At 38.6% G+C, this 144,179-nt stretch overlaps 8 protein-coding genes across 12 annotated transcripts in view; 5 read left to right on the top strand and 3 right to left on the bottom strand.

The window, feature by feature from the left end:
* Nucleotides 1-2,094: 2,094 nt before the first annotated feature.
* Nucleotides 2,095-5,919, top strand: bet1 (Bet1 golgi vesicular membrane trafficking protein). The gene is made up of 4 exons (XM_066675732.1): nt 2,095-2,285; nt 3,661-3,770; nt 3,873-3,929; nt 4,485-5,919. Exons 1-4 carry the CDS (start codon nt 2,267-2,269, stop codon nt 4,638-4,640), a joined length of 342 nt encoding a protein of 113 aa, XP_066531829.1. The 5' UTR covers nt 2,095-2,266; the 3' UTR covers nt 4,641-5,919.
* Nucleotides 5,920-5,982: 63 nt separating this feature from the next.
* zgc:85777 lies at nt 5,983-42,731 on the bottom strand. Its single transcript, XM_066675731.1, has 9 exons — nt 42,499-42,731; nt 37,521-37,641; nt 10,154-10,283; nt 9,724-9,830; nt 9,262-9,429; nt 8,962-9,135; nt 8,313-8,474; nt 7,373-7,523; nt 5,983-6,775 (listed from the first exon to the last, which is right to left on the bottom strand). The coding sequence occupies exons 1-9, from the start codon at nt 42,682-42,684 to the stop codon at nt 6,685-6,687; spliced, it is 1,290 nt and encodes a 429-aa protein (XP_066531828.1). The 5' UTR covers nt 42,685-42,731; the 3' UTR covers nt 5,983-6,684.
* LOC136699260 (uncharacterized) lies at nt 11,727-33,790 on the top strand. Of its 2 annotated transcripts, XM_066673829.1 has the most exons (3): nt 11,727-11,997; nt 12,638-14,048; nt 33,028-33,790. In XM_066673829.1, exon 2 carries the CDS (start codon nt 13,314-13,316, stop codon nt 13,902-13,904), a length of 591 nt encoding a protein of 196 aa, XP_066529926.1. In that variant the 5' UTR covers nt 11,727-11,997; nt 12,638-13,313; the 3' UTR covers nt 13,905-14,048; nt 33,028-33,790. The 2 variants fall into 2 exon arrangements, with proteins under 2 accessions (XP_066529926.1, XP_066529925.1); XM_066673828.1 differs by lacking the exon at nt 11,727-11,997 and having other exon boundaries at nt 12,007-14,048.
* Nucleotides 31,195-33,165, top strand: LOC136699379 (uncharacterized). The gene is made up of 2 exons (XM_066674077.1): nt 31,195-32,333; nt 32,625-33,165. Exons 1-2 carry the CDS (start codon nt 31,195-31,197, stop codon nt 33,163-33,165), a joined length of 1,680 nt encoding a protein of 559 aa, XP_066530174.1.
* A 629-nt stretch (nt 42,732-43,360) lies between the features above and the next one.
* On the bottom strand, nt 43,361-64,939 carry gngt1 (guanine nucleotide binding protein (G protein), gamma transducing activity polypeptide 1). Of its 2 annotated transcripts, none has more exons than XM_066674104.1 (4): nt 64,897-64,939; nt 44,382-44,463; nt 44,171-44,269; nt 43,361-43,810 (listed from the first exon to the last, which is right to left on the bottom strand). In XM_066674104.1, exons 3-4 carry the CDS (start codon nt 44,264-44,266, stop codon nt 43,685-43,687), a joined length of 222 nt encoding a protein of 73 aa, XP_066530201.1. In that variant the 5' UTR covers nt 44,267-44,269; nt 44,382-44,463; nt 64,897-64,939; the 3' UTR covers nt 43,361-43,684. The 2 variants fall into 2 exon arrangements, with proteins under 2 accessions (XP_066530201.1, XP_066530200.1); XM_066674103.1 differs by lacking the exon at nt 64,897-64,939 and adding an exon at nt 52,739-53,112 and having other exon boundaries at nt 43,367-43,810.
* tfpi2 (tissue factor pathway inhibitor 2) lies at nt 46,568-49,033 on the top strand. The gene is made up of 5 exons (XM_066675318.1): nt 46,568-46,705; nt 46,834-47,004; nt 47,554-47,733; nt 48,328-48,501; nt 48,590-49,033. The coding sequence occupies exons 1-5, from the start codon at nt 46,633-46,635 to the stop codon at nt 48,646-48,648; spliced, it is 657 nt and encodes a 218-aa protein (XP_066531415.1). The 5' UTR covers nt 46,568-46,632; the 3' UTR covers nt 48,649-49,033.
* calcr (calcitonin receptor) lies at nt 61,828-115,352 on the top strand. Of its 2 annotated transcripts, none has more exons than XM_066674101.1 (16): nt 61,828-61,964; nt 94,159-94,224; nt 97,856-98,018; nt 100,642-100,749; nt 101,627-101,730; nt 101,933-102,095; nt 102,206-102,316; nt 102,565-102,677; nt 103,073-103,164; nt 105,966-106,092; nt 108,597-108,750; nt 109,574-109,634; nt 109,751-109,817; nt 110,175-110,393; nt 110,490-110,531; nt 113,958-115,352. In XM_066674101.1, exons 2-16 carry the CDS (start codon nt 94,180-94,182, stop codon nt 114,177-114,179), a joined length of 1,791 nt encoding a protein of 596 aa, XP_066530198.1. In that variant the 5' UTR covers nt 61,828-61,964; nt 94,159-94,179; the 3' UTR covers nt 114,180-115,352. The 2 variants fall into 2 exon arrangements, with proteins under 2 accessions (XP_066530198.1, XP_066530199.1); XM_066674102.1 differs by having other exon boundaries at nt 101,936-102,095.
* Nucleotides 115,353-135,753: 20,401 nt separating this feature from the next.
* The window catches only part of vps50 (VPS50 EARP/GARPII complex subunit), a 153,606-nt gene continuing 145,180 nt past the window's right edge, over nt 135,754-144,179 (bottom strand). For both annotated transcript variants that reach the window (XM_066674752.1, XM_066674751.1), the window contains 3 exons: nt 143,639-143,760; nt 138,168-138,357; nt 135,754-136,924 (listed from right to left, as the gene is read on the bottom strand). In XM_066674752.1, coding sequence (XP_066530849.1) covers nt 136,805-136,924; nt 138,168-138,357; nt 143,639-143,760 — 432 coding nt within the window. In that variant the 3' untranslated portion in view covers nt 135,754-136,804. The remainder of the gene's footprint in view (nt 136,925-138,167; nt 138,358-143,638; nt 143,761-144,179) is intronic.

Consider the following 144,179-nt stretch of genomic DNA (forward strand, 5'->3'; position numbering starts at 1 on the left):
TACTTATGTAACTGTTATCTAACGTGAAATTTTTGGCATATTGAGATTAAACATTAGAAGCTTATAAAAGTAATCTGTTTTTAAGTTTAAATCAAGAACATTAATATATACTTTGCATGTTGCAATAGACTGAAATTTTAAAGCTCATAAGGCCCTTGGTTTCAAAGACGATAGTTGTGTCTCAAAGCTAACGTAAACTGCTTTTTTTGGTGACACTTTGTGTCATTTTTCCAGACTTATGTATGTTGACAGATGATTGAAATAAGACCTAGAAATGCCTACTTGTCTTGACTCTTACCTGTGACATGTTCACTAGAATAATGCTAGTACAGCACATAATAAAACTTAAGTGAGTCAGAAAACTTTCACTAGTAATTACTGAACAAGCTTTCACCATCAGAGGAATTATGAATAATGTGAAATAAGAACAACGGATTAACATATGGTCTTGAAATGAATTAATCATCTGTGAAACTGTTTCAACTCAGGAATGGATTGTGCTCAATTGGGAAATATCCATAGAGGATATTGAGAAATTTTGCAAGAGTGATTCAATATGACGAGAAATGTCATAAAGTACAGCTCAAATTTCAGGACTGGTACATATTGAATTATTTAGACCACTTAGTCCTTTTTTATTGTCCAAAAACAAGATTTAAAATTTGACAGTACCTCATTCCTCTGACAGTTGTACTGTGGAAAGGAAGGTTAAAATTTAATACGACAAAATGGTAAATGACAAGCTGAGAATGTACAAATGTCACAGAAAGTTGACATTGTTTCTTCCATTCTATAAAATGCATGGCTCTTGTTGTTATTTAAATATGCTGGAGACATAAAGTAGAGTTAACTTGACCTGACATTGCAAGCTATTTCTGTTTAGCTGATGTTTTAAACCTAAGGGCCTGCAAGCAAGGATGTTTGTCTTTTAATATAAGAAAACATATTTTTAACAATATATAATTTATAGTTATATATAGATTTTAATTCTATGTTGTTTTGTCTTTTTAAATATTCACCTATGAAGCCCCTAAGTGGATGTTTCAGTGTGTGTGTGTGTGTGTATGTGTGTTGGGGGGGGGGGTTGGCATGATTGGTTGTGCACAATTATTGCTTGCCCAGAGGTGTGGTGGTGGGGAGCAGTTAGGCTCACCTTTGGCTACACCCTCAGTTTCCAAACAAGTGTATTTGGTTCCTATGAAAGTGTTTTGCATTGGCTTGATGTACTTTGTTGTACTTTGCTTGCTGTTGCTTTTTGTGTTTCAAGCTCTATGGATAAGTCATGGAGCATCTCAATGAATTTAACTTTGACTTGGGACTTAAATATAAAAACATCTTCTCAATATGAAGTAATACTCTAACCAAAATGTTTCACACAAGTCTGTGAATACAGATAGATGTATTCTCATTATAGACTAAAGGGGCTTAAAATTAGAAAGAAGGTGATGTGATAATCTGAATTATTTTTAATGGTTTACTTTGTTTACTTGAGACGTGCTACCTCGATTTTTATGAAGTAGACTGTGAATAAACTACTATACCTCATACTTCATTAAATGTGGCTGGTGTAGTTGGTGAAGAATGGGCCTGAGGGTTGGAGGTTCTGGCTGCAGAATGTAGGATGAGTTGGAGAAGGTTTTGAAGGTTCTCAGGATCTCAGCATCTTTAGAAGTCAGCAAACGGTGAAAGCGAGCAATGTCCTGTCTTGGTCAAAGGTTCAATGTGCGACTCAGAGTTGAAATAGGGTTCAAAGAGGACATATAAGTACAATAAGTATTGAAGTATTGTATGTAGAGATGACAGACTTGATGCCAACCATTATAAGTTCAGTTCTCCTAGAATTTAACATTCGAAGGTAAATTCTTAAACAATATTTTAACTTCTGAATACAGGACGTCAGTGTGAATGTTGGGAATGATTCTAAGAGAATTGCAGAATAGGGTCACATTTGGGCAAAGCATTTGTTGATATCTGAGTAGTGAGTATTGTGCCAGTATGAGAGATTAAGTCAGTAATAATATAAGCCAAACTAAATACTTTGCAAAGAACACACAGCGACTGAGGACTATTACGAGGACTACATTTCCCAGGTGTCTCCTCTGTCCGAAGAGTATCTCGGCTTCCGTAGTGTGACGTGGCGTGAGAACGTAGGCAGAAGTTGTCTGTTTATTCACACTCTTAAAAACAATTCAGTATTTAGCATCAATATCTACACGTTGAGTGAATTTAAGAAAAGTGTACTTGGGAAATTGCATATAAAGGTGAAATGAGGCGCGCAGGCTTGGGTAGGTGCCTTTTATTAACGCTTGTTTCGATATAAATCCCAGCAGCCCAGTTAGCTTTGTTTTACAGCCGGCAAAATAACAGTAAAATGTAGCGTAGCTAAGCTTTATAAATAATATTATCCGGAGACAGAGAGATGGATAGCTATTTAGGTCATAATATTTCTTTCTTGCTTATTTTGAGTCCTGTCTGCATAACAAAGTCCTATGTTTTAGATCCCGTTATCCTATTTAGCCAGAGCTACATTTTCATACGTGGAAACTGTCCCTCAGAAGATTAATACATGTTAGGAGCAGAGACTGTCAGGTTACTCGTGCTGTTTTACATTCAGATCGCCTTAGTGTTTAATTCTAGATCTAATTCAGCCTCTATAGGTTCTGTTACCTTGCCTTTACCGGCTGCTCTGCTTCTTCCATGAAACCGCAGCTAACTCGTCAAACTAGCCAAGCGTCTTCACAACTAACTGACCAGTGTGTAAGATACACACGCCACTGCCTGTCCAACAAACCCCCCTCCTCCATCATAGGCACTGTCTTAAATTGCTTTGGAGAGTAGCTCAAAATCCTAAAATGATCCTCAGATGAAAGCACTTTTCAGTTAAATATTGCCTTACTTAACACTACAAGTGAGCCTTAATCAATTTCAACATTTACATTCGGTATGAAATTACTTTATTCATTCATTCATTCATTCATCCATTCATTGTCTGTAAGCGCTTAACCAGTTCAGGGTCACGGTGGGGCCGGAGCCAACCCGGAATCACTGGGTGCAAGGCAGGAACACATCCTGGAGGGGGCGCCAGTCCTTCACGGGTCACTGAAGTTAGAAAATATTTAGAGGCATATAGAAGCACACTCATTTTCTCCGTGCTTGCTCTCATGTTATGAATTTGTAATCACACTAACATACAGTGGCCTCGATGTTTCAAATTTTCTACTAAAATTTTAAACCATGATTTAATAACTCGTTTACACATTTTAAGGAATTATAGCCTTTTTTCTAATTTGTTTTCTCAAAATATTTTTTGAGAAATTCAGAGCTCACTGTTTTGTTTTAAACTTTGACGTCTTTGTCACAGTGTACATAATTCCTTGTACTAATATATTGTAGCACACTAAGTGTTCATTATCATAAGTCGGCTTAATTTTTTTCTCTTGTGGTTTAGTCAAATCCAATGTTAAATGTCAGAAATGTAAGCGATAGCAAAATAGCTTTTATCATAAACACAGGCTCATTTTAAGAATTAAATGTCAATGACTAAAATGTATGAAAACCCAAATGCTATTTTCTTTGGAGGCTCATCAAAAAATTATTTTAGTACATGTAACAGAAGAAATATTTATTTTCTGCATCTTGCTGGTATTGTGTGTTTCACAGGTGAAGGAGCCCCACAGGGAAATTATGTGGCCAGTGGGTACAGTGTTTACGAAGAGGAGAATGAACATTTACAGGAAGGTCTTCGAGCTAAAGTAAATGCACTGAAGCATGTGAGTTTTGACCCTGTAATTATATCATTGTAGATGCAATTTACCATGTTGTAAATGTCCAACAGGCAAATTAATGTTGATGTATTATTCCATGCCTTTCAGCTATCAATTGACATTGGCAATGAAGTCAAATACCAGAATAAAATGTTGGGAGAGATGGTGAGTATGCACATTTGATACATGGACAGTAAGTTAGAAGTGTATTAAGTGTAGCCTAATTGCAGTGTTTTTCTGACCAGTTAAATCCTTGTTAAACCTTAAATACTCATGTTAAAACCTTCTTTAAATATATTTCAAATATATATTGCTGAATTCCTGCATAGTACTGTATGTTCCCACATTCTTATTTAATATTATAAGCATTTTTTTTGTAAAAGCAGAATTCACCAAAGTTAGATAAATATAATTATATATTAGAAATGAAAGAAATTCAGAGTTGTAAAATAATGCTAAAAAGTAAAAAAAAAAAAAAAATCCTTTAAGCATACCAGGTACCTCACAGTATTAATTGAATTTGGCCTCAGACCTATACTGGTAAATGTGTCGTTATAGCTTTCTGGGAGACAGCATCAGACGTCTGGTTCATGTCACCACTCGAGTTTCTCTAGAATCCATTGTGAATATTTGCCACATCTTAAGCAGTGAAATATGCAGAAAGTTTAAAAGCATTCTTTACATAACAATTAGAATAACCTTTTAATAATTTTTTTCTAGGACACAGATTTTGACTCGACCGGAGGTTTGCTGGGAGCCACAATGGGCAGACTGAGGCTGCTATCCAGAGGAAGCCAGACCAAAATCTACTGCTACATGCTGCTTTTTGCTCTCTTTGTTTTCATAGTGCTATACTGGGTCATCAGACTGAGATGATGTAAGGACTGATGAATCTAACCCACTCTCTCATGTGCCATGGCCAACTGGATCAGACAATCAGATGGTTATGATCAAGGCAGTGATGTTAACTATAAAGATAAAGACTGTGAAGACATCTGTCAGTTATTGTGCTGTAGGTAAAGGTCGGAACAACCACATGTTAGTCATATATAAGGATATAATTACTTCTGAATTCAGTATTTCTTCTGAGATAGGAATATTTAAATACAATTCAAATGTGACTCACTGCACAAGTGCAGCTGTTTCCTGAGATGAACCTATGTCTAATGTTTGTGTCACAATTAAATGTGTACATTATCAAAATGTAATTATGAACTGGTAAAAACAAAGATGTTTGTTTATATGAGTGAGCGGATTTATGATACTCTGATGCAGGTCAAATAGAGCACAAAGCACAAAAACACGCTTGCATAAGCACTGTCCGTGTTGTCAAGTTAATTGTGAATGCAGTCAACTGCTAAGAGTAATTTGGCTTTGCATGGTGTAAACACATTAATGAGCTGGCCTTGAGGTCATCCACTTCCAGAATCATTATGGAAGTTACAAAGTTAGAGACAACAGCTGGAAGAACAGAGGATCTCTACCTGGTAGAGGTATTGTAGAAAGCCTGCCTTTCCTGAATGCAAAAACATTTTCTAATTAATTATGAAAACTATATGCATCTGAATTCAAGGCATATTGTCAGCATATATTACATTTTAAATATGTTTGGAAAGTATAAAGGTATAGTGAAGAATGTTTAGGAGACATTTTTTGAATACATTGTCTGCCAACTTGTAAGGCAAGATTTTATTTGATAATTTGAGAGTATTCTGGATATCATTTCTGTAGGAATTTGTTTTATTTGCTAGCTGCCCTTTACATGATCTGAATATTGTATGCTAAATGGGTCAGTAGAAATGGTCCCAAGTAAAATACATTTTATATTTATAATTTGTTTTGCATTAATATATTACAAATTAATGTTTCTTCCTCCTTATTAAATAACTGTTTTGAAAATGCTGTGTTTTGTAATAACAGCAATGATGGCCCATTCGCCTGATCACATCTCTGTAAAAAGAATGGAAATTTTTGTTGTATTTTTGTATGTGTTAGTATAAATGTCAGGCTTTAAATAGTATGTGAAGTGTGAATGCTTCATGAATATTCTAACGTTTGCTAAAATGGTTGTGTAAATAAGATTTATTATATATTGATATAAATTCTCATATTTCTGTTTTAAAGAGTGAATGGTGCAGAATGTCAGAGGAGGGAATACAAATTCCATGAAATCTTTAAGAATTCACAAAGATTTTTATTAAGGTGTTACTATTGACAAAAGGGCAGAAATATGTTTATAATTTTCCAGAAGGCATAGATTAAAAACATCATGAATAATCTAAGAATGTCAAGCTGATTTGCTCCTTCAGTAAAGAAGAAAACTAAACTACCTGTTTCAGTTCATGCACTCAAAAGGACTAAGAACATACAGTACAAGATTTACAAAAGTACACTTTACAACCATCATAATTAACATAATTACATGCGTGACAAAAGCAGTTTTCACATAACTCATTTTAACTTAACATTTGTGAAAGGAGTTGCCCTTTCACAAGTGAAATACAGCCGCATGTGTGAGGATTCTCGGTCAGCGGCATCCTCAGAGCTGGAAATGGGGCAGTGGCTGTGCAGCACAGGATGAGATAAATTGACTGCGGCTTTCCAGAATGTTACCGCATTCACACATGAGCTCACTCGGACATAACCTGGATTTTGGCCTAGCGGGCAGGCAGGATAAAGTCTGGTACAAATGTTACAGATGTACCAGACATGCAGCGCTTCCAGGTAAAGTCTGAAAAATTTCTGTCTAACCATTCAAACCACGTGAAAGGGGGTTTAATTTTAAATACCACAAAAGACAAACAACCAATATTATATCTATTTTTAATTAAATAAAAAGAGTAATTAAAAAAGATTAATTTAATGTTCAAGCTAGATTAAGTGCACTTTGTTCTCATCAACACATTCAGTATCAGTGGTATTATTTCTTGGGCAGGGTATCCATGTACTTGCAGATAATTGACAGCATGACCTCATCTGCTCCTGCACCAATAGACATCAATCGGGAGTCCCTGGTGACAAAAGACAAAACAGTATAAATTGATGTTTAATTGTACATTATTGCATTCAGAAGATTGGCTTTCAAGTCAATAAGCACTATTCAAAATCCATATTACACACAATGTTCTCAAAATTATATCTTCAGCTATTTTGTTCATGAGAAGGCAGGGTAAATATAAATATATATTCATTCATTGTCTGTAACCGCTTATCCAGTTTAGGGTTGCAGTGGGTCCAGATCCTACCCAGAATCATTGGGCGCAAGGCAGGAACAAACCCTGGAGGGGGCGCCAGTACTTCACAGGGCAACACACACTCACACATTCACTCACACCTAGGGACACTTTTTAGTCACCAATCCACCTACCAATGTGTGTTTTTGGACTATGGGAGGCAACTGAAGAACCCAGAGGAAACCCACACGGACTCGGGAAGAACACACCCACTTCTCACAGACAGTCACCCAGAGCAGGACTTGAACCCACAACCTCCATGTTCCTGGAGCTGTGTGCCTGTGACACTACCTGCAGCACCACCGTGCTGCCCATTTGTTAGATTAACACCCTTACGGTGAAGAATTAAATTCAAAGAACTAGTAGGAGACTGACCTGTAGAACCTGCTGACCAGGACACCACTGGTGAATCCCATTCCTCCCCAGTACTGTAGACAGCTGTCCCCCAACTCTCTGGCCAGACGGCCAGCCTTCAGTTTCGCCATGGATGCCAACTTTGTCACATCATTGCCTTTAATGTAGAGAGCTACAAAAAAGGGACACACAAATATATAGTTGGATTTAATAAAGTTTAAAAAATTTTTTTTTTTTGCAAATGTCAATAGATTTTTATTTGAAATTAGATTTATAAAGTGATCTTTTCCAAAGTAACAAACTTCTGGGTGTGTAATGGGTGCAAAAAAATTGTTTTCATTAATATGCACCATTTTAAAATATAGTTTAGTGAAACATTTAAGGTGTCGTTAGTGTAGGTGGATATTTTAGTGAATTACGTACACATTTCTGTGTAAACAGATTGAGTTCCTTTTAGCTATGATAGTCCAAAATTCCTGAACTTGTCTTGTACACATTCTCTGTATGGTAACCCACATGAACTTCACGTCTGGGCATAAGCAGACAACCCTCTCCAGTGTTTTGAATTTGGATTGCAATACCCACTTTAATCACTGTCAGTACTACAGACTTCTCCTTTATGCTGTAAACCTGATTATAGTTGATTATTTAGTTTGCAATTGAAATAGAAAGAAACAAAGACTAGGTTTATATCCAAGGTATGTGTGGTTTCTGTAGATAAGCTAACATTGTGAAAACTGTCTTTATGCAGTTGCTTGAAGTGAGGAAATACTCTGTTGCACTTGAGAATATGGTGTTTTTTAAACCAAAAGGGGCTCAAAACTACCATTGCGGTGGATTTTCAAATGTCACATCCCAAACCACACACCTTGATTTTTTTCTGTTTACTGCCCCAGTGCAGCCATGTAATTAGAGCCCACTGAAAGAAATAGGATAAAATAACTATGAAAAGTGTGCCCACCAGTGCAGTGATACAGGAGGGAGCGTAGGAGCTCGATCTCAGTCTGCAGCTCTGCCAGCCTGAAGTGCACAACCTGGTTGTACAGCACCGGTTGTTGGAATATCTTCCTCTGTCGAGTGTAGTTAATTGTCTCCTGTACAACCTTGTCCATTGTTGTCAGAACTTGAAATTAAAAACAGGACAAGTTAAATAACAATGTCCATACAATGTGTACATATGAAAAAGAATCTACAGCAGTCTATTACTATATATTTTGATAGTGTTGCTGTGTCATTATTCCACTAATATGGTAAAAGGCAATATGCAGCACTTTCTGTGCTGCTGAAGTCAAGTGGGAACATTTCCAAAGCAAGCAAAAGGAAATGAACATTTTTTCCACTTTAGATGATGACTGTTCCCAAATATCCAGTCAGTCATTTTGTCTAAACATTATCATATCCAAAAATCCACAATGAAACAATCTGAAGTACATGTCACTTTACAAGATTATGCAATGTACGCTAAGATTCATGAACTGTGTCAATGTGATGTCAATGTTTCACTGGCCCTGAATCATACTCCAAATGCCCTATGAGTGACCGGGAGTAATGTTTTGTCAGGCAAAAAAAAAATAAAATAAAAACACATCGAAAAGGTTATTATTACTTACTATTTGCTACTCCCCAAAGACGCTCTTCTTGGAACTGAAGCATTTGGTACGTGAAGCCCATTCCTTCTTGCCCTATTACATTTTTACAGGGAACTCTGACATCATCAAAGAACACCTCTGCTGTATCAGATGACCACATGCCCAGCTTGTCAATCTTACGAGCAATATGAATTCCTGTGAATATAAATATTTAGACTTTAGCATCCAAAATGAATGTCAACACCATGAAACTAAATGATTGCACGTTCTCTTGATGACCGTGTAAAAATGAGAAGAACATTTCCTGACAAAATTTCTTACCAGGCAGATCCATGGGTAAACATATCAGGGACTTGTTCTTGTGTGGTGGCCCTTCACTTGTGTTGGCCAGAAGACACATCCAGTCAGCTTGTGCTCCATTGGTTATCCACATCTTTCCCCCGTTGATAACAAATTCATCTCCTTTACGCACTGCCTTAGTTTTTATACCTGCATGGCAAAAAAATATTTCATATAGTCTTATTTGAAACAAATCTGCAGTTTCCATTTGGGGAAAATTGCCCTTAATTCCAAAAACAATCCATGAAAAATCATAGCTCTCGTTTTGTCAGGGAGTATGGTCAAGTCACTTGAAGCAAAAGGTGCCGCTAACTGAAAACGCTCACAGAACAAAGAGAACTGCATGATTCATTTTAGGATATAATTAAGTCTGCATCCTTTCCTGTCCATGTTTAGATGTTATTTAGATGTTTCAATGTTGCCATGGGTAAAGCGAAGACTTACTTGCCACATCAGAACCAGCGCCTACTTCACTCACTCCCAGACAAGCTACTTTGTCTCCAGTTATAGAAGGCAGCAAGAATTCTTTCTTCAGCTCTGCAGATCCAAACCTAGCAGCACAGACTTCAGTAACATTTCTCCTAGCTATAATTATACATTTTGCATTATTCAGCACTATTTTTATTCCTGTGCATTCCAGACGACAGAAAAACTCATGAGACGGCAAACAACCATCATGCAATGGCTTTTGTTTGCGGTCTCATGAGTTGTTTCACTTACATAAAATTAGCTTCAACATGCAATACTGAATTACATGAAATGACTGGAACCTATCTTTACCAGAGGCCATTAGACCTCATCTAAAAACAATAACAATCTAAATTTATTCTTCATGTTACGCATTTCACCTAAAAGCAAACACATTAATAGTTACCTCGCCAATGCAGGTGTAGCCATATCACTTTGGACTCCAATTGCCATGGGAATGCCTCCACAGCTGATGTTCCCCAGCTCCTCTGCCACTGCCACACTGTAGCTGAAGTCCAGGCCCAGACCTCCATAGTCTAACAACATCAAACAACCCAGCAATGTAAATTCGTGCTTAATATCTCCTCAATAGTTCTCTATATCATTAACATTTACATCATTAACACTAGCTTCAATCTCATTAAGCAGCGTACACTCCATGAATCATTCTAATTCATTGACTGGGACCAACTTTCAAACCTATTCAAATAATCCAAATAATTAAAGTGCTCTGAGGTTATGTTAAGAGTGTAAGTCAGTTTTAAATTTCTCATAAAGTGACATTCCAGTCTAAAACTAGGACTCAATATATTATTTACCATGTTGGGGCTCAATATATTATTTATCATTTTTTATCATGCGGTATTGTGTAGTGGGGTTTACTGGTTTGCTTTTATATTGTTAACACTGTTATTGTTTTGATCATCAGTTTCTTCTCACTAGCATGCATTATGCAAAAACACTATTCAGCCATTGTGGATCCCAATGGCATCAAGCAATCCACTGACCTAATTTATTCAACCAGGTTCAATTATGTGTAAGGTAAAGAGTTTAGATAACCAGATAGCACGATAATATTAGGTTTTAACTTGCAGCCCTCTTCCTCTGTGTAAATTATTTTCTATGTTGGAAAAGCTGATTTGAAAATGTTTTACCACAGTTTAAATAACAGATATGTAACTCTAAATTTTGGTTAGAATTTAAAAAGGAAAATTTTACATTATAGAATAAGAAAGATGTAGTAATGCATATATTTATCATGCCTTTAACTGCTTCAAACATTGAATGAATGAATGAAAATTGATGATTCCACAAACCCCATTTTCAGAAAAGTTGGGACAGTTTGTACAGTGCAATAAAAACTAGAACCTGTGATTTGTTCATTCTCATGAAGAATTATTTAACCTAAAAATGTACAAATAAAACATTTCCATTGTTTTCACTGACCAAGTTGATTGTTTTTGTGATAAAGTAAATCCATTTTAAATTTGATGTCTGCAACACACTTCAAAAAGTTAGGACAAGGGCAAAATAATACTGAGATGTTTATAGAAAATCGACATCACATTGATTTAAAGCATTAAACTACATGCTTGTTAATATAAAAAGTACAAAAGATTGGATTCACCAAATGTGCAGTTTTTGGAAGCAGACATATTTTGTTTCTGTAATGACAAACTCATTTATGATTGATACTGAGCAAAATGTACCTTGGCGTTTGACGTGAAGAAGTGACCAGCATGTGCTCACATTCATCAGATTAAACAGACAGTTGCACCTTGCAACACGAACATCGCGTACTCACAACCAAGGCTACAGAACCAAGCTTACAAGGTTGCTAAAGCTGATAAGACAGGAGAACAAGGCTACAGAACATTGAGCAAGTTCTGTTTCACTGTCCTTACGTCATCGTCAGGAAAAGATAAAACTGTGTGTAACCTTCTCTCAGTGAGAGTGTGCCCGCTGGTTTCATCCAACAACGCACGCTCTCTCTTACTCTTAATAAATCTTTTTGTTACTTGACACAAGAACTGCCTGTCTGATATTTTCAGGTTAAAACTTCCACCACAAACTTGGCGTCACGAACAGGATGACCACGTCGCCTCAGTGAGCGGAGGGAGAAGCTCTGAGGACGCTCTTCGCCTGGAGCAGGTGAACCACTACGGGACCTTGCAAAACCAAGGGAAGACCCTGTGGAGAGACCCGACCGCCGACCACTGAGCGCGTGCGTCATCTGAAGAACTAGAAGTGGTGAGTGACCCTACGCTGTTCTCACAGAGAAGTCACAAGACAGATTAGAGTATATCTAACAAAAGTGTATGCTCTGCTAAAGCCCCTTGTAGAAGGGGAAGGAAAATGCCAATCATACTGAGTTAGATCAGAGAATCTCGCTATTTTACGACGGTAGAACAGTTCATCCGCTCTAAGAGGGAGTGGAAAATAGTAAGCAGGTCCGGACCTCCTTGTGATTTTCTCTTGGTTGTGGGAGCCGTGAAAGGGACCAATAAACAGGCTAGTAGGACTGTGTCAAGAGAACAAAATGGGTGGCCACCAGAGTAAGTATATTTATAGGGAGGGGGACTGGACATCAGCTTTGTGCCACGATATGAGAAAACATTACGGCAATGATGTGACCAAGTATATGCCCTACTGGACGCGGGTTTTCGGGTTTCCCCCTCATGGTTCAATGAGTATTAAATTACTGAGTACGTTAAGAAGTAGAATAAAAACAGGCCCAATGGGAAACTTATAGAGTGATAAGAAATACTGTGAGGAACATAGAGAGGGAATGCTAACCACACTAACCTTTTGGGAAGAGGAAGCAGAGAAGCGGGAGAAAGACCGCACTCGAAATGTACGTAATGATGTCCCTACTAATCAATTGCCTCAGTGTGTATCCAGGAAGGTGGACCCTGACCTCGACTCTGCCCCACCGCGACTTCCCGACCAGAACCCAGCGCCAGCCCCAGCACCGACACCAGTGCCAGCGCCAGCCCCAGCACCGACACCAGTGCCAGCCCCAGCATCGACACCAGCGCCAGCACCAGCATCGACACCAGCGCCAGCACCAGCCCCGACACCCCCTGTCCAAGTACCTGACCGACCAGAGGGGCTGTATTCGGAAGCCAGAGCACTGATGGAGCGTACCACTGCTGACAACCAGACGAAGCAGCCGCCTCCCTACGCGTCCGCGGATTCAAGCACGGATACAGGAATGTACTCTCCGCCCCATACTAGGTCTGGATCACGCGTCCGCACAGATGGAGATTTTTCACCAATAGGAAGAAAGACAGCGGAACCAGTGCTACATTGCCCAATGGTTGAAGTGGCTGGAGCAAGTGGACCCACACTGGTGGTCCGCTACTGGACAGAAACGGACATAAAAGATATCCCGCAAAGTCTGCCCAACCCCCTGAAGGTGGGAGGGTCGCGTGCAGCAGACGAACTGATACCCTTTGTGAATTCGTTTAAACCAACCCAAATGGAATTACGCCGCCTGTACCTCCTTGTTCTCGGATCACAGTTCTCAAAGATCGACCGAGAGTGGGCAAACGGGGACCCAAAAAATGGTCAACCCGAGCCTGGACCATGCGGACAATAATGACTATAGAAAGGTCATAACGGATTTACAAGGGAGACTCAAACAAGCTTTTCCTGCAATGGTCAATTCCTCCCGCATCGCCTCGTGTGTCCAGAAGGACGACGAAACAGTGTCAGACTACGTTGCTCGGCTCACCATGGTCCACACTGAAAGCTGTGGATTAGATAAACCAGTGACATTGGCGATCGGAACCACGGACCGCTCCACATGGGAGTCTTACCTGGTCCAAAGCCTCCTGCTGGGTCTGAAGCCTCAGATTCTCGCAGGCGTAAAGACCACTTGCGTGGGTTACTCAAAGCAGCCCCTGACGATCATCGAGGAGCATGCCAGACACCACAAAACACTACTCCGCGAGCAAGAAAACAAGAGGAACAAGAAAAAGGCGGATGTCCAAGAACAAGCCATGTTAACCATGGTGCAGCAGTTCCAAGCCCAGACCACACGCAGAGGACGTGGGAGAGGCAGAGGAAGAGATCAGAAAAAGAAAGAACGCGACGCGCCTGGAGGACCTGACATGGAGCGACACAATCGATGCTACAACTGCGATAAGCGATAAGGACATTTAGCGCGCGATTGCCCACAACCATCAAAGAATCCAAAATACCCAACCAGCTGGACACCAGCGGATGGCGAGGAGGAATGACGGGCGGAGGAAGGGAACGGGAACACCAGGGAACACACCGACGCATCAGACAAGGAAGTACAATCACCTTATTTACTTTATCAAACGCAATTGCCTAAGAACGCTTTAGATTTGCCTATGGTAACCCTCATTGTAAAAAACAAGCCATTGAAATTTTTAGTAGATAGTGGGGCAGCTCACTCAGTTATTAAAGGGAATGAAATAAATGTGCCACTCACAAACAAATCAATAACGACCATTGGAGCTGGAGGGAGAATGACCAAAGAGCCAGTCTCTGGCCCGCTCCAATGTAGATTGGGAGATAGAAATTTTCAGCACAGTTTCCTGATTTCCATGTGTTGCCCAGTAAACTTACTAGCCAGAGATCTCATGTGTAAACTAAAGTGTAAGCTGGAAAGTACCCCGACGGGATTGTCGGTGGACTTTGCAGAAGAACACCCTGATTTTCAGGGCGTGAGGTACGGATTGGGAGAGCCTCTGTATGTATATGAATGGGAGTTGAAGAGCGGGCATGGAAATCTAGGAGCGACGCTATTAAACGAAGCTAAAGACTTAAATATGGGGACAGCAATGCAGTGGATGCAGCCTGATCAGCTGCATGTCACAGCCACAATAAGTGAAGGGCCAGATAAAGAATTCGAACTAAAGTTCTTTAAGGAAGTGCAGAACGAAGTTATTAGGACTAACACAGTGTACGTGGGCGATACCCTCGCAGGCGCAACAGTCACCCTAAACAGGGACCAAATTGAGCTGTTTGAAGTGTACGACTCCATTCGTCATGTGTCGCTGGGAAAGGCTCCTGTAGTGGATGTTGGTCATACACCCCGATACATATATATATAATTTTATAATTTGTTTTATAGCCTTGACCTTATTCAAACTCCTCCAACCTCTGATATTTGACTTAATGATATTAATTAAGATTTATAATTGGTTTAAGCAATTAAAACATTAATAATTAGTTTGAGAATGAATAATAATCATGCTAAATGAGTTCTTCAGGATTTTCAGAAATTCTAATGAATAAATTGCAAACACTGTGACTTCAAATAATGAGAGTTTTATTAATAAAAAGAAGATATTTAGTTAACATAGCACAACCTTGTAATCTCACGGTGTCCGGCAGGGGGAACTGATTTTGACCTTAAGGTGAGCTAGACACTTCTAACTTGTGACTAAATTGTTGCTAACTAAGGTTAATAAATGGTAAATTATAAAGAGGGTTTGTTTGGACATCAGCTACTGAAAAGGTGTTAAATACGCTAGCTTACTCGTTCGCCGTTTCACCGAGCCGTCGCGTCCTGTTGTTTAATCTCCGTGTCCCGGGGTGTTCTCGTCGTTCCCACGTGGTGAGAAGCAGGCCCGCTTATGGAGGATCTCTTTACAGTCGATTTGAAGACCCTCGATTCCGAGCTGAGCTGCGTTGATCGAGATTTCCCTTCTTCGGTTTTTCACAGGCGTGGCTGGTTTTCCACCGTAGTGGGGAGGCTTTTTCAGAGTATTAGCTAGTCTCGTTGTCCAGCTTTCCAGGATTGATGTCTTCAGGAATCAGCTTATAACGTTAATATATCTGTTATCGATTACTCAAACGGTTGATACCTTACTTTGGCCACAAATAAGTTTCACCCGCCTTGATCATTCGTGAGATCACACTTCGATAGGTAATAAACATAAACAAGATTAAAGGAAAAGAAAGATATTCAAATTACTCGACGTATTAGTAAAACTTCATACTCTTAGCTAATTTCGAGACGTCTCTCGTAAGCTTTTCTGAAGTCTGAGAGGTTTTTCTTTGTTTGTTGTCGGCGTCCTCTATTTTCCAGTTCCTTTCGTGGTCCGTTACTTCTGCAGAGTCCTCGCGACTCTTCAAACTTCGAACTCATTGTCTGTCTTACTGTTTGTCCTTTTCAAGGCTGGCGCGGTCACGCCCTAATGGGAGGCGTCCTCTTTCTGATTGGACGCGAGTCCAGACTCACGTGACTCTCGTGAGGGAGAGAGAGAGAGAGAGAGAGTAGGAGGAGGGGGTTTTGACTCTGTGATTCATACATAAGGAATATGAGTTTCTCGTATCAAAATTCTTATACCTGTTATCAACCTATAACAATGAGTACATTGGACTATTAATATCAGACATTTACATAAGGTCCCATCTTGAGTACATTGTTCACGTCCAATTCGTGATGATACGCTGAAAAATAAAACATTAATCCATTTTCTCTCATTCAGAGACAAAACTGATCTTTGTAATAGAAACAATCGGCATTATACATCATTTCATTAGAAGGTAGGCATTCATCTGAGGGTACAGAAAGTGACATTCATACGTTCGTTTATACACAAATAACTCAGAGATCGGCTATTTTCGCTATTGTCTTGCGGCGACTCCGAGCGAGGTGTAGTTCCGCCAGTGTCCATTTGGTGTCGTTGTTAATCCGTGTTTCAGCTGTTGGTTCACGGGAGTTCACTCGAGGTCACTTTGGTTTGAACATCTGTTGATCTCCGTGAAAGATAAGGATTAGACATTTAGGTGCCATTGTCATAAAAACGGGCCGTAAAAGCTCTCTTCTTTGTTTGAGGTTCCTGTCTCTTTAAGTTAGTTATCTCGACAGTTCCTGTTAGTTAAAAGAGAGAAGGGGGGTGTTGGGGCCATGTGTTACTTAAAAGGGTTCTTTTGATGTCTTTAGATTGGTTGTGTGTGTGGGGGCTGCTATGTTGCAGACGAAAAGTCTTCTGCAGACTGGAAAAGTTTTAATTCAAAACTTTTCATTTCTTGATTGTCCGATATTCATATTTGGCTCATACTCCACTACATTCCCCCCTTTCTTTTCAGTTTTATGGTTCGTCAGGGATCATGGAGCTGAAAAGAACTTTTGCTGTGGAGGAAGGTGAGGTCAGCAAGCATATTCAAACACATTTCCAGAGCTGATGTATTCCTATTAGTGTATGGGTGTATATGGAATGTGTATGTTTGCATGTTGAAGGGATCCTAATTATTTAGGGGCAGGTCTTGTTCAAACGCAACCTCGAGAGCTGATTCTTCGACATGGCCTTCGGCTTCATATCTAAAACTTGGGGGTTCACCTCTCTGGGCTCTCTTATGTCTAACGAATTTGACCATTTTATTAGACCAAGTTTCTAACCTGCTCTGGAGGGCTCGAGTGCGTTTGAAATAGAACCAAGCTATACCAAAGGTCAAAAGATATCCTAATCCTACCAGGGTAACTAGTAAGGTGTCCGGGGTGGACCATGCATAGGTGACAGGCTGAACTGGCCATAGGGGTTGAGACGATAGTTCTCTAAGAGTGTTATCTATGGGGGTTAGGTCAATGACTTGGGTTCCCTCATATTCTAGGCGAGTTAGTGTTTTAGTATCTAGCTCGATGGTGTGTTTGGAGAAGAACTCTGAGATTTCTACGTCGCTCTCATATTGGTCAGGGTTTAGGTGATACAGGGCCAGGTCTCCTACATGTAAGATTGCGTTTACGGGGACGTCTACCCAGAAGGTTTGGCTAGGAAGGAGTACCCTTTCTGAGGTGTCATGTTGATCATAGGTTAGTAGGGCCTCTCTAAAGGGGGTGTTAACCAACCAACGATTTCCAACAATTTCAGCTTGAGTACTGGTTACCAAACGTCGGGGCGTGACGACTACCGGGCATTGAGTATTACTCATCATAGGCTTAAGGCCACAGATCCCATTTGCGCTGTCACGAATGAAAGGTTTGCTAGGGCACAAGTAGTGAATGTCTTTAGTGAGTGTGCACATAAGCAAATTGGGTACCAGATATAGGTCAGGGTTATCGTCTTGGTATGCTACAAGAGATGTTGTTTTCACACGAACGTAGGCAGAATCTTGCCAGAAACCAACGTTGACAACATCTTTCAAACGGTATATGTTTTCAGGCGCCATTATGGGAAGGTTAATAATGAATGCTAATTCTCGGTCTTGAGGATTAACATAAATTGGGATGGCGCTACCTAAGGTATAGGCTAGGTGGGCCTGGAGATCAGTAACTACTTCTCGAGTTGCTGTGGATAAAATCTCCTGTACTAAGGATAGGGGCACCAGGTAAGGAGGGATTCTCCCCATGGCTAGGCTATCTACAGAGGAGCTGATTTCTTGTAGCATATCAGACAATAACATATTCACAAGCTGGATGTGGGCAAGGTCAAGTTGTACTACTGAAAGCATGGAGTTAACCGTCTGGAGCGTTTTGTTCAAAGCGACACTGTGAGCGTTGAGCACTACGACGGTGCCACGTAGGGTTTGCCCAATGGTTTGCAGGTGCTGCTGCTGTTTGTCTAATTGGGTTTTAATGTTCGGAATTTCCGCTTGCAATTCCCCTACTTGACGTTTAACAGTGGCTACATTGACGGCATTGACGGCGGACGTTCCGAGACTCAGTAGTGATCCCACAGTTGCAGCTGCCATTAACAATCCGCCTATGAAGCGTTTAGGTCGTTTATTAAAACCATTTAGTTCTGATTGCGTTACGGTAAACTTTTGTAACTGGCGGAGCATGTGAGTTACGTCGGCTTCAGCATGGCTGATAGCTTCCTCAGTCCATCTAACTCCATTCCGGCCAGTCTGCAGCGTGGTTATCGGTAGGTTTTTGCTACACGCTTCGGCGGGATTCAACCGTACAAATACTCTCTGGGTATGGAGGCGGCAATTAGTGATTAGCAGTCCCGGCTGGTCTTTCAGTATTATTCCTGAGTCAGGACCTGGTTCAATCACTTCAGGGAGCACAGCGGTTCCTAGGGAGCCGACGATCAGGAGAATGAGCAGCGGGGCCATCCTACCGGAAGAGATGCTCATGGTTAGATTTAGGGTATTTACGGCGAGTCGTTTAGATAAATTATAAGAAATTTTCACGATACCCCCCTTTTTGATAAAAATTTCCTAGGGTAAGCACTCTACAATAATTGACGATGAGGGACTAGGGTCTTGCACCCTGAGTGTCCTCAGTCTGGTTAGAAGCTCGTTGCCTGCTAAAGAGTGAGAGAAAAAGGGAAAAGGGATAGGAGAACTAAGGTGTGAGTAGAAGGTTATAGTTGTTTGTTAACTAACACTCTCCCTGCCTTTGGTTCTGCCGTTTATGATCTAACACAAGCGTTAGTATCCCCTACAAGTCCCATGGGGGTTGTGTGTGGTCGGATTTGGTTGCGGTGGACCCATTTGAATTCAGTACTGCCCCGAGCTTTGTTTATTTTGATCCTGTAAACAACGGGGGACAGTTTGTCTGTTATCTTGTAGGGACCGGACCATCGGGGTAGGAATTTGCGGGCCAAATTCCCCCCTGTTTTTCGCGACCTTCCAACAGGTTGGATAAAGATGTAGTACCATACTTTGTCCCCTATTTGGAGTTCATCGTGGGATGCTTTGTGATCATAGTACGCTTTGCGACCTTCTGCACTTCTTTCCAGTTTCTGCTGGGCAAAGGCGAAAGTAGCTTTGAGGTGTTTCTGCAGGTCCTCCATATACTGATGAGTGGTGTAGGCTACGGCTATGCTAGCTTCACCTGGCTGATATAACAGATGTAGAGGCAGAGTCATTTGTCTCCCTGTCATCAACTCAAAGGGTGAGACCCCGACCGCGTCGTGTGGGGTCGCCCGTATGGCCATCAGTACGAGGGGGAGTTTGACATCCCAGTCTCGTTGGTTTGCTGCTACGTACTTTTTCAGTATGCTAACAACAGTTCGGTTGGCTCGCTCTACCTGACCTGAGCTTTGAGGATGGTAGCTAATGTGAAGGCTGGCTTTTACTCCTAAGAGTTGCCAGAGCTGCTGCATGACCTCAGCTGTGAAATGTGTCCCTCTGTCAGAGTCGACACGGCTGGGTAGGCCAAACCGTGAGAAGACATGGTTCATCAGTAAGTATGCAGTGGTTAGTGCTGTGTCATTCGGTGCGGGGAGGCATTCTACCCATTTAGTGAATGCACACGTGACTGTGAGGAAGTACTTGTTACCTCTTACTGTTCGAGTGAGTGGTCCAACCCAGTCTATCTGGAGGTTTGACCAAGGGAAGGATACTCCTTTCTTTTGCAAGGGGGCTCTATGAAGAGGATTCGAGGGTTGAAATTGGCAACATACCAGACAGCCTTTAATGTAGTCAGCCACATCTTTTACCATGTGGGGCCAATATGCCACCTGCTTGAGCGCATGGTGTGTTGCTTTGACCCCTTTGTGTCCCGCAGATGGGGAGTCATGGGCGTGCATCAGCATCACCCCCCTGTGGCACTGAGGAACCACGAACGTAGGTGAAGTGTGCGAGTCAGTGGCATGAACTAGCAAGCCTTTGACGACTTGGAGGGACGCTTTGGCGCCGTATAGGTCTTTAAGGCCTGGTATGGTGTCAAGATCTTGTGCTGCGATGGGATTAGTAGAAGGGTCAGAGACATGGCTAAGCATTTTAGAAATGGATGGGTCTCGAGCTTGGAGAGTAACTAAGTCAGCGTCCGAAAAAGCAGGGTTAATAGAGACAATGGTAGTTTTGGCATTGTCAGGCGACGCCTTTGTTATAGTTCGAGACCGTGTGACAGCTAGGACTTCGATGTCGGGTGGGTTTGGAAAAAGGGAGGGATCGAATGTCCACGATGTGCCTTCGCGGGCCCCTTGCTTGGCTAAGCTATCTGCTTGATCATTGAATTCTTTGTCATCTCCCGGGACTCGGGAGTGACCCTTCACTTTCTTCCAGTAGATCTGCAGGTCATGTGTGTCTACCAAGTGTTCGCATGCCGCGAAAAGCTCTTTGTGTTTAACTGGCTTTTTGTTTGACGTGGTGTAGTTGTTGGTTTTCCACAGTCTCAAGTGGCATGTGAAGCTTAGGCGCGCGTAGTTGGAGTCTGTGCAGATCACCAACGTTTTTATGCTTTTCTGGACTGCAGACTGGATTGTGATAAGAATTCCTGCTATTTCAGCATATTGGGAGGACTGAGCACCCAATTTGAAACTTAGGGGTTCGTGAGGCCATCCGTTTATTCCGATAATACCCACCCCTGCCATCAGGGTGTGTTCTCGGCGGAACGAACAGCCATCTACATATGCAGTGACAAGGTCTTTGCATGTGTTAGGATCAAAATAGTGGTGGTTAGCCACGGTGGGTAAGAGGGTTTCTGGAGTTTGTGGCACTTGGGAAGGAATGTTTCCTTCGCATCGCCTGCAGGAAGCAAGGCCTGTGCCTAGGGGGCTCTTGTAGTTTTGCGCGTAACGCACCTCTAAGTCAAAGCTTTGGAGAGCCATTAGCCATGACGCTACTCGAGCGTTAGTTACTACACCCTCTCGAATTCGTTGGCTGTTTAGGAAAGTGACTGGTTGATGATGAGTTTCAACAATCACCTTCTGACCACCTAGGTAGTTGGAGAAATGTTTGACTGCCCACACTGTTGCTAGTAGTGCTTTTTCGCAGTCACTGTATTTGTTTTCGGCAGCCAGCATAGTTTTACTAGCATAGGCTATGACACGTTTGTCTCTATCGTGTAATTGATACAGACCGGAGCTGAGACAGTGGTTCGAGAACCCTACTTCTAGGTAGAATTCTTTGCTACTGTCAGGATAGGCAAGGCATGGGGCCGTGCACAGTTTCGATTTTAGTGCCTGCATGGCGTGTTCCTGGGCTTCGCCCCAGGTGAACGGAGTGTCCTTTTTCAGGAGGTCATAAAGTGGACGAGCTAGGTCCGCATAGTTCTCTATGAATTGTCGTGAGTAGTTGCATACTCCTAAGAAACTGCGGAGTTCCTTAAGGTTGGTGGGTGCTGCGAGGTTTGTTACCCCTTGCACTCGACTCACTTGTGGTTCAACACCATCAGTGCTTACGAGCAGACCGACGTAATTCACTTTTGTTCTGCACCACTGACATTTGGAGAGTGATATTTTCGCACCTGCTGTTGTAAGCTGGTCAAGAACATGATCAATCTCGTCAATGTGTGCTTGTAGGGAGTGGTTACGCATGAGTATGTCGTCCACATATATGAGGGTGCCTCGCTCGCGGGCATCAGGGCATGCTTTGTTTAAGAAAATATTAAACTCCGCGGGTGAGTTGGCATATCCAAAAGGGCACCTAGTGAATGTGTACTGTCGGTTTGCGAAAGTGAAAGCGAGCTTGTGTTGGTCTTCTGCTTGCACCGGGATGGTCCAGAAGCCAGAGGCTACATCGATGGTGGAAAAGTATTTAGCGTTTCGGACCGAGGGAAGCTCTTGCTCCAATTGTGTCATCGGCCATCGAGACAAGGGAACCTGTTGATTTAGTTTCCGATAGTCGATGGTTAAGCGCCATTTACCATTTGGTTTTATGACGGGCCATAATGGTGCCGAGTACGTGCTGTTACAGGGTCGAATTATGCCCTTTTCCAGCAAGTCATTAATGATTTCTTGTACCGGTTCATAGGATGCCAACGGAATTTTGTATTGGCGGACAAACGTGGGTGGTGCTCCCGGACGAGTGGGAATACGTACTGAATGAATGTCAGTGAGACCACAGTCCGTTGAATCTTTGGAAAAAGATTTTTGATATTTAAGGAGCACTTCACAGAGTTTCTCACGTTCTTCTTTGCTTTGGAGGGCGTCGGCCTCCTTTAGAACTTGTTCGACTTGGATACGAAATTCGGAGTCAGATAGTTCTTTCGAAGTACGCGGATTTGAAGTGTTTTCTCCCGCTTCGGGAAGAAGAGATGGTTCCCGGGAGGATTCCGGGGATGAATCTATGGAAAGGACCGTGATCGTCATTTGATTGTCGTCAGCGAGATCTATCCTGCAAATGGCATCATTACTCATGTCCAGAGCTGAGAAGAGAGCAACAGCTCGTGTCGGATGAGTGTAGAACACCTTTGATTCTGCATGATCAAGAAGCAGGGATTCAGGCATTGGTCCTATGATCGGAATTCGCAACTCGAAGTCATGGAATTTCGTACTGACTAACCAACCCAGAGGAGATGAGTGAGGGATCGTCAAGGGTTGAGTGGTTTCGTTCCGTACGAATAGATAGGTGGATCTTGCTCGCGTCTCCACCAAAGGTGTGGCTTCGAGGGTGAGGCCTAGTTCGAAGAACTGAGGTGACGGTTGGAAAAGTGCATGCGCGTGGCTTAAGTGTTGGCCAGGTCGCATGACTAAGCGGATGGGTACATTTGCTGCGTTCGCAGGTACCACAAGTGAACCTTGGTTAGTGACCTGACATACCTCGGGAATAGTTTGTCCTGAGCCTAGGTTGCTGAGATCGGAGGACCAGGTTTCCGTTGAAACATCAGTCAAAGACCACAGTACACTATTGAGGGTGTCTACGTGGACGTCGAGGCGCACCAAGAAGTCACTACCAATGTAAACGTCGTGCGGCAAGTTAGGGACGACTAAGAAATAATGGGTGATTACCCTTTTGTTCCACTGGACGGTTAAAGCGCAAATTCCATCAGTGGGTGACATTGCTTTTGATGCCAGGTTAAGAGGAAAGCGACAAGGACTGCTCACCAAAGGAATATTTGGTTGAGTGAGGCGCAGAGTGTTAAAGAGGGTTTGGCTTATGGCGGACTGGTCGGCCCATAGAGCCAGAACTGCATTGTCTACACGATAGTCCTGCATTGTGAGACCATTCACGATGGGAAGGCCTGGAGCGTCTGTTGTGGACGGCTGTGTGAAAGTGCACAGGAATGTGTTCCGTTGTTCTAACATGGCACTAGGGGGCCAGGGAGAGACTGCTGTCTCTGGTGTGGCTGCCATGGGCTCAGTTTCCTCTTCCTCGAAGTGAGGGATCTGACTGGGTGGATCTCCTATTGATTCAGGCCGGATTTCGAGGCGGCAACACTGAGCTTCCCGGTGGTATGGGGTGCAGATGGGTAACGGCTCACGCACTTGTGCCCAGATCTTTGACCTTTTGAAGTCAATCAGTGGTTCGAAGCGATTAAGGAGATCTTTGCCGATGAGGAAGGGAATTGTTTCGAGAGGAGACACATGGACTGGATGCACTAAGGTCATTGGTCCAATGGCTAAGTGTATTAGTGCCATAGACTGGATAGTGAGGCCTGCATGTGAATACGGCTGAATTTTAAGAGGGCAGTTTTGGAGCTGTATCTCGCGATTTTCACGCCGCGCAATGGCTCGAACCTGGTGGAATAAGGCGGAAGACATGAGCGTGACATCTGATGCAGTGTCCAATAGGGCCTCATGTACTAGCCTTCTTTCCACAATGGTGGACAGGTAGAATTTGCGTGCAACCCCTTTTTCCGTTAGGTGTCCCATGAATTGTCGGACGGGTGTGTCGCCTTCAATGACTGAGGGGTCATTTGGCGTTAAACCTTCTTTACCGTCTAACTGAACAACCAAAACAGCACTGGAGGGTGGTTGCAAGTCACCCCCCTGTATCATCGGGTTTTCAGTGTTTGTTTGGGTCACTAGGAGATTGCGCGGTGCGCTAGAAGACGGAGCTTCGCTTGTCACTTCTCCTACATAACTCTCTAACATCTTTGGGGTGTTAGAGGATGGCTTTGGGTTAGACCGCGAAGAGGTGATAGAAAGAACGTCAGGTTTTTTCTTTTTCTCTTTGCAAATCATTGCAAGCATTCGGCGGATGTCCTCTAACTCCTTAGAGCTGGGTTCCGTGCCTTTAAGCTTGTCTTTAGTGTGATTTTCTTTATTTTGATACCAGTATTTCTCTTTCTTTTCTCTATAGGAATTAGAAAGCTGGTTCGGAGCTGTTCGCTCATATCCCTTATGGGGATGTGATGGTTTTCCACGGCCCGCACCGCGGTTTTCTATAGGGTGATAGTCACGACCATACCCAGCCCTGTCCCGAGGGTTCCAGAAATCTTTGTCGTGATTTCTGTCTGGCCTGCGAGGAGGGTAGCGCTTGTATTGGTGTGAGGGCGGATGAGGTTTCGGGCCCTCACTGGTCCACGGAGTGGAGGAAGGGTCCAGGGCGGATCTTTGTGGATCGGCCTGGGTGGCACCTTCTAACTCTAAATGTGGGGAACTGGAGTCGACATTGAAGACTTGGGGTGTTTCGGACCGCCTGTTGGGAATTTGTTGGGTTTTGAGGAAACCTCTGAGTGCTAAATCACGCAGCTGCCTGCTAGACAGGGTGCGAGGGCAAGCTGAGACTCCCAACTGATGACTGGTGTGGGGATGGAGGTTTTGGATAAATAGTGATTTGAAATTTAACTCTTCCTCCATTCCGGAGTCATTTCTAGGTCCGAAGTACGCCTGTCTGAGTCGATTATAATATTGCTGAGGGGATTCCTGGCGTTGCTGTTTTATGTTCAAAGCAGCGGCCAGTCCGGTCTGTGACAGGTGATTGGAGAATTCTTCCTCCAATGCTTGGCACAGCACATCATATCGCGCTTTTACATAGTCTGGCTGACGTTCAATGAAGTTACTGACGTCTCGGTTGGAGGTCAGTTTAATCACATATAGTCTGTCATCTATGGTGATCCCGGGGAACCTTTGGAGGTAGAAGTCAATATCTTTTAGGTAGGAAAAGATATCATTAGAACCGTCAGGTTTGGGATCAAAGCGGGTTATATTACGCGCGATTTTATCTAGGTCCTTGTATGAGGGACCATGAGAGGGTAAAGGTTGAGGGGACCAGACACTGGGTTGCAGTGCTCTGGGTCTAGCAGGGCGTTGTAAGGGACGACTGACAGGAGACACAGGGGAGGGGGAAATACCCGTTGATACCAGAGGAGGTGCTGCAGCAGCTCTAAAGGTTACGGTCCCTGAGTCTGGTTCCTGATCCTCACTATCTTCCTGCTGGTCCTGTCTTCCTATAGCGGCACTAGGTGGCACATCGGGTGTGACCTGGGGCAGCGTGTTCCCTTCAGCTATTTCGCTTTGAAGTCGACTTAGCTCTGCTTCTACCTTTGCCTGCTGTCGCCTTGATACCTCAAGCTCACGTTCGCTGGCTCTGAGCTGTACTACAGCGAGGAGGGCTATCTGACCTAATGCCTCAGTTAGGGGCTTGCCCTTGAGGATGTCGGTTAAGTGGTTCTCTACCCACTTAGCCACCATGTGGTCACGATGGGCCTGTGAGGTTTTCTGCACGGTTTCTGCGAGTCCAGGCATCACATCGCTGGTGATGCTGGTCAGAACAGAGAATGCCTCATCCCACAAACCTTCTACATATACTTCCGAAGAAAAAGTCCCTTCGGCCATGTTAGCTGTGTTTTAACTGCGAGGTGTAACTTACTTCTATTTAGTTAGGATTAATTCCGTTAATCCCTTTTCTAACTAAATCTGAACTAAATTCACCTGTACCGAGTGCTCTAAGAGTAACTGCTAGTATGTATGGTGTTAGAGTTCACTTGTGAATCTCTAAGGGAAGTCTGTTAGTATGAGAGGGTGGAGTGAAAGTTGCTATGCGCAAGTGAATACAAGAAGAGAGAAAAAATTAACGAAAAAATTTTCAATAATTAAAATTATTAAAATTTTGAATTAAAGAATTGTCGAAAAATTTGGATTAAAGAATTTTAAATTAAGTGAAATTTATTACTACATATAATTTCCAATTAAGGAATTATGAAAGTAAAAGAATTTTCCAAATGAAAGAATTATTAAGAATAGCAAGATTAAAAGACTCTCTCTTTTAACTGCGTTTGTGATCTGGTATCAAGTTAAAGTGTCAATCTCTAATTATTGCACGCTGTCTGCTGTAGTTGTATCAACTTATTATGCTTCCAAGCCTTTACTTGTAATTATTCAGATGTGCAGAGTTTAGAGACAGCCACTAGAGCTGTGATACCAGGTCTTATCAGTGTGAACTGGTCGACAATTTCAATTGCGATAGTAAGTTTTCTCCACCAGAGGGTACTGAAGGTAAGTCTGAATGGCAACAGCGAGCTTCAGTATTTAAGTTGAACTTAAATTGTAATACCAGACTAGGACACCAGAGGGCGACAAGCAAGTTACAATGCAATAGCAGCAATGGACACCAGTCGGCGCTGGTGAGAGTCCCAATAGACACGGTACCAGCAGATACACTAACACAAATGGGAATTTCCACTGTAGCGGGAAGTTTCAACACTAGAGGGTGTTATCAGATTAAAATCTAAAATGGAATAAAGATTTTAAACGCTCAGATACTCTATCAAAAAAATAAAAATTAAAATTTTAAAAGGGGAACAGAGATTTTACACTAAGGTATTTTTAAAAGAATTTCATCTGTAATGACAACTTTTAAACACCAGAGGGCTGCTAAACACTTATGTTGTCTCGGCGGACAACCTCCCAACCACTAGAGGGTGTACGGGAATCAAACGTCAAGGGTAGCACCGCTTGACCACAAGGAGGAGCAAGGGAGGACACGCTTCAATAGACGCTAGTTATGAAGTATTTTTCCCTGCAATTACGCACTTATACCACAAGAGGGAATTTGTCTTCCTCTGTTTTGGGGGCGTTTTGAATTTCCCTCCTTAGTTTCAGCTCCGCCCCTTCAAAGGGGTTCGTTCCTTTCTGAATATGATTTCAGTTTAACAGGAACAGCTGACGAGAGCAGACTGCTCTTCATACAAGCCGTATTTTCGGCTGTTTAATAACCTCCCAATCGCCTAGCGCGCGATCTCGTTATTAACGCTGGTAGCGACCCAGTTTAAAACGAACGGGGGTATTCGGTTCGGTGGTCTCTCTTCGCCGGGATTTCGCGGCGGGAGGTCGAATCCGACGGCAAAGTCTCACAGCGGAATTTCGCGCAGTTCAGACGTGCCCAGGCCTCAATTTAATGCATGCAAAATGGCGCAGAGCCGCGCTCTTTCAAAAACAACCAAGCTTATTTTCTAACCGGTATATATCACAGAACAGTTTTTCAGCAGTAACAAACACAACACGAAATTACCCACATCAAGCTTTGAATCTCAATCGTTATTCAGCAACACAAACAGCGGAAAGTATTTCATAAACCCAAGCTGATATTCAGTGTTTTGCAGTTTGTTCATTAAAAGCCTTTTTCCTGCCTCGCGTGGGCGCCAATAAAATATATATATTTTATATGTAGTGGATGTTGGTCATACACCCCGATACATATATATATAATTTTATAATTTGTTTTATAGCCTTGACCTTATTCAAACTCCTCCAACCTCTGATATTTGACTTAATGATATTAATTAAGATTTATAATTGGTTTAAGCAATTAAAACATTAATAATTAGTTTGAGAATGAATAATAATCATGCTAAATGAGTTCTTCAGGATTTTCAGAAATTCTAATGAATAAATTGCAAACACTGTGACTTCAAATAATGAGAGTTTTATTAATAAAAAGAAGATATTTAGTTAACATAGCACAACCTTGTAATCTCACGGTGTCCGGCAGGGGGAACTGATTTTGACCTTAAGGTGAGCTAGACACTTCTAACTTGTGACTAAATTGTTGCTAACTAAGGTTAATAAATGGTAAATTATAAAGAGGGTTTGTTTGGACATCAGCTACTGAAAAGGTGTTAAATACGCTAGCTTACTCGTTCGCCGTTTCACCGAGCCGTCGCGTCCTGTTGTTTAATCTCCGTGTCCCGGGGTGTTCTCGTCGTTCCCACGTGGTGAGAAGCAGGCCCGCTTATGGAGGATCTCTTTACAGTCGATTTGAAGACCCTCGATTCCGAGCTGAGCTGCGTTGATCGAGATTTCCCTTCTTCGGTTTTTCACAGGCGTGGCTGGTTTTCCACCGTAGTGGGGAGGCTTTTTCAGAGTATTAGCTAGTCTCGTTGTCCAGCTTTCCAGGATTGATGTCTTCAGGAATCAGCTTATAACGTTAATATATCTGTTATCGATTACTCAAACGGTTGATACCTTACTTTGGCCACAAATAAGTTTCACCCGCCTTGATCATTCGTGAGATCACACTTCGATAGGTAATAAACATAAACAAGATTAAAGGAAAAGAAAGATATTCAAATTACTCGACGTATTAGTAAAACTTCATACTCTTAGCTAATTTCGAGACGTCTCTCGTAAGCTTTTCTGAAGTCTGAGAGGTTTTTCTTTGTTTGTTGTCGGCGTCCTCTATTTTCCAGTTCCTTTCGTGGTCCGTTACTTCTGCAGAGTCCTCGCGACTCTTCAAACTTCGAACTCATTGTCTGTCTTACTGTTTGTCCTTTTCAAGGCTGGCGCGGTCACGCCCTAATGGGAGGCGTCCTCTTTCTGATTGGACGCGAGTCCAGACTCACGTGACTCTCGTGAGGGAGAGAGAGAGAGAGAGAGAGTAGGAGGAGGGGGTTTTGACTCTGTGATTCATACATAAGGAATATGAGTTTCTCGTATCAAAATTCTTATACCTGTTATCAACCTATAACAATGAGTACATTGGACTATTAATATCAGACATTTACATAAGGTCCCATCTTGAGTACATTGTTCACGTCCAATTCGTGATGATACGCTGAAAAATAAAACATTAATCCATTTTCTCTCATTCAGAGACAAAACTGATCTTTGTAATAGAAACAATCGGCATTATACATCATTTCATTAGAAGGTAGGCATTCATCTGAGGGTACAGAAAGTGACATTCATACGTTCGTTTATACACAAATAACTCAGAGATCGGCTATTTTCGCTATTGTCTTGCGGCGACTCCGAGCGAGGTGTAGTTCCGCCAGTGTCCATTTGGTGTCGTTGTTAATCCGTGTTTCAGCTGTTGGTTCACGGGAGTTCACTCGAGGTCACTTTGGTTTGAACATCTGTTGATCTCCGTGAAAGATAAGGATTAGACATTTAGGTGCCATTGTCATAAAAACGGGCCGTAAAAGCTCTCTTCTTTGTTTGAGGTTCCTGTCTCTTTAAGTTAGTTATCTCGACAGTTCCTGTTAGTTAAAAGAGAGAAGGGGGGTGTTGGGGCCATGTGTTACTTAAAAGGGTTCTTTTGATGTCTTTAGATTGGTTGTGTGTGTGGGGGCTGCTATGTTGCAGACGAAAAGTCTTCTGCAGACTGGAAAAGTTTTAATTCAAAACTTTTCATTTCTTGATTGTCCGATATTCATATTTGGCTCATACTCCACTACACTCCGCATAAGGAATGGAAGGACGTGGGTACATGGTTAAACACAGTAGTGTTGAAGGTTACAGACTGGCGTCCTGTGGAGGGACCACTGCCCATCATGCACAGCCGTTGCACAAATATATATAAAATAGTCACACCTTACCTGTTCCATGCGCACAGAGTGGTCACATTGGCAGCAAATGATACACTGTCCATGGTAACAGAGATAGTTTTGCCAACAGACCTAGCAGATATCCCAGATACCCTCTGGGCAAAAGGTAAAAATGATGTGGGCCTCATTAGGAATTGTGAACCCGTTGTGATAACCCCAAAGAGCACATACAGACCCAAACAGAACCAGTACCCCTTACGGAAGGAGGCACTGGAAGGTATTAGGCCAGTACTCGAGGCACTAAAAGAGGCAGGAGTAATTATCCCATGCCCATCTTCCCCAGTCAGAACACCTATCTTCCCAGTTAAGAAACCAGGGGGAGATAACTGGCGTTTTGTTCAAGATTTGCAGGCTGTAAATGCTGCAGTTCACGCTAGAGCCCCAGAGGTACCCAACCCACACACCATCTTATCATCCATCCCGCCTGACACACAATGGTACACAGTTGTGGACTTAGCAAACGCTTTTTTTAGCGTTCCAGTGCATCCTGATAGCCATTTCTGGTTTGCTTTCCAATTTGAGGGTAAACCCTACACCTTCACCAGGCTATGTCAGGGATATTGTGAGTCCCCTACCATTTACAACGGAGCGTTGAAACAAAGCTTAGATGGTTTAGTTCTTCCTGGGGGCGTTTCCCTCCTACAGTACGTGGATGACCTGCTTATAGCTGCCCCCACGAGAGAACTTTGTGTTGTAGCATCTCATGACCTCCTGCTGCACTTGGCTAAGGAGGGGCACAAAGCGTCTCTTAAAAAACTGCAATATTGCAAACAGGAAGTGACTTTTCTGGGCCACATCCTGACAGGTACCACTCATACACTGTCAGCAGAACGAGCGGCAGCGATTGCAGCCATACCTAAACCGCAAACCAAAAAACAAATGCTTTCATTTTTAGGAACTACATCTTACTGTAGAGCGTTTATACCATCTTATGCTCAGGCTGAGGGCCCCTTGTGAAGGGAACTAGCTCTTCCAGACTGGTCTGGACTGCAGAGGCAAAAAAGGCATTCACTAACCTTAAACAAACACTGCAAACTTTTCCAGTTCTAGGAGTCCCCGACCCAGACAAACCCTACCACCAGATGGTGGATGAAAAAGAGGGCTATATGACTTCTGTCCTGTGCCAACAGCACGGACCACACAAACGCCCGGTTGCCTATTTTTATGCAAAATTGGATGCAGTTGCACAGGGACTGCCAGCTTGCCACCGAGCAGTGGCAGCTGCGGAAAAAGCAGTCTTAGCATCACGGGACATTGTTGCTTACTCTCCACTTACACTCCTAGTACCACATGTAGTTCACAGAATATTGCAGGACCAGAAGGTCTCACACTTGTCGGCGCAGCGATGGCTGAGGTATCACACTACATTGCTAGACATGCCAAACATCACAGTAAAACGCTGCACCTCCCTAAATCCAGCAACCCTGCTCCCTACGGCCGAGGACGGGGAACCACATGACTGTGTGGCAGTACTGACTGAAACATGCACACCCAGACTAGACCTGAAAGACGAACCTCTCACTAACCCTGATCTTGTTTTGTTTGTAGATGGATCAGCTTCCAGAGACCGACACGGCGTGAATAAGGTTGGATGTGCGGTTGTGACTGCTTCAGAGGTCTTAGTGGCTAAACCCTTGCCATCCACATATTCGGCCCAAGCCGCCGAACTGGTAGCCCTAATCGAGGCATGTAAACTCGCAGAAGGTAAGTCAGCGACGGTTTTCACGGATTCCAGATATGCTTGGGGCGTGGCCTCAGATTTTGCTGCAATCTGGAAACACCGTAAATTCCTGACTAGCAATGGTACACACATTAAACATCACCAGTTAGTGGCCGAACTCCTGGAGTCTATCCTACTACCCAAAGAATTAGCTATAGTTAAGTGTGCGGCTCACCAAAAGGGAACTGGTTACATCACCAAGGGTAATGCAAAGGCAGACCTTGCTGCGAAAGCAGCAGCACTCAAACCCCACATCCAAGCCTCCGCTATTCCTGTGACTAACCTTACCGTATCTCTTGCAGATATCCAGTCTTCAGCCACGGCAGCTGAAATAAGGAGGTGGAAACAAGACAAGTGTTCACTGACCCCACAAGGTTGGATGCATGCACCAACAAACAAACCCTGCCTACCCAAAGCATACGCGAGAGGCCTGATTAAGATTGTACATGGGCGTAGCCACATGTCCAAAGGGGGGATAGTGGACACTTTGAGAAAGCAGTGGTACGCTCCAGGCCTCACGAACTTAACCCATAAATTTTGTTCTCAGTGTCTGATATGCGCACAACACTCTGCGAAAGCAGCACATGCGCAAACTTCCACAGCGGGCCACCCGCCCGCAACAGAACCATTCCAGCACTGGCAAATTGATTTTGTAGAACTGACTCAGGCAGAGGGAAAGAAATACATGTTGGTTTGCGTATGTATGTTCAGCAAGTAGACGGAAGCTTTTCCCACAGGTAAACAGGACGCACAAGCTGTTACGAAAATGTTGTTGAGAGAAATAATCCCCAGGTGGGGTCTTCCAACCCGCATCTCGAGCGATAACGGCACCCCATTCGTACAACGAGGTCTGATTGATCTGACCAAGTACCTAGATATAGACATGAGAAAACATTGCAGCTACCACCCTGCCAGTGCAGGGGCGGTGGAACGAATGAATGGCACATTGAAGAATGGATTAGCCAAAATGCACCAGGATACAGGGTTATCCTGGGTCAAATGCTTACCATTAGTGTTGTGGCAGATAAGAACCAGACCTCAACCAAAAACAGGCCTCAGCGCTTTTGAGATAGTGTTTGGAAGACCTCCCAATATTGGGGTGGGACCACCCCTACAGGACCAAGTCCTACTGTCCGACACTTTGGTAGCTTACTGCTCAAAACTCTACACAATCTTGTCTGATATCTATCCACAGGTAAAAGCTGTCCTGCCGAGCCCAGCTGACCAGTTCCTGCACGACTTCAAACCAGGCGATTGGGTGCTGATTAAGGATCTAAGAAGACAACACTGGAAAGACACCAGGTGGAGAGGACCGTACCAAATGCTCCCGTAACCAGACGTATAAGCAGTCAATCCCAGCAGAATCAGCTGACTTACATCGCAACACTGCCCCTCCCGGACGAGGATGCCTTGGAGTTGGGAGACCTGTTCGATGGACCACCTGTTTCTGTTTAATAAAACACTCGTTTATGTTCACATGTGCATAGTGAATTTGTAGAAATACGCTTACTCATATACAATGCAGCACACGCGATTGCCTAGTAAAATTCAGCGACAAGCTGACTTAGGACGCTTACACCATATTATCATAGCCATATCTAGTGGGACTGTTTTAAGGTAAATTTTGATAGTATCATAGGGGGGATTGTAATGACAAACTCATTTATGATTGATACTGAGCAAAATGTACCTTGGCGTTTGACATGAAGAAGTGACCAGCATGTGCTCACATTCATCAGATTAAACAGACAGTTGCACCTTGCAACACAAACATCGCATACTCACAACCAAGGCTACAGAACCAAGCTTACAAGGTTGCTAAAGCTGATAAGAACATTGAGCAAGCTCTGTTTCACTGTCCTTATGTCATCGTCAGGAAAAGATAAAACTGTGTGTAACCTTCTCTCAGTGTGCCCGCTGGTTTCATCCAACAACGCACGCTCTCCCTTACTCTTAATAAAATCTTTTTGTTACTTGACACAAGAACTGCCTGTCTGATATTTTCAGGGTAAAAACTTCCACCACATTTCTCATCAAATATTTTGCCAAACATTATGAGAAAATTTTCAAATAATTCAAACAGGACCGTTTTATGGCTGGATGCCAATGTTGAATGAATATGACTTTCATGCCCTCAAATGACAGTGCTCAAGTAACATCTCAGATGCTCCAAAAAACATTAGAAATAGGTTCTGTGGTCAGAAGTCCGTGTTTCAGCTTTTTGTCATGTGTTCCGTGCTACTGACAAAAAAGACCATTCAGACTGTTATTAGCAATAGGTGCAAATGCTTACATCTTCCAAAGTATGGGGGTTACATTAGTGACTATGGCATGAGTGACTAGCATATGTGAGAATCAATGTGGAGGTAAAGAATGGGTGGGATATGCTGCCAGCAAGATGATGTACACTCCTGGAAAGTGAGTTGATGGTTATTCCAGCAAATCAAATCAAATTGAGTCAAATTTATTTCTCAAATACATAGAGAGACAAGGTTCAATTAGCAGTGGAATGCTTGATCTCATTCTCTAGGCGTTACAACAACATGGCTTAATAGACACAGAGTGTGAGGGCTTGACTGACTTCCCCCAGTCTAGATCTGTCTTCTATCACTTATCATAAACAGGAGAATCAGGTAACGGCAAACACACACTGCTGAGTAGCTGAAGTCTTGCATGAATCCACAATGGGCAAAAATTCCACTTGGTACCAAGAAAAGGGTTCCTTATCCTGGATTATGGAAATGTCAACAGATTTATAAAATTAATTTCAAATATCATGTTTGAAACACAGTGAACAACAAAAATTGTTAGTTTGAGTAATAAAGGCTAAAATTATGAACTTCAATATGATTAATAATAAATAAATAAAATATGACCTGTTCTGCATTTAACACTGAACTTTCTATTTAATTTAAAACCACTTAGTTATCATACAAGACTTGAAATATGTGGCTTAACCTCCACTGGTTAGTAGATTAAAAGGGTTTTTTAGCTATTAAAAACATGATAGGAAAGTGGCATGTATTTTTCTTGGGGCACTAAGAAGAGGCAGGCTTTGGGAGAGGAAACAGGTTTCAGACAGCTGTGGATAGATAAGGCTACTGCATTGATGTAGCCTCAAACAGCAACCAGGCAGAAGAGGAAAGAGCCTCGGCTTCAGTGATTCAATGAAAATATTCCAATAGGATAACATTTTAAGAAAAAGAGAAAAACTGTCTATGAAAAAGCAGTCAGATGCTTCTCCAATGCATCAATGGATATAAAAATCCAAACCAAAACAAGAAATCATAACGAAAGTGAATGGTATCTGTCGGTATGAATTGTGCATTAAGATTGATTTTTTGGAATCTTAATCTCAGTGCCAAAGAGACAGACAGGTCATTCCCCCTATTATGAAAACATGATAGTCTGTGTTAATGAATCATAGCTGCTTTTCAAATAGTTTATGAGAAACATATGTCAAGTGACGTCAAGTATGTTGTTTAACCCAAGTGAATTTCTCAAACAGATTGCAGTCTCCCAAAAAGAATTAGAATTTACAAGCTATTTAACTATTATACATAGGGTTTTTAACTGTTTTATGAATTTTTAGTACTAGAAAGATGTGCTATAATGATGCAGAATACATTGGATTGGCCCAGAAATGTCACAGCATATATTCAATGACTTTTTTCTTATATTTAAAGAACATGATAAACCCATCCCTTAGACAAAAACATACCAAGCTGCCAAGTTAAGCAAGTGTAAGATTGCATTAAATGCTTCACAGTTTGGAATAATAAGTTATCTAGCTCTAGGGAGGAGAGGTCACTGACACAATGTCCAGCCATATCAGAGGTTTTGTGCTCAGACTTTCCTCTTAGTTATCTGTTATTTTGGGGGATTTTTCCTTCAGTTAAGAAAATGTATTTTGCTTTCATGAATTCTTGAAACTGGTAATGTGGAAGGACGTCTAACCTGATTCAGTAATCTCATATTTATACCAATTTCTCTTGGGAAATGACAAAATAAATAAAATAAATTCTCTATAATATTGCATAATGTACAGCCCTAAATATAATTTTGAAGGTATATTATTTAAGTGGGTCATAATCAGTTGATGTTAAGTGTGGAAAATTTACAGAGAAACACTTGCAGTACACATGGAAGTGTGGAGCTAAATATCTGCATGAATGATGAAAAATGCAGTTTAAATTCCAATTTTTTTATTCCAATAAAAAAATATCCAAATACGCTGATGCATGTCTTTTAGACCATCTGATAGGATGATGGCTGCATTTCTGAATAGATAAATGTTCACATTTATTTCACTCTGTAAAAAATTATGATGCAGGCATTTTCATACAGGACAAATAAAAAGTAGCAGGACACCCTTTTATCTAAATAACCCAGCAAGTAATGTGTGAGGCTATGTCCGGAACATGGCCGCCGCATTGAAAGCCACCATATTGGATCAAGGGTAATTTTTTCCAATGGAAGATGTAGCATATCAAAGGAATAAAAGGGCATCCTGCTACTTGACTTAACCTGTATTTCCAAACTACAATAAAGCTGGGCAGTAAAAACTTTGGAAAAGTTTTCTTTGTACATTTGTCAATGAAATAATGGTCCAGGGGAATTAAAACACTGATACTTGTTTCTACGCATTAATAAAATATCCATGTCAATGTTTTAAAACAATGCACTTTTTAAAACAAGTGAGAAGAAAACCAGAACAATTAAACATTATTTAAAGATTTTAAATATCCAGATGGAGCATAGTAATCAAGATTAGACATAATCGAATCATTAATGTAATCTTAATCAAGATTCACTTAACCCCCATTGTTTATCCATGGAGATATGAATCACATCACTTGTTAGAACAATGGGCAATCGTCTGGTTTGTACCGAATTGCTTGTATAATAAATGTGCTACCACTAATCCATTTTGGATCCTTTAATTATACTTGCGTAGTCATACGTTTACTGAGGTATGACTGTATTACTGTAAAACAACAATAAGGATTCCCGTTATGTTAGTGTGCACATAATCTAAATTTGGAATCTCTGACAAATAACCTCACGCTGTATACTATTAATAAGGTGAGACAATATATAAGACGGTAATCTTGAGTCCAGGACATGCTTCCCAAGCTCTCTTTTAATCCTGTCTGCTAATGCAAAAGGCTTCCAGTGTCAGCACTTCTTAATGCAGAGACTCTCTCTCTGACCTACAGATTTATGAAGTAATGTTAAGCAGTAGACTCTCATCCCAACACATACATTTGTTTTTTAAATGTAATATGTATTTATAAATATATTTTAACTGTAAAGGTCCCATCACAGAAGCACCCAAATATATGCTACAGTCCATTGTAGGAAAAAAGACAAATTATATATATATATATATATATATATATATATATATATATATATATATATATATATATATATATATATTCTGTATATAACACACTGCATTTAACACAGATTGATCTGCAGATGTTTGTCCAAGGTCAATCTGAAGATCAGTTCTTCTGCATGTGTAAGAATTACCAAGTTTCAAAGCTGTATTTTCATACATTTTTTAGCCAAAAAAAATGATTTTTCTATCCTCTTGTTCACAGCTAAATTACAGGTACTGGAGTAAAAGTTTATTACTCCAGGGGATTTAAAATCAACAACTTTTGATTTTGGTCTGCTCACCAGTGGGTTTGTTGACCCCCAAAAAGCCTGCAGTTCCTAAGACCTTGAAAATCCTGTGAGCTGGAAACTGACCCTCTTCTTCCCACTTGTCCACATATGGGTTGATCTCCTGATCAATGAGCTACAAAAAGAAATAAAAAACAAAAAGTTTTATTTATTGATTTATTGAAAAAAGTTTGCACAATGAAGCCACACAAAAACAAATCCACAAAAGTTAAAAACAAATTATTAATAGGAAATTAATAATCCTTGAGAGATCTTGATATGTGGTTCTCATATTCCAGTGTTGTTAGGCTTATGAACAGAACAGAAAAAATCTACTGATATGAATATATAATTAGTATTTCAAAAGTTTTTTTTCATTTTATTTACAGTAAATTAGGTACTAACTCGTATTCCTGTTTCTAATTTTGGTCAACCAGAAATAGCATCACATCCCCTAAAGGTTCCTCAAGAGTGTAATGAACCCTTCACCCACGTCAGACAAGGATTGTTGTCTGCAGCAATAACATGACTCTTGGGAAAAGGAGTAAGACTCAGAGCCACTTTCCCAGTCTGAAAAGACCACTCCTGCGGGGAGGAAAGGGCATTTGAGTTCTGCGGGAAACACTGTTGATTCACTATACAGTCATTCTTGAATAATTTCTCTAGTACAGTCATGATTCAGTATTCTCTTAACTGAAATGACAGATTGACTATCAACTAGTTCCTACCATTCTACCTTGTAAATATCTTTCAAATATTATTAGTGCCTTTAACAATACTTCTAATGTTTTTTAAATGTTAACGTTTGAAAGGTGGAACTCTCAATAGGTCCACAGACCAGCAGGCAGTTCCAGACTTGCATTCCTCAACCCTAAATTCCAAGTGATGTTTGCACAGTTAAATTTAATTAAATAGGGTTTGACAAGTTAAGTTTGTTCACCTTTATAGTAAATAATAAAACAACAATATAAACTTTAAAAGTAATTAAATAACATTTAATTCTTTAACCTTATTTCACATCCAAAGTGCTGGAATAGACAGACACAAACAAAATATAAAAAATATTGTTCATTAGGTACTAACTTTTCAGTGTTTACAGTTTTCTGCAGTATTCAGTGGAAGATGTGATTTCATAATTTTCAGGGTGGTGAAAGGATGACTAGTCGACCCCAGTGCAGAACAGAAAGGTTTCCTCACAGCATGACACACAACAATTTCACTCTTTTCCTGATCTCTTCCATTTTTTCCTGTCTTATTTCAATCTTGTTACAACTCTACACCTCGACTTCCTGTCCCTATGATTTCCTCTCACCATTTCCTGCCCATTCATGCCTGGTGGTCAATATACACCCCGCCTGCCCTGTTTTTGTATTTCTTATACAGCCTAAGAAATGAGTCTTTATGGCACCCTGACAACTCACGTGTTAAAAAAAAACCTTGTGTTCAAGTCTGCCACATCCCTGCTTGTGCAGTTTGGCATCAGGGGCCAGAAACTAAGGGTGGCTGTGAAGGAGTTATCAGAAACAGCTGAAAGGTCTAATCCATGGTTGTAGATAGGGATAGCACAGATTACTTGGGGAAATGCAATGTATAGGTGCTATTGTGGTTGTTGGTGATGTAGGACATAAAGTTCACAAGGAACTGGTGGCACTGAGCATGAATTAATGGTACCAGTGGGGCCAGGTACAGCCTTAGTCACCAGGGAGGCCAGCGTGGATTTACGACACCAGACTTCACTGTTGAGACTTCTGGAGGTGCTGTGGGCTGGTTGCTGATTGGATCAGACAACCACAGCAAACTTAGGGTGTAGCTGTAGGATTGGAACAATAAAAATGATGTGGCTGCCGGTTGGAAGAGTGGAGTGGGCCCTATGTGAAGCTCTAATGGATTGGCAATTTACATCTTATCTTGTGTATGACTGTAATTCAAACAGAGTAAAACAGAAAAAATAGCCCTAAAATATTTTCTCTGCTTATCCAAAATCACACCAATATATCTAATGTGAAAGATACAGATGGTGACGTGTTCCGAGTCGCTGTAGCGCCACCATTAGGCTGATTGGGCTGATTCTTTACGCCTGAGTAGCGGGAGGTTTTACTACTAGTTGACCAAACATCAAGCCTGTAGGCCTTACGGTTTGGGCTACCGATCAAGTTTCATTGGAGAAAAAAAAGGAACAAAAGCACTAACTATTGTGGGCCTTCACACACACTTTAAAAAAAATAAAAAATTCCCAAAAGTCACTCACTATGTACAGGAAAGGAGGGACCATAGAAATGCAACAAGGAAACCAGTAAGGACTTCAGGGAACCCAAAATTAAAAAAAAACATCACAGGTATGTATTCTGAAATGTTATAAAAGTTCAAGAGCACTGGGTTATCCTCCACTTTCAGCACATCATATGCACATGAGACATCTGACCAGTGGATACTAAGATCTCCTAAGAAAAGCTAAATATGGAATATACACCAATGTTAGTAATCTCCCTGGTTACCAACATACAAAAGAAAACAACATTCAAAAACCATCTAATGAAACCAATTTTGCTTTCTGCTGTGCTTTAATTAAGTATATCCTTACCAACCCTCTTTGACCCACTCCAAACCACTAGGGATTACACCACAAAGCAACATCCTTTTCCTTTGTTAAAGCCATTTCCAGTTGGACACTATTTTGAGCCAAAGGCATAGTGATTCCATCTGTATGGAAAAGTTCTTTCTTCCTTTTAAGTGAAAGGAAGTTCTACACCACTCAAGGTCTAAGCATTCACTGCTGGCAGGTTCATAAATATTGTGTCACAACTGATTGCCTATTATCCCATTATACTGAATCAGGTATCTGACCTTGAAATCTGAATACTGAAAAGTGTTTACAGAAATTAGTGCACACACACACAAACACAAACAAACAGATTGGCAGGCAGACACATTGTGTCACACTATGGTGCTTTTCCACCACATGGGTCCAATTCTACATAACTAGACTCTGCATGCTTAAATCTTGTCGCTTTTCCACTGGCAGGGCTTCTTCAAAACACCTCAAGCAGATGCGATTGCTCTATGTTTGCAAGGGAAGCTCAGCTTCCCCTAAAATGTCAAAAAATAAGTGATCAAATATATACTGTTGTGTGTACATGTCATTAAATAAATATGCACTACAACACGCTCAACTTTTGTTCAGAATCAGCTTCTTATCACTGGTAAAGACGCGGCTTTCCTCTCAATCATTCCCGCAGCCTCACAGTGCTTTAAACAGCGTTCAATAGCAAAGCAGCGAAATGAGACGAGTCATTGGATAAATACTAGGCTTTGTCCCGCCCATCGGACGCTCAGCGTCTCTGGGGGTCTATGGGGCAGTGGGCTGGCCTCGGCTGGCCCAAACGCTCAGCTTCTGCCTGATCTGTCTGAGGCTGAATCCCTTTTTGATTGACAGCAAAATGAGCGAATCAGCGATCCTTTGGTATAAAGATCCGTGGGAGCATTACATTTTCATTCTGTTCTGAGTTGAAACAGACACTTTCTTAAACCTCTTACCGGCATTTTCTTTGTTAAAAATGACTAGTGACAAATCAAGCTTCTATTTCTGGTGGGGTTTTTTGTAGCTGCTTGTGTTTGGAGACTGACTTCTATCACTCTTTCTGACTTCTATCGCAGTTTCTGACCAGCGAGTGGTGCTGAGTCCCTCCACAATCAAAAAGCACTCACAGGCGGACACACTTCACATGCCAAGGCCGTTTAAGCAGCCTAGCTCTGCTGGCCATTGAGAGGACACTAGTCAAGTCCCTGGAAAAGACACCTTGTTGGTACGACAGGGTCACAGATCATTTTCTTGAAAAGGAACGAAGGGTAGAATTTATGTATAAATAAACCAACACATTTCATGATGTAGGCCGCTTCCCCTCCTTGAAAGACCAGCATCCGCCACTGACCTCAAGGTAATGTTACGTGCTGCCATAACTTTTACAAGCTGTGGTTTGTGCAGGATTTAAATGGGTTCTTCATTTTGTGGTGATTGACATGGTTCTGGCCAATCATTGCTCTGCATAGTTTAAACGTCACTATTTAGCACCTACTCTGCACAGTTGGAGCCCCAAGCGAGCTGGGACTGAAAACCTACTCGGTTCCAGGAACCAGGTACCAGATTTGGCCAGTGGAAAATCAAAAGAGCTGTGCCATAGTCGTGTAGGTTCCATGTAGTGGAAAAGCGCCACTAGAGAGCAGTTGGGTGTTTGGGTCACTTGCTCAGGGGCATTTCAACCCTGAATATTGAGCGAGGAGAAAGCAGTGCTTCTTCTTTTCCTCAGGCCCTGTTAAAAAAATCTGTGCAATATCTGTGTGAGTCATAAGTATAAATAAATGTGTTTAAAGATAGTGTTGTGTAGATTACCAACTGCACAAAGCATCAGTCAGTTGTAAGTCAAGAGTCACATGACCATAATTGTCATGTTGTTTAGGGCTGGTGTAGTTCACTATGTATATACACAAATAGTGCATTATATGTCTTTAACAAACATTTTGCATATTCAGCCATAAGCTTCACAATCCCATATCTAATTAGAGCAAAGGTGCATGACGTTTGCAGTGAATCACACGAGTAGCAAACCCTTTGAGACTCATTTGAGCTGAAGTGTACTTGAACAATTAGACACATCCTATCAATATTGTGTTGTGGAATATATTCCTGGTGTGTTGTTTAACCCACTTCTCAACAGATATGTAGAGTGTGTCACGGTAAACTCGGGCCATAACTCCCTACGTAGTGCACAAAATAACGAATTCCACACGACCCGTGTATTTTATGATCAACAAAAAGTTATTTTTATGCAGCCACAAGCCACTTCCTGCGTAATATTCAGTCCATTGTTCAGGAGCAGACAGACGTTGTTTCATGGTATATGTAGTTAAACGACCTTAAAACCGAGAACTGAAGGTTTTAAGAAGCCATGTCAGTGGAGCAGTGCATTGTGCTAAAAGGCTAATGTTACATGTTTACCTTTCTTAGAGATTCCTTCAGGGCAAAATGCTCTTGCGAATAGAGAATATGGTCACCAGCCTGCACAGTGGCCTTGGGTCTAGATACGTTTTCAGATATGGGCCGTTTATGGCACACCACGGCAGGTCTGAGAACATTGCTACTCAAACTTAGCTGTTTCTGCAGAGCTCTTCCCCACATAGCCATTACTCTCTACTTCACTGCACTCTACCGCTGCGCCACAGAGCACATGCGCACTGGAGGACGATACACTTCTGTACGTCATGGAAACTTATGGAAGCACGTATTCGCCACAGTAAATACGTTAAAGTTATGAGACATTAAATCATCAACTGGTTATTAATTATTAATTGGTACCTCATGATTAACTTCCTATGTGACTTTTTATTCTTTTCAACATTTAACAGCTGGGATGGGAGAAGGGGAAGGGAAGGCACGACAGACATACGTTGATTAGACACACTAAAAGAGATACAACAATAATAATAATGAAAATAATAAAATCATAAATTTAAAAATTATTTTGAACTAAATCACCATCCCAGCCCCACTGTATATTCTTTACAGTGGTGTTATACTAACAAAGGCAGCAATGCTGACAATCCAAAATGACCAGTGTACCTAAAGTTTTTTTTATAATCAGTGAAATCATGGCATTTTAGGCTAACACCTCATCACAAATCTGTGAAACACAATGTCTATACATCATTGTAGATTTATTAAATAGTTTCTAAAGTCATTAAATAATATTTATGGTTTTTATCAAGACCACTGTGAACAATTCTCCATATGTTTGGTTCTTCAGAACAGATGATTTCACTTCAAACAATTATTGCTGATCATATAATGGAAGAGATATAAAATTTGGACGAACACCCTTGTGTTCTAGGAAATTTGGATGAACACCTTAATGATCTGAGCTCAAACAATGTATTGACAATAATTGCTCAACATTATTGTGATTTATTAACCCATTTTTTAGAGGAATGCACACCAAGTGAGAGGATCCAGATACAGGGGATTTATTTACAAAGTGAAATAAGCAATTTAGAATTATTTGAATATCTATCTTTCAATGTGTTACCCATTTCAGGCAGCATAGAAAATTCCAGCTAAACAGTAGCAGGAGTCCATGTACAATATCAAAGGTCTAAACAGTAAAAGGTGGGGAGTTCCTCTGTCCGCATTAGCAAATGACGCATCCACCCTTTTCCTTGAAGGGATTCTTCTCCTCTGGAATACCTTTGACCAGGGGATCTTCATCTGTACCACTCTGAATGTATTCCATGACCTCCTCACAGCATTTAGATGTCTAAAAAAAGGGAAAGAAAATAGGTTTTGTAAATACAGTAAGTGCAATTGTGTGCAAAATTATATACCCCTATTTTGTTGAAGTTTCTTTCTAGAGTTAATCAATGTAAACAGACTTTTTCTTGCAAAGTGTAGTATACAGTTTATTTATTTGCTAATTTTAGCATAAAGTGAGAAACCATTGCACAGGCCAAATTTTTATATTTTTGTATGCATTTATACAAGTTTATAAAATAAATAAATACAGATATGCTACAAATTATGAATCACAGCTAGTGTATTTCATTGTGAATCACACTTTTGTCAATATTTGAATTAATTCAATTAGTTGCTCATAAAAAGATAAGGCTATGAGTCTTACCTTTGCTCTTTCTAGTTTCACTTCAAGTTTCAGCTGTGCTACTTCCATTTTGGCCTTATCCAAGTCCGTCAGATCCTCAACATTTATGACTGGCATTGTCTGTGAGATAGCATATCAGTTAAAAAATTATGGACCACACCAAAAGCACTCAATTGCCTGTAAAACACATTTAAATACATTTTACATAATTAGTGATGAAGACCACACTTACTGCCCTTACGGTGAGCTCCCTTCCACACTGAAAGTGGCCAGAGTATCCTGCATCTCTCTGCCAATCCGGGTTATAAAGTAATCTGTATAAACATTGTAATCTCTTAATCTTATTAAAACAAACACTCCTAATTTACACTTGCCATGTTTCAGCCATTATTTCAGCTGCTTAAAACAGGGAAGTAACAACAATGATGACAATATACTGAAATCCTAATAAATGCTCATGGATTTTAATATCTAATTAGCTATATGGGTTGCTTTGCCAGGATAATATAATTGTATGTCAATGTAGGTCAAGGGGACAGAGTATTACAGTATTCTGTGTTAGGCAAGCTAATCTGTGTTTACCCCCAACCTGTAATACTGGATAAGACATTGCTCTTAATATGACAGACATGTTCCCACACGAGTTGTTTCATGGAAACATGCTGTGGTTGTAAAATGGTGAGGAATCACATTTTCAGGAAATGTTACAATTTTTTTTATTTATCTTGTTCTGTAAGTCTTTGGATATACAGCAAATGCGTACTGTAAGAATACTGAATATAGAACACAAATGTATGGGTGTTACTCTTCTTTGGCTGATTGTTGGAAAGAGTTGGCAAGTTATACTGAACATTTTTTATAGAGTGGACACTTGGACATAGCATTTTCTGACTCACACATTCTATTACAGTGATTGAGAGAAAGCTGAAAACGTCATTGTTATTATATCATAAACATGTGCGTAGCCTACTGAGTCAATATATCCTTTTACAGCTTATCAGCATGAAAATATGTGAAAAAATAACTCCTTGCTTTAAATCAACCTGTGTTTATCAAGCTTATCAAGACAAGTTGAAACATTGATTGCTTCCTGCCCACATACTTATAATTGCAGCATGTGCTTATGCTGGCATATCTTCCTTCTAGGGAAAAGAGTTGTTGGACAAGTTTATTTTGTAATATGCCGGTTTATTTCTATTCTCCAAAATATTTTCACCCCTTCTATTTACTCATTTCAGTTAACATTAAATGCACCCCTTTCTCTCATGAATGTACAGTTCAAGACACAGCTTGTATTATCTCTACAGAAAAGCACTACCAAAAGGATGCTCTGGAGTAAATGCAAGCAGCTGAAACTAAGGTCATCATGTTTAATAGAAAAGCTTAGGCCTCCCAAGCATTGGGCTGTGAAGAAGTGGAAATGCATTCTCTGGAATAATTCAGCACCTCTGGGATGGGTCAGGGATGGATTACTAAACATCTCAGTGACTAGGGATCTCAAACAAACTTCTCTTCATTTGGATGAGCAGATAATAGCACTTATATAGAAATGTATAACATTTATTGTGTATTATATTATGCAAAGGGAAAATATAATCTAGTGCTAGGTTTTAACCCCTCACTGGGTGATCTAACCATAGGTTATAGTACACTGGAATTGAATCACTGTAAGCTAATGTTGACTATTACACTTTACTAAAGCTCATTTTACAATTACACTTTACTAAACCTGAGCCAAGGGTGTGTGGGGGAACCAGCAACATGTAATGAATGCATCATTACTAAACAATGTTTCCTTAGTGATAGAGTAATATTGTGTTGTGTCAGATCTCATACGGAAGAGTAAAGGTTTTGTAATATGAAATGACATAAATGAGGATATGAACATGAAAAAAACGAAATTCCTAACCTTTAAGTCTTAAAGTACATATGGAAACACCTTCCCTTTGTAAAAGCACACAGAATATATTACAGTTTAGTGCAGTATAGACACATGTTCACGGGAGTTTAATACGTTACACTCAGGAGTTTTTTTTTAATATTATTATAATTTTAATCTTTATTTTAAAAAAGTAATCATATTTTTCTTATGGGTTTAGGATACTATTCCCAACTATTCGTGGGCGAGTCCACGTTATTATCATGAAGTTTTGTGTTTATCGTTTAGGCATTTATCTAGATACTTTACCGCTTAGAGAGTTTTCCTTAAGTAGTGGTTCTTGAAATATTAAGGGAGCAGTGCTAAGCTGATCCTGGAACGGTTCCATTTCTAAAACAATAGCTGCGTTAATTAAATGTCATCACTACATTCACGTCTCTGTCGTAGCGCAGTGAGTCAAGTGAAAACAACCCGCCCTTTTACACCCCACCGGACAAGTTCTCCTCCCAGAAGCCTATAAAACAGCGATGGAATCGAACAATGTAGCCCACACACACCACACACTTCTCAAAGGTGACCACGGGAGCTATCCTGTTTTGCAGTAATGGAGTGCCATTATCTTGGGATCCTTGTCTTTATAAGCTTTCTGCAGAGTACATTCTCGCTAAAACCCAGTGGTAATTTCATTGTCGTTCTTCAAACTAATAGACTTCCCGTAAAGGGTTTTTCTACATTTACGAAAGGTTTGTTGGTTTAAATCACACGTCTGAATTTTATATTTTGTTTAATTGCACTGTTCTTACAGAGGTGTGCCTTTTACAAGTGGATGACGGACCGTGTCGAGGAGATATCCAGCGTTTTTACTACAACACTATCACTCAACGCTGTGAGGAGTTCAGTTATGGAGGGTGTGCTGGAAACGACAACAACTTCATCTCCTATCAGGAGTGTCATAAAACGTGCTTCACAATACCAAGTACGTGTAACGCATTGATTTCCAAATATTCTCATTATATAGTAATACTGAACCTTCTCTTAATCCTTTCCTGTATGTGGTGTAGATCCTTTGGTACAAGAATGTGGAAATCCCCCTGCTAGGGAATCCAGTGTTAGGTGTTTTTTTTTTTTTTTAATTATACTGCTGATTCTGTTAACCAAGGAAATCATAAACACTTTTAGTCTTATTTTTAGGAGAAAAGAAGACTTTAATCTCTAGTTAAGTCTTGTATTACTGTATAAGAAATGGCCTTCTTTAACATCAAATGGAATAGCTTACTGCATGTTTGTTGCCAGTACAGTTAATGCAAAATATTAACTTGTGCACTTTCATTCAGTCTGTGTACAGTGTTGGATGCTGTTAATGTATATGCTTCACAGAGCTCCACTGTAAATGTCATCTTGTACTGCACCATTTTGTTATAATAAATATGCATGTGTAGCATCTAAAACAAACAGGCTGTTAACATTGTGCCGACAGATATTGTACAAATACATTCACTCATTTAAAAATACATTCTTTCCCCAGAAATCCCCCAGATCTGCCGTTTTCCGAAGAAGGAGGGCTCGTGCCGCGCCCTCTTTTCACGTTATTTTTTCAACATGTCCTCCATGCAGTGTGAGCCATTCACCTATGGAGGATGCTTTGGAAATGAGAACAACTTTGAAGACTACAATTCATGCATGGAGTACTGCAGACCTCCAAAATGTATGTCGGTCTACACCAAACAGATATTTACATAGAAGGCAGACATTGTACTCTCTAGGGACCTGATGGCCAATTAGCACAAGAAAGTCTGTTTTTTTACATGCACTAAAAACTCAACTCAGCTACTTCACATTTAGGGAAATTAAAAATTGCTGAAGATTATAGAATGTATAGATTTCTGCCATTTCTCTTGTAAAGGTTAAACGTTAGAATTATGGGTGTAATGTGATATTCTAAAGGATATAATCCCTGTCTCTGCATCTCATTTAAAAAGACATAAAAACACAGTGTTTGCACAGGTGGAAAAACTTTATGAGAGGAATAAATAATAAATTTGCCCCCTTTTCCCTGAAAATGGATCAATTTCATTTGCATATTTTACTGATCATTTCAACAGGGCTCTGATACTTAATGGCTTAATGGACACTTTAGGACAGGAATAAATGGGAGGAAAAAAAGAAATGAGAAGTTGAAAAGTTTTGTGCCCATACTGCACGTCAAGGACTGGTGTTCCAAACACTGTCAGAATTTAATCTTGTATTTTATTTTCTTATGTAGGTATTAGGGATAATTTGCTTTGGTTTTATTTTGCAGCTATTCCTGTGATCTGTTTGGATGTACTGGATAAAGGAGGGTGCTCTGCTTCCATACCGAGATATTATTACAACTCTGCCACAAAAATGTGTGAAGAGTTTATATACACAGGATGTGGGAAAAGTAACAACAATTTTGTCTCCAAACAAAGCTGTATGGATGTTTGTGCAAGAAGTATGTTTGGACTGTATTTAGTTTCATTTTCATAAGAATTGTTTTGCTAAATTGAGTTGAACTAAATGTTTTCATTTACTGCTTTCAGGGAGCAAAGTTTGGAAACAAAGAAGAGTGAATTCAAGAATACTTCGAAGGAGACTTTAACTGCCTATGAGAAGTGCCGCAGGCTTTTTCCCCACACAACGATTTGCCTTCAGAACTCAGAAGAGGACATATGCTTAGAAGAATTGTGTCTTTAATAAAAATGTAAACACACAACCAGATATGTATTCTTTTTTTAAGACAGCATGTTTATAACAATGGAATCTCAAGGCATTTTTATCTGTATTATTACTGTGTATTGGAATTACACTGTGAATGTTTCTTAAACTCACTGGACTTTATTTTTATTTTTTTGTTGTTTTACATGTGATATTCACAGAAAGTGGCTCCCTTGTATGCCTTTTACACTGTTTTGTGTTTATATATTTTTATAATAGTTTACTCATGTATAATTTCACTTAAAATGATTTTAAAATATTTTGTAATTTTTTAAATAAATGTTTTTTCTTCCACTATGTTTTGCCCTCTGACTTCATTCAGACTATTTGTTGGAAGCCTTCTCCACATATTTCCTTTTAGTTTCTTCATGCCTTTCTGCCTTAAGGCATGCGTCTGTTCATTTGTGCAGCATGGGGGGCATGGTGATGTAGTAGACAGGCTGGTAAGCCAACCAATCATTTTGTTCGGTCCGAGGCAAATGATTGGACAGAGTTTGCAGTCCTGTAGCCTACATATAGAGAAGGAATACATTTATATGTCTTTTCAGCATTGTATTTAATGACTCCTATTGAACAGAAACATTTTAAAATAAATCACCTACATACTTCAGTATACCTGGAAAAACTTCACAATCTCTGTTTTGTGTTTCTTATTAAAACTGATTATACATTCCAATGGCAGCATTTTAAAATCACCTTTTACATCCTTAAAGTACAGCCTCCACAGGTATCATCAGCTGGGAATATTTTTGCATTTTCTAAAGAGAAAATCTGTCCTTGAGTATGTAAATTATGATGAATATTAATAAGAATTGGAGGTGGTATCTCATTAAGGTCTCAAACAGCCCCCAAAAAATATTCCATTAGTAATTAGTGAGTTAGAATTTTTTTAAGGACTATTTTGAATAAAAAAAATGTTATTATTGTATAATTATGCCATCATTATTTTGATTACATAAGATAATTAGATGTGCTTTTTGCCTTAGATTCATGTATGAAATACACAAGTGGATTTGATGTAATTATGTCTATTTCAAAAACACTCTTAAACAACTTTTTGTATTGTATTCAAAATCCAGGTGCAATTTTAGGGTCTCAACCAGACAATATTTTACCAAAGGCCAGAGGTGATATAACGGGGAATACAAAGATTTGAGTTGTTCAAACTCAATCAAACATATATTAAAGCAAAACGTTAAACTCAAAACACAGACTGTTCACTGGTCTACACACTGGTTTACATCTTTAAAGAGCCACCCAGTGAAAAGTTCTTGTAGAATTGTTATTGTTAATTTCAGATAAGTTAACATACTTGTATGCACTCTATTGTGTCCTACAGTTATAATTCTAAAAATGCAGCGCCTCCCTGTGTGCTCATTTAAATACACATATACTATAAACTCTGTGCTGGAGATATGTTTATTGGAAAAACATTTATCAATAACCAAAAACACTAACATGTAAGGATTCATGGGATATTCGAATATTTAAGAGAGTATACGCCTGCAGGTTCCTCAGTCCTCAGTAGTCTCACTTAAAAAAATTAACTATTGCAATTCACTTGACTTTTTGGAGATTACTGCCACTGTCAGAAAAACTGTCACCGTGGTGGTACCCTGAAGGGAACATGGAGATTTTAAAATTGTGTTGGTTTCACACACTCTATTTCAACACCAAGACTTGTATTATGTTTTTATGTTATACACTTCTGTAATGTAAGATTGCAAATATTCCTCTCTCCTTCTTGAGAAGAAAATGTAATGTACCTTAAGGGAACACAACTAGACTTTAACACCGCTGTTGTACCTTTAAAGGTACATTTACACTGTTGCATATCATTCATTCATATGCATAATGATATCCAGTGCTCTGGGTATCAGCCTATGGTCTCACTGTTTGAATGACCTGAACAGCCACAAGGTGGAGTTGTGTCCTCGTGCTTTAGGGATTTGATCAACACCTCAACAGTCCTGGACTAAAGAAACAAAATGTATTTTATATATATATATATATATATATATATATATATATATATATATATATATATATATATATATATATATATATTATATACACGCTTCTCCAAGACACGAGATCAACCCACAGCTTCATTTCAGATCAGTCACATCCCAGTATGTTCTCCTGAGATCAGATTGAAAGACAAGTGAGTCTTTAGCATTCAAATCTCCTGCTGCTCAAATGTGCCTCCTGAGATAAAGACTGCAGTGAACTCACACTATCTCCTCTTGAGAGTTAGTGAAGATCTCAGTGATGTCAAAAACCTTGCTCAGATTTGCCTGACGAACTAAACGCTAGCCTTTAGTATATCTTTAGTATCTCTTTTATCTCTCCCTCATGTTTCCTTTCATCTCATTATTTTCCATTATGTCTCCTTAGCCATCACAGAGCAGCCAATGAGCAAAAACTTTTTACCCTGTGTCATGACAAACACGTCTGAAATAATGAGCTCAGACATAGTAAAAGCTCTTAAAGTGCACACTGCATTGGTTAAAAATTTACCAAATTTTACCAAAGTCCAAAATATATTGCAGTTTGCTTAAAAGGTAATTACTGTGATTGTGGGGAAATGCAGTTCTCATTTTTTACATTAAGAATCTGTTTTTTTAAGGTGTAACTATGTTTGTGCTGTTTGTATGTGGCTGCAGTTTAACTTGTGTGTAAGTCTAATCACCGTTTGAATTGCAACAAAAACTCATTTGTAACTCGAGCTTAATTCATACTATGTTTACTTTCAGGCTGTTTTCCTTCCAGCAAGAAAAAAGATCGGAGAACTAGCAAGTGGGAAAATATCTGTCTTTTATAAAATCGTGAACGTCGCCTTTAAAGGCTAAGCACCATCTATATGAAAGTGTCAAACAAATAAATACAGTGGGATTTGAGTTCCTAACTTGTGTTTATTGATAGTCAGAAAACATGTTATTTCTGACTAATTCAAGGAATAAGGTTTAAAAGACCGTTGGTGGTGCCGCCGCCCCCCCCCAACGGTGTTCGGAAACTCTAGTAGGCGTCTTGCATGTGACGTAGATGGTGGACAATAACTCTAGAAGCTGCACTTAATTTAATGCAGAATGAGGAAAAGGTGTGTTGTTTTTGGCTGCAATCATTCAATGTACAGTGGGACACCTGTGCACAAATGGCCCAAAGATCCCAAAATATCCAGAAAATTGACTAAATTTGGGCACTTTGGAAAGGACCATCCGCTCACTCCGTTATCTGTAGCTAATTTCACTGGCGGTTTTCCAACAATATGGACATGTAAGAAAACCAACGAAAGGTGTTCAAGAGCCTCTGTAACATGGAGGTAAACAGGGTAAGGACACTCACTTCGCCTGTTTTAGTTGGTGTTAGTTAACGTTAGCTTGACTCGCTAAACTCGGTGGCTCAGATTATACTCGGCTACGTAGCTGCATTACGGAGGTTTATAGTGTCGGATGAATTCGAGTTCAACTTCGATCACATTTACAAGAATAACGGTACCTCCAAATTTGAGTTTAGCTTATTGCTAGGCTATTGTCATGAATAATATTGGTTGTTTAGCTAGATACTGTCATAACAGTCAGTCATAACGGTGTTTTACCGCGGCGTTGTTCAGCTGTTGTCCACCAGTGACGTCACGGTTGCGTTCAATAATTTCCGTAGCGAGCTCGGGTTTTTCCGTCAATTTAATAAAATTGTCAGTTTTGAAGCAAATTAAGCTGCTATTTTCAGTTTAGTTCTGTCTTATATATGTCAGTAACTAAAATAATGTGAAATATTCTTGGAGGTCCATTAAGTGGTGCTTAGTCTTTAAGAGGTCACATAAACTGGATGCAACGTCAAAAACCACACCTCCCATGATGTTGGTTTCACAGGATTTAATTTGGATATACGTTCAACCCCCAGATTTCAAATTAAAATCGCACGTAAATCGCAACTCAACTCGGACTCGACAAAATAAAAATGAATAAACATACCTTCATCATCCAGACGTGGTCAGCGGCTCATCACCATCCGTGTGTGATATCAGTGAACAAAGTGTGAACGGAGCTGTTCCGCGTGACTTAAGCGTGAGCACCGTGGCAGCCCTCAGTAAGTTTAAAATCCTGATTTTTGACAGAAAGACACGCAAGAAATGTGGGAGACAAATTGAAGATATTGAACACATCAAACTTCACAAGGCGTGCGAAAAGCTTGTATCAGCACTAGGATGACCAGACGCCCTCTTTTCCCCGGACAAGTCCTCGTTTTGGGACCTAAAAAATGCGTCCAGCCAGGATTTCTAAATCGCCAAAAATGTCCGCCATTTTGCTGTCTGCAGGCTTTCTCCTGTCCCATTTCTTGCTACAAGCCCTAAATCCTTCATTGAAGTGTTTACTTTAATGGCGTTTTTGGAAGGTGAGCAGAAGGCACGAGGGTTTACTAAATCATGCATATATATATTATTTTTTACAATTTTCATTCACAAAAACATGACAATATATGTTAGGTCTGTTTTTAAACATTTTGTCTCGAAACAATAATACAAATAAAATGTAACCAACTCTGAAATAGAGCAAGCTAATAGCTAGAACACTTTTGGTTTTTATAGTACATAATTTCATAGTACAAGTCATTTGTGTATCAAAATAGCTATACAGTGAAACCTTGACTTACGAGTGAAACAACTTACAAATGTTCAGAGATATGATCTCTTTTATTATGTATTATTCTTTTTTATACATTGTTTGTCATTTATAAATTACATTTTATTTATTTACAAACAAGTAACCCAAAAAGTGTTGTGGTTTTTGGGGGCTGGAGCGGAGTAATAACATTTTAACTCATTTTAATGGAGAAATTTGATTTCACATACCAGCAAATTGAGTTACGAGCTCAGTCACAGTAAGTAAAGGTATTACTGTAAGTGCTTAATGTACATTTAACAGACCTATCTATGAGTTAAGCAGTTATTTACATGCTACAGCCCATGCTGTTCCTATATGGGCTTTCTGTATTGAAAATTGGCTCGGACTCTTGCCTAAAATCTTTATGACTTGACGCGTATGATGTATTTTGTGACTTGTGAACATCTCGGTATTCAACTGTCAGCATATTTATATTCTACCACACCCCTCCCTTCAGCCATGCCACCCAACCTCCCAGTCATGTTCTGAGCAAGGTGCCCCAAGAAAGTGACTGCTAAACACAGATGGGCAAAACAGAGCAGGTGTAATTATGTCAGAGGCCTTTTTAGCTGAAGAATTTGTTTATTTCACCGGAAGAAAATTTGGACGGTTGTTTTCACCTGAACATTTAATACTGCACTCCGCCATTTGACATTTACAATGCTGTAAGGTCAGTCACTCTCTTTTCTCTTAGGGAGGGCAAAACAAAACATGGGGAGGGCCAGGCGTGGGGCTAACGTGCAGGCGCAGCTGGAGGGTGCAGGGAACAACACACACAGAGTTTGGGTGTTTTCATTCTCTGCTAAGTGTGGCTTTATTTCACTATATGTTTACCTACATATTGTTTACTGCTGATTTAAATATTTAATATTGTTTAAAAATATTTCATATTTTTTTAATAATGTTTTATTTAAATATTGAATATTTCACCTTTTAATAGTCTAGCGATCAAAGACTTAGAATTTTCACCTAGCATAATATAATATCTAGGACTATGTTAAAGTGTACATTTTTTTGTTTATATTTAAGAAATATAAATCACATTATCTGAAATGTATAAAAGATTTTTATATTATAGCAAGCTAAAATTATGACCACTTACATTGAAAAGCTTTACAATTGCTTTTCCAGTTACTTCCTTAAGAACCTATATCATTTTGAAGATATGTGAGGTGTCTGTTTTAAATATTTTGCATCAGCTATGCAGCAGTTTGCAAAGGTTAATGACTTTAGATGAGAAATACATTCAGTGGCTCTCTGAAGGTTTGACAAGTAAACACACAGGCGCAATCTAATTTGCTGTTTAATAAAATGGTATTTTATGTGAGGCTGCTGGTAGGTGGCAGCACACATCCCTTGAGATGAATGCACTGCTGCCTGCATAAACAAAGCAGGCAGTGGAGAACTCCAATTTCTCTGCAAAGACACTTAAACTTTGACACTGGAAAACCTATGAGTTTCTAATAAATAGTCAATAAAATGCATCTGCTGAAATTCAAAAAAATGGAGCTGAGCTGTAATTAGTTTTCTCATTTTATCAAATGGGAAAAGATTGGTGAGGGATATTAGGTACTCCCATGTTTCTTGGAGAAATCACAATGGAACCAATGCAGCTGCCTTTGAGTAGAGCTTACTCTGGAAGGGTCATATCTGGTGCCAGTAATAGTCCTGTTTTTGGAAACCCTTGATACAATTTAGTTTTGCTGATTTTTCTAAGTGAAAAATACTATTATACAGATACAAAATTAAATATGTTACTCAAGTTTGGCATATTGGACAAATGTGCCATAACATTTCATCAGGCCATATTTTATATATTTTTACTCTCAGTATTAAAAGTCAGCAAAAATAAGGAACGCAATGCATAATTTACTCATTTACATGTTAGTCATTAAAATATAGTTAAAAGCCATGTTTGTGATTTTAATTTTATTAATTGATATCAGCATAATTGCTGCTTTGTGACTGGTCATACCCACTGCCTTTACGCTTTCGAATTTTATTGTAAATGATGAAACTATCATAAAGAAATTTACAGAGCCTGAGAAGCTGGAAAAATGAATTATTTTAGGTATATTTGACCTGGTGCTTTTTTAAATAAAATACCTACAACACATTTTTAATATACAACTTTAGAATGAGTCCGATTTATACTTCTGCGTTGACTCGACTTTGATGGTGTCTGTGTCACTCAGCTATTAAACCGCCACACCACTAGAGCAGAATCTCAAACACCTTCCTCTGCGCTATGTAGCACACTATGTCAGGTAAATAGCTTTTTAGATCTCATAATCTTTGGTGCCTAAAACATTTGCACAGTACTGTATATGTATCTATATTATCTGACACTTTCAGTATTGGACAAAAATGAGGTAATTGTTTCCCTTTCTATCTCTGTGTTACACATGATTTTTAATGATTTTAAGGTGTTTACAACCTAATTAATAATCATGAAATAAACAGATTTTAATTTTATTATTGTAATCTTGTTTAAATGTGGTACCATAATCCCACTATTTGCTGGTGAGAGAGCAATACACGTTACAAAAACTGCTAAATCACTTGCTTAGCTGAGAGCATGTAACACATTCTGAATTATTAAAACTATGATCATTCAAAATTAAAAAGTGGTGTGAGATTGTTTGAACATTGAGCCCAAGCAATACTTATAACACACCCAGGTGAGTACTTCAATCAGTCTGATCATTCACCGTAGCCAATTTTGAACCTGGATTTTCAGTTTTAATATCCTTTAATTCTTCCAAAAACACCAAATAGCTTTATGGAGATTTCCATACATAGTGGCAGATTGTGCTAATGTCACAGAAGGCTGCTTTATAAGTAAAGGAAGCGGTGCTAGTGAGGATTTAAATTCCTCTGAGCACAGCTTCGACTATCTGCTTTGTTCAATGAATGGGTGAGTAGATGAGGCATCCTCACATATGCCCAAGCCAGATTTTTCTGAGCTCACATTAGACATGACAATCAGAACTCAGTATCGTAAAGACTTAGCCTGCTGCTCCCATTGTGTCTGAATGGAAACTAACATACCTTGGGTCTAAGGCAAGTTTAAGCCTTGGTTTATGTTCATGGACCTTGTGGCCGGGTTGGCTGGAAGATATCATAGAACACAGCTACAGTAGTGAATGCTAATGCCCCCTCTTAAACAGAATTGGGTTAAAAATGCCTCTAAGTATGATGTTACTGAAGAAGTACTTGATTATGTGAAGGACCATTTCCATAAATTAGACATGCGAGCATGAAAATTGTTAAAAAAAATTATATTAATGAAAAACATGATCTTTCAAGAGGTAGTTAATGAGACAAGGCATTTGTAGTGTCCACATTTTGTATGAGTTATGAGGCTAATGGTCGAAAAAAGCACACAAGGTTAATAGTCATCAAATCCCTCCTATGAATACATCCCTAAAACGTCCCTCAAGCTATTTAGACCTCTTCCAACTCTTCATCATGTGACTTTTGTCTCTTTTAAAAAATAATAATGTTTAATCATTTACAAAACAATATTTGATCTTCACAATTTAAAATTTGTCAATCTCAATTTCAGAATAGATAAACGACATAAACTTTTCTACCTGAGAAATTCCACTCCTTCAGTGCGATAAATAGATTTTATAAGCTGTATGCTGAGAGTCTGTGAGCCGGTGCGCACCCTATACCAGCAGAAATCACTCTTTAGAAGTTGTCTACACACTCTCAGACATAGCATATTTCACTCTCGATCTCTTTCAATCTTAGCTGAGTCTGTGAGTGCACTCTGTACCGCTGGCTGACAGATGGTACGGTGCACTTCACATACAGCATGCAACCACAGAGACTGAAAAATGGCTACAGTCTATAGACAACTTCTCATAATTTATAGTATCACTGTCTGTTACTAAATGTATTTTTGTGAGATCCTCAGAGCATGGTATATGCTGCTTTGAATTGGCACTGGCCAGTGATCTACACGCTAGTCTCTCTCAGGGTCACCAGGAGTTTTCCAGACAAACTTGTATTGGACAGAGAGAGACACTCAATACTAATGGCATTATCATCATTCACTTACAAAACAGGTAGGATGTGACCTATTTTCCAGCAGGCTCTGGGTAATGCCCTGGCTGTAAAGGACTGATTTCCTTTTTTTCCTTTTTTGGCGGGGGTGGGGCGTGGCTGTAGTGCCTAGCAGCTTGCCTCCTCTGCTTCTACATTCAGTCATCAGAGCAGGAGGTTCCTCCACCAGCTGTGGTAAAGTATGGTAAGGACAGCTTGCCTTTGTGTTGCTTGCTGGGGCTAATCTTTACCTTAGGTGGATTTGCCCTTTGAAAAACATCCCTCCAGCTCACATAGAGCACCAGTGATAAAGAGGACAGTAAGATTAGCAGTAAGATAAAAATAGTATTTAAAAAAATGCTAGAAAGCTTATAACAAATTTAGCAAGAAAATGCACACTATGAAGTTCAGTATATTATTTCACTTTAACAAGAGAAATGTGCACAATAGGACATTTTGCATGCATTGGGCTAAATCAGCAAAAGTACCTTAAATGCCCATTGGCCAAATAATTGGCCAGATACACTCTCACCCAGTGGTTCTTCGGAAATACAGGGTATCGGGAGTTTTGCCCCCCTTTTGCTACTAACTAACTCTAATTTTATAGGCATGCCTTACTCTGTATTAATTCTGTGAGAATTTAATTGGATTCAGCTACATAAACATTAGCAAGTATGAGTTATGAATTTTATACATACATGTTTTGGACATAAACACAACTCTTATATATCACAAAGGTACCGGAGGCTTCTCAATCACAGGGCAATATTGGGGGCACTTTTCACGCTTCTAGCTGACCACTAGCATGGTGGTTTGAGGTTTATGTACAGCTGCTTCAATGCATCCCAATATATGCCTGCTTTTCTGTGAAGTGCATACAAGTTATTTGTCAGGAATGGGTGCAAATTAAATTAAGCAAAATCAGACATTAAAACTTGTACCTAGAGACATTTCTATATGTAATGTACCTAAAAGTATTTACAAATATAAATGTAAATTATTATATAACTCACAATTACACAGAATTCCATAAATCATGACTTATTTTAATAAGTTAATTTAGACAAGTTGGGTGTCATGCATGACATACATTCTTCGAAGAAGCCTGAAGTTACTGCTGTAGACAGAAGAATATTTTGAGGTATTTTCTTTTCATAGTCAACCTGAAACCTATTCTCCATTTTTATTTCACAGTTCAGCTTGCCATGTTATTATAATGGCAACTCAAAACATCATCAGAATATTGATTGCATCACTGTGCACCAACAGGTGGTGAAAAATAATATCAATCTATAATATAACATTTTGCCTCCTCCTCCTTCTATTGTCAAGAATGCCGTTTTTCACTCAGAAATATGTCATGCTGATTATTGAAATGTTTTATTGTTTCCAATTCATGCTGACTTTAAATTAAGATATTTTGTTCTCTCCCTTATACTTGGTTTTCTGTGCCATACTGATGACCACACCACATGGCTTTTAATCATTTTAATGTCTCATAAATGTGTATCTTGGTTTTGATCACATCTCTTTCTCTCTCTTTCTGTATGTGTGTGTCTGTGTGTGTTTTTGTATACATGCATGCATGTGCATCCTCAGATAAGTGTGTGTGGGTATAAGAGAGTGAGGTTGTGCGTTTGTGTATGGAGGTTTTTTTGTGAGTATCATGGTTACAGCACATCTGAATTTCATTGCCAGGATGACAGGAAATTAACCTGTTTGTCAGAGACAATACAGTCTTTGTGTGTCATCACTAAACAAAAACAATTTCAACTTCAATGAGGAAACAATCCTTCTATTTATTTTCATACCCTCAAAGTTACTGGAGACAACCTGTTTTTTTCAAAAGGTATTTGACAGGAGAACTTACTAAAATGTACCATAATTCAAACAATAATTCAATCTTTGACAACATTACTTATGTAGAGATGAATGGTTCTTTTAAAGCCTATTTGGATCATTTCATTTACATTCCTTTTCATGTAACTTTATTTATTTGCTTTAATTGATCTCTTCTCTCTTTTTTTGCAGTCATGCAAATCTATAGTTAATTTTAAAGCATATACAAAAGAAAAGACAGCACTTAAATGTAGACTACACCAAGCGAAAACCAACAAACTAAACATGTGCATACATTATAAGAAAATTTGTATTGTAGTGTTATTGTAGTGGTACCTTTTGCTGTCTCTGTGGTGTCTGTACTTTTATTTAGGGAACATAATTGTACTTTATTCAATAATAATTATACATTTTAAATTTGTGCTGATTTCATACGCCCCTTTTAATATCCAGGACTTATATTATCTTCTTTTATTTTACATAGTTCTATAATGAAAGATTACAGATATCCCCCTCTCCTTCTAGAGAAAAAAATGTAAAGTCCCTTTACGGAACACAACTGTACTTTTAAACTGTTGTAACTTTAAAGATACATTTACACTGTTTGTACCTTTAGTGACCAATGTACCACTACCGTACCTTTTATTCTGAGAGTGTAACATACTCTGAAGTAAGCTTACATTCAGCCTGTCAGGCAATGATGAGTGCATGCATATTAAACTAAGAAACCTAGTACATAAATCTTCATGACAGCAATAAAATGGTTCATCTGGAAGAAGGGTGACAGCATGGTAGTTTGGCTATATTTTAGATCAATCCTGTACAACCACTAGTAGTTAACAGTCTCACATGCCCTTTGGGATAGAAAGTAGCTATCTTCATAACCATGTATATATATATGACATTTTAATAGTTATAGTAAAGAAAATCTTAGAAATATATTGTGTTATTATATTAATATCAGAAAAAGCATGTAAAAATTGCATGTGAAACTGTATATGGAATAATGGTAAAATTGTTGATCATGGTAATCATGCAGAAGAGGACCCTTTTTTTAATGCACAAATTAGTATGTGCTTAAATCTAACCCATGTTTACAAATGCATAAATTCATTTCAAATTAGAAAATGCTTATCCTTGCATTAAAAGGTGCTTTTCAAGTCCTTGACTAATATTTACAGGCTTAAAACTGATCAGTTTCACAGGGAGATCATGTACCCCAAACGCCTCTATATGGTTTTGTCTATGGAAGTAAAATGTATCATTATATGCTGTTTGTCAGACAGACATTTACATATGGTTTGGAATCTAATATAAAAACATCACTTGAAAGTAGAGGGTCATCGCCTAGATTAAGATTACGACTTTAAAGGTTTTCTCAGAACCTAGTTCTCATCCTAGTTTAATATGTTTTAAGCACAGTGTCAGCACAGAGAATTTTTTTTCCCACAAAGATTTAAAGCAGGATTGGGGTTTAACCTCACGTTCTGTGTAATCTCTGTGACTGTCCATTCACATTTTGATATCAATTTTCCAGCTCCTTGAGCTAAAAATGACACTTTAACCATCCTTATCACACTCAGTGGGATCAAAACTCAGGAGCAACAGACTGAGAGAGGGGGAAAAGACGGTTGATGGCACACGCTACTCAAGTCTACTAGGAATATGTTTTAAACCTTTGGGCATCATAGGCCAAAAAAGTAAACCAAGCCAACACCAAATAGAGAAGATCAGGGGTAGGAAATACACTGGAAATGTGCAGGGTACAAATAAGCTGACAAAATGCAGAGAAATGGAGCAAACACAACTAAAGGAAACTGAATTATTCAGTAGGCAGGATCCTTCATGTTTCAACTGTTGGCAGCCAAGATTTTGTACCCTCACAGAGAAGGAAGAGCCTGGTTTGCATTAATACATGTGTTGTATGTTCATTCTAGAGTTTCTAGACTCACTGTACGGATAATTATATTCACATTTCCTGAGGACTAATTGATAAAGCTTATTTACTTCTGTTGCTATTTGTGTACTTTCGTAATTCGCAATATCCTTAACTCGAAAATCATTTTGAATTTCGTTCCTATTGAGAAGCACAACAATCCTCCTATCCCTTCTCTCATCTTTTATTTATTACTATACGTGGACGTTTTAGTTGGGTTCCCCACTTGCTTTCAGACAAGCCCGGCCTTCCTGTACAGGGATTGGCTAATAGATCAAACTCTGAACTCCAGGCCAATCTCAGAGCACGTGGCAGGACGTTCGTAGCCAATCCCCGGTGTTTCCCTGAATACGGGTGGGAAGAATAACGCGCGTGTCAGGGCGAGTGCTGAGACGCTTCAGATGCACTTGGACTAAACCGGCTCGCTCAGCTGAAACGACAACGACCCTCCTGCGCCCTCGAAAAGTCCACCCCCACCGGCCATAAATAAACAGAACAACAGTCCTTAAATAGTGCCATTTTTTGACGTCAGCAGAGCGCTTGACGTTTGTTTATTGAGAAGGAGAGATAAAGAGGAAAGTGAAGGAGCAGAAATATATGAACTCACTGAAATCTGCGGATGATGGAATTCCCTTTCACTGCGGAGGGCAGTTAGGCGAAATAAACTCAGCAGAAAACTGAACAGGCGACAAGTTTAAGCCTCAAACGGTAAGCTTCTGTTTTTTTCCTGTTATTGATGCAGTCGTTTTGTGTATTAGTGTTGACGGTGAAAGCTATGACACTAAATTCCTTTTAGTTCACGGTCACTCCATTGGAGTTGACAGTGACCTCTGTATGCATAGAGCTACGACAATACTGGGCGTACATGAATGTCTCCTTGAGTTAAAAAAAAAAATTAAGATTACTGCCTTCTAAAATGTGCAACTACATCACTAATATCTGGCATCCTTTATCTGCTTAACTGAAAATATGTTGAGGGATTGAAAGCTGTGTTGGGAGTGTATGAATATACATTTTATATGTGAATACCTATTAATTGCCATTAAGCAAAACATTCCAAAATAATCAGTAAATTGTGAGTAACAGCAAGGAAATTGCCACAAGACCCTTGGTGTCAACAAGCTGAATGCATGAGTAATAATCTCAGCACTTAAGTGTGTTTTATTTATTTTTTTATTATTGTTATTATTTATATATTTATTTATTTTTTATCCTGCATGATGGTGCAGAGAAAATGCACGTTTCCCCTTCAGGCAGAAAAAGCAACCTTGTATGCACATTGTGTAGGAAGTGGTGCTCTGCTATCGCTCCTTTAAAATTGGAGGATTAAATTGGGAACACTGCAGGGTCTCTCTCTTTCTCTCTCTCTCTCTCTCTCTCTCTCTCTCTCTCTCTGTAGTTCACTTATGCGATTAGGAAATTGTATAGACAGGGAAAACAAATTGAACTACTAGAGAATCCATTGTTTTCCATGTTTAGCAGTTGCAGAAACACATCTTTACGGGTTTCAAAATAATAAATCATTAATATTCCCACAAGTTAAAGCTTCAGAAGTGGTTTGGTGAAAAAAAAAAAAGTAGCTATCCCTCTTTACCCCAGTCATATCGGCCAAGGCGTGTTTGGTGTCCCGTGCTTGTTTCATTCGTTTTTTCCCTAAAGCTTCAAAAGTAAAACAAATCCAAAGATTCCATTAATTGTTTGCTGCATTACATTTTTCCAGTGCAAAAATAAAGAAACAATCTTTAAACACCATGTCTCCTGACGCACTACATTTGAGTAAACTGGGAAAACTGGTTACATTTCTTATTATTCCTTTGAATGATCAAGCTCACCGAGTTCATGTTTGTTTTCAGATTACCTGTACAATGCCAGCTCCTTAAAAAAAAGTGCTCAGCAGAACTGCAGACATTGATCTTACAATTGTTTTTATTCGTGGAGACATAAATCTATGTTGGTTGGAACCAAATTGGAAACGCATTGCTTGGTCAGAGTCTGAGGTGGACTGAGGGAAAGTGAGAGGAGACTGGATTCTCTTGCCCCAGGGCAGGTGCTGTCACACTCTTACAACATCAGCGCATGTTTTTTTCTCCATAATTTAGATCCACTCATCGTCAGCCAGACTATTTCACTTGGATCAGTCAGTGATATGAGAAGAGAGAGGGCCAAATGTATAGACTAATGCCAAGTACACAAACTGTTCAGTGGTGCACAAAATTCTTCGGGTGATTTAGTATACCAGGCTAGGAAAAGAGAAAGATAACCATAAGAACACCATAGATACAGTCTCTCGATGATATTCCCTTGTCTCACTGTGCTGGGGTGACAGAGCTGGCACGTGTTGTGCTTCATTCTTAAATGAGCTTAAATGGCTTATGTTTTATTCATTGTTGTGTGTGAACAATATTTTTGATCAGGCTTAGGCACTGTCCACAATATTTAATTCTTGGACCTAATGGACTTAAATATTTCGGACCGACTGTTGCGCATGTGTGAATGGGCTGCTGAATACATTTGAAATGCAGCCCTAAATAAATTTCACATAATAGTTTGTGATGTTTATTAGATTTTTTTTTTTTACTTGATCTCACCACTTTACAATTTCTCACCACAGCCATTTTTGTGCCTCTTCCTCAGTCCATGAACATATACATGTAATGTATACTGAAGATGAGAATGTATCAATAGGTGGAGCTCCAGTACAGTTGTATGCTTGTAGTACTGGTATAGACTCTAGTGTTGCAGAGCTCAGAGAGAGGGACAGCATTCACAATGTACAGAATAACTTTGTGTTTATCATTACGAGTAAGGTTATCATTACATATTCATTTTAATTATATACAATAGTTTAAAGACCTTGGATAATCTCCCATAAAAAATCTATCTTAATTGCATAGATTCAGATGGAGGTTTGTTTATTAGTCTCTTCAGATTAGACGCTTGTTCATTAGTCTCTTCATCTATGGAGCCTTATTTCATTTTTCAAATGAGGCTTTCGCACAGTTCTGATAAAAGCACTCATTTCCATTAGCACACAGTTTTGAAAGCTTGTAGTGGGTTTCGTTTTGAATCATGAGTGGATTTGTTGCTCTGGAAATGTTTGCTTGAGTGATTTGTCTTTGGAGCAGTGTAATGTGGATAGTGGTTTTCCACTGATCGTGTGTTTTGATGTGCATTTGCATGAACAACAACTGCCAGAACTGAAGTTTTACTTCTTTGTCACTTCTTAATTTTAAATATTTATCCTATTACTGAACCTTGAGAAATTCCTGGAGTGAAATTGACACAAGGCTGAATGACCAGAGATTCAAAGGGAGATTTGCAGTCATTAGTTAAAAGAATAGTGCAGCATTTTAATCCTAACCTGGAACATCAATTGCGTAGATGTTTACAGTGGAGAATAGGTGTTTGACCTGTGCTTTGTAAAAGAAAAAGAAGAGGAAGCTCAAAGATGTTAACACATATACTAAATGTAGCTTGCTTCTGTTTCTTCTGTGTTTGTTTCTTTTTTTTTTTTTTTTTACAAAGTACAGGTAAATTCATCACAGTGCTTATTTTTGATAATATAGTGTCAGATGTAGAGGTGCAAAAGCAGAATATGGTAAAACCAGCAGGAAAAGTGATTAATCTAGAAAACACTCACCATGTGACTCTCACCGAGGCTCAAACTGCTCAAAAGTGGTCAGAACTTCTCTTCCACTTCTGTTGTTCTCAATTTCACCAATCTCACCACTCCCCACAACTGACTTCCTCATTATAGTTTTGTGTTATTCTGCCTAGGACAGTACTGAGTACCTATTGTTTTTCAAATGTAAATGTGTCAAAAAATCACACAGTTCCAAAACTTTAAGTTTAAAAATGTAAACAATCCCTGGTAGAATACCCCAACTGTCACCAGCAGATATAAAGTTAAAGCTTTCATTTTTCAGAGATGGAAGAAACTCTAGCCACAGTCGCAGTCAAGTGTTTCTGTGCATCTGTGAGATAACAGCTACTTATTAAGTGTCTTTGGGATTACATGGATCTTCAGAAGCAGAAATGTAACATGCATCAAAGACTGAACTTTGAAGAAACATAAATGAAATGTTTATATTGGAATTTATTTGAAAAGGAATAAAAGAAAGCTCTCTGAAAACAATGGGAGCTGTTATAAAGGCAGATTGTGGAAACTTTTTTTAATCATCTAGTTGTTGAGTCCTGTGTGTAATTTTCTTTTTAACATATTTTGATATGTTTTTCCTTACAGTGCAAAAATAATACCTTGAATTAAATGACCAATTTGATTGGAAATGAAATGAATAAAATGCTTTCTGATATTTACCCAGTAGTGTGTGCTATTAGCTGACTGCTGTGTCATGCGTATCCTCATATAGGTGTTTAATTTCACAATCTTTAATAAGAAGCCATGTGTCATTCTTGTCATTTTCACTCCTTTTGACTGTTTCTAACCAATTTGATTTTCTGATTTACTAGCATAGAGGCAGGTAAATGGGGAAAAAGGATTGTTTGCCACATACCCCCTTGCTGTCACTCATTCTTTGTCTTGCTGTCTCTTTTTCGCTGTAAGTGTAATGGTGTGGTTTGGGAGCACACAAGCCTGGCCCTTCAGGCCACTGCTGCTTGAGTCATTGGCACTAGATGATTGCTTTTCTAAAGGCAGTGAGATAGACAGCGCGCATGCTAGCTTTTAAAAATATATACATGTATATGTTTAAAAAAGAACAGACAGTTCTTGATTGTCCAGTCCCATTAGGACTGAGGTTTAGACTAATCTAACACCAGTTTTAACGAAGCTGTGCAAAGAATGTTTCTGTTGGATTTGTTGCATTGGAAAAGGAAGAATTATGGATGCTGGGAAGCTAACTTCAGTGTGATACATTTGACAGACACACGGTGACAGATGGAGTGCTATCCTGCCCCAGTATTTTATACTAATTCTGCCTTTCCTGGGGACATTTTATTCTTGAACCTATGAATTATGTCAGTTGACTTTCGAAGAGTCTTTTGCAGAAATGCTGTCAGTCTTCTGTGCATTGTCTAATGGTCTTTATTAAGTGATCACACTGAAGTGCACTGATCCTAATTATTATTCTTATTATTTCAAAACTCTGAATGGCACAGCTGTGTGGATGATACGGTCTTTTAGATAACAAGCATCAAACAGTGCTCTGACTGAAGCAATTAATGGTAAAATAAATGTGTTGAAATTGTGATGTAAAGGCTTTCTCAAAAATGTCTGTTTAATTTAACTTTGACAAAAAAAATACAAAAGAAAGACCAAATTAATGTCTGTTTAATTTAGGTTTGAAAAACTTGAAAACTAAAATATTGCACTCGTGTTATTATCAAAAGATGCACAATCTGGGAGGAAAAATCCAGCCGTTATGCAAACTGAACAATGCAAGAATGTCTGACCAACTTCGTTATACGCTGCAAAAATGATTAAGAGATAAAAAGAAATAATGGGACTTTAAACAATACGTGCAAGACTTGTTACACAACCCAAAACCTCACTATCAGATAAACACTTCTTAAGGTTACCATTTTAAAGAGAGAGAAAGGAGAAAATCAAGCTCAATTCCTGCTTCACATTTAAAGCAATCCATAGATGAAACTGTCCATCTTTCCCTTGTGAGATAACAGATCAGTGCTAAGGATATGAAAATAAATGTAGCCGTCGAGAGAAAGAAATTATGCCCGTTAAATATAGATTGGAAGGAAAGCAGAAAGTTTGCAATGAGAAAATATGGAGTTAGGCAGCAGTATTGCAAAATGTGGAAACTCGCACTAGTTGAAAGCTCTTATGTAAGCTCATGTCTTAGCTGAATGCTGGTCTTCCTTCTGCTCCATTCCACAGCGTGTCTGCCCTAAACTCCAGACTTATTACACAAGCTACTGCCTGTGAATCCTTCACTCGTATTAATTATGGACCTTTAAGCTGTCAGCAGTTCCGTATTGAAGAGCGCGTATCAAGTATAATCAATTGTCTGTCCTCTCAATATGACTGACCCTTACAATACATACTGAAGGATATGACACACAATAACAGTTCCATGGTTAGTGTGTGATATATTTGAGAGATATTATGAAAAAGAAAAGACTGTTAGTTTATTTTCCAGTCAAAACCACAATGACCTATTATTCAATATTCACTTCCAAAAAAGGAAAACAGAAAATATACTTATAAGAGTCTTAATAATTTACATTTGTCTTCATTACAACTTCCATTCTTTTCAGGAGGCCTTTTTAATTTTTGGAGAAGTATGAATATTTTCATTTTATCAGCTCCATCTTCCATATAGGTGATAATGGCCAGACATCATGAAACTTTTGCATGTTGTTAAGAACTATTAAAAAGAGACAAACACTACAAATAGAGAATATGATTCTTCAACTGCAATAGCAATGTCTTTAAGGCCCATGAACAGAAAACACAGACCACAATTACACACAAAACATAACACTGATATTATTAACAGTTGCAATGCATATAAAGTTTTATATCCACTGTTATATTACATTGTAATATAAATTTATTTCATGCTTGTGCTGCTTCCCTGCTGTCTACAACCCTGAAACAGTACTGAGTAAAGTTCCAAGCCCGGGACCTTTAAACTGTGTTGTGCACAAATCCACTAAAGTCCACTGTGTTTGTTTTAAGATGTCTTTACAAGAGTCTGGAGGCGTGTGATGTAGCTTTGTGGGTAGAAGCACTGACTGTAAAACTGACAGGTCCCACAGGAAATCTCTCTCTCTTTCTCTCTCTCTCTCTCTCTCTCTCTCTCTCTCTCTCTCTCTCTCTCTCTCCCACCCTCCCACTCTATCCCACTCTCTCTCAAAGCCTCAGAAATGGCATCACTTTCTCTGAAAATACTGCTTTTCCCAGAAAGCCGGGCACAGATCTCTCTCTCTCTTTCTCTACCTCCCTTCCACCCTTTTCCCGTCTCTTATGCGTTGTTCTCTAAATGTCTCTAAAATGTTTGCTCATTTGTAGTTGCACAATTTTCCTCAGGAAAATCTTTGAGATAGATATGAACAAAAGCAAATATTCAAAGGCAAATTACTTCTAACAATGGAAATGAACAATGGAAGGCTTTTGGGGGGTTTGTCTCTCTGTCTCTTTAAAAGATGCATATATCCACTTGCATAAAAATGGAGGAAACAAAAGAAAAATAACAGAAACTGAGAAACTGAAGTTCCAGAATAAAACGTTAGAAGAAAATGGGACTCCTAAAAAAGTTTGCAAGACATGGTAGACCACCAAAACTGTCACCATCAGATAAACAGTACTTTTAGCTTTCATAACTGAGACAAAAAAATCTGAGCTTTGCTCACTTGTTTAGTCTTTCACTAACCACTCTATAGACTGTTCTATGTGGAACACAAAGTGGGGAACCTCTGAGTGAAACTACAGACAGAATTCAGAAAGTATTTACTAGCAGAGGGGACGTCTTTGTGACTGTTGCTGCAGAAATAACTCAGAACACCGTTGGTTGGTAACATATTTATGTAAAAGAAACCATTATAGGGCATCAAAATAAGCAAGTTTAGTGATGTTTCCCGCTTTAAATAGGTTGCCATGCCTTATAGTTACTTCCATATTCACATTTAATTAATGAAAAATACTGTGAAATCCAGCTATGCTTCTTGCTTATTGTGATGTATTTGAACTTATGTTGAAATTCTTACAATGTTTCTTTACAGACTTAATTTATGTAATTAGTTTGCAATGTGTCTGTTTTACTGCACTGCTTCTTGTGTTTGACATTCTGGCCCTGAGAGGGATTCAGAGTTGTGCTCTGTGAAAGTACATGTAGCTAAATTGAAACATACCATTTATTTGAAAGTACACTTCGGAATAGGTTCAAGAAAATGATTAATACATTCAAACCGCGTGCAACGCTTGTTCACTGGTAGAATGTTGCACTGTGGTTAACTAAATGTGTACTATACAGGGAATTTGGATGGTCGACTAATAACTAAGACAAAACTACAAAATATCTGACACAAAACAGTTAGACAGAGCTCTGGTGCTGAATCTCCACCCTTGCCTTCCCTGCTCTGCCTGTATCATGTGCTGCACCTGGGAGTGGTTGTTCACCATAGTTACTGATTGTTTCCAGGTGTTTCTTGTCTCATGCTCTATTTATTTACAACCCTTGTCTTTGTATTGTGCTTTTCCTTGCATTGTGTTCTTTTTAAACTAGCTGTGGACATTCTCTTATTAATTTGTTTTACATATTCAGTCTTTCCGATGATTTAATTTTACTTTTACATGTTTTTCATCACTGACTCCATAAGTAAAGTCTGTTTGCACTTGCATTTTGCCTGCATCAGCAGTACAGCAGGTCTCCCGGAAAGAATGGAACATAATATGTGCAAAGGTTTTACACACTAAATACTGAGCATTTTAGCGTTATAAATTGTTGTTCAGACCTGATTGTTATATTCTGTTTCTTTTTTTTTAAAACAAAAACTAATAGGTGGTCTCTAACTATTGCACAGTAATGTAGATCAATATGAAAAAAAAATAACATTTATCAAATTCTGGAATCCATATTTTTTGTTTAGATTATTGTCCCAGTTTAGTAAAAGTTTTAAAGCAGGTTGAACATTTTAGACATGAGGTTTGGCAAAGAGAAAAAAAAATCTTAAATGCAAGCTTCAAGAACATAAGGACCAAAGGAATGATAACATTTCAGAAATGAACATCAGTGGTATATTCAGTGTTGATAATTTTATCCATTAACAATATTATTTTTTAAATATTCACAGACTAAACATATAAAAACCTAAACTAACTTTTTCCCCCATGTAATTTGTAGTCCCATTTGACACAAATGCATTGAGTACAGAGGAACATCAGATTTGTATTGTCGTAGAGAAAGAGAGAGAGAGAGTGCGCGGGAAAGTGAGAGAGATAAAAATAGTTTGAGAGAGCACCAAAGATAAGTAGACACTGTCTGAGAGGCTGCTGTAATTGGAAGCACACACAAAAAGAATGTGTGCATGTTTTTCTGGACTTTAAGAGCAGCATTTCAAAGGCTTGAATTATATGCCACTGCAGGATTAACATAGTATGGAGATGCTTTTACTGAGCCATATATATGTCAACTCCAGACCTGGCTTCTACCAAGCAGCCCTGGCCTTGTCTCATGTTTTCTCATAGGTAAACTACATCTCCTTTCTTTTTCTCTGCAGTGCTTGTATTCCAGCAACAAAATTATCTGTGTAGTCCCAAAATATATTGACCTTTCAGTGAAGTAGCAGACTTGGCAAACATGTTCTGTTATTACATCTCTACATATTTGTTTTTAAGATGAAAGTCTGATGCTACCATGCGGACGTAGTGCCAGGTGTCAGTCCCACAGCCATGTTACTGATCCATCACTGGGGAGAGCTTTTATGTGGTCACCACAAATTTTCCTGGCTTCTGATGTGCCCTTAAAAGAGGTGTGGAAAACCAGGATAGTGCTTATATTTTCTGTCTGAGTAATGGTGTTACTTCTCTCATAAACTGTGCAATGATTAATGATTACTCTAAAAATGAAATATGAATTTGATAGAGAAAAATGTACCTTTTCACCAGGCTTTATAAAAAAAAAAAGAATTCCCTTCAGTATGAACACACACAAATCTCAATCATTCAATATTACTGACATTTTAGACAATGGGATAAATATTTAGGAATGGAAACTATTTTTATTAATTGCTGTCACCTTTTAAATACTGTCTTTTAATTGCTGTCACCTTTTAAATACTGTCTTTTAACACTTTTTAAACTATTTTATGTTAAATATATCATATGTTCTGGCTTAATAACTGCATTTCATAATGCAGTTTTTAAACTGTTAGAAATAGTTAAATTTTTTTATCAATAGTATAAATTTTAGTACTCGGATGTGCTGAGTCTATGGTTTACTGCCTTTCCAGATGGCAGCAATGTTATGAAAGTTCAAGATGTTTCTTTTAAAATCTTGTTTAGAGCTTTGCTCAGAATCAGATTAGTTGGTTTACTGAATGAGAAACAGGATACACAGACCCAGTTGGTGCTCATTTATTGTTATATATTTATATATTTATATATTTATTTATATATTTGTATTACATTTAGGTGTGTATAATTATATATACTTTTTATATTAGTACAAGAAGCAGGGATATAAATTAACTGCAGAGTAGCAAGAGTGTTCTGGGGGAGGGAGGATATGATTTATTTTGCTGCTTTTTTTGATTGTATGATTTTCTCTTGTTTCAATGTTTATTATACAAATTTCAATAAAAAGACCTTTGTTCAAACTTTTCATCCAGCGTTGTTGGATACAATTTAATTACTTATCATAGATGGTTGAGATCTTTATATTATCCCTGTTTTAGTTGTTCATATACAAAGGCAGGAAACAAACAAACAAAAATTAATCTCTTGATTTTCATTGTACTGGCCTGATATCTGAGAAAATGTACTGTTCAGGCTGTGTGCGTTTTTGAGTAAAGAGGCTCTGAATTCAGTGCACCTCTCTTAAAAGGCATTCGCCTGGTTTGTTCAATAATTAGTTAATAGTAGGGCTCTTACCTGGCTGGGCCATTGCAGTGCTCCAAATGGCACTGTTCTGCCAGGGGATTAATGCAGGCAGGTGGAGAGAGCAGAGAGAGAATTTCTCTTTGCAGGCCAGGCGAAACATGTGTGAGCAGTAAATTGAATCATTTTGTCAGCTACTGATAAAAGCTGATAGAAGTTATGTGCTTTTCTTCATTGAGAACTCCACAAGCTAAATGCTGCAGGGATCTTTCAGCAGGCTTTGCTTTTATTCCAATATATTTGCTCAATTGTAACCAAGCTTTAGTTATTATTAATTGTAGTACGTTATCCATTTTAAAAAAAGAATGGATTAAAAAATGTGTGTTCTCACTTTGCACCCAATGATTCCGGGTCGGCTCTGGACCCACCATGACCCTGAACTATAGCGGTTACAGAAAATGAATGAATGAGTCACAAAATACAATAATGAATGAAAAATCTACACTATGTTGGAACTCGTGTGCATAGCTGTGTTCAGTCCCCCAAAAAAAGTATACATGTTGATTAATGAGTAGTGAGCCTAATGTTAGCTTCACTGTTGTTGTGGTCTTCAAAGCCCACTGTGTTTTGCTACATCACCGATTGTAGTGGATAACAAATCAGGGACTAAGACCAGAAATCGAGTATCTGATTAGAGTAGGTATCATGCAATGGAAGATGCAATCACCTGGTTGTCAAAGTTTTGTATACAGGTAATGTGTGAGCCATCCAAAGCCATTGGTTCCTCATTGGTTCCTTTGTTGCAGTAACAGCTTTAGACATAAGACCTGATATTGTAAGATATCAGTGAGCATTGGATGGCATTCAGCCATAAGACCATTACTGAGGTCAGGTAATGGACTGTTGGATTATTTGTTTTGGATCACAAGAGCCCCTCCATCTCATTCCAGAGATATTGAATGGTGCGCTATCATTGGTCCACAAAGCTTGATGACATAAGACTCATGTGCGCCTGCTTTAGAGTGTCCTGTTTAATTCCATGCTTTTGCATAGAGGTTATATAAGCTGTATATGCACACTAATCATAAGGGCTGTGTACAAATGTTTGGACATATAGTAACCAATGTTTCATGACAATGTTTATCAGTTAAATGTGATTTAACAATGAAAACATCTGGCCTGCTGCTGGTAATAAAGTTTTCAGCAATATATTCACAAACAGAAACACATTGTGCAAGTATTTGGTTAGTGATTCCAAATTTGTTACGTAAGCCTTGTCTTTTTTTGGTTTCCGTGAATGCTCCAGTGACTCTGTAAAGGTCCATTCTGAAATGTAAAAGCTTGATCACGATCTAAATAGCATGAATGAGAAGGTTATCTAGAAAGCACTTAATGAACACACAGTAATATTTTAGCCACTAGACTAGAGCGCTGGGGGCTTTCAACTCTTTGTCCCATGAGTTATGGGATGTGTGTGTGAAAGCAAACCATACGGAAAGGTTTTAGATGTTTTTGAACATCATTGTAATCTGAGTACAAACAAATGGAACAATCTGTCATCCAAACCTCAATCTGGCCTTTTGGGGATATTGTCGAGCATTAAATGCAATATCTAGTCAAAAAATATAAATTATGCAATAAATGTGTCTACATTTGGGCAGTTAATGTGGACTGGACTTCTAACTTAACAAAAGCAAAGATGTTGGGCACATGTTAACTAATATTATTCAGTAACATTTAAATCACATATATATTAACCAATGTAGTATGGATGTGAGTGCGTAAGGTAGAAGGCAACTCCATGAGATGGTTATGCATTCATTGTCTGTAAATGCTTATCCAAGTCAGGGTCACGGTGGGACAGGAGTCTACCTGGAATTACTGGACGCAAGGTGGGAGGAAATCCATGCGGACACAGTGAGAACACAGCAAACTCCTCACAGACAGACCGCCACCTGGAGTGGGACTTGAACCCACAACCCCAGGACCCTGGAGCTGTGTGATAGCGACACTACCTGCTACGCCACCGTGCCACCCATCCATGAGATGCTGCCCATCGTAAATGAATGTGATCAGATAGTTTTGGGGATATTATGGTGGTCCCTGAGGATTACACATGAAAATATTACAAATGTGTACAAAAATGTAGAGATGTGCACACACAAAAAAGGAAAACAGATAAGCACCAAATGAGATGTGAAGGGAAAAATAGAAATGTGCAGGAAAATAAAGACGAACATAAAAATAAAGACGCACACAAAAAAAGAGATACAAATGAACACAAAAATTTTGATCCACACAAAATAGAGATGCACACAAGAGATGTGTGTGGAAAAAAAAGTCTTTCAGAATCCGCACTGGAATGTGACACACTTGAAATCCCATTGGCTTAAGACTAAACCATTACTCTGTTCCGCACTATGCACATGTACTGCAGATATAGCAGTCATCCCTTCTTTTGGCATATTCCACTGAAGCCCTGAGCATAGACACATTCTGCAGCAGCGCCTTGCTCTTTGACAAAATGGGGCAGTTAGTAGATGTGTTTGTTTGGAAAGCTAACACTGAGGTGGATGGTTTTGTGAATATTTTGCCTGTTTTGGCTCTCATGGCAATTGAGCAGGAAAGTCCAGAGTGTGAAAGTATCCCAGTCATTCAAATGAACAGTGTATGTGAATGGTGTGCGTGTGAGCACACATGGCAAAGCATGCGTTGAAGAGTAAAAAGTGTTTTCTTTTATTAGTGTAATTAATGGAGGGATTATTTGGCTGACAAAAGTTCTCAGTGTTCTGCAGTGTATTGTGCCAGTGCAGCTGGCCTCTGCGCCTAGGCATCACATTGCTCTTTTACAATAAGTCTTAAATAGAAAAAAAGCTTTCCTGTTTGTGTCCATAGACAACAGTATGTTAACAGTTAATCATTTTGTTTACCAATTGGTTTTGTGTTAATTTCAAAGATATTATATGCAGAATTGCTCTATACAGTTAAGCCTTACCATTTGATATTGTAATATACTGCACATGAAAGTATCATGGATTTACCTCTTTGTTATTTATGGAGAAATATTGGCTGACAGTACATAAAGCAAAAAAGGGGACTTTATTTATTAGAAGCTGACATATTTTTATTTTGCATATCCCAAGGCTTTCTCTGAACCTTTAACCCCCTAAATCCCCAGGCTTATAATAGATTCAGTGGAAAAATAATTTTTCATGGAATGATTTTGCCTTTGTAACCCGCACCTCAAACATAAAAGAATGCCAAAGCCATAGCAAAGTAATATTTTAAAACAGGGTTTATGCCATGCATTTTTAAGCACTTCATATAATAATTTTTTGTTAGGGAACTTAAAGTGGCTTTTAAATCTTTGTCTGGTTTTTATCAGCTTTCACTTTATTGTCCCATTAGGTCATCTTGGGTTGCAGCCAGGGAAAAAGACAGACAAATGTACAGCTACATACATACAACACCTGTAGAATTTAAACACATAAAAGTAATAATTGATACATGTTGCTGCATGTGGGAGAAAGAACTGTACACTGGACACCTGAGATTGCATCCTGAGAGAAGATTATCACTAAGACCATCTCTTAATGAAAAGAGTTCTAAAGATTGCTCAGTTTAGACCATGTCTCACCACAATGAGAATCATGCTTTACTGGCCAAGTATGTTTACACATAAAAGGAATTTGCCTTGAGTGCACAGTGCAGAGTAAATTACAGTAGTTTTATGAAGAAGCTGTTCATTTTATATATATATATATATATATGTATATGTGTGTGTATATGTATATATATATATGTATATATATATATATATATATATATATATATATATATATATATATATATAGCACAAATAATGAAAAACGACTGTTTGATTAGGTTCTCTACAATCACCCCAAATCACTCTGAATTATTAAATTCTTCTAAACATAGAAACAAAATCAGTGGAATTCCTCTCAAAGTTGTAGGAACACAATACAGTCTGGCTGAGTTATTGTTAGTGATAAAGGTGAGAAGCAAAGCCCTGGACTTGCCAGGTTATTGGGTTAAGTGTTCTGTCGTAAATGAGCCACAAGAGCATTGATCAAGATTCTAGCAGTTCTGCTGAATGGATGTCTTTGTGGGGACTTTGTTTTCTCAGACCGATTCAGAGTACAAGAACCACTGTAGGTAACATGTTGGAGTAACCCCCATGCCTTGTGTGCATCTATGTACTGTACTGTACTGGAAGTTATGGACACATAACTACATCACAAACTTCAAAATTGCAAAATGTAGTTACATACCTACCACAAAAGCAGTTGTAACATGGTTAGACTTGTGTGTGAGGGAATGAAAAAGCGGGCTTATGCGGATGGGGGTCTGGGTGGAATGAACAGCTCCAACCAAGCAGTAAGTGCATTGCAAGTGAGCTGATGCATGAGAGGCAGCCCAGTCCTGGGCCGATAACTGCTCTGCTCTTCGGGAGCCCTGCCAGCAGCCCTGCTTTGTTCCACCCATATCCAATTTGTGATTGTCAAAACCTTCTTCTAGCCAAGCTGCACATGTTTGACAGCTCCTTGCACGCCTGACCATAGGCATATGAAATGGTGTTTTTGCAGGTATTTACACCCTCTCCTCTGTGACATTTAACAAAAAGTCATAAACAATATCAGAGCTTCCGCAAGCATGACTTTTTTAGTAAGTGGGAGCTACAATACAGAAGACAAATATACACATCTCATGAAGTACACATTCTAAATTACTTTGTAACTCAAAGCCATTTTAGTTTATTATTAAGTGATTTATTGGCTGATATTTCTGTTAGCTTCAACTGTGAATGGTCATCTGTGACAGTTTGTGTAATTCAAACGGTAGACCTATTATAATATTCATTCATTCATTCGTTCATTCTCTGTAACCGCTTATCCAGTTCATGGTCGCGGTGGGTTCAGAGCCTACCTGGAATCATTGGGCGCAAGGCGGGAATACACCCTGGAGCACCTGGAGGAAACCCATGCACACACAGGGAGAACACACCAAACTCCTCACAGACAGTCACCCGGAGTGGGAATCGGACTCACAACCTCCAGGTCCCTGGAGCTGTGTAACTGCGACACCGTGCCACCCCCTATTATAATAATGAAATTCTAATTGATGACTGACACAACATGTAGCGTTGCTGTCACACAGCTCCAGGGTCTTGCGGTTGTGGGTTCGAGCCCCACTCCTGGTGAATATCTGAGAGTAGTTTGTTCTCACATGTGTATGTGTGGGTTTCCTCTGGATTCTCTGGACTGCCCATGGTCCAAAAACACAAGTTTGTAGGTGGATTGGCTGCTCTAAAGTGTCCATACTTGTGAGTGTGTATCGCCCTGTGAAGGAGTGGCACCCCCTCCAGGGTGTGTTCTTGTGCCCAGTGATTCTGAATAGGCTTCAGACCCACTGTGATCCTGAACTTGATAAGCCATTACAGACAATAAATGAATGAATGGATGCATAATTGGTGACTGGTTGCATTAATTATGATTAAAAAAATACAATTTCTCCCTTTTTTCTTCATAGTTGTCTTTCTGAATTTCCAGAGTAATTCCAACAAAAGCTAAAAACTGTAATTTGTTAAACTGCTTGAACTATTACCTGATAAATGTACAAAAAATATGTTTTAACTGAGAAACAAATATATTTTATAAATATTAACAACAATAGAATGTTACACCAGCACCACAACCAAAGACAAAAATGAGGAAAAGTAAGACTGAGAAACCACAGATGGATGTGGTATTATAGTTAGAGGAACCATCATGCTACTGTGATGGACATAGGCTTAGGAGTACTTTGGCAAATAAGTGGCACTCAAATCAGCCCAGTTCTGCATCAAGAAATGCAGCTTGAAACTGTGCAAAAAGAAAGCCATATACTATAATTTTGCACGGACATGCCAGACCATCTGAGCTGGACTAAAAATAGTGGATGTCTTCAGCTTTTTTTGGGGGGAAATGGACATTAGATTCTACATGGCAAAATTGAACAAGACCATACAGACTGTTCCCACTGAAATGTGCAAAAAGCAGAATCTGCGATGGTAGTGCCCACAGCATCGGTGATCCACAGATATGTGAATGTACCAGTGATGAAGAGGCTTAAGTCTTTTCCCAAGAACTTCATGTCTGTTTCATCAAGGCAGTGCCAGGACTCATTCAAGCTACAGCAGCATGGTTTCACAGACTGTGTGTGCGGGTGTGTGTGTGTGTGTGTGTGTGTGTGTGTGTGTGTGTGTGTGTGTGTGTTGATTGGCCTGCCTGCAGTTAAGATCTGTCTCCTACTGGAGAGGTATAGCACACCCTGAAGTGGAGAACTGATGACTGCAGACCTTTGATCAGCTCAAGTTTTGTTTACGGTAAGAAAGGGCAAACATTTGACTTGTAAAACAGCACCAACCATTAGTGTCTTTAATTCCAAAATGATTTAAAAATTAAAAGAAAATGTAACATGTCCCAGCATTTTTTGAGCATGCTGCAGGCATCAATTTCTGAATTTATTTCTGTTTAACAAATAGTATTATATTTGTCAAAATACTGTAAAATACTTTCTTTGCTTTTGCCTGTTATAAAAATGATCAATCATGAATTAATTGACAGATTTCAGTTTCTATTATATTTTAAGAAACTTTTATATTTATCCAGCTATTCTCTGTGATCAATATGTGGAGCTCAGTATGCCCTAGTTTTATCAGTTAACCAATACATCAGTCAAGCCTTAATGCACAGCACTTTTTATAGTGTTTATTTCCAGCTGGACCCAACTGAAAACAGTGAGTGTTAATTCAACACTGTCAATGTTAATTCAACAATTTAGGTGTCAGTGTAACACTGGGGATTTAACGGTGAAGCCTGGAATATTTGGCTCATTGTGGTACCATTTCCAGAGATGGAAAATAAGATTGAATGCTGGAAGAGAAGTAAAAATCCCTATCCATTAAGACTTATTTTATACATAGGGCTTATTCTTCCCATGTACCTCCACTGACTGCTGTCTGTGATGTGCTTTTTTCTGTGTCTGCTCCCAGAGAGCTATTTTGGTAGTCTGCCTCCCAATTTACAGCTGTTAAGTTGGTTCCTTTAATAAAATATACCACCTCCCTATTTTCAATAAAACTCATATGGTTTAAAAATTTATGTCCATGTCTCTCATATAATTCCTAAATTTAGCATCAGGATTAAGTGGGATTGCATTGCCTTGGATGGACATTCTGTTAATAAATCATGCCATAACTGTTAATTGTGCCTTAGCTTATGCCTTTGCTCCAGTTGATATGGGTGGGCACATATCACTCTTCAGTGATAGAAATCTCTCCATCTCTTTCTGTAATGCAGATTCACCTGCTTTTAACTTGCTTTAAGGAATCATGCATGACCTTTCAAAAGACACAATAGTACCTTTAAGTTTTTTTTCTGTCTTTCCGTCATCTGAATTTTTTTTTTATCTTGACCAACGCTGTCATGTTAAATCTGTCCTCAGCTGTCTGCCTCTGAAAAGGGAGAGACAAATGTTATTGCTATACAATATAAAAAGAAATTGAGAGGAAATTAACTGTCTCTCCATATAAACAGAGAAAGAGGACTTGCCAGATAAAATAGTATTAGTTTGCCCCTATAACAACCAACTCCCCCTTGAAAAAGAAAAGAAAACTCCTTCTGCATATCAGTGAAAAGATCTGCACACAAATAGAAACACAAATCAATTTGTCAAAAAAAGCAAATGCCAGACCTTTCAAAAGGATATTTTTGTAAGTGTGTCACTCTCATCCAAGCAGTCATCTGTTCACATGTTTGCATTATGGCTCACGCAGAGCAAATACAAGTTCACAACACTTGAGAGACTGGGAAAATGAATCAATATTTGACAGGCAGGCTGAGCTGAATGCATGAATTGTAAAATTGCATACACATGCTAAACTGTGGATCAGTTCATTTATAGACTAACTCAGATCATCAGATACTGCAAACATAGGTGGTGTGTAAAAATTCAGCACAGGCTAAGAGTACTGTCCATCTTTAGTTAGCAGACATGGTTCTAACAATGCTAAGATTTATGTAGAAAACATCCTCCATCTCCCTCCTCCCTTTTGTAGCTCAAAAATCATAGTGTAGTGGATTAAGCCAGGCATACACTGTGTGTCACGTGGTGCAGAGAAGCAAAGAGGCGGATGTAAATGAAGGAATGTTTGATCTATATTCCTTCAACCAAGAAAACAAAGAAAACTAAAAGAAGGCAGTAAAGGACAAGGAGATAAACACTAGGGAAAGGGCACAAAGAGACAAGGACAGGACCAAACCAACAACAAAACTCACAAAAAAGACCAAGGAGAAAGCAACAAGGTACAGAGATTAGGACCAGAGAAGGGAAACAGGATATAAAAAAATATTGAAAAGAAATGACCAGAATTCATACTGGAAATTTAAACCTACAACAATCCAACTAACACAGAGTGATTAAAGAAGTACAGTTTTACTGTCATAATAAACATACAATTACACAGTAAAACCTATTATTTCAGCCCTGCTGATGGGTTTGAAAAAAAATTAACAGTTGCAGAGTTGAAAGTTGTCAGTCGGTAAATCACTTGAAACCACTATGATAGATAATAATAATGGCAGATATTCCTGATTTCCTTTTTACTTTATATTAATTCATGTTTCTTCAGTAACCACTTCATCCTACTCAGGGTCTTGGTGCAGCTAGAGCCTACCTGCAATTGTTTGCTTTAGTTCCATAAACGTTGTTTTGATTTTGTGCTGCATGAACCTCAGAGCTTATATGACGGTTGAAATGTTTGAGTCAGCACAAGCAAATGGCAATCTGTAATTCTCTTCAGATATGTCAGATAAAATTTATTATGTTCTATTATCTAGTTCACAGATGTGCAGACCATAATGCTGTCACCACACAGTCCAGAGCTACAGTGTGGTGTCTGTACCACGAAATGGATAATATAATGCTTTTAGAATGCTGGTATAAATATATTGATTTTGCATTATGCAGTATGTATGTGCTGACATCTTCTTTGGCAGGCACAGGCACTGCGTTACAACAGAAGTTTAATCAACACTGTCCTAAACCATGGAAAAATAAAACTATTTGAGTTCAAAACTTTGCTATTGCTTGGGAGTGAAATATGTCTTTGTAGTTGAAGCAGTGAACTGTTAATGCATGGTGCTTCAGGAGCAGGCGGGTGGGGTTGATGTGAACTGATTAAGCTCCAAATTGCACACTTACAGCAAGTATGACTCACAGCTGGTGTACAGAGGTCTCTAAACAAGCTGCTAAAACCTGCAATTCCAGGTTTTCCCTTATTACATAGTAACAGTCAGCTATCAAATGTCTTTTTAAAGTTTCCTCTGCAGGAAATGGATTTAAAGGAAAAAGAGTGGCCATTGACCTGCAGAAGAAAGATTCTGTGCCTTGAGAGCAGGCTTTTATGAAACCATGAGGTGATTCCATTCTCCTAAATATGACCATAAGGAAAATGAAAGTTTTATCAGCAAGCTGCCTCAGATAAGAGCGGCTTGAAATATATCTGAACATTGAACTGGATCAGAGCAGCGTAGTTGGTGCTCTGCCAGTGATGAGTTGGGGTCAGTTTGGAGGAGATAGAAATGAAGTGCTTGGAGAGTAAGGCCAGGTGACTAGAACTGAAGAGGCACACAGAGCACTTGACATCACTGCCCTCTTCGTATCCAACTCCATTTTTTTGCAGATAAAGTGTAGATTCCTCCCCGAAGTGTGATCTACAAGTGCTGCCCTGGTCTGTCAGAAAAGAAGTTCAATCTTCCTGTTCACTCCAAAAGCACAAATCAATAGCACAATTCAAGGTTACTGTAGCTGTATGTAACTTGATCCTAATCCCATGTTCATTTGCAAAAGATTCCATATAGAGGTTGTAGTCACACTGCTATGGAAGTTCAGCTGCCTAATAGAGGTGGGCAGAATAATGATAAAAACCATTATTTATGGAACTACTTAGTTTTGCACTATTATTTTTATTAGTTCTATTATATATTAGTATTGCACTAAATTTAAATAATTGTACTTATATATAATATTAAATTGAATACATATAGGACTAGTGGCACTGAGCATGCATTAACACTGCTACTGGTGCTAGTTACAGCTTTAGTCACAATCTGACTCTGGTTATATGATAGGCTTTTAAAGTGAGCTTGGAAAGGGGTGTATCTAAAGGCCAGACCTCACTCTTGAGCCTTCAGAGATGTCGTGGGCTTAGTTCAGTGACACCAACAGAGAGCAGTGCCTACCTGATGACCCCTGTGAAAAGCTTGAAAGGTAAATGGTGCTTAGGGACATGTGAAGATAATAGGGTGAACTATGTGTAACTCATATGATTAAGAGCAGGCTGTTGTCATCTGGTATAATTTTAATAGCTCTTTTCTGTATCAAAAATAACATAAATATGGATATCCTGATATCTACATTTGAAATTGAAATATCTACAATTATTTGCTGCATTGCTCTTTTTTAAAGCCCATATATTTCTAAAATACGTCTGCCATCATGTTTTGCATCAGTACAAAATTTTGCATCTTTCTATTTCCCAACATCCTTTTGATTTAATGAAGTTTCTATGAAAAGTAAGATTTGCGGATAGGTTTTAGACAACAGTAACATACTTGTTACATTGAAGCTAAGTTGTCATTTTTAATAGAGATGAACCAATATAAAAAATCAGCCTGTATTTTCTCTCAAATTAAAACATCTGTCCAGAGCCAATATTTAAAAACAACAACAAACAATCATTGATGAATTGATGCGTTATTATATCATTGTGTGTCCCTACTTTTTAAATGTTGAGGAGGCACATCAATTTATTAGTTCTAGACACATTAAGGAGTTACATTTTAGCTCAGTTATCCTTTAAAAATGTAGCAACACACTTTTAAAAAATCAGAATAATCGGGATATAGTGAACAAGTTGTAAAAAGCATGTAAGGTTTTATCATCTATCATCTATTGATCATCTATTGCCATCTATCAGTCATTGTTCCACCATATACTGTGGTTTAATCACTATTACATGCTCAAGAAATCATTATAAATATTATGGAAATGTAAGAAATTTACTAGCATTCTAAAAGAAAATCTATATGCAGTGTAATGGCTTTCTTATGGCCAAAATTGAGATTGTAGTTCATATGGCTTTTTTCTTTTTGAGGTTTAGGCATGTTTTTAGAACCAAGAATAAAAAGAAAACCTTGCTTTTGTTTTGAATGATGAGAGTGTCAATTAGTTATGGGTTTCATGCACAGAGCAGTGTTTACTTGTTGCAGCAAAAAGAAATGTTCTTGATAATAGTCTATCGTAAAAAAAAAAAACAGGTATTGTGATCTGAAAATTGCACTCTTTTAAACTGGCATTTCAATAAAAATATGGTATTTAAATTTAAATTATATTTAAACCCTAATGCAGTACCAGTATGATTTTTAATTGGTGTCCTTATTGTCCTCTCACTATTGATTATATGGCAAATCATATAATGTATTTTAACTTGATTTTTTTGATGAATTATTGAATAATAAATGAAGAAATGAATACACAGCACATGCAGATATACTCTTTCAAATGTTTTTTATTTAGAATGGCTAGATACCCAATCATATTTTAATATGTGATTTATTATTTACTGTTTTTGTGGCTAATAAAGACTTACTAATTTATAAATTACAAATATTAATTATAAGGTTTCATTAATTCTGCATTGAGATTGTCCTCCACACACACACACACACACACAGAAACAGTGTGTGTGATGATACCTGGGGATCAAGAGTGTGCAGCTCTGATATGAGTGCAGAATGAGAAAAAAACTTCCCTTACTCTGAAAGTGCAGAGTAGGCAGGTGTACCTGTTCAAATACTAACTCATTTTAAGCAGATCTGTAGGTATGGATAAATTTGGAGGTTTATACAGCACTCGCCGCACATTCATTGTTAGGTGGCTGTGTATTTAAAATGAATTCTTGAATATTGTACATAGGCTTTTTCACAGATGGCTTGAAAATGGGATTTTTTTTTTTTTTTTGCTAGAGGCAGGGATTTATAACTGAAGGTATTAAAGTGTTGAATGTAAAAGAAAACTTAAGAGCATGTGGTATGTTCTTTACTACGTGTCCTGCACAAAAAATTACAAATCCAATTTACCATTCCATATTCTGGGGTGACAGTTAGACAGTGGCCACAGGGACTCGTAAAAAGGCCAGCTGATGTCCAAAGGCTCCTGAAGATTAAAGATCCATCATTGGAGCTGGGGCTGCAGTTTGTTCTGCATTTTAATCAGAGGCTGTTGCTAAGCCTTGTGCAGCAGACAGGACATTGAGGCCAGTTTTTTATTTAACAAGCAGAATACTTTATGTCCATTTTCTCCTGTTCTTATGATTCTTCTTTAATTCCACAGTAAATTGGACTCCTCTTGCTGCAGAGTGTTTACAGCTGGAATACAGGTGACACTTGGCTGCTTTAGAGCCAAAAGCTGGAGATGGATTAGGTGCAAATGTGAATGGTCACGACAGAGGGCTCTGTCTGGAGCGGAAGCAGAGGCAAATGAATCAGAAAAGTCAGGGAGGAGATGCACTGTGGAGCTGGGGGACTGAAGGTATGATGCAGAGGTGCAGAGTTCCCCTGAGAGAAATCAGAGACCTGTAGAGAGGTTAGATCTGAGAAAAAGGTGCTAGAGACACAGCAGCACAGATCATAAAGATTTCACCACAGAAACCCCTTTACTTAAGTTCAAATGTTCATCAGTGTTTCATACATTGGAACATTATTATGAGGAATACAACCCCGTCTCATCCAAAAGATAAAACAATGGTGCTCCAACAATCCAGAGAATAACATTCCACTGACCAGTGCTGGGAATGTTTGTCTTTTTATCCAATGTTAAGCACTGGGCAATTTAATTGCTCAGTGCTTTTCTGTGCACATTAAACCATGTGTGCATGCAGTTTTACACATGAATACGAAATGGTTGCAGCTTAAAGTTGTTAATGGTTAATGCCTGTCATTCTGTCACTCTGCTTAAGTGTTTTTTGTAGCTTGTGTCCTAATGATATTCCTAGAAAGGTTTTTTATATAGTTTGAGAGTAATCAACAGTCTCATCTTACTGTGAGAGGTACCAGGTAAATGTCAATAAAATACTGAAAGGAGAATTTGACACTTTTGAGTCACCAATCCACCTACCAACGTATGTTTTTGGACTGTGGGAGGAAACCTGAGCACCTGGAGGAAACCCACACAGACACAGGGAGAACACACCAAACTCTTCACAGACAGACACCTGGAGCTGGACTTGAACCCTCAACCTCCAGGACCCTGGAGCTGTGTGACTGCGGCACTTCCTGCTGTGACAAAGTGCCACCCTTAAAGGTTCATTATTATTATTATTATTATTATTATTATTATTATTATTGTGATTATTATTATTTATGTATTTACTTTTTATCAAATAACCAAGTTTAATGGGGCGGCATGGTGCTCAGCTGGTAGTGTCAAGTCACACAACTCCAGGGACCTGGAGGTTGTGGGTTCAAGTCCCACTGTGAGTGAGGAGTCTGTGAGGAGTTTGGTGTGTTCTTCCCATATCAGCATGGGTTTCCTCCCACAGTCCAAATACACATATTGGTAGGTGGATTGGTGACTCAAAAGTGTCAATAGGTGTGAATGTGTGAGTGTGTGTTGTCCTGTGAAGCACTGGCGCCCCCTCAAGGGTGTGTTCAGGGTGAACTGGATAAGCGGTTACAGACAATAAATGAATGAACCGAGTTTAATCATGTAATTGTGACAGGCCTAAATAAGAGTGTTTTTACGCTGTCTTAAGTTAAGGCTTTGGTTGGTATATCATAGTTAGGTCATTAGTGAGGTCAGTTTCTGTTTTTGAATGATTAGTTCTGGATCACTCCTGTGAACACCATTCCACTGGTTCTCAGCAGTGTTGGGGGCTTTAAACCACTTTTTCCCACACATGGTTTTGAACATAGTGACCTTACACCCAGTTACAATTGAACATTGCATTTCATTTTATACTTTTTTATAGAAGTTATGCAAACGGTGGGTGAAAATCCATGATGTTCAATATAGGTAATTTAAAGTAGCTTAATTCACATATTAAGGGCTGTCCACATGTAGTTTAACTAAAATGACCACCTGTATTATTCCTGTCTTGTTCAAATAATGGCAACATACATACACTACTTGGTTTTATTTCAGATATAACGTGCTCAAGTACAGACCCAAAACAACAGAAAATTTCACTGTCAAACTTCAGTCAGCCAGAGACTGAATATCCTCACTTTTTTCCTGTCCCCCCTCACCACCAGCAGTGACTGAACACTGATGGGAGAGTCTCGATCTCAGGCTCCCTCAAGCTCTCTGAAACACATTGTGAAATTGTGTCTGTCATCAGATAATAAAGGCTATGAATATCCATTGTGCATCTCAGGGAATGGAGGGCAGCTTGCTGATAGAATTTCTCATCACTTTAAATGAGGCTGACACACACTCAGATAGGCCTGAAGGTGTGCCAGTGGCCATATGAAGAAACATGCCACCAGACATCATTACCCTATCAGAAGCCACACAGTGGGCATGGGGATCTCAGTGAGATGACTGAAGAAGTGCTTTGGTGCAGACTGTAATGGTTTCCAGATGTGTGTTTAATTTCAGTGTCGACTTCAGTGTGAATGAGAGATAATGTTGATTTGCAGAGATCAGAATTTACTTCACTTCTTTAAGATCCATTTTCTGAAAAACTGAGAACATTCACTTCCTGGAGTCAATCTATCCTGAAAAAAAAAACAGGAAAAGGTTTTTATTTAATGGAAAGGTCTTCACTACTAGTCAATCATGTGAGTTACAGAGTGAAATTCAAGTAGTTGCCATCCAAAGGCTGTAGCAGTCAGGCAACACTTCTCTACTTCTCCACTTTAAACCCTAGCAGGAGCTGAGCAGCGATGGTGGTGGAAAGCCACTAGACACAGTTAATCGGCACACAGGAGCTGTATGTGCTGTACTTGATCTGCATTACTGCCGAGAACATCAGCCCTCAGGCAGTGAGAGTGGAGCATGGCCCACTTAGTAATTGCCCTTTTTTTAAGTGGTCGCTGAATTATGGACACTCCATTGAGTGCATTTTCCTGTCCACTTGTTGAGATCGCCCAGGTCCATTTTGGGGCTATATACATGTCACACCTATTGAAGCCAGCTAATGGTTCATTGCTATACTGTTGCCATACTTTTTGGTACTGCTACTGCAGGGCTAATTATTGGAGAAGCAATGCCCTAAACATCCCCAGACACACTCCTCCATTTCCCACTGTGGAATAAACATAAATATAAGATCAGATCTGATGTCAAACATCTTTGCATTCTGCAGAATGACAGGTTTTTAAGGATAAGGAAAAACTATGTTAATTTGAGAGTTTATAACTGCCCTCCTGTCCAGGTGATGGAACACTGGCTGCCAAAGGCTCCTGCTCATCTGCCTTCCATTCCCAGTATCTGCTTCACTCCGTACCTTCACACCACATCAATGGCCCCTGTCATCACCATGCAGCAGCTCTTGGATATTTGATGGGAGTTTTCAGCACAGACATTTACTAAAGACATCCATGATCTACACAGACTCCAAGGCTGCTTCTACCGGACGTTTTAAATAAAAATTTTTATAATTTGTTTGACCAGAGGAGGATGGCTGCCCCTTGTGAGTATTGGTTTCTTCCAAGGTTTCTTCCTCCAGCTTTAAGGGAGTTTTTTTTTTTCAAGTCTTGACCATTGCCATATGGTAGGGAGGGGCTGGTGCTTTCTTGGCTTTGTAGGCAAGCATGAGAGTTTCAAACCCGATGAGGGCAGCTACAGAAAGCCACTGAAGAGAGCGCATCAGTGGAACAATGTGGGTGAACTGTAGAAGATCAGCCAGTAGTCAAGCCTTGAAATGACTAGAGGCTGGACAAGCACCTGAACACCCTCCTGAGAAGGAAAGGGTCGGATCCACCGGATGTTGTACAGTAGGAATCTGCATGACCGAGTTAGGTACACAGTATGGGTTGCGAAGGATAGCTGGCCATCCAGAATCACACCAACGATCCTTGCATCTTCAGATGGAACAAGTGAGGAGTTCTCAAATGAGATAGCAAGATCTTTGTGAGGACCAGCCATTCCAGGGATGAAAAGCAGCTCAGTCTTGTAGTCTTGCAATTATGTCTCCTTCATTATAACTGCTTATTAATCACGTCAGCACCATCTGCTCAGCTGAAGTCTCTTACTTGCCACCTGTAGAACTGTAGATCTAAATCAACAAAACAGCAATTCCGTCTCTAAATTACTGTATCAAAGCTAATAAATATTGGATCCTCAAAGGAAGCCAAGGAAACTGATAAAGAACAGCAGTGCTGCATCACCTCAAAAGCCCACTCTTTTCAAATATAACACATCCCCAAATATCAGATTGAAAAAGTCTGTCAAATCCAAACATGTCCAGTGATTCAGATTTGTTTTTGCTTTTTCAGGATTCAGATTTTAATGTGCATCCATAAATTATGTATTGTACAACTGTTTCTGCCAATTTAAGGCAGCTGGAAGCTCCAAATGCTGGAAAAAAAAGAAAAAATATTAATTTACAAGAGTTTGAAATCACACTAACATTGTCTTGGATAAAATTGTGAACACACAATGTTTGCATCAATAGCACAACATGAATGGCACCCTGTCTTTGTTTACAGTTCCCCTCACAGTGCCTTGGCCTGTGGAATGTGCATCACAGGTAACATCCCTCCTGCAGTGCTTCACTCTTTGTGTTGTTTTGTTTTGTTGCATGCCAGCCGTTCTGTCATGGCTGACTGTAATAGCTCGCAATTCACTTATGCCACATTTTCGTAAATGGAAGATGTTATTGATGCAGGCCGTGCTGTCATTTCTCTTTCCCCAAATTTTTTCTTGGTAATGAAAAGAAGCAGAATTTCTCTAACGAGCCTCACCCTGAGTTGCCAGGTGTGTTAGAGCAAACACAAAGACACCTGAAATTCAAACAGCCAGAGAGGAGCCTTTCTTATGCCTTCATCTGTGTAGATCAGTTTGTTGGGCAAGTTTCTTTACTTCTGACTTGTCTCCAGTGCCAGATCCACTGTGTTTAACTAGCTTTAACAACTGTCAAATCACTGCATAACATGATGTAATATACAAAATGAGTTTGACTACAATTTATGTTGCTGTCAATTAATAATCTTCCTAGTGGGGCATAACATTGAATGCAACACAATTAGTTCGTACATTATTTACACTGCTCTATAGAAAAATGTAATGAAGGACCAATGGAGGGCTTTAGATCACCATAAAAACTAGCAGTGAGTCACTGCAAGACCACACATGGCTGTATTTCTGAAAAGCTTTAAGATCTTTCACAGCATGTAATCTTGATGCTTCTTATGCTTTCTAGTGAATTTAGTGAGTTGTCATTTGTATCTTTTTAATGGTTCTCCACCACATAACCCAGGTGTAACTTTAACACTGACTCTTATTTACACATTAGCCACTTCATGTGTTTTGGGAGAATTGGACATCAATACCAAAATGAAATCTGCTTCTCCAGGACACAAAAACATACATTTAATGAAATTGCTGGTGGAAAACACTGAAGTGTTTTTACTGTGTTTGTATAATTTTGGAAGATGTATATTTCACTTAAGCATTATGTAATTACATGATTACTTGTAGTTAAATCTGTGTATTGTTATCAGTTATATTTTTCAAAGGGAAAAAATAGTAGCCTCTTTATGTAAGAACTCAAAATGTACTACTTACACTATTTACAAACTTACAAATCTCAAAAGCCAGTAGATGTTATTTTTCTTCTTTCCATTTTGGGATGAGGTTTAGATCACACAGTGTTCACATATATTTACTTGAAAATGTTTATATATAGATTCTTTAAATCAAGTAGGTTTTTGGCTTTATATTTCAACTTTCCACAGAGTAAAAGTTGACATTCACTGTTAACATTACACCTACTACTATCAGTATTCTGAACAGCTGATTTTATCCACTGATGTGAGACACAGCAACAGATAACTAAGATGAAAGTTATGAGTCATTTAGCTTCTTTGTAATTTCAGTCACACAAGTAAAATGATTTTTATAGCACTAATGCCATATAATTTGATAATAATAATTCATTCATTCATTATCTGTAACCGCTTATCCAGTTCAGGGTCGCCGTGGGTCCAGAGCCTACCTGGAATCATTGGGCGCAAGGCGGGAATACACCCTGGAGGGGGCGCTAGTCCTTCACAGGGCAACACAGACACACACACATTCACTCACACCTACGGACATTTTTGAGTCGCCAATCCACCTACCAATGTGTGTTTTTGGACTGTGGGAGGAAACCGGAGCACCCAGAGGAAACTCACGTGGACACGGGGAGAACACACCAACTCCTCACAGACAGTCACCTAGAAATTGAACCCACAACCTCCAGGTCCCTGAAGCTGTGTGACTGCGACACTTCCTGCTGCACCACCGTGCCGCCCGCTGATAATAATAATAACTTACTGAAATACTGTACTTTTTTTAAGGTAAAATTTAAAACCAGCTAAAAGTATAATAAATAATTCAATAATACAAATTAGGTAATAAAGTTTTAATGGGTAAATACGAATCACTATGGTAATAATACTGTATTATTGACAATTTATTTGCTATCTGTAGAGTGCAACCAAAACTAAATCCCAAAATATTGCTTATTGGAACATTATTCACAATGTAAGGAGTAATTGCACATGTAATGTCCACCCTATGCAAAAATAAACAGGGCAACTGCCAATTTCCATTGGAGAAATAAAATCAGGAAATAATAGTAGATGTTAATAGAACAGTGATGAAATGGAATGGGGATAAATCTCGTCTGGACATTATCCGGATATGAGATGCAAGAAATGACCAATGTAAATAGGCTCAGAGACGGCTGTGAAGAGAATTCATTTTTCTGGGACTACAATCTTACATTAATCCTTCGTGGCTGAGAACATTACTCTAGTTAATGGACAGCCATGTGTTGGAGCTGAATAGCAGCACATCCATCTTCAGCCTCCATTTCCTCTGTATTTGGCATAGCTCCATGTAACTGTGAGCAGTCATTTAAAACATGACTGTGTGCCACTCACAGGAGGAGCATTTCATTGGTTGAGCCAAATTCCTTGCTCCTTCCAAAGCCACTGTCCATAGCCTTCTGGGAGGACTGAGGCTGGATGCAAAGATGACCACACTGAGAAGAGCTCCTTGTCCTGCTGGGCAGCCTTCTGGAGATCCATGTTCTATGTCCTATGTCTCATAATGTAATGGAAATCACATGGCTTCCTGTATGTTTTTTTTAGTCTCTCAGTTTTTTCACATTGTGACGCCTGAGACCACTGCTGGCAACTGCTGCGTGATTTCACTTTGAGCTTCACTGTTAATTTGTGACAAACAACAACTTCACTGCCAGGAGGATAGAGACATCATCACAGGTGTTGTATGCACCAACTTGCTCTCTAAGAATTATGTTCAAATCAGAATTAAAGGCAGAGTTTTTGCCAGAATTTGGGTTTAAAGTCATGAGCCAATAAACACTTTATTGGCATTCCCTTCAAAAGTTAACAGTACACTGAATCAATAATATTCAACACAAAGCATCTGATGCTAATTGTGAATTAGTCGGGACTCATTGGCATTTCATTGGCTGTCCACATGCCCATTAAGGCAGAAATCCATGCAGTAGTCTTCTTTTTTTTCACTTAGAAATTCAGTACAATAGTGAACAGGTGTGTCTTTGGACAATAAGGTTGTGAATTTGATAGTATTACATGTATAAATGCTACATATGGCTAGTATACATGATGCATTCCTGTGTATAGTGTGTTTCCAGTGGATGTGTCTTTTGTTTGTAGCCATGTTTAAAATCACCTATAATTTTATTTTGCATAACTCTCAAGTAACTCCTTTCTGTCAAGCCAGGCAGTTAAGCTACCAAATACTCCTGATGCTAACAGGGAGATGTCTGAGACCAATGTTTACTAGACCACTCAGAACAAGTGACATGGACTAAACAGGGCAATTAAACAATACATTGCCTGTTTATACAGGGCAACACCGGAATAATGAAGAACAGTGACAAATAAAGAATGAAAGCACAGTTGACACTGACAGCAAGTGCAATTAAGTGCAATTAAACAAAACATTTCAAAACAATAGTTTCATTACAGTATGCACACAGTTAGAAAGGGATAAAGATAGTTCCTTATGATATAAGTGCATATATTATCATATTTTCTGAGCTACATTTAAAATACATATGAAATCATCAACAGTGCTACTCTGGTTTAATGTGCTTAATAACTATTATGATACGATGATTACTGAAATGTAATGTCAGTATCTTCACCTTAATTAATTTAAGGTGCACTGCATTACCAAAAGTGCTTACAAAACTAAACAATTCTAGTTACACATGACTTTCTATACTACTTCAAATAGTGAATATAAACTTACAGACAAGTTAATCTTAAGCCAATTTTCCCCCTCAAACATACCATTCCACCTTAAAAGCAGAGCTTCTGAAAGTAAACAAACAAGGGAGAACAGTGATTTCCCACAGTCATAGCAATAGCACAGAAAAACAAAATCTGTATTACCCACCTATGGAGCAAAAATACAGCTGCATCCTCATTATTTTCATGATTTTCAAAATTTGGAGGTCTCTCCATTGACCAAATGCTGGAGATTCCATTTCTCGCCTTTTCTGGAAATGTGGTTTTGAATAGGGTATTAATCCCATTTATAGAACATAATAAGGTGGCGGTACAGGTGGTGTTATTCTCACACAGCTCCAAGGTTCTTGGGTTGTGAGTTAAAACCAGTTCACTGTTTGTGAGAAGTCTGGTGTGTTCTCCCTGTGTCTGTGTGGGGTTTCTGTGGGTGCTTCAGTTTCCTCTCACGGTCTAAAAACATACTAGTAGATGGATTTGTTATATAAAGTATCCAGATGGGTAAGTGTATGAGTGATTATATGATGTGAATATCTGATGACCTGTAATGAACTTGTGCCCTTTGCAGGGTATGTTCCTGCCCTGCTGACCTACTGTGACTATAAACAGGATGAAGCAGTTATAAAAAAAATAAACAATAGAATAGAATTCAATAGAAAACCATAGATATATTCAGTCGTATGGAAATGTCTGGTCACTGAAAAGTGAAAATAAATATACGTACTCTATATATTGCCACTGTCCAAAAAAAAAAAAAAAAAAAAAAAAAGCAAATTTACAGATGGAAACAACTTTTACTTTCAGTGGGAATTAATGTAAAAGATTTTATTCCATTCATAATTAAATTTTCATACAGTATGAAGAAAAGCTGCTGTGTTCACATGATGTAGTAATTTAAAAATCCATAAAATTGGAAATACACGTTTTTAACAGGACATCAACAATCTGCGAATTGGACTGCGATGACCTGCAAAACGCTAAAGTCATGCCATTTTTATATTTAATATTTCAGTTTTTTCCAACATTTTTTAAACTGAAAATTTCAACTACATGTCATTTTAAAGATTCATATGGAAAACCTGGGTGACTTATTTTCATCTAAAATTTTGTAGACTTTTCAAAAATATCTTGGCAACAATAGAATTTTATCATGTGTAATTACTGCATATTATCAATCAGTACTGAGGATCAGTATCACAGTGTGACACCAAACACTGAGTAAACAGTATATTGTCTAGCAGAGTGCATTGTGTCATACATTGATTATCTCAGTTCAGTCAAATTAGAGAACAAGAAATATAACTGTTGTGAATGAGGGGTCTACTGAATCAGCACATGGTTGAGTGAATCCAGAGTGTTGCTGGAGTGTGTGTCCATCAACAGAGCTGCTGGGGCCGAGGTGCTGAGAGCAAACAGGCACACAGGGAGTCTGGTTACACACCAGAGTAATTGGCTCACAAAAGGTGGATTTACAGGGTGTGAGTAAAGAGACCAATGGGGAATGGCTATTTCACAGCCAGCCTGCAGCCTGAGAAAACCCAGCGTACTCCATGCTGATAAAACCATGACTAACCATCTTTAACAATCCCATTATTTTATTAGTATAATTTTCATTTTTCCCTCACAACTTTAAATTAGTCCTTTGTAAATTCGGAACTATATACAGTCACCGTTAAAATCCATTTGGAACGTTTGGAAGCTAAACATGTCAGCTTTCTTATGTAAGCCTGGATGTATCTGTCACAGTCCTTTGGCTATTTTAAGACTGTTTACAGACATTGGCCTTTTCATTATCCTCCTTTTGTGTTTTCAGATAAAGACTGAATCTGAGAGCATGGCCTGGCAAAGCGTCCCCTGGCTTCTCATGCCATTTGCATTGGTGAGTATGGAAACTTTCTCCTTGTCTTCATTGTTTTCTCAGGGTAATATGCATTCATTCTGTTCACTCACTGTAAAATTACTACCGAGTAAATTCTTGTACTGAGAACAGTGCATGTTAGCACTCGAGCCTAACTTTGTGTGAAGTTTAAAAGCTGAAGTTCACACTACATCTCCAAACCCTGTGAACTATGTTCTGCTGAGTTTTCTCACTCCATTTTTCACACAGAAAATCAATGAATTGAAAGAGATTAATTTGATGTAGTTCAGTAATCCGCCACACACTAATTGCTTCAGTTTGTTCAGTTTGGCAATTAAAAAGGAGGTGACCCAAAGTGGGTGGGGGGTCGAAAAAGAAAAATCCCTTTAGCTGCAGATCGATTGGCCCACTCCTTTCTGTTGATGCTGAGTAGCAGATTTTGTGTGGAACATGGAAAGTTAGCAGGAAGGCCCTCCACATACAGTGAGCTCTTATGCTGGGACATCCTCACAATATACTGCCAGCAACAAACAACCAGCCAAAATGTCATGAGTTTCTCCTTACACTCTTCTCTTCTTGCACTGACCACTGGTCAGTCTGACCTTCTAATAGCTTTATGTTTCTGAGATATGAGAGAGAAACATTCTAAACTGTAACATACTCTATATATTTATCTGTCAATATCCTGTTTGTCTAATTATATCTTGATGACAGCAGTAATTAAAAACTGAATTACATGTACTGATATACATAAATAAAATATATAATTAGCATTATTTTTTGTTCTGATACTTTTCACTTACTTTCCAAGGGATTTCAAAGCGCCAAAGCCACTAAAATCACCTCACAGTTCAACACTACAGTGAGGAGTGTGCTTGTGTTTTTCACATCGCTGTGTCAATTAATTTTTTTGCTATAACCTTACACACATCGTTCATTCTCTTTTTTCAAATAGCTGTCTAAATGCTGGCTAGCTCAGAAACCTCACTGTATGAAAACCCCTCTCAGGAATGGGTATGGCACTTACTTGGCTTTTTACTTGTTACTCTTGGCAGCATTGTGGCTACTTTCACTGACCTTGAAGCTGTTAGTGGGCACGTAGGTAGTGGGCTATAACTATAAACAAAGAATTATCTGATGAAAGATTCATATGAATTCAAAATAATGGCTTCTTCTGGAATGACCTGCAGTACCTGCCAGGTAAAATATATTACAAAAATGTTTTTTGCCCACAGTAGCAAAAATATTTAAGTAAGGTAAGTTAGATGGCTTTTGTCTCTTTCATTTTTTTATGCCACTGCCGTTTTTTGTTCTGCATTCCATATGGGCAAAATGACTTGTCAGAAGTAAAGCTGTGGTACAGGGACATGATTGTCACTAACGGTACAACCTTTAAATGTTCAACAGTGGTTTTAAAGTCCAGTTGTGTTAAATGTACAGCTGAATATTTGTAATCTTTCATTATAGATCTGTGTAATATATAATAACATAATACAAGTCCTGGAGATGAAATGGGGTGTGTGAAATCAACACAACTTAAAAATCTTTAATTATAATAGAAAATGGTACAATTATGTCCCCCTAAACAAAGGTAAATATGCACCCTTGTGGGTGCCACCATAATGACAGCAAACGGTACCGCCACAGTGACAGTTCTTCTGAGAGTGTGGGCAATATCTTTCAAATCTCTATTTATCTGTTTATCTGTATGCGAAAATGTCTACACTTCCAGCCGACTCAAGGCACTAGTTCAGTTTTTTTCCCTTTGGTTATGCAGTATTCCACAGCTCTGCAAAGAATAGGTTATGCTTTATGCTAATTATTTTTCTGATTTCTTATTTCATTCATAATGTTTATTTATGTAAAGAACACATTCTGTGTGTTTATGTCTTCCAGCTGGAAAGTCATGCAAACTATATGTTCAAATGTTTGTAGACACACCTTACACACACATGAAATATAATGGTATACTCTGGAACAGCAGCACATGAGCTCATTATGCTCAATGTGAAATGTCAGGGATATATAGATACACAGTACTGAGCTATTCTGGAGTGATAATGTGCTCCTTTGGAAGATGGAGCATAGATATATTTAGGAGGAGTAAGAGTGGTGTTAATGGTTCGAAAACAAACTGACCTCACTAATGTTTTTGTATCAGAATGCTATCAAATAATCACAGGAATCATCTAACTTTTACTCTTGAGTATTTCACAGAAAAGTAGAGACTCTTCCTGCAGCAAAAAAAACATGCTTTTGTAAAATTACATATTACTGATTTCAGTATATTAACTGATTATTATAGCTAGAAACACTGAATGTTTTAATTGCTGTACTTTTGGTCTCATACCTTATTTAATGTTGTGTTATTAACAGTGGATTGACAGGTATTCAGTAATAAGAAGAGTGGTATATTTGCTGAGTTTATGGGAATGTGGCACCATTATTATAATGCCCAGGAAGATGTCCAGTAGCTGTGATGTGATTGAGTGTCTGACACTCAACTGAACTGACATGGGTGGTGGCCTGGTGGTCGTATGTATGACGTCATTTACTTCAATGTTTGGAGTGACATCATATGTACGGCTGCTAAACTGCTACATGGGACATCAAAATCGTCTCAGATGTCGTTTCATGTGTAAATGTTTGCTAGAAGGCAGAAGGTAAGAATGACTTACTGCAGTGTTTCTTCCTCTTGCAGCAGACAATTGTTCCAGACATGAATGTCGAATACATTAGATGATTAAGGGGGAGAAATGTGAGATGCTTCTGAATTATTTCTTCCCTCCCTGAAGAATTTGAATTGTGATGACTCATGCCACTGACACAGCAGCTAAAGATTTCATATGAATTTTTATTTTGCCATTGTGGCAGGAGCATAACATGCCTTCTTAAATGTGGAGCCTTTCTGCACGCGCGCACACACACACACATATATATATACAAAGTTGATATGATCCAAGATCTCTCATCACATTCTTATCTCCAAATTCACGCTTCACCAGGCTCTCAAGTGCCTTTGAAGTGTGAAATTACTTATAAACTCAAATTGTAGATTCAAGTCTTCCCTGATTTGTCCCTTAGCATTTGTGTTATTTGGGGTTGTACTACAGGTTCTCACTAAATTATTTCCATTGAGCATGTTGTTTTCAGAATACAGATGTCCAGCAATATATTAACTCAAAAATTGTAAATTCACACAAGAAGCCTAAACTGTCCATCAAAAAAATGTGCACCCAGAATAAAGGACAGCTGCTGTGTTCTCTTTTATGATTCAGAGATGGAAATATGTAGTATGTCCACTTGTTTTGAACACACTCTTTTAAGGTGCAAAAATAATTTGGGAAGCTCTGGAGCAGGTGCACATGAACGTAAGCTCACCAAGATCAGTGCCAGCTCAGAGACAGTTAAGAGTGGTATAAAGCCCCTTTGCATTAGGATAGAGCAGAGGAAACAGCGTATTTTGGAATGTTGGAATTACTTTTGTGATCCAGGACTAACTTCACTAATGTTCTTGTGGCTGAATGCAATCCTCAAACTCACTATTAATGGACTATTAATTTCAAGAAATTGTTGGAAGGGCAGGTGTTCAGATGTGGCTATGGCAAATCAACAGCTAATCTTACTTCTTAAAGTGCATTTCTTTTTGCAGAGTATAAGTTTATTGGGGGCAGGAGATCCTAAAGCTGAGCCAACCACAGACTTCTCTCTTGCTCCTGCGATGGGGATGATGGAGGAGGAGAGACAGATCATGACTGAGACTCAGTATAAATGTCTGGAGCTGCTGAGCAAAGATGGGCCACGCAATAAAACAGGTATGAAAACATTTCTCTTAAATTAACCTCAGACTGAATGGCAGCTAGAGCCTTTATCTGCTGATGATTATGTTAGGCGTCAGACTGTTGCTTTCTGAGCTGTCAGGAAAAGCACAGCACAGATTAATGAGCTGCTGACGAGACCAACTGACTCCTAAACCTTTATTTAACTGCAAATGAGAAAAACAGGCAGATGAACTGAGGCCTGCATTTGTTTCTCATTCAAGCTTTTAGAGAAAAATTCATTGGGAATTTACTGAATTTATTAAGTAGGGAATCATAAAAAATGTGTGTGTCCCAATTCCTAGTTAGCTGGCTTATTAGTCACTGCCTACACAGGCTGCTCTCTAAGCAGTTACTATTCAGACCAAAAACAAGCCTCATTGGAAAGGTTATTGAGAACACTCTAATTAGATAGTGGTGATGTGACAGCTGGTGTCCTCATTTCACCTGACCAGTATTTACTCCCCTCAGCTAACAATCATGCCAGAGTTTACTGCCTTCATCACACAAACACCTCAGTTTCCTCTCAGCACACAAACTCCTCAAAGTTTCCTGTCAGCACACAAACACTTCAGTTTCCTCTCAGCATACAAACACCTCAGTGTTTACTCCCCTCAACTCGCAAACACCTCAGAGTGTACACCTCTCAGGTCACAAACACTTACAAGTTACTTCCATCACCCCAGTGTTTACTCCCTTTAGTTTACAATCACCTCAGAAAATACTCCCCTCACAATCATCTCAAATGAGGGTAGAAGAACACCTGCACTGTGTAGAAAATGTGGTCCTGGAGGAGTTTGATAATTAGCTGACAGATGTAGATATCTTATTGAAATTTAATAAATAAACAGATACTTTAAAACAAGACTACTACCACATGCCTTTATAGCCAGCTAATCTTATCATTTCCATTAAACATTTGACCCTAAACATCATTCATTCATTATCTGTAACCGCTTATCCAATTCAGGGTCGCGGTGGGTCCAGAGCCTACCTGGAATCATTGGGCACAAGGCGGGAATACACCCTGGAGGGGGCGCCAGTCCTTCACTGGGCAACACAGACACACACATTCACGGACACTTTTGAGTCGCCAATCCACCTGCAACGTGTGTTTTTGGACTGTGGGAGGAAACCGGAGCACCCGGAGGAAACCCACGCGGACACGGGGAGAACACACCAACTCCTCACAGACAGTCACCCAGAGCGGGAATCGAACCCACAACTTCCAGGTCCCTGGAGCTGTGTGACTGCGACACTACCTGCTGCGCCACTGTGCCGCCCTGACCCTAAACAATAATGACAAATAGACTATATCAAATAATAATAAATAAACTATAAAAAATAGTTTATCTGGTCAGTCTTTGGCATTTTATAACCATGGATAGCCTGTCCTTTTCTGTTCATAGCAAAATAAAAAAAAATAATTACTGTATGAAATGAGATGTAAGCGACTTGTTTACTTCAGAAAATTCATGATTTTGACAGGAACAGACACAATTACATTTTAATACTGCTATTTTTTTTTCTCAAAGCAAGCAGAAGTAATATATCTTTAATGAAGGAACAATGCATCACTGGGAACGTGTCATTTCTATAGAAATACGGGGGAAAATATGGGGGAAAAGTCTGAAGACATCAAAAACTGAATCTCAGACATTTTTGACCATTTAAAACTAATTTAAACTCATCCTCTTTTTAAGTGCTCACAAGAGGAAAAAAAGTATATATGGGCATCCTGGTTAAATATACAGTCTATGTAGAGAGTTTACTATGAAGTGGGAAACACACAAAATGTGGCCTTTGCAAAGAGGCTGGCAGTTTTTTTTTGTTTTTTTTTGTATGTCATCGTATCTCCATTTTTGTGGATTTTTAGTTTACTACTTCAGTTGATGGCGGCAGGGACATGGAGGTTGTGGGTTCTAGTCCAGATCCAGGTGACTGTCTGTGAGGTGTTTTCTCCCCGTGTCTGCGTGGGTTTCCTCCAGGTTCTCCGGTTTCTTCCCATGGTCCAAAAACACACGTTGGTAGGTGGATTGGCGACTCAAAAGTGTCCATAGGTGTGAGTGTGTGAGTGAATGTGTATGTTGCCCTGTGAAGGACTGGCACCCACTCCAGGGTGTGATCCTGCCTTGCACCAAGTGATTCTGGGTAGTCTCCAGACCCACTGCGGCCCTGACCTGGATAAGCGGTTACCGATAATGAATGAATACATCATTTTGAACACAGCAGCTGTCCTTCACCTTTTGTGAAAAGTTTATGATGAATGGGACAATGCTTCAAAATTACATGAAATAAAAACTTTTTTCATTGGCTTCCATTAAAGTTAAGTAAGTTCTTTCTCCTATAAAATGACCAAAATTTTGGAGCTACATGGACAGCTGCCTTTGGACAGCACTGATATTAAATTGAGGAAATAAACTGAAAATGTTGTATTTAAATTTGTTCAATGGGATATTCAATGACATTATGTGGCAGACCATTAATAGAAATCCGTTGCTTACTAAAATGTATCACAAGCACTATTATTATTCCAAGCACATCAATTAAAGATTATTAATTTTATTCAAGCAATTGCGACAGTCCTAAAACCTAATTTTTTGTTTGTTTTTCTATCTAGAGTCCCACTGCAGCAGGTTCTGGGATGGCTGGCTGTGTTGGGATGAGACTCCTGCTGGTACCTACGCCTCTCAGAGCTGTCCAGACTTCCCAACATTCGACACATCAGGTGAGGCTGACTAAGCTATCAACACCCAGACACACACACACACACACAATATGAAAGCACTAAACCTTTCACTTTTGAAAGCACTTCAGATAAATTTTCTATTCTATTGTGATTTAACATCACAAGCAGAAAGTGAGATCCACTTAGCAAGTACCTGAAATTCAGTGTAACAAAAAAAAAAGAGAAAACCTTTATTTTTTTCAAGCTGTCTGGGAAAGTGTGTCTAGGCTTTATTTGGAGAAACAAAAATGATTTACAAGTGCTGGTCATAAAATTTGATTATCATGAAAAAGTTGATATATTTCAGTAATTCCTTTCAAAAAGTGATATCAGTCTGTGTGTAATGAATGAGTATAATATACAAGTTTCACTTTTTGAATAGAATTACTGAAATAAATCAACTTTTTCATGATTCTAATTCTAATTTTATGACCAGCACCTGTATATAGATGAAGGAGAAAAGTGGAGAGCAGTACGGAAACATTCTCTGTCTCTCACCACATATATGATCAAAAACATTATACAAATCACAGAGATGATCAAAACCATATATCAGCAAAGTACACAGATGATCAACAAAAGTTTAGTGATATAAAATAATATATCAATCAATCACTGATCTAAAGTCACTCTATGGGGTCCAGGTGAAGGGTCAGTTGTTGATGATTATTCTTTCTTTGGCAAAGAAGTGGCAGTAAAATCAATGCCACAGTGAAAGCCCAAGCTGAAGATGGTTAAAGTGATTGCATGTTGCTTCAATTTTCTTTTCAAACATAGACGAGAACACAGCTATTTACTTTGACATTCATTCTGTGTACTAATGTACAGGACTACATATCCTACATTGATAGTAATGTGTTTTTTTCCTTTGGCACAGAAAAAATAACCAAATATTGTGATGAATTCGGGAACTGGGCACACAGTTCCTCTGTTAATAAAACCTGGTCCAGCTGTCTCAGGGCCTCTAAGGACAAATCAAAGGTAAAATTTTAATTAGTTCAACATTTAGTTGTTTTTGTTGCTTCTTAAATTTCAGTCTTGTAGTGTACACCACCAATTCTTAAATGTTCAATTCTAGTGTATATTACTGTAATGGCACTGACATATTATTCACAATGGAAGGCTGTAAAGCAACATATCAGTCTTTTTATCCTGCTCTCTAATGTCACTAACTGTATCTCAGAAGGGTTCGGCTTATGGTGTCTTGGATGCAGCAGCAGATTCCACAGTGGAGACTCTGGTCAGCCCTGTGGTCACTCAGAAAGCAGAGGAGAGGAAGAAAATAATTGATGGCCAATATAAATGTTTTGAGAAAATGAACAGGGACCTGCCATATAACAAATCAGGTAGTGTTATGATTTTGAATAATATTACATTTTAACCTAAAACAAAACAAAACCTAGGTAATCTAAGTATACACTTCTTAGTTCTAACCAGATTTCTCTTTGATCTTTAGGTCCATACTGTAACAGGACATGGGATGGCTGGCTGTGTTGGGATGATACACCTGCAGGAACATACGCATTGCAAAACTGCCCCAATTACTTCCCTGACTTTGACCCCACAGGTTAGAACAAGATAAATGGAGATGCTACTGTTAGAATGACTCAGACAACCTCAGGACAAACTTTTTCTTTGAAATGAACATTCACAAAAGTCCCTGCAGTTTAATAAGATGTGACAGCAAGATATTATCATGTCTCTTAGTGTTGTTTATTATTTATTTGTTAAAGAAATCACAAAGCTTAGAAATGTCCCTCAAGAAACAAGTCTCACAAAGCAGAGTGAAGCATGCTATTTCTCTTGTTTCTTTAGAAAAAGCCATGAAGTACTGTGACGAGACTGGCAACTGGTTCAGACACCCTGAGACAAACAGAACCTGGTCCAACTACACCCTCTGCATTGCCTACACTAAAGACAAATTAAAGGTGAGAATTAATCACATTGTTTATAAAGGCCCACACCTCTAAGGAACACTGGAATATTTTCATATGGAAAGCCAGGAAACTGCTAAAATAAACTTTAATATTTCACTTTGAGATTACATGAAAAGCCAACACATTTAGTTAGCTTTGTATTCTATTTTTAGAATGAGCAGGGTTTTGAGAAGGCAGGTGGGGAGGGTGACCAGTTCAAATAAGTGCACAGTCAGAGTTTGCAATTTCATCCTCTTTGGCACTGTACCTATTACTCAATATTGTGGTTGGAAAAATATGAGTGTTTTTTCAATATAAACAAATGAAAAAAATGTAATACGACATTCCTCTAACAGCTCAATCGCATCTGGTGAACAGAATCTGTAGTGTTGTGTGTATTTTTGCAGATGGCGTACATTCTGTACTACATGGCCATTGTCGGTCACGCTTTGTCTATTGTGTCCCTCCTCATCTCTTTGGCAATATTCTTTTACTTCAGGTAAGTTTATGAGGCTTTTTATCTAATATCCCTGAGAATTCTAACTTCAGATTATTATTATTGTAAAATCCACAGTAAAGGTAAAGGTAATTTCAAAATAATCAGTGTCCTTTGTTTTTTCCAACAAGGTCAGATGTTGAGCTGGAGACTCATCTATTCTAAAGCAGTTTGTTTTTTTGTCTGAGGTGTTAAAGCCACACACAAGCTGGGGAAGCTGTTTTGGAACTTATTCAATGATGAGCCCAAGCTGTGTCTTCTCAGAGTAATTTACCAGGAAATGTCACTTCCTCCATTCATCACCAAAGCTCATTCAAACTGAATGGTAAAGATGGATGTGTGTTTCCAGTAAAGTGCCAAAGGCACTGTGGACCTGTGGAAATATAATCAGCGGGCAGGGGTTTAATGTGTTTAGTTCTAAATAATAGATAATTGCTGTCTGGTTGAAGTGATTGTTTGAAAATAGGGCATAGTATGGGTCTCCTCAGTCATTTTTTATGCAAACAAACATTTTGTTACAGAAGCAATGTTTTGGATTGCGTTAACTTTTTTGGATGAGTGCCCATGGTAAACACTTTTGAAAACAGTTTTAAATAAGGCCTTAAAAACCTATACTGGACCTTGCAGGATTAAAAGTACTGTAGTGTTTTACAACTCACTGGGCTGTAAATCTAGAAACCTGATTCCTCATTCTCAGGTTTTATTGCCTGCTGATCATTGGTGTCCATTAGTTTGGCTGACCAAGTCTGATTTGTAAGTGGAATGACAACTCAAAAATTGTGACAGGCTTTTGACAGCACCATTTCATGCTGACTTGGTTTGCCTTTTAACCATGCTAAGTATTCACTGAAGCAAATTCAATTTCATGGATTGATTCACATGAATGTAACACAGACAGAGCTACATATACTGATCTCAGCACGTGACCACCGTCAGTCACATATGTTTACTAATCTCAGCATGTCGCCAAACAGCTGTATTTTTTCATTCAGGATAATGCACCATTTGTTTGCTTCTTTATAAGTGCTTGTCTTATATGGAGTTATTAGGAATTGGGGTTGGCTTTCAGTTTCAGAGGACTTGAGAGTCGCAAACATCAAACACATCAAAGCTAATGAGGGTCTCGATAATGGCCCTGTAGTGTTTACTTCAGGCAGGACTACAGTGTTATTGATATTATAATAGTAATATCTTTATTAAAATTACTTACATTCATAATGGCAATCATATTTCCATATCAATTACGCTACCTATTCTACTCGCACAGTTTTCATTAAACATTGTCCACTTTTGAAAGCATTTTTTAGTGTCATGAACATTTATTATCTAATCTAATTTGTTGGATAGAATATCTCATAACTGAATGCAGTAGCATACAATGAAAAACAATATAGTTAGGTGCATTGAGAAAACACTTGGAACAACACTCAGATGTATGAAAGCTCTTTGGACGTGTCCGTCTATGGATACATCTTCCATGTGGTGAAATTGTAATTGTGCTCTGATATATTTACAGCTGTAAATTGATGGCTGTGGTATGAGACATGATAGTGGGACTGTAGGAGGGGGGAAAGAACTCAAGGACCTTTGGTTACAGTTTTGGGCTGCAACTGCTTAATAGTATTATTGTTATTTTTTTTAATGTTTTTTACTGGAACTGTAGGGATCAACAACAAAAAGCAAAACATCAATCCACGCATGGTTTCAAAACAAACCCATGGAAGGTTGTACAGGGGCTTCTTGAAGAGTGTAACTTTATTGTTTGATCTTTATAAACCATGAGGTCTTAAGGTTATCTTATTGCATCCGGATGTTGTGTTTACAAAGGAATCTGATGCTACATGGCGGCACAGGCTTTTTTTTATTTATGCCCTTCTCTAAACAGCACCAGAAAATGTTTGTTAGAAGTGTGTGAGACAGTTTGGAAAATGAGTGCTGTTTTCCCCCAGGTCTTGCCAGTCTTTAAAGAACAGTTGGACACAAGGCAGCTGACCTCACTGGCTTTATTTGGTCCAGAAAACTAAGGGCATGTGAATTAAATGACTCTTAATGTGGACAATTTGTTACATTTTAAAATATTTATCCTTTAAGTACATAGTAAAATTTCCAGTGTTCAATCAACACTATTAGTGTTAACACTGAGCGTGTTAAATTATTACAGTAACCGTGTTAATTTAACATTAATAGTGTTGATTTAACACTGATGAATTTGCTGTGTATGTTTGGTGTCTTGGTAAAATTTATAGAGTAAATATTATGTCATGTTTATATTGTGTTTTTCATTGGCTTGCTAATTACACAATACTGGTGTTAATCTCTTACCAAGAAGTACCATTTCTTTAAGTTTTAACACTAGCTTAAATTTACGCATCAAAACTGTTTAGCTGATGTTGAAAACTGTTTTATTCATGTTGTATGAAAATGGGACAGGCAACATCTGATAAACACATTATGCGAATGTGCCAAGATACTCCTTCCAGAGGATTACCTTTATTTATTTTCTGTTTACTTCATCAAAGTCTTCATGTCTTGTTTGCAGGGTGAAATGTGGACATGTTGAAGATAAAACTTTACTACAAAGAATATCCTTGAATATTTATGATTTGACAGAATGCATCAGCCTGCGCATATGTTGCTGCTGTAGTAGATGAACAATGATGTGATACAAAACATGTATAAAGCTGTATAGGCACAATGCACTGCAACTTGAAATGTCTGGGATGATTATGTTTTATGTGAATTTGCAGGTTTTCTTTTTTAATAATTGTCACTCCTCAGTTGAGCGTATGGCTTTCAATTCCCAGGAGTCTCAGCTGCCAAAGGATCACCTTGCACAAAAATCTTTTCTGCTCCTATGTGCTCAACTCAGCCTTCACGATCATCAACCTCATATTTGTGGTCAACGACCCTAAAGTGGTGGAGAGGAACCCGGTAAGATTTTCTAGTACGGAACCAACATTTTGACCTGTTTTAGGTGCAAAAAAGTGTTATATGAATATAGGAGTCTGTTGAAGAATCAAGTTGGCCAACCAAAAAATCACGTTTGAAACAGATTCATGACATGAAAAAAGGTTTCCTCACCTAAATCTTATTTGCAGTAATTGTTCTCTACTGAGCCTGATAAATTCTTTTGGCCCACCACATTTAATATCCTAGCCCAGCTTCCTAAGCCAGTGAGAAAAACGACTTTTACTTTTAAATGAGATGTTAAAATGAGATACCTTCTTTATTTAAGTGCCAATTGTTGACTCTCAGCCCATCATAAACATGTACTTTGGGCTTTGTGCAACCCTTCATAATGTACATACTGTAGCATGAAAAACAATAATAATGAATTAAAGTATGTATGTAAAGCATTTAATATTGCATTTATGCTGTTTCAATAAGAGGTTTTAAACCTGAGATTCAAAACCAAAAATATTATCCAGTATTTTGGATTTTGCACTTGACTTCAGCTGTTTGAACTTGGTATAAATTCTATTTTTCATCTCAAGCTCTGTATCAAGGAACACATAAATCTGTCTCTGTGGAATCTTACTGATCTAGGAGTTTGTTTGGTGTTCACAAACAGAGCTGTGGTCATTTAGGAGACCTATCTGTTGGTGTACACCATTAGAACTGTACTGAGAGGCCTTTCAAGGAAACCGTCAGCATTAAATTAATCTATTATGACTGATGCAGGCAGGCTCATGCACTTTTCATGGTAAAGTACAATTTTGAGATAAAAATAGATGCAATTATATTAATAGTAATAATAAACATAAAATGTAGCATTAGGCAATCGGTATAAAGGCTAATCCACAAAAACCAGTTCATAAACAACATGAACCAACAAATCAGGGCTCTGATGAGACCAGATGCTAAAATAAGCATTGTCTGGATTTCATCTCTGGTGTTTTCTGCTCTGTACTTATATCCTCACATCTTTTCTGAGGAAAAGGCTACAACGTTCAATCCATCTGGCCTAAGTCTGCATCCTCTTCTTTCATCCAGCAGACACAGTTTAATCACCTCAAATCTCTCTCTCTCTCTCTCTCTCTCTCTCTCTCTCTCTCTCTCTCTCTCTCTCAGCATAACTGTTGCTGTTTAGCATCTCCTGTGCACTCCTTATTTTAATCCGACTTATATTTATTGCAAATGGAAGAACAAAAAGCTTGCACATGTAGAGTGCCTTTGGACAAATGATAGTTGTTGACATAAAAATAAGCTCAGCTTTGTCTTTACGGGTTTAACTCTATTTAGACATGAAATTAGGAGCAAATAGTTCAGTGAAATCAAAGTAGACCAATCCTGTGTCTAGGAAACTAACGTTAAATATGTTAATTCAATTGGGCAGCAATTGCATTCTTCAATTTAATTTATGGTTTTCTTTCTCTGTCACAAGGAAAGCTCCCTCTGCTTTTTTCATCCAACTGTAGCAGATCCAACTTCAGTGATCAGAGGAGAAAGCATCTCCAGCTTTCTGGTCAAATTTAGGAGGAGAGAAGCATAATCAGACAGTTCAACTACCATGTTTTTTTTTACCCTGCATAATCAACTTTTATTAATCTGACAGGAACTAGGCTAAGTAGGTCAAATTACACTTAGACATTATACTGGCCTTCATCATCTAATCAAATGTGGGAAATTGAGAGATTTGCATGCTGAAGAAGACATTTGCAGATGTGCACTTAGCATTGAGGAGGCAGCAGGCAGAAGGGCATGAGAATGTGGACATATGGCAAAATGATTTTAGGGATGACTGACAGATATTTGGGTTGTGTGATCCAAGACTCAACGGCTTAAAACTGAGAGCTTTAATGGAATCCACTAATTAAATCTGCACACATGTTGTCATGGAAGAACGAGATAGCTTAGGAACTCTGGATTGAAGGAATATGAATAATCTTTGGTCAATATATGTACATCAATACCTATAGGGAACAATAATAAAATAGAATAGCTAATGAAAACTAGGAAGGTTATATGTATCACTATGTAGTTTGCAGTAGCTTATTTTCTTTCAAGCTTTTTCTTCTGCCTCTAAATAAATATTATAAATAAATACAATAAGTAAATAAATACCACCTGCTAAAGCAGTTAGGATTAGAACACAAATCCAAATGGCAGAGCGTAATTGAAAACATTTATTTTGAAAGACCTTAAATGCATGTGTAAACGCATGCTTATCAACGTAAGGAAAAACAATGGCAGAGATGCAGGTACCTGTTTGAGTACCATCCAGTTGGCATATTTTCTTTTAGTGTGTTGAAGTTAACACACTTTGATGCACAAACAGATCTGAAATCTTCAGAAACATTTAGCTAGAGGACATGACTCAGCAGGGGGCAACATGTGCAGAATAACTCACCAAATACTAAAGAGGAAATGAAGATTAACTTTGTGAGTTACTGTCGATGTACGACCACATTCCTATTTCCTCTCTGCTATTTCAGGTTGGCTGCAAGGTGCTACACTTTTTCCACATGTACATGTTGGGCTGTAATTATTTTTGGATGCTATGTGAGGGAATATATCTACACACCCTTATTGTGGTGGCTGTCTTTGCTGAGGAGCAACACCTTCACTGGTATTACCTGTTGGGCTGGGGTGAGTTTGAGAACTGTGTTTTTTTATATATTTATATCCCATGTGCTGTTATAATTATTGTGTTTTGACAGTAGACCATGATACAGAGGATGAGGGAAAAAAACCTGCGTTTTGTGGACCAGAGTGTTTTTAGTAGTTAAATGGAAACTGTCCACACGACACACACAACACATACTTTCTCCCTCTGCAATCACTTAAAATTCACTAACTAATTAGCTGAGTTATTGCCAACGCACATTTGGAATATGTAGCTGTGATGAAGGTTTATTTATTCATCCTGATTTTCTTTTGCCATTCCAACTGACAGCTTTACTATGACGACTCTCTTGAGATATGGCTTGAGCTGTCACCTTTCTGTAGCTCTGAGTGCCAATGAAGCAGAGAGGTTGTGGCAGCCCTGATAAGTGGAGAATATAAGTTGAATCTTGAACAGTTAATAAAGATGGTGAGATAACCTTGAACAATATGTGTCATAGTTCCCCAAAGGGTTAGGTGACAGCTCTAAACCATCTGCAGACAATCTGCCAGCAGGCCTCATTGCCTTTGAAACTGACCTGAAGAGACCGATCAGCCTTTGCTAATGCTAACATAAAAATCCCAGTATAAATGTGATTAGGGCAAGGTTTATGAATGAGGAGTTTGATTTTACCTAGCTTGCAGTCAAAGATGTTATTTGCACATGCAATTAAGTTTACCTGAGTTATGTTGGGAGCTTGTAATTCTGTTCTTTTACTGTCCTCTTTATCTGTCATATGATAATCAATGAAGTTGTATTAGTGAAGAATATCTATTGTTAAGGTATTTTGTTGTGTATTTTGTTAAGGATTTCCATTGGTACCGGCCTCAATCCATGCTGTGGCAAGGAAAAAGTATTTTGATGATAAGTGAGTAATGTATAATTCATATTACTGTAAATCCTGAAGAGGTATCTCATCTGTGGTCAGAGCTGTATTATCCTAATTTATTAATTAATCAATATATTTCTTTATTTATTTCCTAGCTGCTGGATGAGTGTGGAGACCCATCTGCTATATGTGGTTCATGGTCCCATAGTGGCAGCTTTATTAGTGAGTCCTCACTTCACACTATAACTGTTACATTTGTGAACAGGTAGAGATTGTGTTGTATTAAATATTGTGCAATAAATTTAAAATAATTATTCTAATATATTACTATGATCCCCATAATGTAAATAGATTGTTTCCTGTTAATCAGACTGAATGCTCAGATTTCATAAAGGAGTGTTCTTCATTTTAGCTTCATTATAATGACTATTTTCCAGAATTACTATTCATAGCCCAAGATTTATTACAGCTGTTCTGTGTGAAGTCTGATCAGAGCAGGTTAGACCTAACTGTGTGTTAGGATCTCATCTATTAATCAAGGAGTATGGCTGAATATTCTTCTAACATTTATTCTCATAGGTGAATCTGTTCTTTCTGCTGAATATTGTGCGGGTTTTGGTGACCAAGCTAAGGGACACTCATCGGGCAGAATCCAACATGTACATGAAAGCAGTGCGAGCCACCCTTATACTCGTACCCTTGTTAGGCATCCAGTTTGTCATATTTCCCTGGAGGCCAGAGAACCGTTTAGCTGGGGAAATATATGACTACATCATGCACATATTAATGCATTACCAGGTAAATAACTCAAGTGTTTGTCTGGATTTAACTACAGAGTAACTACGGTTTTAAAAAAGGTCATTGATTATTTGTCATTCAATTTTCATGTTCCAGGGCTTGCTGGTGGCAACAATATTCTGCTTTTTCAATGGAGAGGTAAGAACTGGAAATGCATTTACACACTTAACACTATTAGATGTCATTTATAAATGGCAGGCTGACTGAAAATACTTTTCTATGCTGATAAAATGGAATGTATTTTTGTGCCCTGCCAATGAACAGCAAAATATTTAGTTTACAAGAACCCTTAAATAGACTCAGAAGTGATATCATTACCTAAGCTTGTTTAATATCAGGACCTGCCCTTTGCATTGCAGCTGTCTATTCCACATAGATACATATCACAATGACATTGTTGTGTAATATATTGGAGACCAGGCAATGAAGTGTCTGAATGAAGTCTTAAGATCTGCCAAAACTTATTTTAAAGAAATAAGTTCTTTTTATTAGAGATTGAAGAATTTCACGAGAAACCATCTGGGATTTTGCAATAAGCATAAAGGGTTTTACTTATATTGCTGTTTTTTTTGTGTCAGAAGATAAACACACTGGTCTTGAAAAGGAAGCAGCACTGTCTTCTATTTGTTCATAGATTATTGCACACCAAAACCTAAGACATAGTGAATACCTTCTGAAACCTTGGTCAGGAAAATCCCTACTCCTCCTGCCAGGGTTCTAAATAAGATTTTTCATTCAGAGCTTTTCAGCTTTGCAGTCACAGTCGCAGTGCTATATGATTCTGGACCTTTGTACCTTTTAGCTTCCTGCTTGGACTGGAATGATATGAAAGCCACTGCTGTTATTATTGTAGTATCCCACTGACTCTACCAGCCATGTTAAAAAAAAAACATTAATATTTCCTATGATAAGGCAGGCAGAGCTATAAAATGTAAAAATAAAGGCCTACACATTAGGCATCCCTCATGCTTTTGAGGAAAATCCTGCTGCTGTGGTGAGCAGACTGATGTTTACTGTAACGGGTTATTGCTGGCAGGCTATTGTCTGGCAAGTCAAGCATTCACTGAGTTTCTGGGTGAATACCTGGCCATCATGTTTAATTGACAAACAGATTTGTACATGCTTGAGACCCCTTTTCTCAAAACATCTTTCATAACAGAATGAAGTATGAAAAGAGTTTACCTTAATCTTAATCTATAGTGAGAGATAAATAACAACTGTGGGGAAAATGGGCAAGAAATGTCCTTAACTATTTTTCACTAAAGCCCTTAATGTGAAATGGTCAGACAGGTACATGCACACACAATAACATAACAGCTTAGGAGCCATTACAGAACTAGGAGAACCACATAAATCATTTGTCCACAAGCATGCACTATTACAATTTGCACAATGATCCACTGATTTTCTTCAGGGCTGGGCCCTGAAGCTGTCAAAATTCATAATTACCTCATTTGACTAGGTACTAACACATTGACCAGACGCCTACATTCAAAGCCAGACACTTCCTTTGTACACAGCAAGGTGAGAGGTTGCGTGACACAACCTGACAGGTGTAGTCTGGCACATTAAACTAAACTCCCCGGACTCCAAGTTTGCCCATGACGAAGCTAGGACAATGCAGACAGCTCCACAAATACATCAGTCACATTTGAACACTCAGCATGGGGTTCCAGGCACAGATAATAATGCAGTGAGTTAGCAGTCCTTGTCAGGCTCTGGATAAGTCATATTTTATACATGGAGAATTATTTCTGGGCCTGGAAAATGGGTCAATTATTAGCTCATGCATGAGCAGCCAGCTCTCATCAGCATCACTGAGAGCTTGTGAACTATTTGGATGTGTCCTAAAGACAGATCCAGTTTCTAGAGGCGAAAAGGTGCACTGACACATGATAATGAAGGCTTTGTGGGGTTGTTTGTTTGCCTCGGCCTAATGATTTGTCCTGTACCCTTTCACTGGGCATGTCTACCCCTGTTTCCTCAGCCTCTGTCTAAATTTGTGACTGATCCCAGGACATTTTTTTTTGTTTGCCAAATAGATGAAGAGCAACAATTATTGCATCCAAATCAGTCCTCTTCTTTTATTAGATAATCTGATTTAGTGTGAGATATGAGCATGTGAAAACATCTTAAATCCCTTTAAAAGCACTGTTATGATGTTAATTGTGTGTCTGGAATGAATAAGGTTCTATTCTCTGCCATTTATTTACCACTGATTTAAAAATAACAGTATGGAACAGCGTTCTTATTTAATTACATTTAAGAACACATAATTATTTAAATGGGATTGTGTAATTGTTTTGGCATAGTTTCTTCCTCAACAAACATTTACAACAAATATTTTAGAAGCACAACATGTTTACACATTTAAACAACAGTGAAATACATCCTCTTTCTATGTACAGATGCAAATGGGCTATCAATTAAATGTTTCAAATCCATGAAATATGCTTTTTTTAGGGAGATGGCAGTAATATAATATAGATATATTAATATATGAATACATAATATATTCAGCACCTCTTGTCAAACACATTTTGTTTCCTTGATTTCTAGTTGGAAAATAAGTTCTACTAAAGAGAACAAATAAATGTAAAAAAAAAAAAATTGGTGGATATTTTTATTTATTTTACATTTGTTTAACATATTGAAGAAAAAAAAGAACTTATGTGCACTACAGTTTTCAAAGAACACTAGGTAAGATTTGAGTTATTGCTCCTGGGTCCCTTACAGCACTATACTGAAATCAATGGTGAGGGAAAGAGGTAGGTGGGGTGGGTGTGGGGGTGTTCCTACTCTCCTTGAAAAGTTACATAGTGCAGTTTCTGCAGTGCTGAGCCCTGGGTAGCAATGGACAGATCAGCTGTAATTGTAAGGTAAAAATAATATGACTTTTATTGTGTAATGTACAATTAATTCAAAGTTCATACATTCTCATTTGTCATTTTATGATTACTGTTGTCATTTTATTGAGCAAAATAAAAATGATGTAGTTTAAAAATGGCAAGCGAGACACATTTATTTGTCAGTTCTTTCATTAGGAGTTCCATCAAGGAAAAAAGTGCAGCAAAATATGTGCATCAGTTACTTCTCTTCTTGGGGATGAAATTGTATCTGGAAGTATCAGTTTTGTTTTAGACAATTTACACATGGCAATCATGAACGTAGGGTATTAATATTTCATTTTTAGTTTTCTTTTTCTTTATTTTTTATATGACAATTGTCATTTTTAACACTGTGCAAAAATTTAAATTAAAATAATGCTTTAAAATATATTTGTACACCTAATAAAACACATAATAAAACTACAAATAATTTCTCCTAATAGATTAGATTTAACTAAATTCTAACTGTTCATTAAAATGTGCAGAAGTGTGTTCTTGATGGTGAGGGTATTTACGTATTTTGATTTAGAAATGAACAAGGGCAGGTTTACATATGACTATAAACCTGCTTTTGTTGTTTTCTAAGGCTTAAGTCTTGGGTCTGTTTTGTATAATCTTTGCTGCCTTTAAGCACACTCTTGCAAAATGCCACCAATCCATCTGTGTTTTTCTGCAGGTCCAAGCCACACTGAAGAGGCAGTGGATGCAGTATAAGGTGCAGTGGGGTCAGCGGCGTCGTGAGCATTGCTCCATGCGTTCCACCTCATACACCACAACATCCATCACAGAGGTGCCTGCCTTCATGTATCACCATGACTGCAACAGTGAACACTTGAATGGTAGGAATGCTGATGACTCTGAGCTTGTGGCCCTGAAGGCCCGCGAGACCTATGCCTGAGGCACCAAACATAAAATGCTTTTGAGTGCCACGGGAGAGAAGAGATGAGAAGGAGACCAAGGAAACAGGAGAAACCAGTGCTAAGCGATCACCCAGAGGATCCTTTGAGGGTTTTCCAGTCTCTGATGATGCATCCAGGTCAATAACATGACACCCAGTTCCTGTGTGTTGGCAGCATTACCTCTGCTGAGGCCTGTCTTGAGGCATAGCTGTTTTATTTTTCTCTAAAATTTTTCTGCTGCTGCATTAAAAGACAAGAGGAGCGCAGCGTTCCTGAAGAATGTGACACATTTTAGCTGCTAATCCCAGGCCCTCCTAGACCCAAAGGGCCCACAGTCACAAACAGAAATGTTGCTTCACCAAAACCAAAGGGTGTGTTACTTCGCTGGATATGGAGAGGCTCTTTAAGTTCTGAGATTTGAACTGTGGACCTAAGGATTCGGACCACTCTGCGAGTGTCTCTGAATGAAAAGAAGTGGTGAATAGAAGTTCCTCTGTGCCTAATCTCTGGAATCCTGTAAATACACTTGTCAGGTTCACTTTAAAAGTGTCAATGTTATGTTGAGAAGACTTTAATTTTTCCGAAATCATTTTTGTCTGTGTTGTGAGACTCGTGACTTTCTTGTTTGTGCAGCTGTGCTTTTTGCTGTCTGTGTCACAAGAGGAGTGTGCAGTGGGAAAAACAGACCTTTATGGGAGTGCTTTACAGATAATTTATATGCTTAGAGTGCAAAAGCATAAACATTGCATTCTGAAATCACAGAGATAAAAGTCAAAGTGCATATGTGTGGAGTTGTTTAAGAATGCAGTCTGTTTGATCAAGGCCAATACAGTCCAAATAGTCTTCTACAGTCTGTTGATAATGCTACTTTTTTTTTTTTTTCGCCAGCAAGGTGGGATGTATTTTTTCCTCAAAGACACGGTATGTGTTTTTCTCTAGGAACATAAAGAGCAGCAACTCATTTTCTTGTTTTTATCCTGTAATCTGGTCAACTTTCCAAGATTCCATTATGTGTTATTTTGTTGTAGTTGGAATCCAACTTGTGTGCTATAGCTGATGTGCACTTTGAAGTATGAAAATCATTTTGTTTAAACATAGTCCCTTTTTTTTTCATTTAATTTTTGAAAACAACCTCAAACTCACTGAATGTAATATTACTAATTTAAAAGAAACAAACGATGTACTTTAAATTCAATAGTAAATTCTAAATGAGCACTATATATTTAAATTCAAATATGTTTTACAAATATGATGAAAACTATGTATATGATAAATCTATGCTATACAAAGAGTATGTATGTTATGGTTTTAAGTGCTACATAAATTGTTAAATATATCAGGAAGAACAAGATGTATATTTTATAGCTTGAGGAAACATATATATATATATATATAATCACACACACACATACAATGATGCTGTCCATACTGTCTTTTTTCACGATTCAAAATTGTCATCTTTGTGATTTCTTCAGACATAGAGCTGTACATTTTGTTTTCATTTAACTGTAAAGCGGAGCTTATGTTTCTGTGTACAATTTTGTCATTTCAAAATCTAAGGTGAAATCTTGACAGGTCAGATTTCTTTGTGAGTTGTTGTCAGTATACTGGACTTTGTATTTACCATGTAAATTTGTATCATGGTGTTGATTTGTCATGGTGTACATACTGCCAGTCAGTCGTGAAGCTCATCTGAGGTGCATTTATAAATTATATGGTGAGAATTTGTTTAAAACCAAATTATGGCTGTTGCTTTCGGCATTTCTCTTGCCTGTATTGGCCTGCTATCTGAAGTCTATGGAAGTCTTACTGTTTTTATTTCATTTTTTTATGTTATTTTATTTCAGTGGTGATTTTTGGCATGTTAAATGTCAGTCACCCTTATAGTACACAGGATTCTGGATGTTACAGTCATTGCATCTGATCTTAGCATAACCAGGCATTTACAAAGCTTTGGGTTCTTGAAGATGGCACCTTTTTAGATGCTTCATCTACAAGCACTGTAAACCAAAATTAGGCACTTTTTCCACACCAGTTATTACACAAAGTAAATAGATACATACATCTACACTGACATAATATTGTTTAAAAAAATGTTGAGTTTTGCCTCTAGTCATTCCTTCTGTGTTCAGAAAATTTGTAAGAAATTCTGCATTGTGGCTTTAATGCATGGCATAGGTATATAAACCCTGCTATTTTTTGGTATGTTTGTAATGGCTTCAGTGATGCCAGCATGTTGCAGCTGTATGCAACTAACATTCCAAGCCTGCACAGAAGGCGTTATGCCTACAAGTATCAGCTCTGTCAAATTGGTTCCTTTTCATTTTGAAATTCAGACTGCAAAAAAGGAGATATCTACTGCTGATGCATCTTTATTACACACAGGGGCACAGCTAGCAGGCAACAGTATTAAAACCTCAGTTCTTTTTTGATACATTGGCTAGAAGATGTCCATCAGATGTTCGCCATGCCTTGACTCAACTGTTCCATGAGAATGCAAAATGTTTGATCAAATATTTTTTAAATATGTAATATATGTAACCCATTTTTGTCAGTTTTGGAGTTTTGTTTGACCTCGATCACCAGTTATTTTGCATTGTTTTGAAAAGTGGGCTTCTAATTGACACTTTATTACTAGTGTAAGGATCACAAATAATGGTGTTTCACTAAAAGATGAGACATGGTCTAATCCATTCCTTGTGGTGTTTAACTGGAGACAGGAGCTTGTGATTTTTCTGGTAGAGTTGTCACTTCCACTAAGCATCTTCCTGCACAGGTCTGGCCCTTTGTTCTTTTCTATCTCTGCATTCTTCCCCTCACTTTAAAATACTAAGTGCAATCTGTTCATAAAAAGAAGAAGAAGAAAAACTTTTATTGATCCTCTTAGGGAAAGTGTTTCTCTGCATTTAACCCATCCGTGGTAATGAGCACAAACGCATACTAGTGAGCAATTCTTCACACACACTAGGGGCTGTGAACACATGCACACACACACACCCACAAATGGAGTAGCCAGGGGAGCAGTTTGGGTGTTCTGAATTGAACGTGGCATGGGGTTTACCAATTCAATATACTTTATCATTTCAGAACATTTCCACTGCATAAATAAAGTTACAAAATATAACAGAAACAGTCTGCAGTGTTGCCACTTAAACCCAGTGTAAAATTGGCATGAATTATTTCATTCATTCATTTTTTTCTGTCAACACAATTTACATGCTTGTTGAATCTGGCCCAAATATAAACAGCATATGCAGAACCATGTGAATTAACTCTGCCATGAAGCGTTTGTGAACCATCATTTATGAAGCAGTTTTGTGCGTGCAGATGAATAATGAACATTTATTAAGACCTGTGAAGGCCTGGATACACTGAGCAGAATCAGCCATTCTTGTGGTATATTATACGTGAATGACAGCAGCATATTTATTACAACCAGCAAAGTCTACTAAAAGGACAAGCAATAAATTGGTTCTTGTCTACAATTAATTTCTGTAAACTGTACCATTTCACAGCTTCTGTCTGAGCCAGTGTCCATGTTTTTCAAAATATGGCACATATATCTTCCTCTTAAAGTATTAAAGAATTATTGAGTAATCTTTTTAGTGTTCCCAGGGCTTAAGTAACAAAATCTTATTGGAAACAATAAATAAACATTAATTATTTTGTCTTCTGTAACACTGGTTAAACATTATCATTTAGAATAAAGAATGATCAAAACAAAAATCTTACATTACAAATACTGTGTAATTTTACAACAAATGAAAACTGTCGATTGACAATCGATTTACAGCCAACCCCTATAAAGTGACCCAGCAGCCAATGTTTTTTATTTGTTTGTTTGTTTGTTTGTTTTATATTTAATACTTTTGAAGCATTACATGTATTTTCTGTAATCCTGAATCAATGACCTTGGCAAACAAATGTTGTGTATGTTGAGAAGTTTTGTGTAATTGGTGTTACACTGTGAAAATGTTTCAGGCTTTGCTTGAAGCTTGAAAAGTATTTTCTTACTGCATTTTCTCTCATATTTTAAATTAGCAATTTTCTAGATATGACAGTCTGCTGTTTCTTTTTTGCCAGTGGTTTGTTAAGCTATTCAATTGAAAATACACTCATGAAAATGCCTGGTTGACATGTGTGGTTTTTATACTAACGTGACCTAACCAGCATGTTTTTAATGTTCCCTTCAAGCTAAAATGTATTCTTTTTACATTATTTTTTCTTAGATTTTCAAAATGATATTTCTACAAGAATGCTTTGTTAAAGGAAATGGTTCAGTATAGAACCCTGAAGGCTTAAAGAACCTTTTGCATGATTGAAGGGGTTCTTCAGACTGATGGAGAATGTGTTTTCTATAGATGGTTCTTGTAACAAACTTGACATCATAACAATAAAAGAACCCTTTTGGGTGCCATATAGAACCCTTCTATAAAAGGTGCAGTATAAAACCATCTATAGCACACCCTTTATCAATAAGAAGAACCCTTTCACAATGCAAAAAACTAAAGGTTATTCAAGTGTTTACTGTACTATACAGAATCGTTTACTTTAATAAAGAACCCTTGTAGAAGCATTTTAGGAATGTATTATTATTATTATTTAGATTTTAAACCCCCCCAGTGTCCCCAATGGACTCAAACCAAAAATATCCACCCTACAATGTCCTGTGGGCAGCTTCCACTGACCACTGAAGAGGGGACTAGAAGATGAGTAACAGTAATAGATGAGCTACTGTCTCTGACTTTACATCTACAAGATGGCCCAAAAATGTATGTGTGTCTAATAGAGAGGAAAGCGTTTACAAACTCCAGCATCACTGGTGTGTCAGATCCACTCATACAAACACAACACACTAACACACCACCGCCACGCCAGTGTCACTACAGTTCTGAGAATGATCCACCACCCAAATCATGTCCTCACTGTGGAGGCTCTGACCATTGAAGAAGGAGATAAAACTGAGCTAATAAATTATGCAGAGCAACAGATTGACTACAGTCTGTACATTTAGAACTACTAAGTGCAACTGTATGGTAATTGGAACTGATACACTGGACAATGTAAGTAATTCATGTTCAATTCATAATTTAGACCAAAAAAATGTATTGCAGTTATTCTACTGAAATTGAGACTTGAAGCAAAATGACATGTATTTATATTTATATTTATATATTCTGCCACAGGTTGCATATCTCATGGAAGAATATAACACTTTCAGACATTTTGAACAGAGTGCTGTTCTAAGCATTTGCAACTTTTTATGCAAGCCATTTTCTCTCTGTGCTTCTCTTGCTCAAATAAAAACCCTGAAGTACACTTACAAATAATAAATTCTGCTTAATAAATCAGACACTTAGTTCTATGCTTGGATGTCTAATATGTGCATATGTCTTAGCATCTCTAAGAATAAATTATTGGATCTGTGTAGCAGAAAATTGGCTATGACAAAAGAAACCGCCGATGGCAAACAAGACACGTTGATGGCTGATGACTTGAGACGCTGTTGAAAAGAAACTGCAAAGTTTTCAGTAAAATGGCATGCTGCTGTGCCCTGTTTCCAGATACAAGGAGAAAACAGAAGTAAAGGTCTACAGAAGAGAAAAAAGGAATGTAAAGTTCTACAGAACAGAAGATTATGCCAAATTAAATATGTGCCAAGCCTGGAAAATGTCTTGTTAATGGCCAGGCTGTTAGAAAAGCTAACAAATACTAGAACGCCTAACAAATACTGCTATTGTTTTTGCAGAACTGCTGGTTTAAACACATCAACATGGAGTGAGCAAAACAAGCCAGTAACGCATTTTGTTGGAGTTATTGCTACAATCAACACTGTTTTTAAAAATAGTTTGCTCAGAGTCACATGCTTAACACAAAGGGTAGCATTTAGTCATTTCATTGGAAGTGGTGCTCTCACAAGTAGGCAAGTTAATGTAAAACACGAAGCGAAAGCCTTAGACACAGTGAGACAATGAGCATGAACATGGCACTTAATATCTGCTGTTGTTTTAATGTACTTGCACTCAAGTACGGGTTAAGGACATAATCATAATTGTATATATACCTAATGGAAAGAACTTATGATTCATTACTGAAGCATGTCTCATATTCATCTTTTGGACACTGATATAATGAACCTTGTAAAATGGAACATGTTAAAACATAAAAGTGACCCCGTAGCCCAAAACTCAAAGTTCAACTGTTCAAGTGCATTGTCTCTTTCTCCAAATGGTAGATATGCATGTTTTCATGAGCTCTTTCTATCTAATGTCTTCAATGGTACTTCTGCTCACATTTAGTTATTATGGGATTTGCAAGGCGAATCATGAATGAATGTACTCCTAGAAATCCCTTTTGTATCACTGTGTCGAGCAAAGTGCACCAAGTGCACATCATTATAGCTCTGTTCTGCCCTTTACAACAATGTGGTCGCAGACGGAGGGCATTTTAAGTTAACTGTACAAAATACAATTACACAGTGCTACTACTAGTAGTGTAAGTGCCACACAGCTCCAAGATCTCAGCATCCTGGGTTCAACCCTTGCCTCAGGTTACTGTCTGTGAGAAGACTGCATGCAATGGACTGTCCAGTCTGGGTTCCTGTCTTGGGGCCAATGATTCTGGATAGGTTCCAGAGCCACTGTAACTCTAAGTAGTTATAGAAAATGAATGAATGATGTCACTAGTTAAATGAAATGTAATGAAAACAAGAAGGTAGAGTCATGATATTGGGTTACTTGCTGTATCCAGATGGCATGAATCTAAGCCAGTCTTATAGGAAGAGATATTTTCAGATATGTTGAGGGTAATGGGACGATACAATCTAATCCTCTCAGTTACACACCCTCCAGAGCTCCTGGCATAATATAGAGAGACACAGCTGTTTGAACTTATTTAAGTCACAAATATTAGGTAATAAGAGGCTTGGACCCCTTTCAGAATTTTGTGATTTAATGCTGGTGACACATTACTGCACTTAGTAAGCAAATGTTTGCAGTGATATGATTAGAAGGTAGTTGTTGGTGCTATATTCAGACATGCTGTTCTGTAGTCACATCTAGTTCTATTATTAATACAAATGCAGACTGATTTTACCATTTTCAGAACTGTGGTTTTTTCATTGTTCTCTCAGAAGTTAATCAATGTTACATTGGCTATAAAAGGCAAATAATAACAATTTAGGTAATGACCATAGAAGGAAAACGTGTGTGCTGGTTCAAATAAAATAAATTTTTAATTGCTCTTCAACTGTCCTGATACTTACATTTAAAGTGAGTAATAACATGTACATGAAGCAAAACAGTGATAAGCTCATAGTCTAACAACAAGCATGTAACCACAGGTGTGAAGGCCTGTGTATACCTTCTAAGCCACAAGTAAAAGGAGCTGAAGGGGAAGGTTTGAAATAAATAAATGCTGATCACTTCCAAGTGAAAATGTTACCCAATTATGTAAATGTTACTAGAGCTCTTAAAGAGCATCACGTGTATTAAATTTGAGTAGAAGAACAAATAATATTTAGCATTATGCTTTTTTAAACTGAGAGACCTTTCGGTTAGGAGTTACATTTCAATACTTGTGTATTTTGTTGTCAAAACAAAGCAAAAGGTTTTGGGTGTCTTGGGACATTTTGCACAAATGTGTTGTTTAACACAAGGCTGTAGTGTTCCAGGGCATTGAGTCAGCTCTTCTGAAAGGTGAAATCTATTTCAGTAATTGCATTTAGATGATTAAGTAAAAAACTGCAGCTCTAAGCAAAATCCCTTCCTGCAGTTGTGATCAGCCGATGGGTATCAAGCTTCCACACATGCCCCACAACCGCAACGGCTCACTGGGTGTCCTCTATTCACACCAGCAAATCTGCTAGATAGGGGATTGCGATAGCAAAGAGTAAATTTGGTACTTCACTGCAAATATATTCCCTGTGAGGAGATTTTCTAAAGGCAGCACTCCATGTGCACTTTAATATTGAGTAAGATTGAGTGCTTGAAAGGACAGGGTCAGTTCTATTGAGAAACATTGGCTTGCTAAAGCATATGAGTTCACTTGTGCGAGAAATAATTGAAAAATTTCACAGTCATGGAAAGACGTGCAATACGAGAGTCAAGTGCACTGAGGAGAAGATACTCTAGCATCAGTGGACAGATTTGCTTTATGGTCGTAAACACACATTTGCATTAGGGAGGGATAGAGAGAGAGAGAGAGGGAATGCAACAAGGCTGCTGACTATCCACAGAAGAGTAATGAAAATGTCAAGGAAAGATTTGTTTTGTTCTCATGAAGAAGAAATGGAACTTATTCAACGTTGGAATCTAAAATTTAACAATTCAAGCAGAGTTTAACCAAGTGTCTGACAAAAAGTTTTACCTGGTGTAAAATTTTGAGCCTTCATTAGACATTTTATTTTCTAAGCGTAGTTGCACTGATTCTATCAAATGATTTACAAGTGCAGGCTAAAATCTTTTCTGTACACAATCATTTCAGTGTAGGACACTGATCCTCTGAGTTTCTTGGGCTTTTCAAGGTGGATTTAGGATTTGAGCTGTTAGGCTAATCCTGGAAAGTCACATATATAAATCCACCGTTGATCCAGCACTCATATAATGAGTTATACCATTCAAATGTCAGCAGGCTACAATGGCTCTTTCATCACATCAGCTTTTAGCGATGGTAATAAATGTACGGCATGGGGAAAGCCGTTAAAGTGTAGTTAGCAGCAGTGAGGAGAGGCGTGTTCAGCTGCTCTCAATTTATTGGTCAGATTTTTGACTGGCTATTAGCATAGCGAAAAGTGATGTGTGGCGTCTCAGGCTGCTCTGAGGCATGCGTGGGTGCACACCAACTGCAATCAGTGCAAATAAAGTGAAAAGCGAAAAAGAACTCACTGACTCCGAAACTTACAGATGAGTAAAGTCTAAAGCCTGGAAGAAAAAAAAAAACCTGATTACTGTATAGACTGCTAAGTGGAACTCCTCAGTTGAGAGGGTACAGAGTGTTGCACCATCTTAGACTTATGAGTTCAAACTTAATCTATTGCAAATGGCCTGGACAGAACATTTTTAAAATTAACTGCAAATACACTCTGAAAAACACATTTGTAAAACTCAAGTCTCGAATACTCAAGAATATGAACCAACATATTTGGGCAGGAATGAAACAAGCAGGTTAATGATGTATGAAAGAGATTGCTGCTTCGGTCTCACCTGCAACAAGAGGCAATGATCTCATTACGAAACATACTGATTCTAGCTTAGGTTCTTGGACATATCTCTTACTGCCAGGGATTGTTCCTCTTCTTCACACATGTGACTACAGCAGCCATATTCAAGTATAAATATTGTGACCTTAATAATTTGACGACACCTGTAATAGCAACTAAAAAAGCTTTTAAAAAATTCATTACAATTCATTACATTCTCAGCAACTTGTAGAACCTCAGCAGAGGTTCTTTTTACATCCTGCATAAAATGTAAACCAGTAAATATGCTGTAATCAATATATAATAAAGAAATATAAAAATTATACACAAAAGCAAATCAATTCTTTAAAAAATACCAGCACACGTTATGCTAATGAACTAAATTGCTAATTAATCAGCCTTAAAAAAGAATGCTTACAGACCTTAAACAGATGCTGAACTTGGATAATTGAAAGAAATCATGACAGAAAACAAATTCTTACTAACTACAACTGCAAAGATTATTTAAGAAGGTATCAAACACATAGTGTGTCAATATAGAATTAAAATGTGATGCAAGTATAAATAAAATGTGAAGATGGCTGAAGTTGAATTTGCTGTAAGTTTTTGCACTGTTGAATTCACAGAAACTCTTTTGTAACTCACGTTATTTAGTTTTGTAGCACTTTTGGTAATGCAGTTAGCCGTCTCCTGAATCTAGAGATATTTCCAACTTAAGTAATGTGAAACAGCAAAAATAAGTCAATAATATGCACCTATGGAGCAGGGATAGAGCAATATCTTCATCTAGGTTCATGCTTATGAATGTTTGCAATTCTCTCTGTTGTCTAAAAGAACAGCAAATGCCTCTGCCATGAGCAGAGAGAGAGAAAGCCTAGCATATTAGACCGAGACAGATATATATTTACTCCTTTACTGACACCAGGGCTTCGTAAACACATTAGACCCGTTTCATGCGCACAAACAGACAGGAGAACTAGCAAAAAATGAGGAAATATCTTTGAATTTTATAAAAAGTATTTATTCATTACAATTGTGAACTTCAACTTTAAACTCTGTAGCCTTTAATTAGAAACAAAGATCATGCATCAAGACATGCATTCAGTTCCTTTAAGCTTTAACAGTAGGCTATTAATTAGCCAGGATGCCCTCTCTCACACATATACACACACACACAAACATACACAATGGTATATAAGTCCGGATTTCCACTTCAGAGGCCCTCCCACAGCCTGACCTTCATTTTCTCTCCACATCACCTTCTCCTCCCCCCATGGGCACAGACAGGGTCATGGCTACTCCAAACAGAACATGGAGAGAACAGGGAAAGTTCTGTAACTAAGCAGAAACTAAAGCCAAACAGATAAAAAAGACCATATGCATTTGCCAAATTGTTCAGCTGTGACCCTACACTGATGCCAAGTGACTCTCTTCCTAAGACCATTTGTGTTGGAACATCATTCACTCCTGAGTCTCATGGGTCCTATTTATTAACACATGCTACATTTCCTTCTATTAGCAAACTCCAAACAAGATGATATCAGGCCTTCATTTAGCAGGTCACTTGTCTTAAACAATGGCATGTGAAATTATTAAAAGTGCTTTACAATCTCTTTTACTGTAAGTTATCTGAGAGTTATCAAAATCAAACACAAGCCCTTTAGAGCAAATATTGCATGGCCCATCTTTGGGTATTTGTGCACTCAGCTGCACAACTGAACAGATGCACAGTTCTATCCCTTTTGACCTGCCCAGTGCCATCCAGAGGGCATCCTGCTTGTTACATCACACAGGTCAGGAGTGCAGGTCTAATGCCACTCCACTCTTACACTTATGTGTCAAATCAATTGGCAAATACAGAATCACTACATTATGTAATACATCTGTATCTGAATACAGATACAGATGTATTTGAAGGCCCTTTTTTGCTGCTGAACAACAACAACAACAACAAAAATCACCCCAGTATAGACAAGTTAGACAAGTCAAGTTAACAGTCTAAATATTTATTTTAAAACACACACACGACCAAATGACCCACAGAACTTTGAGGATCATTCATCACACTGGAGTTCACATTTGACACATTCAGTCAATCATTTTCTGTAAACGCTTCATTCTGTTCATTGCTGTGATTTTAGGAAACCAAAACACACAGAGATCTCCCCAAACTCCTCATAGACCCTGACCCAAGGGGGTGGTTAAACCCACAGCCCCAGAACCCCGGAAATGTGTGACAGTGACACTAGCTGTTGTGTCACAGTTATGTGGTTTTGTGTGATTTTCAATAAAAGCCCAAAGAAGAACATCTCTATCACATGTCAGTGAACTCCATCTATGTTTGTTTATCTGAAAAAGGGATAATAACTTCAGACAGAATTCTCTCAAAAAATCAATAATTTCTTTATGTGTTCAGATATGAAAGTCTACCTCCTGGAATGCTCTCCCATAAAATCTCATTGTTGCTGCTGAAAAGAAAAAATATCACTCATGAAATACATCTTAAAAGGAAAATCAATCCAAGGAATTGTGATAGAACTCCTCCATAGTATGGAGTTAAGGGTAATGAAAAGCCAGAGGCCAAGAACTCCACTACATTAGATCCATCTGCTCTTCTGAGGAATGGGTTCCCCTGTAGGAAACAAAATGTATTCTTCTAAAAGCAATACCGTTAGAAGCCTTACTTTTGGTTCCCTAAAGACCCTTTCAAAGAATGGATCTTTAAAAGGACCACCTTGGGTTTTGCAATGACCTTTAAGTTGTACTTTGCACACTGTTTCAGTTTGGCTTCTTTATAGATCAGATTACTAATATGATTCTTCATAAAACACTTACTTTACAGTTACATGCAATGCTACAAATTCACCTTCATTTTGTATGCTGTGGTTATGCAATTGGTCTGTGTCTGTCTCCAAGTGTCCCTCCGCATCTCACCTCAAAAGTCCCACCCTGTCCCTGTATATTGAAAGGATTGGTTCCTTATGTTTATGGTGGTCTCAATTTGCCTATTCTTTGGAATGCAGCAATCTTTAAGTGAAATTGCTCAGCTTGTCACGGTTGGCAGAAGGATATGTAAGTGGACATATAAACACATATTTTATTTAAAACAAACAAATAAATCTAGGAATAACAGAAACAGAAAATAAACATGAGCAGGATACAAAAACAAAACAAAACAAACAAACAAAAAAAAAAACCACAGGATCACAGACAAGGAACATCTGAGAAAGAGCGAGAGAGAGAGGGCAGGACCACAAAGGAGGCAGAGGTGAAAACACTAATGACAAGTTAGAGACAAGGTTGGAGACAGGAAAAAAAACATAACCCAGCCATGTGCCAAAGAAACACATGACATTCAAAAGAAACACAAAGAACAGGGCAAAAAGAATGACACAGCCAAGGTGTTGACTGCTTATTATTGTCTTCTAATGTGTAAATTACACCACAGGGACCAGGGACATATTATACCTCTTTTTAAACAATCTAGAATAGGTCTATACAAAACAAGTTCTTTGCACAAAATCCCTCTACCATTAAGAGATCTCACCAGCTCTATTTTTTCCATCCCTTTCAGAATGAGACGTTTAAGGGCTCTGTCACTTTTATGCAAATAAGCTGTTGGTCACACCCCATCCCATGTTTACATGAAAATGACAGAAAACAGACCCAGATAGCAAAAGTATGTTGAATCAACATTTAATTTTTCATAATGGTTGAATCAACTTCATTCATTCATTATCTGTAACCGCTTATCCATTTCAGGGTCACGGTGGGCACAAGGCGGGAACACACCCTGGAGAGGGCGCCAGTCCTTCTCAGGGCAACACAGACACACAGTCACTCACACCTACGGACACTTCTGAGTCGCCAATCCACCTACCAAAGTGTGTTTTTGGAATGTGGGAGGAAACTGGAGCACCCGGAGGAAACCCACACGGACACAGGGAGAACACACCAACTCCTCACAGACAGTCACCTGGAGCGGGAATCAAACCCACAACCTCCAGGTCCCTGGAGCTGTGTGACCCTACCTGCTGCGCCACCGTGCCGCTCCTGAATCATATCCACATCCACAACATGCATCTACAACACAAAAAATCAACCATTGCTTTAATGAACATTGAATCATTGGCAAGTGGTTTACATTAATTCAACCATAGGCTGTGGTTATTATCAAGAACTGTGAATTTAACAAGATAGAAGTTTAATCTAATAACATACTTAAAAATACCAGAAACTGTGATTACACACATAAAGGTTGTTTATCCATCATCAACGTACAAATATGTAATAGAACCATATTTCAACGCGTAATCAATGTTCTTTGCTATCTGGGGAGGCACTGAACCAAAATGTGACCATTTTTTGACAGTTGCACCTGACCCTCCACTAGTACTCTCCCTCCTTTTTTGGCTTAAGAATAAACAACCAGTTATATACAGAACAAAATGTGGCATAAAGAAACAGTATATAGTTTAAAAAACAATATATAAATAAACAACATTTTAACATAATTATCTTTGTGATCAGCCCTCCAGAATCCAAGTCAGCATTTGTCTGACTCTGTAACAGCTGCAGTCTTTTAGAATAGAAGAATAAGAAGAAATAGAAGAATAGAAGAAAAAGAAGCAAACATAGCTGTTCTTCACTTTGCAGATTTTGCCATCTTAAATGTCCATGCGCCTATAACTGCTTCACTGTTCAAGGTGTTTAAGGAGCAATGAAAATTTCGAAGAACTCTACTTAGCACTTGGAAATAACTGCGCCATTTTTTAAATGTGGTATGAAATAGTAAGCAACTTTTAGACTGTACTGGTGTGTTTGGGCAATTTTAAATGAGTACTAGACAGTATAATAACATCAGTATATGTTCACTTTTCAGGTTTAAAGTTTGGTTCATGACACTGTGGCACTGCGAGGCTTTCAAGGTCATGGAGAGAGCAGCTGCGCAGTGCCACATCTAAATATATTCCTGCAGCTGTACGTAGACTATAATTTATTAACAATTCAACCTCAGAACAGCCACAGTTTTATCTCACTGCTGTTCCTGCAGCTCAGTCTCGTGGAGTCTTTTTTCTCTCTCTTTTTCATTTACTGAAGGATAGTTTCTCTTCATTTCCTGATTATACTCTAACTCTCCCTAACTTTAGACGAGGGGGCCTTGGTTAATTTGCAGGGCCATACGCTACGTGCATAGTGAGTGTATAGGGTGGAGCGGCTCTGCCTGCACAAACACCTTCATGAATGCCAGGGTGGATCTATGCAAATTTCCCTAGTGTGTTGTTACAATAAGGGAGCCATCCAAATGGCATGTAGAAGCATATGATTCCTGACGCCAAAAACTATCAACTGACTCACAGAAAACAGATGGATGTTTTTTTCACACTTGGAGTGTTTATAGGAGCAGTAGAGACCCAAGTGGGAATACAAAGGACCTGGGGTAGCTGCTGCTATTACTGAATGTTTATTTCACGCTGTTGGCTATCGGTCTGTATTGCTTTCTTGACTGAATACGCTCATGTAGTGTCGCTAAACATTCCATAAAATGCAGAATGGTCCCTTAATTGGAATGCGTTCTGTTTTAAACCAATATGGCAGGCGTTTTGTTACGCATTTTGTTCTCTGGTTAAAACTTACCCCCTAATCACTCATCTCTGTTGATGGCCTTGCCTGATATACAGGTAAATAAACAGTAATAGTGATTAAAATGAAAAGAAAAAAGAATCCAGAATAAATAAGGAATTCTTCACCACAGCTTCTCATCTTGAGCAGTGCATTGTAAAAAAGCTAATATTTTAATACTCAGTCAGAAAAAAAGAATCTATTCTCTACTTTGAACTGACATGTGCTTCAGTACAGTATTTGTGTATGGAAAAAAAACCCAAAAACCTAAAGTGTGGTTTTCACTCATATCAGTAGTAGATCATATTTTGCTGGCAAGCTTGACAACTGACAACTCTTGCAAAGATCTTGGCAAGATCTGCAAAAACAATGTTCTCAGACAAGCCCGTTTCTACTGAAGAGCCCATGATCTGCCCCGTTCCACCAATCGTGGTTAAGGAAGCATTAGCAGCCCTAAGATGATTAAGAACAGCAAGGCCACCACCCCAGATGAAACAACATCAACAACAGATGTTTTAACATGACACGGAAACCCTCACTCCACTCTTTATCCATATCATGCTTCACAACTGCCCACTCAAATGCAACTGTCCACATTTGGAAGGGGATAGTGGGCATTGGTGAAATCTCAAACTATTGTCCAGTCTACCTGCTGTGCCACCCCATGTGGGTCTTTGAACCAACTTGATCGCCATCATCCACATTTGCCCAAAGCAACTGGCTTTGTCAACAGATCATTTAATCACCCACCTGGGTCTGTTATTGACGCTTCACAGGGGTGGAACCCAGACATAGAGGCATTCAAAATATTCATAATGAAATATCACACAAGAACATGACCGCATGCCTGGATTACAGATAGGATGCCTTATAAAATAGTTTAGAAGCCCTGTGCTAGCCCCCTACATTTCTTAATTGGATAATAACATGATCCAGTGGCATTTATAAGCTTCATTAGCAAATGAAGGCAATCTTACTCAGGTCAAACTTCTACAATGCCCTTGTGCATTTTATTTAATTTTTTTTAAACATCTGCCTTCAATATGTCAGAGGTTCCTGGCATGCTGGGCTATGATTAGTAAAATATGAGCAGTGTTGAGCCTGGTCACTCCCAGTGTCATTTCTCACTGTATTATTCAAAGCAGCCTCAAGTTGTGATTTTGCATAATTGTCTCAGCTCTTTGTAAGCAGTCATTGTAAACAGGCTTTTCATAGGCATTTCCTATTGACCAGGGCTCTTTTTGTTCTGTATTCACTCAGAAATGTCCAAATTTTACAACCAAAATACAGTCCTGAGAGAAACCAACTGTACACCTTCAACCTGCCAAGGACTTTTCTAGTAAAACATCTCTATATCAAGAATATTTAAGTCCATCTGTGTCCCAAACACTTTATTTCAGAGCAGTGCTGCCCAAAGTGTGAGAACATGATTGACCTTATCTTTTTGAAGAATTTTAGCAAAAAAAATGTAACCTTATAAAAATACATGTAAAACCTAAACTACTTTGAAACTAATTTATTTCTATGTTGGCTAGTCTTTTGGCCTGTATCCAGTCATGCTGAATATAGAATTATATGCAGCTGCATGGGTTTTTACAGCTTAGTTATGTGTAGACACGATGGAATGAAAGTCTTTAAACTTTGTCACATTCTTTAGGTTTATTACAGAATGTTTTTTAATGATACAGTGCCTGTAAGTGGAGGAGAAGCCATGTGGAGAGAAACTGCCTGGCTGATCAAGTGAGTGACAGTTTCTCCACTCGGAGCGACAGCTCTCCCCAGTGACCGTTCACTGCCCCATCTGAATCTGGACATGCCCACCATGCTGCTGCCATTGTGAGGAGCTCAGTGATGGGGAGGTGTTGCCAGGGCAACCTGGTCCTTGGGTCATCCATTCTCAGTGCCCAGTGAGTGGCTGAAAGAGAGAGAAAAGTAAAGTAATGCTTTCTCTGCACTGACCCAAAAGGTCCAGCTCCTGAGATAAAACGCCTTTACCGTATGCCCTCAAACATGTCCTTAATGAGCAGAATGACCTCTTCAATCTGGACATGATAAATCATAGGTCACAAAGAAAGCTAAAAATAATATTCATATCATGAAAAATAACATTTTAGCTCCATGATGGCATTTATGCTCACCCAGTAACAAAGTTTTCTTGGCAGTGCTAGACGGGCAGTAGAGCTGAATTTATATGCGACAGCATTACCAGACTAATGACAGTGTCACTGTCATATTATTATCACATCAAATAGATGTATTATTAGGTGAATAACCATGTCAGTTGCAGTAAAATGATGGCAATATCAATCAGTGAACAGTGATATCTGGTCAGGCCCAGAGGGAACTCCTGGAGACATTTTGAGCTTGCTTCTTCAAGCAGCATACAAATGTCTGTCAAAGGTGCAAACATCATGCTTTCTGCTCCAACCTACTAAAGGTTAATTGGGGCAAACCAAACAATCAAAGAGGACAAACAGGACTTAAAAAGGTTAATTTGGACGAGAGTCTGTAACTGAAATATTTCCTGTCAGCTTTAAGAATTACAATAAGCTGCTGTCCAAACAGTGTTTAACTATTTCTGTTGTCTGTTCTACAGAGTGCCATGAACACATGTTTCTGTTGAATATTTTTTACTGATCATATAGCATTACTTGGAAGCATAATTTGGAACACCTACCTCGTATCTACACCATCTGTACATTTTATCAGCTCCACCGACCATACAGGAACACTTTGTTGTTCTACATAGAAAACATTGTAGTCCATTATTGCTATGCATATGAGTGGATGATCTTTCTCAGGGCCGCAGTGATAGTTATGTGGCGGTGGTAGTGTGTTATTGTGTATTGTAATGGTACGAGTGAATCTGAAACAGCAGGGCTGCTAGAATTTTTTAAACCCCTCAGTGTCACTGCTTGACTGAGAATGGTTCACCAACCAAAAACATCCAGTTAACAGCATCCTGTGTCCACTAATGAAGGACTAGAAGACGACCAACACAAACCGTGCAGCAACAGATGAACCACTGTCTCTGACTTTACATCTACAAGTGGACAGTGAGTTTAAAAACTCCAGCAGTCCTATTGTGTCTGATCCATTCATGAGAACACTATGCAGCGCTAAGAATGAGCCTCCACCCAAATCATACCAGCTCTGTGGTGGTCCTGACCATTGAAGAGAAGTGTGAAATGGGGTTGAGAACGTATGCAGAGAAACAGGTGGACTAATCTATGTAATTGTAGAACTACAAATTGCTCCTGTATGGTCACTGGAGCTGATAAAACGAAAAATGAGTATAGATACAAGTTACACACTAAGAACAAAGGTACAGCAGAGGGATTAAATGTGAGTGTTGTGTTCCCTAAAAGTACAGTACATTCTCTTCTCCAGGAAGAGAGGTGAATATTTGTAATCTTTATAGAACTATGTAAAATAACACAACACTGGTGTGAAAATTGTTTGCCTCCTTCATGATTTATTTGTATTTTTTTTTTTTTTTTTTGCATGTTTGTCACTCATGTTTCAGATCAAACAAATGTAAATATTAGTCAAAGACAACACAAGTAAACACAAAATGCAGTTTTTAAATGAAGGTTTTTATTAAGGGAGAAAAAAAAATCCAAACCTGCATGGCCCTGTGTGAAAAGTGTTTGCCCCTAAACCTAAGTGGTTGGGGCATCCTTAGCAGCAACAACTGCAATCAGGCATTTGTGGTATCTTGCAATGAGTCTTTCACAGAGCTGTGGAGGAATTTTGGCCCACTCATCTACACAGAATTGTAATTGAGCCACATTGGAGGGTTTTCAAGCATGAACCGCCATTTTAAGGTCATGCCACAGCATCTTAATAGGATTCAGGTCAGGACTTTGACTGGGCCACTCCAAAGTCTTCACTTTTGTTTTTCTTCAGCCATTCAGAGGTGTGTTTTGGATCATTGTCCTGCTGCAGAACCCAAGTTTGTTTCAGCTTGAGGTCACAAACAGATGGACAAATATTCTCCTTCAGGATTTTTTGGTAGACAGTGGATTTCATGGTTCCATTTATCACAGCAAGTCTTTCAGGTCCTGAAGCAGCAAAACAGCCCCAGACCATCACACTTCCACCACCATATTTTACTGTAGGTATGATGTCCTTATCTGAAATGCAGTGTTACTTTTACGCCAGATGTAATGGGACACACACCTTCCAAACAGTTCAACCATCAGTCCACAGAGTATTTTCCCCAAAAGTCTTGGGGATCATCAAGATGTTTTCTGGCAAAACTGAGACGAGTCTTAATGTTCTTTTTGCTCAGCAGTGGTGACTCATCTTGGCACTCTGCCATGCAGGCCATTTTTGCCCAGTCTCTTTCTTATTGTGGAGTCATGAACACTGACCTTAACTGAGGCAAGTGAGGCCTTCAGTTCTTTGGAAATTGTTGTGGGGTCTTTTGAGACCTCTTGGACGGGTCGTCGCTGCGTTCTTGTTCGGCCGGCCACTGTTCCATGTTTTAGCCATTTGTGGATAATGGCTCTCACTGTGGTTCGCTGGAGTCCCAAAACGTTAGAAATGGCTTTATAACCTTTTCCAGATTGATAGATCTCAATTAATTTCTTTCTCATTTGTTCCTGAGTTTCTTTGGACCTAGGCATAATGTCTAGCTTTTGAGGATCTTGGTCTCGTTCACTTTGTCAGGCAGGTCCTATTTAAGTGATTTCTTGACTGAGATCAGGTGTGGCAGTAATCAGGCCTGGGTGAAACTGAACTCAGGTGTGAATAACAACAGTTATGTTTTAACTGGGGGTGCAAATACTTTTTCACACAGGGCCATGCAGGTTTGGATTTTTTTTCTCCCTTAATAATAAAAACCTTCATTTAAAAACTGCATTTTGTGTTTACTTTTGTTGTCTTTGACTAATATTTACATTAGTTTGATGATCTGAAACATTTAAGAGTGACAAACATGCATAAAAATTAAAATAAATAAGAAATCATGAAGGGGCAAACACTTTTTCACACCACTTTAAATCCTGGAGATTAATTTGGATGTATGAAATCAACACATTAAAAATATACAGTTATAATTGAATAGGTTACAATTATGTTCCCTAAATAAAGGTACAAAATACGTTGCCTTGAGTATACAACCACAATGACAGTTTTTCTGATGGTGCAGGTGTTCCTAATCCAGTGTTCAGTATATATGGGAATAATGCTATCTTGATATTTTTCTCATACATATGTGCTGAAGCTGACAACAATAAATCAAGAGGATGAAAAGACAGCTGTCATATGCCTTTTTTTTTCCTCTGAACATTTTTCATCTCAATGAATATATCGCTTCATTATTATTCTACTGCCTCTACAATTTGAATGATCCGTCTGGCTGACAATGCCAAAACATACCGAAATGTGGTCTCTCGTACATGTGATAAAATACCAGCATACACAGAACCAGATGGTGCCCAAACAGTCTCCATCAACAGCCGGAGACGTGTAGCTGTCCAAAACACACAGGGCTGAGAAAGTGCACCTTTGATCATGAGCACGGGGCTGAGTGTGGGTGAGTGATGAGGCTGTGCTGGGGAATGCCAGCATGCCAACCACGGCAGTAATGAAACGCTCCACACTGATGAGACCGCAGCCAGCTTAGTCTCTGTTTGTTGATATTCTACACTTGCCTGTGGATGTGGGTGTGAGTGGGGAAACATTCCACTGACTAATTGTTTATTAAGGATCCCCCCTGAGTTGGACTGAGCATAGTGTGTACTTGAGAACTATTACTGGGTCTAGAACCGTTACTCTGACATTACATTTGTGATTGAGCAAGTATTTTTTGAAGAGAATCCATAAAAGGTCTTTGATGTGACTTTGGAAACATTGTGAAAGAGTTTTTATATGACTTTGGGGGATTCAAGTAATCCATTGTTCATGGTTTGCATCCTCAAAAACTTAGTGTGATGATATATGTAAGTGCTTATATTACTTGGAAAAGTCACTTTTGGCCTAGAGCTTCACTGGACAACACTCTTACCTCCCGACATCCAGAGATCTCTCTCTGCAAGGCCATTAAAAGGCAATAAAGATTCCTCCTGCTCGCTGTGACTAATTCCCAAATCAATAGCGCTCCATTTTCAACCCCCCTATTTAAACTATAGAGTACAGGAAAAGAAAAAGCCTATTAATTAGTGCTTAAAGCTTTAGTTTCGACAAAGGATTAACATGTTCTGCTGAGTGAGAGCAAAAGAAAAAGGCACCTGAAGGGTAATGAAGGCAGTCAATGGGAGAATCAAAACAGTGTACCCATAGGTGAGAAATGCCGGAGGATGTTACACCCAGGTGAAGTTGATGTAACTGAAACTTCAAAAAAGTGACGGATTCAATCTGTTGGCAAAATTTGTTGTGCTGCTGAGCTCTGTGCTGAGTTCAGCAGCTGGTCCTAAGGGAGAGGTCAGTGTTGTTGTAAGCTTTAGAAGTCCAGCAGAGCTTCCTGACATCACCTGGCATGCACTCGTACTCAAGATAACGGATTACTTCCTTCTTCTCCCGCACTAGCAGCCTTACACTCGGAAGAACATTATGGGAAAAGAAGGTTCAGGAAGAGCAGCTGAGCTAAAATAGCTTCAGGGAGCCATAACAATGCAAAGGTGCAATCTTTACTTCATACTGTTCTTCCAGGCAAGTGAAGGGTTTTCATCTGGAATAAATAAAAGGAAAAATATATGCTTGAAAAAAACAGACTGACTGCACAAGCACAAATTTAACATGAACGTTAGTGTATTTATTGGGGATGCTTGATTTCTAATTGTTACAGTTAATAAACGATCCACAAATTAATATTTTGCTTCAGACAACTACAGAGTAACAGAGAAAAAGTTTACTTTTGATGAGAGGCCTGCAACATCTGCTGTAACACCCTGTGTGTACAAAATTACAGTAGCTGAAATAAATAAAACGCTGTTTTGACACTCACATATACAGTATAAACTGTCTACATTACAAACACAAACTGCGGAATGAAGTTCTGTAGCCAAGAGTTTCCATCTTCATAGAATATAAGAACACATGTAAGGAAAAATGACAGAATGAGAGCAGGCAGCCAAATTCCTAAACTGTAATATTTTTTAAAAAACAAACAAACAAAAAAACAAATATACAAACAGAAAAACAACTAAATATCCTAACTGTTTTGTATTGCCATGACTGGGATAAATAAAATGTTTCTTTTTTTGTCTTAAAAAAACCCAAACAAATAACAGAAACAAATGTGCTTCAAAAGAAAAAAGACATGTTATTTGAAGTAACAGAGCTAAAGAAACAGGCCTTTAGTTCAAAGATGAAAACCCAGGTTTTTATTCTCTCTGTGGATGGATGGATATTCATTTTCAATTAATAAATTGTCAAGTTTAGTTTTCGGATGTACATGCAACATCTTGAAAATAACACATCTTTACCTACAGATAAGAGTCTCTATTTAAAAAGACCCTTCTAGAACCGTCAGAGTCTTGCAAAGTTCTCAAATGAAACATCATTGTTGGGTGTTAGCCCTTTGCAAATCATTTGTTGTTTTGGAATTGCCCTTCATCTCAAGTGTGATTCATTCGCATGGTCAGTTAACTGATAGTGACATAGTCAGATATCCAAGAACTGTGCATAAAAAGCAAAAAGCTGGTTACATTCACAAAAAATGAACAAAGAAGCAGCAAAAGTCTGAAAATAAAAACGTAGTCATGCACGGAGGAATATTCAGCGCGTTAATAACTGTGTGTGTGTGTGTGTGTGTTCGTTTCCACTGTGATTCTGCTCAGGGAGGCCTGATGTGGTTTATCTTTTTGGTCGGTCAATGTCATCGATAGCTGCGAGGAGTTTCTGTCTGGCCTTCTTGTTGATGTGAGAGCCCAGGCAGACGTTAACCAGGTTGGCCAGCTGCTTCATGGAGTATTCCTGCTTAAACACAACACACAGTTACAAAAACAAATACATGTCTGTGCAGTGCTGTGCTGTGCATATCTCATAAAAACCCAATCACAACTAATACTTAGAACTGCTAAACGGATTTAAAATAAAGAATATTCCATGCCAGAATTTTAAGATTTCACAGCAGTGAAAAATATTGAAAATCAGTACAAAACTCCTCACAGTGGCATTTATTACAGAAAAAAACCCATAATATACAATAAACAAATGGCATTATTTCTAATTAGCAATGTGTAGAAAATCCTGCCAAATCCTGCCAGCCCTTCATTGTATTACTGTGATATTACTGGCTCTCTACTGATGAATTTAATGCTGAATTTGTTTCAGAAGTGAACATAATCCACGTCAATTAAACTGCACTGCACTAAGCTTGTAATGTAGCAAAACTAAATGCTAAGTACATCATTGCATTTCCTCACCGCACGATTGGACAGTGATTATACTTCAGTGTAATGATTCCTGCACACCCTTAATGAAACTGCAATGAAGAAGATGGTTTTCTTATGAGGAAGTGCCATGTGTGGCCTGCCTTCTACAATGAAATATATCCACTTCTGATGGCTCAGTATAGAGATTAGGCTAAGATAAATTTGCAGCCAACAGGAACAAAAATAAAGCCCATTTTGAAAAATGTAGTGAAGCTTTCAATTTTCAGTTTGGCCCATTTTCTGCACATCACTAATATTTTGCACTGTTTTGATTGCTTTAAGATCTGGCATGGAGTCTTTGTCACATAAAGCATAAACTGGGTCATTTAGGAGATATTTATTGACAACAGATGCGTTATTTTTCATCAACTTCCTGAAGTAACTCAACCTACAACTTGCAAAGAAGCTCATGAAATTGAAAAGTTTGTTATTAGATATATTTTCAGTGTCATTCAGTAAATCAGCTCAGGTAGAACGTCCACAGAAGGCCCATGGGGGCCGTTTGTTAAGAAAAACATGGATACAGTTTCCTGGCGTGGTTTGATCATTCTAAACCATTTGGTCTAGAGGGAAAGCTTCTTTATGTGTAGTTGCAAACAAATTACAGACATTCCCTGATATGACCGATGTTAAAGAGAATGCCACAGCGATTGGTCTGTGGTGGAAAGGGGAAATTCAGTATGATCATGAAGTCATGGGTGATTTAGTTGCTGGTTTGACAGCAGAATCACAGTGAGAAAGTACACTGCACTTTGTGTGCTGACAGACACTGGGCTCCTCACCCGATGGTTCTTGATGAACTGCTCCATGTCGTTCTCTGTCAGGTAGTAGGCTTTGATGTAGGTTTCCACAAACTCCTTATCCGGGATGGGTCTTAGGTCAGTCAGCTTCTCCAGCTTCATGAGGAACTGCTGGAAGTCCAGTTGCATCAGGGCTCTGCCCTCGTTACTGCACTTCTTCACATTAGCATATCTGGCAGACAGAGGACGACAGGAATGGAAGCTTCAGACACATACGGACCCACGAGCTGCATTCATTTACTTTGTACATTTTCAGATAAAACGCTACAGTGGATATGAACAGGAGAAAGAGCTACTGTCACCTTGTTATTCTTTGTTGCTTATTCCACCCAAAATATACAATACCTTGTTTCAGAGTTTTGTCAACAAAACAGTTCAGTAATTTTTACCTCTCGGGAAAAACTTTACTTTCAGAACCTTGGAAGTCCTTCCTCCCAAGTAGAGGAGACAACAGATCTTTTTGTTCATTCTCTTTCTAGCAGCTGTATGTCAGAATACTGACAAATTATACTGTATATGCTGTTTATTATATTCTGTATATATTCTTTTATTCTGAAATAACATTTTCTTCATGAAGTAATGGCTCAGTCTACATCTAATCTCAAAATAGTGATAGGTTTCACTAAAATACACACTTCAAAACTCTAAAAATATTCATTGCAATTTACCCTTTTTTCTAGTGTTTCAGTACATAGAATTATAATAATTTTTGGGAAACAGAAATATTTAACATATATTTGAGATACTTGCTTTGCCAATGAAATAGAATGGCATTCAAATGCAATTTTGGATATATGCCAAACTATGACAAAAGCAATAACTATAGTTAAGGATAAAAGGGTCACCACACAATAGGCCCTTTTATAAAGGCAGCTCAGAATGTTACAGTTGAGACAATACTTTTGTGTGAGTGTCTGTAAAGAAAAGGATGGCCTTTCAGTGAAAACACAAAGGCGAGAGACATACTCAAACACAAGCATTCATCCGCCAATGGATACTGAGCAGAGCAATAAATATTTAAATAGTGCTATTATAAAACTAGATCATCGCCAAAGCCTGCAAAAGAAAATCAATGGAACCGAAATTCTGCGGCAGACCTATTAGCAGGTAATGTCGTAAAATCAGCATGAAATGTCTACTTCCACTGGAGTCATGCCTCTTTTCACACATTAATATGGACCATCACCCTATGAGCACAACCTCAAACGTGATTTCCGTCGTGTGTAAACATTCAGAGACAATGACACCCTGAGCTTGGCAGGTAAAAGACTCCAGAGGGGTTTAACTGAAATGTAAACACTGCCAATCCCCTTTTCTATTCATTTGAACAGCTTTACAGGACTAGAAGCACATAGGTCCTGAGCGCTCATCACAATAGCCAATTTATAGTGTGTCCACATACAAAGCAAACACAAACACACAGCCCGGTAGATCAGTCTCAGTTGACACCAGTGTTTACTTTATGGATGACAGTGTTATAATTGCTTTCTGTGGTGGAATGATACTGAGACCCAGTTAGTGCATCTGCCCTGCTCCTCCAACTTTTACATCTCCAAATCTCTCCGTCATTCTTCTCCTCTCACGTTCTGTGTGATGCTTGCAGAGAGCAGCTGTGATGACATGGGGAGTAGTGACTCGGAATGTAAACAAGCAAGGTTTCTGAAGAGTCTGTGCCGAGAGGAAGACACACGGCCTAAATGGACAAAGCTGTCAAAGTTTTGGTGAAGCTGCCACTTGGGCAGAACAGCTGGCTGGGAATCACCGATAAAAAGAAATACACACCATGACAGCAGGTCTGCGGTAGAAACGCAGATGTTAACATCTTGCATTAATTGAATTTAGCCCACCCAGAAGACTAACTCCACACGGGCATTAGGAAACACCTCACGTAGGAAGTAGGAGGCAAAGTTAAATCTCTTAGACGCAGTATTGATCCAATCCTGCTTGGCTAAACCCAGCTCTGAGCTTAGCCCAAGCACTCCCACACAACAGACACAGGAAAAGCCATGGAGCTTCCCATTTTCCTTCTCACGCCTTCCATATTCTTAGTAATGATGCACTTCTTCCCCTTTCCATGCTCTCAATGGCTGTATACATCAATAATTCAAGACTTGGAGAATGTCTTATTTTGATTCTTTCTTTTTCTTTTAAGATCTAAACCCAGGGCTTGCTGCTCAAAAAGCTTTTGAGATATGTGCTGGATGTTACTGTGTACCTTTAGATGAGACCATGGTCATACATGGTCCCAGTGCAGTATATGTCAAAATGATAGGACAGAAGTGAAGTGAACAAGAGGCCTTCCTCACTCTGAGCTAAAAAGCCAAGCTGCAGGCCTAAGGCTAAGATGAGTGAGGAAGCAGAAAATAAACAGTAAAACAAACAGAACACTTTTCATTTATTTAAAATTCCAAGCAAAATAGCTACTGAGAAGTTATTTCTTTTTTCAGGAGACCTTCTAATAAGATTAGAGTACTTTGCAAATGTTTTAAGCACCAAGGATTATTATTACTATTTACAATCATTTACTTTCTCAGTAGGCGTGGTGCTTGTATTAAATTATAGATAATTACAATAAATACAAAAACAAATACAGCAAAAGTAAAATGATTTTTATTTCTAAAAAGCAGTAGATGTTTTGTGATCCTATGTGGAGAACAGATGTAGTTTTTTTCCAATCTAAAGCACACTTGATTTAACATAATGAATTAACCTCTTCAAAATGGTAAAAAGGTATTGGATGATCATTTCAAATAATACTAGACTGTCAAAGGGAGAGATTTGGAAAGGGTTAAACCAGCACATTCTCGTACAGAATATCACTACTTACTATAATTCTGTTATTTGTTTTTATTCTTAGTTTTTTTTTTGGTTCAGCAAATAAAACTCTGCAGTAAAATTACTGCTCAGATAAAAATGTATTAAAATATGCAGATTAAACTGACCTCATAAAAAGTGAGCTAGATCAAGATTTTGTACAGTTTTTAGAATCATTCATGATCTGTAACCGCTTATCCGGTTCAGGGTGGGTCTGGAGCCTAGTCAGAATCACTGAGTGGAAGGCAGGAACACACCCTGGAGGGGGCACCAGTCCTTCACAGGGCAACACATTCACACCTATGGACACATTTTGAGTCACCAATCTACCTACCAGCGTGTGTTTCTGGTCCCCGGAGGAAACCCGTGTGCATACAGGGAGAACACACCAAACTCCTCACAGACAGTCAACCGAAGCGGACCTTGAACCCACAACCTCCAGGTCTTTCTACCAGTGTAACTGCGACACTACCTGCTGCGCCACTGTGCCGCTTTTTTGATGGAAAAAATGCAACCAAAAGACCAAGCTTTGAAAAAACCTCCTGTAGATTTCTTCTTCTTAGAGAAGAAGGCAAACATGATGCTTATTTAGCTGCTGTAAGTCTTCTGTACATTTTATGTTGTCTAATTTTGATTCCCTTAGGCTGAAAATTGTACTCTTGTAAGTATTATATTGACTGAATTTGTATAAAAATCGTCTCCAAACTTTGCACAATACTTAATCTCAGGACACTTCCGCACATACAGACTGTGCTTTCTCAGTGCACCACTTACTTAAAACCTCATAGGGGTTTGTTCACAATGCTTTACTTATGACAAGCAGATGTTCAAACAACTGGATAATAAAATCAACAGAAAAACAAGAGAGCACTAAATGAATATGGGTACAGAATGAAATAAAGCACCTGACAAGCATGCCCACAGAGCCACTGTGAGAAGCAACAGCTATGGGTATACAGACACTGTTTTTAAATCCATCACCAGAACTCACCAGGGACACAGACATTTTTGGAAACATCTAGGAGGCTGTCAAAGTAACAGGGAGAGGACCTCCCCTACAACCCCTCCAATGCCCCTCCCCAAAAAAAAAATTGACACTCCTCCACATAAACGGCTAAATGGGACAAATCAAACAGAGCTGCATGAGGCAGCAACAGTTTCCAAATCCTGATGTATGTAATCTACAGGTGAAATTTTGCACATCCCCTAAATTTAATTATGATTAACTACAGCCATCACTATTATGCAAGCAAGCCATAACTGAAAACACACTTTGTTCCTCCATTTTCCACTAGAGAGTCTGACTGTTTTTTCTAATAGCATCTTAAAATGTAATGGATGTGTGAATAAAAGAAAGAAAAAGAGGCTCACTTTGTTCAGTCAGAGGTGAGTTTGGGAGACATTAAAAAGCATGAATAATGCTGTCGATCAAGAAATAAATTAGAAGCATTCAGAAAAAAATAGGTTAAGGGTGACTTTCTAAAAAGTCAATCGTAAAATCTTAAAACTACAGAAATGGTAACTTGTCAATTTATATTTGAATATTTCATGAAAACACAAAGTGTTCTACAGTTCCAATATACTTCAGCATGTTTGTAATGGCAAACAAATTTTTAATCCTGAATGAATTTAAACGGATTACAAAAACACTATGAAAAATAATTGAAACAAAAATGAAATCTGATCTACCATCTGTCTGTGCCTTTAAATGAGAATGAGCCACAGCTCAGTTCAGTGTGAGAGCCCAGGAATGAGGAGCAGAAACTTGTTTTGTGTCAATCCATACTTGTTACTCATATAACCCTGGGTCCAGCATTGTGACTGCAGATACTCAGAGCAGGAGGCTGAACAATTCTAAAGTGTTTACGCTCTACTCAGGATGCAGCACAAAATAAATATGACTGGCATTATCCTATGATTTCAGACAGATCACAAAACAACTTTTTTTCAGACTTTATCCTTTCATATTCCTCTTCCTTGTGTGTTTAATATCATATAACTAATCTCCTCAGAAATATCTACCTTACCTAATGTGCATATGAACTGGAATTCAGTTAAATTAATAGAAGGTTTTGCAGAGAATATTAAGTGTCTACCATTTATTTTAGTGTACAACGTTTCCCAAGACTTGTATTAAACTTATCAGCTCCCCAGCTGATAAAATATAAGGCTACTAGGTTTAGACTCATCATCAATTTCTTTGTCTACCTCAAATATTGCTGGCAAAGGTTTTAAAATTCATCCTAGTTGTTCGAAAGGCTAAGACTGTTCTATTGTATAGCTTCGGTTTGCTCTGCTCATTCTCAAGAACCCTTCATTATGTATTTAGAATAAAACACTTCATGTTCATGATGATCATTCGCATAGTTGTCCTCAAACAGATAACGGTGCACATTCTCAGTCTCTGATTAATACTAGTCCAGATTACTTTGTTAGTAGTAATTCATCATTGGAAATTCTTTTCAGTACAAAACTACACAAAATCTGTGTCTGGGTAACAGCCCAAAGAGGTTGCTATCATGGCACTGAAAGAGACAACAGAGGGGAACAAAAACATTCTGGTTTGACCATGATTAGCAATTACAAAGCCTTAATGACTGATTCTATGTTCCTGCTGGCAGGGCAGTGTGTGTACTCACCCCTCCACCAGTGTTCTGTTGGCCAGTCGGATGCAGTGCTCCCAGAGGACATTTGACACCGGCAAGGGGATTCGCACTTGTCTGGAGACATCTCCAAGCCTTTTATTGAACTGTTCAAACTCCTGTAACATAGAAACAGAATGTTCAGCCAAAGGCTGGTCACTGCAACCTTTCTATTGTATTGTTTCAACATGTGAAAAATATAGTTTAGCTTCAGTCTTGCATTGCCTAGATAAAGTTATAAAAATGACAATCCAGTTCAGGCACTAGGCAATAAACACCTTGGTGTAAGAGTCAAATTCAGAGAATGACCAAGACCAGCCACATGATGTGTGTTTTGTCTTAGTTTGCAATCAGTGCATTCATTGTGTTCAAACTTAGCATAGAATCAACAGATTCAGCATGTCCTCTCCGAACTTGGATTCAGCTAATCCAGAGTGTTCAAAGCCAGCATGTCCTCCGAAGGCCCAGACCTCCTCTTTTAAGACTCTCATTCAGGGAGTGCAGGTCCTGAGGCACATCCAACTCTTTAAGTCTATTG

The sequence above is a fragment of the Hoplias malabaricus genome, chromosome 6, assembly GCF_029633855.1.
Source record: "Hoplias malabaricus isolate fHopMal1 chromosome 6, fHopMal1.hap1, whole genome shotgun sequence".
In the NCBI taxonomy this organism is placed as follows: Eukaryota; Metazoa; Chordata; class Actinopteri; order Characiformes; family Erythrinidae; genus Hoplias; species Hoplias malabaricus.

Bases quoted from the DNA above. Each gene is read 5' to 3' on its own strand.
- bet1 (XM_066675732.1), top strand. The intron at 3,771-3,872 runs GTGAGTTTTGAC...CATGCCTTTCAG, and splicing joins AAGTAAATGCACTGAAGCAT to CTATCAATTGACATTGGCAA. The intron at 3,930-4,484 runs GTGAGTATGCAC...ATTTTTTTCTAG, and splicing joins ATAAAATGTTGGGAGAGATG to GACACAGATTTTGACTCGAC.
- LOC136699260 (XM_066673828.1), top strand. From the start codon at position 12,536: ATGCTAACCACACTAACCTTTTGGGAAGAGGAAGCAGAGAAGCGGGAG.
- LOC136699379 (XM_066674077.1), top strand. From the start codon at position 31,195: ATGGTGGATGAAAAAGAGGGCTATATGACTTCTGTCCTGTGCCAACAG. The intron at 32,334-32,624 runs GTACGCTCCAGG...AATAATCCCCAG, and splicing joins GACACTTTGAGAAAGCAGTG to GTGGGGTCTTCCAACCCGCA.
- zgc:85777 (XM_066675731.1), bottom strand. From the start codon at position 42,684: ATGGCTATGTGGGGAAGAGCTCTGCAGAAACAGCTAAGTTTGAGTAGC. The intron at 37,642-42,498 runs GTAAACATGTAA...TTCTTTTTGTAG, and splicing joins TGAAGGAATCTCTAAGAAAG to CTCATTGATCAGGAGATCAA. The intron at 9,831-10,153 runs GTAACTATTAAT...CTGTGCTGCTAG, and splicing joins GCTACACCTGCATTGGCGAG to GTTTGGATCTGCAGAGCTGA.
- gngt1 (XM_066674104.1), bottom strand. From the start codon at position 44,266: ATGCCAGTCATAAATGTTGAGGATCTGACGGACTTGGATAAGGCCAAA. The intron at 43,811-44,170 runs GTAAGACTCATA...CCCTTTTTTTAG, and splicing joins TGAAACTAGAAAGAGCAAAG to ACATCTAAATGCTGTGAGGA.
- tfpi2 (XM_066675318.1), top strand. From the start codon at position 46,633: ATGGAGTGCCATTATCTTGGGATCCTTGTCTTTATAAGCTTTCTGCAG. The intron at 47,005-47,553 runs GTACGTGTAACG...TTCTTTCCCCAG, and splicing joins AACGTGCTTCACAATACCAA to AAATCCCCCAGATCTGCCGT. The intron at 47,734-48,327 runs GTATGTCGGTCT...TTTATTTTGCAG, and splicing joins GTACTGCAGACCTCCAAAAT to CTATTCCTGTGATCTGTTTG.
- calcr (XM_066674101.1), top strand. From the start codon at position 94,180: ATGGCCTGGCAAAGCGTCCCCTGGCTTCTCATGCCATTTGCATTG. The intron at 108,751-109,573 runs GTGAGTTTGAGA...TATTTTGTTAAG, and splicing joins GTATTACCTGTTGGGCTGGG to GATTTCCATTGGTACCGGCC. The intron at 110,532-113,957 runs GTAAGAACTGGA...GTTTTTCTGCAG, and splicing joins TCTGCTTTTTCAATGGAGAG to GTCCAAGCCACACTGAAGAG.